A 144,179-nucleotide genomic window follows, 5' to 3' on the forward strand; every position below is an offset into this window, starting at 1 on the left:
GTTTGCACCATGAACACAAATCAAATAATCAATGTATTCAACTTTGATCCGTACATATCCAATTACTAAACCCATTGCATACCTTCGGAATTTTTTTGAAAACATTTATAACGCTAGCGATAGCATTATCATTGTTAATAGCAGATTGTCGAATGCAATGACATTGGCTATGCATCTTTCAAACAGCAAAGAATATTCAATTTTTCGATCCTATTGGCCTACCTTATGCATTCTGCACGTCTCATATCAAAACCTTCCTTGATTGAAATGAAAAATCTTTTATTTAAAATCGAAAGCGAGTACAATATTTATCGACCAAAATTACTTGTATAATATTGATTTCAGTGCCCTAAGAATAAAGTGTTTTAATAATTTGTGTATTTTTGTTTATTAATAAAAAAAATGTATGTACAATAAAAGTCTTTGTCTTCGCCTTTTAGATTTCTTCTTCTATGTTTAGGTGATCTTCGACAACAAGTAGTGACGGCAGATCATTGGGGTTCAACTTGTACTGATCTTGGCGTGCAAAAGTCAGGGTCACATTTTCTGCAATACAATGCTACTTCACCTTTATTATATCTCTTTGTAAAATCAATTATGCTATTTTGATTCATATTGTAAAATTCACATGTTTCAATTTGCTTATTTGAAGCAATGTCAGGCACGGGTTTCTCATATGAATAATCACTTTCTGTAACAGCCAAATAAAAATCAGTCAGCTTATAACCATAGTAGCAATTGTCTTTACAGTGCTAAGGTAGACGTAGAAACCATACTCTCTTATTATTCCAGCAGTTGAAGCGTAGACCAGGTTCTTCCTCCCAAAACAATTTAAAGCCACGACGATACCAGTCTCTTAGAAATAAACTGAAATCACGTTTAGGGTTTTTTCCAATCATACCGGGGTAAGTATTGATCACATTTATCATAGTGATAATTGGAGCATATAAAACCTCTATTGTGAGAGTCACAAACCCCTTGAAGACAGGAATCACAGTCTTTAATTTGCACTGCTTATCCTCTATGCAATTTACATGGATTGCATAATCTACACTTTTCGTCATAGTCATCGACAATAGTGCATTTCTCACGTGATAACCAGCTGCCCAATTTAGGGAAGGGCTATCCTGCAGGTAAACCGGAAGCTGGTAACTTATATCTGCACTCCAAAACCGTGCCCAGGGCATCTTCTCTCAGAAGATAAACCTGTCTCAAACTACGAAAAGTAATTCTCCTAAAGTAAAAATCTTGGCAGGACTTGGTGAACCTAGGTTAGCAAAAATATATATAGACACAATAACCGGAAAAAGAGTTACTGTTTAGTTCAAGATTAATGCACAAAAACATACTGAAAACAAAATACACAAAAATATATTGCAGCTGTTGCATGGGTTTGCTCTTTGGACATTCTGACCGATTCAGGGGTTGTCGTGACATGCAGTAGCCGCGTGACCTGACTCAATTATTTTACAAAATTCATCCGAAAAAGCAGTCTTGCTAACGCCTGATTACTTAATCGTCTGGGTGAAATGTCTGTCCATTTTAATTACCTTACTTAGTCATAAAGAAGAAAAAAGATTCTTGTGGAGAAAGGGAAAAACGGAATGAATTTATGGGGAAATGATAATTTACACAAAGGGTATTTAGCTGATAATTAGGGACCGGGGCCCGACAATCCCCCTCAACATGGGCTGAAAGTTCCACCTTAATATCCTTAGCTTCAGTAGTAGCAGTAGTAGTAGCAGTACGCGCATAGTGCCTTTTCGGTAGTTCAACATCCCCCTCAACATGCCCTGGAAGTTTCAACTTAATACCGTTAGCCGTTCCCGGGATATTAAGGATAAGCCCTTTTGACAACTTGAATACACATAGTACGTTTTGATTTAGTTCAACGTTTCTTGAAATATCAACCTTAATACCCTCAGCCTTAGTAGTAGCTGTATTAATAGCGGTAGTAGTAGTAATATAAGCCGTAGTAATAGAATTCACATATTGTGTTTTGGCTAGTCCAGCACCCCCTTCAACATAATACTCTTCCAACTTAATACTCTAAGCTGTTTGTGAGATATTGCTGATACGCCCTTTTGACAACCTGCATGCACATAACACGTTTTGATTTAATTCAACGTTCTCTCAACATCCCCTAAAATTTTCACCTTAATACTGTTAGTCTTAGTGGTAGCAATAGCAGTAGCGTAGCAATATCGATCTCTCCATGGGTAGGGGGTCTACATTATTCCCATATTATCCTAGTTCAAAATTTCTAGAGTTTATGAAAAATAAAAGGCAGGGAAACAGGTGCTAGAGCATTTAGAAAATCCTTACTGCTCCTAGCATTCTGATTTAGATATTCAGATTGAAAATACACCAAAATTTCATCCCTGGATCAAAAGAAGGTAAAATATGACGGAGCACAAGAAAATTAAGTCAAAAACTATTTCTTTCTATTGGACAAAAATCAATGTTAAATCAGCTGGGAGACTTACTTTCAAACCGTCATTGTTTACTCAATTTTACTTGTCTCGCAATTATATGAGTTGTTGAGCTCAATCAACTTTTTAGGAATTCACGTACGCCATCTAACCGGAAGCAAGGTACTCTAGCCGCTATTTCTCTCCCCCCCACGCCCTCCTGGATAGAAAGATACTACAAGTACGTGCCAAAAGAGGAAAATCAAAATAATGCTTAACATATACAAAAAAAAAATCCACTTCCTTCACTCCCCTGAAAATTGGTGCAGACACGTCAGTTTTGGATAAGGGAATCGATCCACGTATATATTTAAAATACCTTTTTTGGTATTTTCATTTGAATAAAATCGACAGAACAACAAAATTGCCCCCTTTGCCTTTGAAAATACATATCCTTCTTCTCCACACAGTGGGAGCTCTGGCCTCTCTTGCGAACGGGGTAAAATCTTGATTACCGCTCCCCCTTCTGTCTTCCAAAAATTTACAGGCCAAATTAAAAAAAAATCCATTTATTAACAAAATTTTTGTTTGTTTAAATGTGACTTTTCTTACTCTAGCCTCTGCAAAAATATTGATTATCTCCTCCCAATCGATTGCTTCTAATTCTTTGTGTTCTATGCTCATTAACGCTATTCCAATTAGTCGCTCATGGCCCATATTTGATCAACGACTGCTCATGTTCGTAAAGTATATGAGAAAAATGTTGAAGTACATAAAAATAAGTTTTTGGATCCAATTTGCATTTACTTACTCCCAACTGCGCTCTCTACTTTATTTTTGTAAAAACAGAATTTCAAAAATAATAAGATGATTATAACCGTTAGATTATTTATTTGAAATTTTGCACCATTGAAGTTTCTGTGCCCAAGGCAAGTGCCCCCTCTTTCCCCTCTAAAACCTCCTCTGCTGAGCAAAGTGTTTTAACACTTTGCTGATAAAAAATAAGTTTTTTGACACTGATAAAAAATAAGTTTTTTAACTGAAAGTAAGGAGCAACATTAAAACTAGAAACGAACCGAAATTATTCAGTATATAAGGGGAATATTCCTTCCCAAACCCTCGCTCTATACGCAAAAGTTGTTCTTCTTGTCACAATTCTTAAAGAAAGTCTGCTCAGACACAAATGCCATTGAATTTGAATGAGATTCATTTTTTTAGAACTTAAAGACTTCAGCGCAAAGAGCGATTGTTGAGGAAGGGGCAGCCCCTCTCATATACAGAATAATATCTATTGGAACGGTGCCTCGAACGGTGAATCAGACAAAATATTTATCAATTGGATTTCTCTTTATTGACCTTTACCATCTTATATCCACTCCTCTTAAGATTCTGATAATACTGACAATATTTTTTGGTCTATTGGCTATCTTATTGTTTTCACTCAGTGGACTTATAGTTCAAAATGGCTATTTTTTCTTGTCAAAAATGACTTTGATGCTGTGCAATCCACTATTGTGTTAAAAAATGCACTAGAAATTTTCATTTCCATTATAAGTAGTCCCTCGTGATTATCTACGTTCATCCAGTAGGACCATCTCTGGGGGAGAAATAGTAAAAGTGGAGACACGATGAATTTAAAGATAGGTAACTGGAAACAGCCAGTTAAGAGTTCTAGACATGACAAACCGGTTGGTTTTAGCCTTCATTACTCCAGCTTTTTGGCCCTCTCGCGGCAAAAGTTTATGTTTTGTGTCATAAAACGGAAGAAAACGACACTTTGCTGTGGCACAATATTTTTTCTTACTTGAAAAGAGCTCAACATATTACGAGTCTAGTTCAAATGAAACCTTTCCCGATATTATACTATCTCTAATCCATCGCTGTTTCCTATGCTTTATCTCTCTCTCTCTCTCTCTCTCTCTCTCTCTCTGTCTCTCTCTCTCTCTCTCTCTCTCTCTCTCTCTCTCTCTCTCTTTCTCTACGCCTTTAAATGGAAACACGAATTCCACCTTCTCAAAATCAACCTAAAAAACTAATTTTTAGTTTTATGTTCAAATAAACAGCGGCGGATTTAAGTATTTACCGCCAGTAGGCTATTTCAATTTTGGCGCCCTACTTTCCCTTACAAATCGAATCCATTCTTACAATAATATTAGAAACAAATTTTCATTAATGAAATAGTAACTTTAAGGTTTGTGAAATATCTTTGTAGAGTTAATAATAGATGAGTATTAGTAATATATAATAATGCCTTCTACCTGTTATTAATATGATTGTCAATTAGGAAATCCTTGTGAAGGTGAAGGTTCAGTTTTACTAATTGTTTTTGCTAGTCAATACTCATTGATTTAGTAAATTATATGAGTATATTATAATAAAAATCAATATAAACAATATAATTCAATATCAGTTTATTCTTTTATTGAATAGAACCTGTATACAAATTAAATTATGCTTACAATGCTCTTTTACGCGTCTTTTTGTTCGCAAAATCTTCAATTATGTCTTCAAATGACAGTTTATTTATTATTCTTGACCTATACAAATAAAAGTGCTAGGGCATTTAGCTTTTCTTGACATAATGTTGATCGTAGGTAATTTTTCACCCGTTTTAAAAAGGAAAAACTTCTTTCGCCAGAACAATTTGTCGCTGGTGTACTAAGAGACATGCGAACTGCTATGTGCAAATTCTGATAAATAATATGCAAGCCTTGCTATTGCAGAAATGAAGATATACTTCTTAAAGACCCATAGTCTGGTTTTGTTAAAATGTTTTTGGAAGTTATATGGCGTTGAAAATGTAAACACTCTTGAACAAGTCATTCAGATACATTTTGTCTAGGAATAGGGCCTTTTCCTTAAGGATTGTTGATGGAAATTCACTCATTTTGGTTAGAAACGAAAATTTTTCGCTTCTCCGAAAATTTTTCAGAGGCTATTGTAAGCATCCTGCCGTTTTTTAATTTCGATACGAGTCTATCAATGAGGATGAGAAATGTGTTCACTCTAAAAATTATCGCTCGCAGTCATCCTTATTTCTTCATCGGGTATTTCTTCATATTGTTTTTTTTTTCTTTTTAGCTGTCTTTTATCCTTATCTTTGGAATGCTCTTTCGACAAACTGAAATCCATTGCTCTTTGTTCAAAATACTCAAAATTGTCTCGCTGAGATACGGAAAACTTGCAAAGAGGTTCGTAAATATTAGCAACCGTGATTAATTCTATTGTAGAAACTTGAATTTCTTTACTCACTACTCTCCAAAAATACATTCCACATTACAGCCATAACCGCTGTCTCAAGTTTTTCTAGGCTCAGAAGTATTCCAGTCACTTCGTTTCGCGTTACAGGCTTTTCGCAAAAATCATCTTTGATTGATTCTAAAGTCTTAATGACTTGGAACCAAGAATCTCTTAAACTCTTACAAGCGTCTTCTCTAGCTAACCAACGAGTCAAATTTATTCTTTTTAATGTTTTCCCTTTCATAATTGCCGACATTGTTTTTTGCCAGCGTTGTGTCGAACTTATAAAGAAAATGTAGATTTCTTGAAGCAACATAAAAGAGTGACAAGCTTCTGTGGAAGATTCAGCAGCCGCAGTTACAACTAAATTCAATGAGTTGGCCGAGCAAGGAACGAAAAAAGTAAAAGGTGCTTGTCTTTGAATTTTAGCCTGTAAGCCACTGTATATGCCAGCCATATTCGCAGCATTATTATATGACTGTCCACGACAATCTTCAATATTTATGTCCAATGTGTTAAGTTCGGAAATAATGCAGGAAAACATTTCTTCAGCTTTATACCCTACTGAGGGCAAAAACTTTACAAATCTTTCACACGGTTCACCTGTTTCTAAAACGTATCTAATGACGAGAGTAAGTTGGTCTATATGTGCTATGTCTGGTGTAGAATCAACGATTAAAGAAAAACATTTTGCTTTTGTATCTCGTCTTTAATTTGTTTAAAGGCTTTATGATTCATCAAAAGAGTAAACTCATCGCAAATGGTTTTAGACAAGTAACTGGCCCTTCCAGATCCTTGATTTCCATATCGTTTAATATGACTGTCTAAAAAAGAGTCGAATTCAGCTAGCAGTTCCAATATCATACAATATTCCGTTGTGTGGATCTTCGAACTTTTCATTTTTTCCCCTTAAAGCGAGGGCTCTTGAACATAATCGTTTCACCACGACAACAACTCTCTTCAGAACGTTTCGCCAATACGTAATTTCTTCATCAATCTGGACATGCAGCAAATGATCAACTCCGCCATCTATATTAGATCTTAGTTTCAAACTAAGAATGCTAGATTTATGGCATGAAGAGTTTTCATGTTGAGATACTCGGTGTTCTGCATTTTTCCAGTCATTGAACCCTTTGTTTTCAACATGAGTTTTATTTTCTAATGGACCGAATGCCAAACAAGGCCCACGAAAAATGGATTTTTTAGTTTCAGAATAAACCAGCCAATTTCGGTCATTAACTTCATCGGTTTTCGTTTTTCTTTGGAAAATACTCATTGGCAAGAAACGACGCTGATCAGCATATATTTTTTCCCTTCTCGAGAAGTCACAAGACTTGTTTTGATCGAAGCCTTTCCTAACAATGATCTCCCGTACAGAATCATTGATTTCTTTGTTGTATAAGGCTGGATCTTTGTTGTGATTAAATAAAAAAACTAAGTTTTTTAAACTGAAAGTAAGGAGCGACATTAAAACTTAAAACGAACAGAAACTATTCTGTATATGAAAGGGGCTGTCCCCTCCTCAACGCCTCGCTCTTTACGCTAAAGTTTTTTATTGTTTTAAAAAATAAAGTTGTGAGACAGAGTCAAACTTTAGCGTAAAGAGCCAGGTGTTGAGGCGGGGACAGCCTCTTTCATATACAGAATAATTTCTGTTCGTTTTAAGTTTTAATGTCGCTCCTTACTTTCAGTTTAAAAAACTTGTTTTTTTATTTAATTTCTGATCGTTTTTTAGTTAATGCAGCCTTTATTTTGGCTCACCGTCATTGAATAAGTAAACATAATTTGCATACAAATTTTACTCTTCTTTTGCTAAATGGCTGTCTCTAAATTTGGTTCTGACGTAATTTAAAAATTAACTTACGTAACGAACTTCTACATTCGTATATTTTTCTTCTGGCAAAAAATACAAAGTTGCAGATTTTTGCAGATATGAGCTTGAAACCTATGTAATAGGATTTTTTTTTTGATAAGCGGAATCTGACGGTGTGAATTTCATTAAATTATTTCACTTGTAGGGGATGTTTCCCCCCTCTTTAGAAAACCCGGTAAATTTTCTCAGGCTCGTAGCCTTTGATGAGTAATACTAAACTTAATAAAATTTATATGTTTAGAATCAGCATTATAAGCCCATTTATTTGATACATTTATTGACATCAAAATTCCGTTGTTAAAAGTTTCGATTACAATAGAACCGTATCGCTTGTTTTTTTTATTGTTTTTTTTTATTACGTATATGTTATAAAGTATATGATGTGGTTCTCCCTTTATTCAATAACACGCTCTACACGTCAGAAGTTAAAAAAAATTTGAATTCACAAACCCCTGAATCACCAAGGCCGTTTAATTAGAATAGATAGCTCCTTTGAAAGCACTAAAAAAAAACTGAAGCGTAAAGAGTGAGGTATTGACTTGGGGGAGAACCCCCTCAAATACGTAATAATTTCTGTTCGTCTTAAGTTCTAATGTTGCTTCTTACTTTCAGTTGAAAAATCTTGTTTTTTTTAAATTAAATTTCTGATCGTTTTTTAAATAATGCTTGGAAATCCGGCGCCCCCTTCATAGAAATGTCTCTTACCTCAAAGAAAAATCCTCCACGGAAAGATTCTCCCAAGTAAACCCCTCCTCCAGCTCCCCCCCCCCACCAGAAATAAATCCTTCCTGAAAATGTCTGTATACTTCCCAATAACCAATATAATATGTAAGCAATGGGCAAAGTTCATAACTTGCAGCCCTTCCCCTGGGAACTGTGGGGGATTAAGTCATCCTAAAGACATATTTATCGGATTTTCGACTATGCTGAACAAAAGGGCTACCTCAAAATTTTAATTCGGTGAATTTGTGAACCAAATGAGCGTGGGAGGAGATCTAGTTGCCCTCAATCTATTTTTTCACTTAAAAAGGGCACTAGAACTTTTAATTTCCGTTCCAATGAGCCTTCCTAGGTTATTCTAGGACCACTGGGTCGATACGATCACCCCTGGAAAAAAAAAAACAAATAAACACGCATCCGTGATCTTTCGTCTGGCAAAAAAAGGAAAATTCCACATTTTTGCAGATAGGAGCTTGAAACCTCTACAGTAGGATTCTCTGATACGCTGAATATGATGGTGAGATTTTCATTACGGTTCTATAGCTTTTAGGGGGTCTTTCCCCTTTTTTTCAAAAATCAGACAAAGTTTCTCAGGCGCGTAACTTTTGACGGGTAAGATTGAACCAGATGAAACTTATATATTTGAAATCAGAATTGAAATCTGATTCTTTGATTGGTATCAAAATTCCGTTTTTTAGAGTTTTGGTTACCATTGAGCCGGGTCGCTCCTTACTTACAGTTCGTTACCACGAACTGTTTGATTAATAACACTTTCTACCTTTGGTTCTAACGTACAATTTAGATATACATCTTTACTTTTGGAATTAGTTGATGATTTCACCATCGCTTCTTCTTCAAAGAGAATATCTGGTTTTTCAAAAGTAGATGTAGATGATAAAGCTAAAGCCATTGATTGTTATTCTTCAGCTGCAGCAGTATTTTCCTTTTCTTTTTTAAACTTTCGATTTTCATCATTTTACGGATGATTTCTTCTTGTTCTTCTTTTTTCATTTTGACCTTCTTTTTACACTCAGCTCCACTAAGTCGCTTTCTTCCATCGCTCATTTTAATAATTTTTTATCCAAAACTTAAATAGAAAAGATAATAGATTTATTTCTTGTTCACAGTAGTTAAAAATTTAATTATGTCTAAATAAATAATTATGACATAAATAACATAAATAATTATGAGTGATTTATTTCTCAATAAAATTATCATATATAGGCTACTACTTACCTATAATAAATAAGCTACTGCGTTAAGGTAATTTACGAAAAACTTGTAAATTATAGCAAACACTCGGAACAAATTTTTTTCTATTCGCAAAAACAAAACTGAAACTGATATAATTCAAAAGAAAGCGCGCTCATAGTCAATAATTACAAGTAAGCACTGTAATATATGTATATAGAATAATACTTGATAAACTTACAGCTATAAAGTTTTCTTTGTGTTTGCTGACAAAATACTACCGACGATGTCAGTAAAATTTGCCAACAAAATACACGTACACATCAAATAATTTTGATAGAGCTTATTCAGGGATTTTAAAAATTTGAAAGATAAGCAATGCCAATAGAGCGATCACGCCAAAGAATCAGTGTATTAGAATAACAAAAACATATCTCAATATTTGTTACTCTATATAATATTTATTATTATTAATTTTTTTTGATAATCCCAAACTTACGCCGCCCCCCAATTTTGCCGCCCATGCGCGCTCATTGCACACCACCTAGGAACGCCCGCTGTACGCTCTTTATGTAGGGCGTTAGCGCTATCATTTCAGCTTCGGTAAATTTGAACATTTTTTCACAATTTTATTAAAATCCGCGGCCCCCTAAAATTTGCCGCCCTAGGCTTCAGCCTACTCAGCCTACTGGTAAATCCAGCACTGCCAATAAGGATGATTTTCATAGTCACCGTGATCTAATTCCCTATTCTAGACATCAATTTTTTTTCTTGTTTGCCTTTACATGGAAGCACGAATTTCACCCCCCCCCCTAAAAATCAACTTTTTTTTGTTGTTGTTCGGCTTTACTTGGAAGTACAAATTTCACCCCCTAAAAATCAACCTGAACCTTAAAACAAACATATTTGTGAAACAGCTAGATGAGCAAACCTTGCATATTTGGAATCAGCGCATTTTTTTTTAGAATCGAGTATGACAAAGTATGCAGCCTTGACATTTCAAGTTTTTTTCTTCATTAGTACGCATGTCTTGATCTGTTTTTGGAAAAATTAATCTAAATTGCTCATTGGTGAGAATCGGATTTATATTTCTTCAGTGGAGGTTCTAGTCTCTCTTGTGCCTTGGGCAAAATCTTGGGTTGCCCCCCCCCCCCTCGTCTTCCACAAAATTTTCAACCCAAATTTTACCAAAACTTTCATTTAGCCTATTAGTAAAAGTGTTTAGTCCCTTCTTGGAGACAAAGATATGTGGAAAATTTACCAAGAGAATAAATGAGAAATGTTTTCAATTAAATCCTGATAAAAAAACACACTCCTGGTAGATCCCCCTCCCTGAAAAATTTCCTGGTTGCACTCTAGGCATCACTATGCCAGACGCATACGGAAGGATAATTTCGAGGGAGGGGAGGATTCTGTAAGTAACAGATATAGCGAAATTCTTTGGAACTTACAGAACAAACCATGATACATCAGCAGGATGCGAGCCCACAGGCCCAAAACAGGAAAAGACACCAAATTTTGATGGAATCAATGAAAATACGGAAATCATAAAATTATTGACGTTATTCCTGTCTCTGACAATAGAATTCCCATTCACTTAAATGTTTACTGTGGTATTCCAAAGAAGGCGGAGACATGTTTAAAATCACCATTCTGCATTGTCATAGTGTAACTTTGAAAGAGAGTGCCTAACGCATTAACTCATTTTCCTTTTAAAACCTCGTATTTTGCTACTAAAAAATAACACACTCCTTAAATAAAATAATGATCATAATATTTGCGTTTTTAACATAATACACTTAGTTTTTCACTTTGTTGTTTGGGGTTGTCTTATCTAATTCGTTAGAAAATTAATTTTAACTGCATACCTACATTATGTAAAATCTTCAATTTTTTCCAGGTATATATAAAGATTTGGTAACTTTATATTGTCCTCCTTCGGGAGGACATATACTAAAATTGGAATGATACAGAGAAGATTAGCATGGCCCCTGCGCAAGGATGACACGCAAAATCGTGAAACGTTCCACATTTTTTGTATTATCATTTTTATAAAGATAATTTCTTAAACCACATTGGCCTTACATCACATAAAGAAAGAAAAACGAGCAAAAATGGGGTTTTTAAAGGCCAAATGAAGATACTGAAAAAAAAAAGCGAATATTTCGAGAGGACAGACGACTATATTCTTCAGCGATAAACGAAACGATGTATCAATAAAAGCCAAAAATTAAAAGAATTAAAACCAACTACCTAACAGCCATAAAATCGAGTTATTCGCCAATATCAGTGATTTGCACAAAATTCAGAAAAAACATGAACTGACATCGACGGATACTAGCGAACAACTGAAAAAGCAAAGGAATCAATTCATTCGCTCGAAAAAACAACCAGAACAAGAAATTAAATAATTTGTAAAAATATTTCATTTTATTTCGAATTTTAATTAATGCATTTCTTTCAGACATCCTTTGAGACCTAAGGGGTTGTTCACGTGTTTGATTAGATGACTGGGAAAGTGGTTCAAGGTTTATTTCAGGGATTACTAACGTATCGGCTTCTCTTTTGAGAAAACCGAAATATGACTCGTTTATTCTTAAATCACCGGAATCTCTGTTCAAAGCTAGACCTAAATGTTGGTATTTATAAATTTCAACAGCTTCTCTGTAGTGCTGAACAATACCTTTATCATGCGAAATAAGACTAGCTTGATTAAACAAAATAGTATGGTCTGGTTTTTCAAAAATGTGCTCTGCAAGGGCAGAGTCAAAATTTTCTGGTTTTTTTCGCTTTTTAAGTGTATTATTAATTGAACTAGAATGCTGAGTTAATCTATCTGTTAGTCGCTGATTAGTTCTTCCGATATACCAAAAACCACACGAACAAGGAATTCTGTAGACACCGGAGTTTTCACCTATTGGGATAGGGTCTTTACCTTGATAAATTTGGGACCTGATAGTTTTTCTATCAGGTCCCATCAAAAACCCCATTTTTGCTCGTTTTTCTTTCTTTATGTATCTTTTTTATATTGTAGTGGGGTTTGTTAGTTTTAAAATAGAGGGATTTCCTTATTGTTTTTTTTTATATTAATTGATGTTGTGGAGTTTTCTAGAAAGGTTGAAGCTTTTTATCGAAAACTTACAAATGCATTTTCTCTGGGAACAAGCACTACTGAAATTTTTCTAACGAAGGGGACAAACGTGAAGTTTTTTTACATTATAGACTTTTTATAGTATTATTTTAATTTTCATGATAGAGTTTGTCGAGAAGGGTGAATATGTTATAGAAAATTTACAAGCTTGTTGTTTCTCGTTATAACCGCCCTTTAATTTTTTTTTTAGGGAAGGGTAGAAGCCAGCTAAAATATTTCAGTGAGCGAGGGGGTGGGTAGTTTGAATTTTTTGGGGGATTTATATCGCGAAGTGAATGGTGGCAGTTTTTGTCAAAAACTAGAGCCAAAATATATTATTTTCATTTTCTGGTGCTAAAATCTATTTTCAGAGTTATATGTGTTAGGAAATTTTGCTATTCGCACATACGATTGATAACTGAAGGTTTTTTTTGGCCAAAACGATAACTTAATAGACAAAGAATGAAATACATATTTAACCAATAGGAGAAGAGGAATACGTTTAAAATTTTTCCTCGATGTTCGTATAAAAAAAGTGATAAAAATGGTCTATATTTTTCTATATCGATAAAAATGGTCTATATTCCCCCCTCGTTTTGATTTTTGGAATGTCATAAGATCCTACTTTTTTTGCACATTTTGAGTCTCTAAGGCGCAAGTGGGGGAGGGGGGAATTTGCAAGTAATGGCTGGGGAAATTCTTATAGTCTCGAAGATTGCGTTTGAGCGTACCGAGATTACTTGTCGGACAACCCATAATACTTACGCTAAGCGTTTCACGGGACGTAAATGAAGACAAAGGTTAAGAAGAAACCTACTTGTAAGTTTGGATTAGTTGTCGGATAAATTAAATCTGCTAACACCAAAAACTGCAGGATTTGCTTGATTTCATTGACAATTTTATTTTGATAACAAAAAGGAAGGCTTTACTAATGCTGCACGAAAATACTGTAATAAGGGAAGTCTCTGAATATTTTGTTTCTATAATTTTTAAGATCCCAGAGATAAGTCCTTGGATAAATAAAGTAAAAGTCTCGTGGCTCTGGGCTCGGGAAAAAAAATTTAACTCTTAATTTTTGTTTCAATTTACTTTTGTCCTTCAACTGACTGTTGGTCTAACTTTGGTGAGATGTGTCTATCCATCATAATTTTATATATTATTCAATTTGGTTCATTTATTTCCAAGGATGAGTAACCTAGTAATAGGGAAAAGCAAAAAGGCGAAAAGCTTGTTGCTCAAACTTTGGCATGTAGTATAAAAGTTAGCATTTATCTGTCTTCATGGGTATGTTTCTCTTTAAGATTTTCTGTTCTCACCCAAATTGGACGTTTAATTTCCTTGACCAAATTTTTACTATGGATCAAAGAAAGCAACATAGAAGAAATTGACAGGCTGTTAGAAATTGTTGATACGAAAGCATGTGAATGGTAGAAATAACTTCCAGCATTTGCTTTTCACCCGAAGAATTTATGTTGTAGTTTACCCGCAAGAATGCTACCGACCCCTGCTTTAAGGCTCGAAATATTTTTAGTCTTAGTAATGTTTAGTGAATAATATTATAACGTTTTTAATATTTCCGAAGTATTATTAATATTTAGTAGTAATTGGTGTAACTAGGTATACTGAATCTGTAAGAATATTTCCTTCTTAAATATTCTCTCTTCGGAACAGCCTAAAGAGAAGGATGTTTTGTTGTTGTGGAGGGTTGGCGCGGATTTTTATTTAAGAACCTGTGTAAATAACAGAAAGGGGAACTTATGTATTATACCAGACATACTAGAGAACCCAATTCAGGCTAATCATAATGAAATACACAAAAATATGATGAAAATGTAATACTTTAGAAACAAAATTATGAAACTACGATAAAGAATTATGGAAAGAAGGTCACTCAGAATGTTTCATTTTAAATGCCTAAGCGAAAATTACCTAACTTTCATAAAATGCCTAAGCGAAAATTTCTTAAATGAAGTTTCTGCATTGTGTATCCAAGAGGTTACTTCAAGAAAGAGTTTTTTACTTACTTACAATTTTTTCATAGTTTATTGAATGAAATTTTTGTATTGTGTATCCTGGAGGAGAATTCAAGAAAGAGTTTGTTACTTACTTACAATTTTTTCATAATTTCTTAAGTGAAATTGCTGTATTGTCTGTCCAGGAAGCCAGTTCAAGAAAGTTTGTTTGCAATTTTTTTCATAATTTCCTGAATTAAATTTCTGTATTGTGCATCCAAACGGCGAATTCAAGAAAGAGTTTGTTACTTACTTAGAATTTTGTCGTAATTTATTGAATGAAATGTCTTTTTGTTTACCCATAAATATTCATAATTTATTTATGAATATTTATGGGTAAATATAATATTTTCATAATTTCTTGAATGAAATTTCCGTATTGTGTATCCAAGAGGGGACTTCAAGAAAGAGATTGTTACTTACTTAGAATTTTTTCATAATTTCTTGAATGAAATTTCTGCATCGCATATCTAGGACGTGAAAACAATAAAAAGTTTGTTACTCACTTAGAATTTTGTCATCATTTCTTGAATGAAATGTCTTTTTTGTTTATCCAGCAGGCGAATTCAAGAAAGAATTTGCTACTTACTTACAATTTTTTTATAATTTCTTAAATCAAATTTCTGCATTGTTTATCCAAGAGGTGACTTCCAGAAAGAGTTTATTACTTACTTACAAAAATTTTTTCATAATTTCCTGAATTAAATTTCTGTATTGTGCATCCAAACGGTGAATTCAAGAAAGAGTTTGTTACTTACTTACTTACATTTTTTTCCTAATTTGTTAAATGAAGTTTCTGCATTGTGTATTCAAGATGTGACTTCAAGAAAGAGTTTTTTACTTACTTAAAATTTTTTCATAATTTATTGAATGAAATTTCTGTATTGTGTATCCAAGAGGTGAAAACAATAAAGAGTTTGTTACTTACTTGCGATTTTTTCATAATTTCTTGAATGAGGTATCTGTATTCTGTATCCAAGAGGTGAAATCAATAAAGAGTTTGTTACTTACTTACAAATATTTTCATAATTTTTTGAATAAAGTATATGTATTGTGTATCCAAGAGGTGAAATTAATAAAGAGTTGGTTACTTACTTACAAATATTTTCATAATTTCTCAAATGAAATTTCCGCATTGTGTATCCAAGAGAGGACTTCAAGAAAGAGATTGTTACTTACTTAGATTTTTTTCATAATTTCTTGAATGAAATTTCTGTATTGTGTATGCAAACGGCAAATTCAAGAGAGAGTTTGTTACTTACTTACAATTTTTTCATAATTTCTTAAATGAAATGTCTGCATTGTGCATCCAAGAGGTGACTCCAAGAAAGAGTTTGTTACTTACTTACAATTTTTTCCATAGTTTCCTTAATTAAATTTCTGTATTGTGTATCCAAGAGGTGAATTCAAGAAAGTTTGTTACTTGCTTACTTACAATTTTTTCATAATTTCTTGAAAAAAATTTCTGCATCGTGTATCCAAGAGGTGAAAACAATAAAGAGTTTGTTACTTACTTAGAATTTTGTCATAATTTCTTGAGTGAAATGCTTTTTTGTTTATCCAGGAGGCGAATTCAAGAAATAATTTGCTACTTAATTACAATTTTTTCATAATTTTTTAAATAAAATTTCTACATTGTGTATCCAAGAGGTGACTTCAAGAAAGATTTTGTTACTTACTTACAATTTTTTTTCATAATTTCCTTAATTAAATTTCTGTATTGTATATCCAAGAGGTGAATTCAAGAAAGAGTTTGTTACTTACTTACTTACAATTTTTTCATAATGACATATCCAACAACGGATGTTGATAAAGAATTTATTAATTCTGATACCTAGATTTTGTCAATGTTATCCCAAGTGTCTGACAATAGATGTATGCCAATTCCTTTTCTTACATCTCCGATGTTTTAATAGACATTCTAAACGTTTGATATGCTGGCATACTCTAAAAATAAGGAACAAATAACAATGTAATGCATAATATATTTTTAATGAAATAATGTTATGTAGAATATTAATACAAAAATATATTATGATACATTATTAATATCAATGAGCAATTTTGGACATTTTGAATCTGTTCCATAATATAGTTCACCACGTTCTCTCCTGATATTGTAGCTATTGTCTTCTCTTAGCTCGTAATCAGTAGAATAATCATTATTCCATTTTGGGTCATACACAATTTTTACTGGTGTGTCACCGAAAGGTTCAATATGCGTTTCGTCTTTGGTATTTATTTGGTTCATTGACTGTTTGATCAATGGTAGTAACGTTTGCTGGCACTTTGTTTTTCATCTATTCATTTTTATATTCCATAGTGATATTTTCTACCAATGCCCTTTTTATTTTTCTGGCAATTTCACTGTGTATTACAACATTATTTTTACACAGGTAACAGTTTCGGCACGTAGAAAGATTTGGTTTATGATATTAGTAGAAGAGTAGGCCTTTCTTCTTTTGACCTTCCGTTGAATGCTAATACTCGAAAGCTGACGATAGGATGTATCAGTAGGTAATGTGTTACCTGCAACAGTAGCAAGGAGTTGTCCTCTATCATCAACGATTATTTTTATGTTGGCATTTTCTTTGAGTGCAATCATCTCTGGAGATTTCAGTCTCGCATATCCACCAACACATGACTTGAATTTTTTCGGTACTTCAAAGAAATTTAATCCCTTACTGTCATGACAATGCACGCATACGTTTCCGATAGTGCTACCACTTGTACTTATTTCATAGTTGAAATACTTCTCCTTGTCAGCATTCAATGCTACAATGACACTATCACGTGAACACACTTTCTTAAAATGCTGCATCTTCACTTTTTTAAAGATATGACTTATGTGTTTAACGTTCCACTGCGTAAAAAATACTGATTTAACACATGCAATAAACTAGGTAGTGTCGATAACCCGCCATAGAGTACCTGTGGGAAAGCCGCATCGTGTCTCTGAGCAAGCATAGAGTACAATGGGTATAGCCATAAGCATATTTCACGTCATTTTAAGGTACGTAAAAAAAGTTAAAAAAACTTCAAAAAATAAAAAAAAATTGGGGGAGGGGGGCCAAAAAGTTTGGATTTGGGGCCCCTTGGAGGTTGGAGGTATCGGACGTTTGGAGGTTGAGGTCCTTGGGAGTTTGGGCCTTTGGTGCTTATGATCCATGATGCTTCAAACCTATAATCACCTCACTACTTGATTTGCAAGGATTTCTAAGGGTTGTTCCGAGTTTCTTTATTAAAATTCTTTTCTTGCCATCTAAATCTGTATTAGTATCAACTTTTTAGTATACTATAACGTTAGACCATATTTGACATTGACAACACTGTTCAAACGGTACTTGTGTATTATACAGAACTACTACTACTACTAACAACTCATCGCAGCATCAAGTCGCCTGAGGCCAACACAGCTCCACATGCTCCTCCTCAAACCCCAATCTATTCAAAGCCTCCCTTTTTACACCCGCCCACAATGTTCCCATTTCCTTTAAATCTTTCTTTATGACGTCCTCCCACCCCAGACGGGGACGACCTGCTTTCCGTTTAGCCCTAGATGGTTGGCCAAAAAGAACAATCTTCGGCAATCTGTCATCTTTCATCCGCACAACATGCCCTTACCACCTCAACCTTTCTTTCATTATAGAACCTTTACATCGGGGAGGTAAAGCTAGATTAACTGACAAGACCATTTTATCATCTTTAACCATTCCCATAGATTGATTGTATTCCAAATTTATAATAAATAAGCTTTGAGTTAACAACCCCCTTGGGGTTACCTTAACTGCTAGTCAGATTGAGCCTTTTCTACCACCTTCATACGATCCAATTCGCAAATGTTGTCTAGCCCTGTTTTTTCCCTATTATTCAATTAAGATCGTTCATACAGTCCAATTCGCAAATGCTATACCCTTTTTCGCAAATAGAGTTATTTTTTTGGTAAATGATACAACTTTTCATCATTCACAGTTCTGTAATTATCCCATGATGCATTCTTAACCAAACCCAATGAGATGCCTTTAACCTAGAGGTTATGAAACTCTTTGACAGGTTTTGACTCATAAAGATGTCCGACTTGCCTGTATCGCTAGTAGAAACATTAGTTTATAGTAAAAAAAAATTGTTATAGTAATGGATGAACGAACTTGCTAAAGCATATATCCTCTAAACCAGTCTGATTGCATTATACAATCTCACTCCTAGTTCCAAAACGTGTTTGATCACTTTATAGGTCTATAATATAAAAGGATTGGTCGCTTTTTGCAATCTCGTCCCTAGTTCCAAAACGTGTTTGATCGCTTTGCTTGGAAAGGTACCAAGGAACATAATCTAGGGAAATAGCATGGGAAGGAACATTATCTAGGCAAATCCATACTTAGCATACTACTACTGTGGGGGATTAAGTCATCCTAAAAGACATATTTATTAGATTGTCGACTATGTTGAACAAAATGGCTATCTAAAAATTTTAATTGGGTGACTTTGAGAAAAAAATTGGGTGACTTTGAGCGTGGGAGGGGGCCTAGTTGCCCTCCATTTTTTTGGTCACTTTAAAAGGGCACTAGAACTTTTAATTCCCGTTCTAATGAGCCCTCCTACGATATTCTAGGACCACTGGGTCAATACTATTACCCCTGGAAAAAAAACAAAAAAAAACAAATAAATACGCATCCGTGATCTTTCTTTTGGCAAAAATGGAAAATTCCACATTTTTGTAGATAGGAGCTTGAAACCTCTACAATAGGGTTCTCTGATACGCTGAATATGATGGTGTGATACTGGTGGTGAGTTATAGAACATTAAGGTTCTATAACTTTTAGGGGGTCTTTCCGCCTTTTTTCGAAAATCAGCCAAGTTTTCTCAGGCGCCTAACTTTTGATGGGTAAAATTAAACTTGATGAAACTTATATATTTGAAATCAGAATTAAAATTAGATTCTTTTGACGTATCTATTGGTATCAAAATTCCGTTTTTTAGAGTTTCGGTCACCATTGAGCCGGGTCGCTCCTTACTTACAGTTCGTTACCACGAACTGTTTAATTAATAACACTTTCTACTTTTGATTCTAACGTAAGATTTAGAGATACATCTTTACTTTTGGAATTAGTTGATGATTTCACCACCGCTTTTTCTTCAAAGAGAATATCTGGTTTTTCAAAAGTAGATGTAGATGGTAAAGCTAAAGCCATTGATTGTTGTTCTTCAGCTGTAGCAGTATTTTCCTTTTCTTTTTTAAACTTTCGATTTTTATCATTTTACGGATGATTTCTTCTTGTTCTTCTTTTTTCATTTTGGCCTTCTTTTTATACTCAGCTCCACTAAGTTGCTTTCTTCCATCGCTCATTTTAATAATTTTTTATCCAAAACTTAAATAAAAAAAGATAATAGATTTATTTCTTGTTCACAGTAGTTAAAAATTTAATTATATCTAAATAATTATGAGTGATTTATTTCTCAATAAAATAATAAAATTATCATATATACTACTTACCTATTATAAATAAGCTACTGCGTTAAGGTAATTTACGAAAAACTTGTAAATTATAGCAAACACTCGGAACAAATTTTTGTCTATTCGCAAAAAAAAAAACTGAAACTGATATAATTCAAAAGAAAGCGCGCTCATAGTCAATAATGACAAGTAAGCACTGTAATATATGTATATGGAATAATACTTGATAAACTTACAGCTATAAAGTTTTCTTTGTGTTTGCTGACAAAATACTAGCGACGATGTCGGTAAAATTTGCCAACAAAATAAACTTACACATCAAATAAATTTGATAGAGCTTATTCAGGGATTTAAAAAATCTGAAAGTAAGTAATGCCAATAGAGCGATCACGCCAAAGAATCAGTGTATTAGAATAACAAAAACAAATCTCAATATTTGTTACTTTATATAATATTTATTATTATTAAATTTTCTTTGATAACCCCAAACTTACACCGCCCCCCAATTTTACCGCCCATGTGCGCTCATTGCACACCACCTAGGAACGCCCGCGGTACGTTCTTTACGTAGGGCGTTAGCGCTATCATTTCAGCTTCGGTAAATTTGAACATTTTTTCGCAATTTTTATTAAAATCCGCGGCCCCCTAAAATTTGCCGCCCTAGGCTTCAGCCTACTAAGCCTACTGGTAAATCCAGCACTGTCAATAAAGATAATTTTCATAGTCACCGTGATCTAATTCCCTATTCTAGACATCAATTTTTTGTTCTTGTTTGCCTTTACATGGAAGCACGAATTTCACCCCCCTAAAAATCAACTTTTTTTTTGTTGTTGTTCGGCTTTACATGGAAGCACAAATTTCACCCCTAAAAATCAGCCTGAACCTAAAACAAACATATTTGTGAAACAGCTAGATGAGCAAACCTTGCATATTTGGAATCAGCGCATTTTTTTTTAGTCGGGTAGTCACAGAATCTTTTCTCTTGCAATTTGTTTCGGGTCAAACCGTTCCCTTGTTGGACTAGACAGACATAGAATCGAGTATGACAAAGTATGCAGCCTTGACATTTCACAAGTTTTTTTCTTTATTAGTACGCATGTCTTAATCTGTTTTTGGAAAAATTAATCTAAATTGCTCATTGGTGAGAATCGGATTTATATTTCTTCAGTGGCGGTTCTAGTCTCTCTTGTGCCTTGGGCAAAATCTTGGGTTGCCCCCCCCCCTCGTCTACCACAAAATTTTCAACCCAAATTTTACCAAAACTTTCATTTAGCCTATTAGTAAAAGTGTTTAGTCCCTTCTTGGAGACAAAGATATGTGGAAAATTTACCAAGAGAATAAATGAAAAATGTTTTCAATTAAATCCTGATAAAAAACACACTCCTTGTAGATCCCCCTCCCTGAAAAAATTCCTGGTTGCACGCTAGGCATCACTATGCCAGACGCATACGAAAGGATAATTTCGAGGGAGGGGAGGATTCTGTAAGTAACAGATATAGCGAAATTCTTTGGAACTTACAGAACAAACCATGATACATCAGCAGCATGCGAGCCCACGGGCCCAAAACAGGGAAAGACACCGAATTTTGATGGAATCAATGAAAATACGGAAATCATAAAATTATTAATGTTATTCCTGTCTCTGACAATAGAATTCCCATTCACTTAAATGTTTACTGTGGTATTCCAAAGAAGGCGGAGACATGTTAATAATCACCACTCTGCATTGTCATAGTGTAACTTTGAAAGAGAGTGCCTAACGCATTAACTCATTTTCCTTTTAAAACCTCGTATTTTGCTACTGAAAAATAACACACTCCTGAAATAAAATAATGATAATGATATTTGCGTTTTTGACATGATACACTTAGTTTTTCACTTTGTTGTTTGTGGTTGTCTCATCCATTTTATTAGAAAATCAATTTTAACTGCATACCCACTTTATGTAAGATCTTCAATTTTTCCAGGTATATATAAAGATTTGGTAACATATAAGTTGTCCTCCTCCGGGAAGACATATATTAAAATTGGAAGGATACAGTGAAGATTAGCATGGCTCCTGCGCAATGATGATACGGAAAATCGTGAAGCGTTCCACATTTTTTGTATTATCTTTGTTATACTGCAGTGGGGTTTGTTAGTTTAAAAATAGAGGGATTTCTTTATTGTTTTTTTTATATTAATTGATGTTGTGGAGTTTTCTAGAAAGGTTGAAGCTTTTTATCGAAAATTTACAAATGCATTTTCTCTGGGAACAAGCACTACTGAGATTTTTCTAACGAAGGGGACAAACGTGAAGTTTTTTACATTATAGACTTTTTATAGTATTATTTTAATTTTCATAATAGAGTTTGTCGAGAAGGGTGAATATGTTATAGAAAATTTACAAGCTTGTTGTTTCCCGGTATAACCGCCCTTTAATTTTTTTTAGGGAAGGGTAGAAGCCAGCTAAAATATTTCAGTGAGCGAGGGGGTGGGTAGTTTGAAATTTTTTGGGGGTTTATATCGACGTGAATGGTGGCAGTTTTTGTACAAAATTAGGGCCAAAATGTTTCATTTTTTATTTTCAAAATTTTATTTTCATTTTCTGGTGCTAAAATGTATTTTCAGAGTCATATGTGTTAGGAAATTTTGCTATTCATACATACGATTGATAACTTAAGGTTTTTTTTTGCCAAAACGATAACTTAATAGACAAAGAATAGAAATACTTATTTAACCAATAGGAGAAGAGGAATATGTTCAATTTAATTTTTCCTCGATGTTCGTATAAAAAAAAGTGATAAAAATGGTCTATATTTTTCTATATCGATAAAAATGGTCTATATTCCCCCCTCGTTTTGATTTTTGGAATTTCATAAGATCCTACTCTTTTCCCACATTTTGAGTCTCTAAGGCGCAAGTGGGGAGGGGGGAATTTGCAAGTAATGGCTGGGGAAATTCTTATAATCTCGAAGATTGCGTTTGAGCCTACCGAGATTGCTTGTCGGACAACCCATAATACTTATGCTAAGCGTTTCACAGGACGTAAATGAAGACAGAGCTTAAGAGGAAAACTACTTAAAAGTTTGGATTAGTTGTCGGATAAATTAATTTATTCTTTAAATTATAGGTTAATTTTGTATCTATAATTTTATATTAATTATAATTTATAATAAATTAATTAATTTATAATTAATTAATTATAATAAATTAAATCTGCTAACACTGAAAACTGCAGGATTTAGGCTACTTGAATTCATTGACAATTTTATTTCGATAAAAAAGGAAGGCTTTATTAATGCTGCAGGAAAATGCTGTAATAAGGGAAGTCTCTGAATATTTTATTTCTATAATTTTTAAGATCCCAGAGATAAGTCCTTGGATAAATAAAGTAAAAGTCTCGTGGCTCTGGGCTCGGGAAAAAAAAATTTAACTCTTAATTTTTGTTTCAATTTATTTTTGTCCTTCAACTGACTGTTGGTCTAACTTTGGTGAGATGTGTCTATCCATCATAATTTTATATATTATTCAATTTGGTTCATTTATTTCCAAGGATGAGTAACCTAGTAATAAGGAAAAGCAAAAAGGCAAAAAGCCTGTTGCTCATACTTTGGCATGTAGTATAAAGGTTAGCAATTATCTGTCTTCATGGGTATGTGTCTCGTTAAGATTTTCTGTTCTCACCCAATTGGACATTTTATTTCCTTGACCGAATTTTTACTATGGATCAAAGAAGGCCACATAGAAGAAATTGACAGGTTGTTAGAGATTGATGATCCGAAAGCATGTGAATGGTAGAAATAACTTCCAGCATTTGCTTTTCACCCAAAGAATTTATGTTGTAGTTTACCTGCAAGCATGCTACCGACCCCTGCTTTAATGCTCGAAATATTTTTAGTCTTAGTAATGTTTAATTAATAATATTATAACATTTTTAATATTTCCGAAGTATTATTAATATTTAGTAGTAATTGGTTTAATGAGGTATACTGAATCTGTAGGAATGTTTCCTTCTTAAATATTCACTCTTAAGAACTGCCTAAAGAGAAGGATGTTTTCTTGTAGTGGAGGGCGGGTTTCTATTTAGGAACCTGTGTAAATAACAGAAAGGGGTACTTATGTATTATACAAGACATACTCGAGAATCGAAGCCAGGCTAATCATAATGAAATACACCAAAATATGATGAAAATGTAATACTTTAGAAACAAAATTAAGGAAACTACGACAAAGAATTATGGAAAGAAGGTCACTCAGAATGCTTCATTTTAAATGTCTAAGCGAACATTACCTAACCTAATCAAAATACCAACTCTATATATTAACTATCTAATTAAAATATACCTACATCGTAGTTTTTCAACTGAGCGTAAGCTAGTAGTCTCTAAGTACATACAGATAAACCGGTTTTCGCACATCTAAGAGAGCTTAATCTAAGAGCTTATTCGTTCCTTAACTCCATAGTTTTATCGGTTCTCACGTGATTGTAATTTTGAGCAGGTTTAATATGTTTATCCTCCTACTTACTAAATCTTCCGGACGTCAACGTCAACACCCTTCTTAAATTTCAGCTTCGTATTAACTCTAGGCTCTACTGATGGTGATCTTTTCTTTTAACATCAATAACAGCACTCTTATTTACCCTAGTATCTAGCATCTAGTATCTAGTTATACACCTAGTATTGATCCTGCTAGTCTTTGATTTACAATAATATAAATATGGGCCTTGATATTATCATAATACTGTGTTATAACATAATACTATGTCAACTTATGGGCCATTTTAGGAAGAACTATCGTATCGGTTATAACTTGATAAATAAAAAACAAGTTTTTTTTTTTTAAAACTGATAATAAGGAGAAAAATTAAAGCTCAAGACAAACAGATATTATTCAGTAAATGAAGGGGTGCCCCCTCCTCCATACCTTGCTCTTTACGCTATAGTTTGACTGTTTATCCCATTTTTTTAAGAACGGCTACTGAAATACAGTTTAATTAGAATAGGAAGCTTTTTTTGTAATTTTGACAAAATTACAACACCTAACAGCTTCAGCGTAAGGAGCAATGCATTGAGGAGGGGGCAACCCTTCACATACGGAATAATTTCTGTTCTTTTTGAGTTTTAATGTTTCTCTCCTTACTTTCAGTTAAAAAAAAATTTTTTTTTTAGATTTCTGATCGTTTTTCAAATAATGCCAGTAAATCTGGCTCATCCTTCATGAAATATACCCCCCCCCCCTTACGGGACACCCCTCCGTGAAAATTGCATTCGACGTAAAGTGCACCCCCCCCCCTCCGTCAAATTATCTCCAGACAGTTCCATCCTTGCTGAGAATCCCCCATCCCTGTAAAATTTCTTGCGGACGATTCAGTCTGAAAAATTCTCCTTAGCATACTTTCATTTGAAAAAAAAAATAATCTCTTATCAGTTTCTCGCTTACTCCAGAAATGCCACTTTCCGTAGAAATTTTTCCCCGAAGATCAAAACACGTGGAAAATAGTCCCTGGATAATTCCCGTGGAACATCTCCACACGCAAAATGGAGTTGGAAAAGAGAATGTAAGACAGTTAAAAAGAATTTCGTATATGAATTTTGTCAAATCCCCCAGTGTAAAATTTCCCCTGGAAATTTAACCCCCCCCCTCAAAAGAAAAAAAGTCTGTATAGTTCCCAATAACGAATACTATTCATAAACAATAGGTAAATTTCATAACTTGACCCTCCAGGGACTGTGGGTCAGTCTTTTTAGCCCCTAAAGACATAGTTATTCGATCTTTTACCTATACTGAACAAAATGGCTATTTCAAAATTTTTATCAGGTAACGTTGGGAAAAGAAGGGTGTGCAAGTTGCCCTTCAATCTTTTTTGATCATAGGCAGCGCAACAGCGCTGCCTAAGTAAAGAACGATGTTGGCACAATGTTTTGTTTTTTGTTTGTTTTTTTTTCGGTTTTAGACCAGGGGCACTTTGTATCGAGGGAGTTGTCGTAGAAACTTCGAAAAGGGCTGATTTAATTGGAAATTGGAGTGGCTTGTGCCATTTTTAATAGTTGAAAGTGATTGGATGGCAACTAACACCCATTCCACGCCTACCATTTTGAGAATACCTAAAAATACCTAAGATACCTAAAATTTTGAGTTAACCGTTTTGTTCAACGTAGTTGATTTCCAGGCAGAATTTATGTTTTGAAGGGGACACTCCCCCCGCAGCCCTCAGGGCAAGGGTTCTAAGTTATTCCCTGGGGGTATATAAGGTTTATATAGAAAGTGTTGTCATATGAACTTCAAAAAAACTTATCTGATTGGAAATTGAAAGGGCTAGTCCCCTTTATAATAGTCGAAAGTGATTAGCAACTAACCCCCACCATTTCTCCAAGCACATTCAATCAAAATTTTGAGGAAGGTATTTTGTTCAACTTAGTTGAAAGTTCTGGAAATTATGTCTTTGAGGATGACAAACCCCCTAAACCCCTCAGGACAAGGGTTGTAAGTTATGCCCTGTGGGCATATAAGTTTTTATAGAAAGTGCTTTCGTAGAAACTTCAAAAAGGGCTCCTTCGATTGGATATTGAAAAGGCTAGTGCCCTTTTTAATAGCCGAAAGTTATTGGAGGGCAACTAACCTCCCTCTCACGCTCACCATTTCCCAAAACACATCCAATCAAAATTTTGAGATAGCCATTTTGTCCAACGTGGTTGAAAGTTCCTGAAATTAGGTCTTTGAGTATGACAGTTTTGTCATCCTCACAGCCACTTTTCGAGATAGTCATTTTGTTCAACGTTGTTGAGAGGTCTGGAAATTATGTATTTAAGGATGAAACCCCCCAGAGCCCTCAGGGCAAGGGTTGTAAGTTATGCCCTGGGGCATATAAGATTTTTATTGAAACCATTGTCATAGAAACTTCAAAAAGGTCTCATTCGATTGGAAATTTAAACGGTTAGTGCTTGTAACAATAGTCGAAAGTGATTGGAAGACAACTAACCCCCCTCCCACACCCACCCTTTCCCCAAACATATCCAATCAAAATTTTGAGATAACCATTTTTTTTTCACCGTGGTTGAAAGGTCCAGAAATTATTTATTTGAGGATGACGACCCCCCCCCCAGGGTGAATTTGATTTGAGAGTGACTTCAAGTGATTCATTTCCCCAAAGACGTCCAATTAAAATTTTGAGAAAGCAAATTTGTTCATTTTATTCGAAGTGTCTGATTATTATATCTTTGAAGAAGACAATCCTACCCCTACAGCTCTCAGGGTAAGGATTGTAAGTTATGTCCAGGGGGCATATAAGGTTCTTATAGAAAGAGTGGTCGTATGTTCAAAATAAGTCAGTTAAGCAATTTTGAATTAGTTGTCCACTATTGGAACAGTTAAAAATGTTTGGGACATGTATCATTTCCTTCATAGTATCCCCATAACAATGCTTGAAATTTATTCGATTTTATTAATTTCATTAGAGTGTTTTAAGAAGCTTATTTCAGTTTTCAAAAAAAATCGTATCTTTATCTCTCAAACGGTATCCTTGAGCTAAAACCTATATTTACAGTAACTTCTAAGAGTTCAAAATAAGTCAGTTAAGCACTTTTGAATTAGTTTAATACTTCTGAACCAGTTAAAAACGCTTGGGACTTGTATCAATTCCTTCATAGTACCCCCAAAAACAAAAACAAAAATGTTTGGGGAATGTATCATTTCCTTCATAGTATCCCCATAACAATGCTTAAAATTTATTCGACTTTATTAATTGCAATGCTAGAGGATCCGTTTGAGAAAAGGATAATTGAAAAAGAAATTAATCATAGCGGTGCTTTTTACTAATGTGCTGTCCATACTAAAGCAGCGCTTTTTTACTAATGCGCTCTCCGATAAATTCTCTGTTTTCAAGAAGAACCGTAAATCATCTTTAAATTGAATTATAAGAATTTCAATACCTATCATTTTCAAACACTATTCAATGAAATTTAGTTTTTTCATTATATTTGAAAATATAAGAAAAAAAATAATCACGAAAACTGGAAGGAAGGAAATGAGAGATGTTCGTAGTGCTAGCTACCGCTGGCACCAATGTTCGTGGTGTTTAGTTACCAGTGTTATACTGGTAGGCCACAACGCCACTGGCGTGGTAATATACGGGTGTCACCACTTATGGGAAGGGAAAGCCCCAGTCCCAAATTATAATGCTATGCCCGTGTCTACCACACCGGTTCTGCAAATATTGGGTTTGGTACTACCCTATTTACAGTATACCCTGTCCCAGGGTACGATAACGCGGTCGAGTGGTCAAATGGCCACTTTCTAAAGCCAAATGTACCCGCCTTGGGTTACGGCTAGAATATCTCTTAACTCTCTCCTTGGAGGTAACAAACCTCCCTGTCAATATAATAATGAAGGTACCTCGTAGCTCTATTCCTACCCTGCCTGGGTTACGGAAAATAGTACACAGTTTGTAGAAAATACCTTACTTGTATTCTTCCAAAAGGGTCACATATAACAACAGAAATATCCTTCCCCAAACGGGATCGAAACACAGACTCGCACAAAATAATATTTTACACACAACTGTTCATATGGGTGGACCTCCGCTTGGCCCAACCAATCAGCTACATCCTCATTCAAACCCAATACAGCTTCTTAGATTTATTTCTCAATGACTCCCAAACCTGGAAGTGCAAAAATGAACTTGGTTCAAAGCTTACCTATTGCAAAACCACTATCGCTTAGTAACGGGAATTTAACCTGTCTTTTGAAATTATACCATAAGCAAATGTAATTAAGAAAACGAAAACAGGTCATTTATCTGAAAGGAAAAGAAACAGGGGTGGAACCCCAACACCTCCCCCTGTAAGATAAATGACCGCCCACGCGCTATCTTGGTCCGCCCTTACAAACATAAACACTTAACTTCAACTTTACAAAATCCATGCTTTCTCTCTTCCACCAGTGTCTGTGATGCTACTTCCACCGCTTGGCACTGGAACGGTCGTCCTCGGCACGTCTCTACTGTAGGACCACCATGGTCTAAAACTTATAGCATTCGCATCAAATTTTGAAAGTTGAAATCTTCAAGATTCGTAGATAATGATTGCGTGCAGCACAATCCAAAACAAAAAATTTTCTCGCTCTCACAAATTTACATTTGAGAGAAGCAGAGAATCAGTTTCTGGCATATGTGGTGATGCCAGCCATCGTGAAAGATTTGGCTGCAATAGCCTCTTAATTTCCAACTGTGGAAACAACCCCACATCTCAATCAAAAAGTAAATTGCCCCTTGGCATAGTTTCAAATAATCTAAGGCCGAAAATGCAAAGGCCTGTGAACACGATAAGGGTACTGGGAATGAAGTAAAATTTTGAGCGGACCATGAATCGCCTTTTTTATGGGTTCCCTCCCCTGGGATAACTAATTTGCGTTGAAGTTAATTGAAGATGAAATTTGGATACATCTCCCACTGAATACAATTTTCCGGAAATAATTGTCGATTCCCATGAAGAATAACAGCTATGAATAGGGTTACTGGACAAAGGTTTGGGTGAAGTATGAAGTGACTGGGAGAGAGTATCCCCCATGGACTCCAGATCAGAAAGGCAAGGTCTCGGTAAAGGGATCACAACTTGTCCGCCAGTTTTGCATTGAGGAAAAGGGCTATCTTTTGCGACTTGCCGCAGGGGATCTTCCCCAAGGGATTCCTCTCCCTCATTGAGGAACAACCCGTCTTTTGAGTTGATCATACCAATATCAGGTTCCTTCCTAAATTTGTCCAATCTGACCCAACATTCCAAGTCTCCCAACTTTCCCTCAGCCCATTGTAAGTCATTCATATTTATTTCATAACCATCTTGTTTTATTCACCATTGGTCTTTGAACTCATTTTTCCCCTTATTATTTATGTTATCAAGGCACAGCCCATACAACATTTTATTATTTTTCGCCACTGCAGGCTTCATTTCCGAATCTTGTCTCTTCTTCGCATTCCTCTTTTCGTCTCTACCTTTCTCAATTCTGTCATTCGCACAAAATAAAAAATCATCGTTAAATATGATTTGGACTCCAGTGTCCACCATCTTTGACTGCATAACTTCCTTGTAGGTCCGTTTAATATTTCTTTTCTCTCTTTTAGTCTTCTTTATTCTTACCGCCGAAACAAATAGTTCGTTATCAAATGGGAATTGAACTCCGACATTTGGTTTTTCACATTCAACTAAAATTTCTCGAACTATCGAGGAAAAGTGCGTACAATAAATTTCATCTCCTTATTCTCTGGTACAATCAGCGCTTCATTTTGGCCTGTACTTGTTAGCGTCTCATATTCATTAAAAGTGTTCTCAATTTTTCTATTTTCTGCAGATATCTCCAAAGTCTCCTCCTAGTAAAACTTCCACTGCTAGCAGAGGTACTAACCCTACTTTTATCGTTTTTCTCAGGACCGTACCGTCCTTCCTTGCAATTTCTATTCTTACCCAAGCAAACGGGCATTGGTGCTTATCTCCATAATAACACACTGTTGTAATATCACTTTTATGGTATTTTTCCGTCTTTTTAAGTAGGTCCATTCACACAAAAGTTTTCTCACTTCCTGAGTCAATTTCCATTTCGATCAATTTTCCGTTTAATTTTCCATCTATTTTATGTGATTTCACAAACTCGTCAATATTTCCTTCATAATGTGCTATAGCCCAGTTTGTTCTCTTGCAGATTACATTCTCATCTTTATTATGGGAATTTTTAGAAAAAGGCTCCGAGAAATCAATTTTTACCTAATTATCATCATTTTGAGTATCAAGCATTTCTTTTTTCCAATAGGGCGGCACAGCCTCCCAATTTGTTTGATGGGTCGGTTCATCTCCCCCCGTAGTTAACGGAGTTGTATATTTTATCGTAAAAGTGTTTAATGTTTGGTAATTTTCATTTTCTTGCGATTGATTCTTAGACAAATTATTATGGTTATCTGACAGCCTAGAAGTTAGTTGCGATAAAATATCACTTTTTGGACTTAGACCTATCATGGTTGTTTTAAACTCCTGGTGAAATCTTTCTCCTTTCTCTCTAGCTATTTTAACATTCTCCTTTTTTTCGTTCTCTGGCTATTCTGTCAGCCTCTTCCTTTCGGTCTCTGGCTATTCTATCAGTCTATTTATTTCGTTCTCTATCTATCCTAATTTTCTATTCTCTGCTTTCTAGCCATCATATCTTTAGCTCTTTCTTGTCTGTCTTTTTCAATTTTGTCCATACGGGCCTGATGAAGTATTTCATAGGCTTGTTTATCCTTTTCAATTTGATCTCTGTCATCCTGTAATTTATTCATATATTCTCGGTTCTCGCTCGTAAAGGCCTCCATATTTGCCTTTCTTTATATTTTCCTACTTTTTCTATGGGCTTCACTCGCCCTTTTCGGTCTATAGTTAATATCATCTCTGTCGGACATAATTTCAAAATTTCGTTAACTGAAATTACCTCTTCAGTCTAAATCAAAATTCTTTTATCCATGTAACTTCCGGTCTCTCGCGAAAAATTGTTTGACACGCAGCAATTTTAGCCTTATATTTTTGAATACTAATTAGTTGCGTGATGTATTGATTCGTAAATTTTTCAATTATGATCTCACAAGACACCGCCCATAATGGATCTTCATAATTGTATCAATTGATTCAGTATTTCTTTCTTTTCTCTTTATATGTAACCACAATAGGCTACTATCACTATGTAGGCTAACTCAACTAGTCTCTTCGAAAACGCAGAATTCTTTTACTATCAATCCTGTTAATAGTTCCTGTTTTTGCTGCCACCACTGTTCGTAGTGCTAGCTACCGCTGGCACCAATGTTCGTGGTGTTTAGTTACCAGTCTTATACTGGTAGGCCACAACGCCACTGGCGTGGTAATATACGGGTGTCACCACTTATGGGAAGGGAAAGCCCCAGTCCCAAATTATAATGCTATGCCCGTGTCTACCACACCAGTTCTGCAAATATTGGGTTTGGCACTACCCTATTTAAAGTATACCCTGTCCCAGGGTATGATAACGCGGTCGAGTGGTCAAATGGCCACTTTCTAAAGCCAAATGTACCCGCCTTGGGTTACGGCTAGAAAATCTCTTAACTCTCTCCTCGGAGGTAACAAACCTCCCTGTTAATATAATAACGACGGTACCTCGTAGCTCTATTTCTACCCTGCCTGTGTTACGAAAATTAGTACACAGTTGTAGAAAATACCTTACTTGTATTCTTCCAAAAGGGTCATATATAACAACAGAAATATCTTTCCCCAAACAGGGTCAAAATACAGACTCTCAAAAAATAATATTTTATACACCACTGTTCATATGGGTGGACCTCCGCTTGACCCAGCCAATCAGCTACATCCTCATTCAAACCCAATTCAACTTCTTAGATTTATTTCTCAATGACTCCCAAACCCGGAAGTGCAAAAATGAACTTGGTTCAAAGCTTACCTATTGCAAAACCACTATCGCTTAGTAACGGGAATTTAACCTGTCTTTTGAAATTATACCATAAGCAAATGTAATTAAGAAAACGAAAACAGGTCAATTATCTGAAAGGAAAAGAAACAGGGGTGGAACCCCAACAAGAGAATGTAATTTTTTTACTTACCCCGTGCATTGAAGATTCTTATTCAGTTAAGAATAGTTTCCATAATACGTTTCTAACTCCCCTTGGAGAGAAAATTACTTTTAGACAATTGGAATGCAGATAAAATGCGAGAACTAGACATGATGCTAAGAGTTTACCGAGTGAAACACACTATGTATGATAACACACAAATCGAAATGCCAACTTAGGTTGTCAAGAGGTCGTATCAGCAATGCTTCAGGACCGGTTGATGGTTTATGTTGAAAATTTCATCGTGTATTGAAGGGGATGTTGAAAAAAGGTGCTATGTATTTACTGCTACCAATGCTACTACTGCTACTACAACTATTGTTACTAGATAACACTAAAGGAATGAAGGTGAAGCTTTCAAGGAATATTTAGGCGGATACTGAACTAAATCAAAAAGAACTATGACCATGTAGATTGTCAATATGGTGACAAAGCAATGTCACTATAACGGCTTACATTATTAAGATAGACCTTTTTCAGGGTAAGTTGGGAGAAATTTTGAACTAGCTAGAAGACACTATATGTATACTTTCGATACTACTTCTACGGTCACTGTGTCTACTGACACTTAAGGGCATTAAGTTAAAACGTTAAGGGGGAGTTTCAATTAAACAAAAAACTATACGCATGCAAGTATTAAAAGGGCGTATAAGCAATATCATAACCAGCGCTGTTCTATCATAGCAAGTAATATCATTGATATTTTAAAGGAGCTAATTTGGTTGGAAATTCAAAGTGCTAGTACCTTTTTTAAGAGTCAATAAGTCAATAAGAGGAAAAAATATAGAGGAAAATGAAAAAGTTTGTGATACCTTGGATGTGAAGGAAGATTTATTTTGAGAGGAGAAATTAGCAACAGTATTAAAAGAATTAAAAAATGATAAGGCTCCAGGTGCCGATAGGGTTGTAAATGAGTTTCTTAAACATGGTGGCTCTGAGGTTAGAAATAAGTTACTGAAGATTATGAATATGATTTTTGAAAAAGGGGAAGTACCTAACGATTTTAGAAAAAAACCTTAATTAAGCCCTTTATAAGAAAAGTGATAAAAGTGAGTGTGGTAATTATCGAGGCATTAGTCTGGTCTCTGTAGGTAGCAAACTGCTTAGTAATATGATACTTTTTAGACTGAGAGAAGCCGTAGACAAAGTTTTAAGAGAAGAGCAGTGCGGTTTTAGAAAAGGTAGAGGATGTGTTGACCAAATTTTCAATCTTAGGTTAATAATTGAGAAGTACCTAAGTTTTCAAACACCTTTGGTCCTCAGTTTTATAGATTATGAGCAAGCGTTCGACTCTGTTTATAGAGGAGCTTTAATAAAGGTTTTATCCTTGTATGTTATACCAGACAAATACATTAAAGTGATTAGTGCTATGTACGAGAATAACACTGCTACGGTTAATGTAGGAAATGAGGTTAGCAGCTGGTTTTGTATTAAATTAGGAGCTAAGCAGGGTTGTTTTCTATCCTCCTTTATATGGATTATTTTGATGGACTTTGTTTTAAGGAGCACAGGAAAGGCAATGGGAGACCACGGAATCAAATGGGGAGGAAAAAGTCTCCTGGACTTGGATTATGCTGATGATTTAAGCATACTAGATGAAAGTGTGAGCAAAATGAATGAAGTTTTAGAGGTTTTGCGAGTTCAGGGTGCTAGTATTGGTTTGAAAATTAATGTTATGAAGACTAAGTCACTAAGGCTAGTAATATGTTAATATGAAAATGTGAACTTGGGTAATGAAAAGATTGATCAGGTGGGAAGCTTCACTTACATTGTTAGTATTATTCGTAAACATGGTGGGAGCAGTGAAGATGGTAAAAATAAAATAGCCAAGGCATGGGGTGTTTTTTCACAGATAAAAAAAGTCTGGAAGAATAGGAAGATAAGTCTGCAAACCAAGATTAGAATATTAGAAGCTACAGTGATGACAGTGGTCAAATATGGCTCTGAAGCATGGGCGCTCCGAAAAGCGGATGAAGATCTGCTAGATGTTTTCCAGAGAAATTGCTTAAGGATTGTTCTGGGTACCCGGCTGACTGACCGTATTTCAAACAATAGGCTATACGAAAAATGTGGTTCAATACCGCTTTCTAGGTCTATAATGAAAGAAAGGTTGAGGTGGTTAGGGCATGTTGTGCGGATGAAGGATGACAGATTGCTGAAGATTGTTCCTTTCGGCCAACCATCTAGGGCTAAACGGAAAGCAGGTCGTCCCCGTCTAAGGTGGGAGGACGTCATAAAGAAAGATTTAAAGGAAATGGGAACTTCGTGGGCGGGTGTAAAAAGGGAGGCTTTGAATAGATTGGGGTGGAGGAGGAGCGTGCGTAGCTGTGTTGGCCTCAGGCGGCTTGGTGCTGCGATGAGTTGTTAGTAGTAGTAGTAGTAAAAGTGACTGGAGGGCAATTAGCCCTCCTCTTCAGCTCATAATTTTCCAAACACTTCCGATCAAAATTTAAGAGTTGTTCAGCATAGCTGAATGGTCTTGTAACTTTATCTCTAGAGCTATTGCGTAGGTCAATCCCCCATAGTTATGTTATTGCGTCGGTCAGCCCCCCAAAGGCCAGAACATACGTTGCAATCTTACTAAAAAAAAAAATACAAATGAATGTGTATTGTCAGTTTAATATATATATATGCTGATATTTATTCCTTAAAATTTTAATAATATTTGGTTTACTAAAGTTTTAAAGTGAAAAGATTTGTTTTTTTTTTTGTAAATTGCAACGTATGTTCTGGCCTTGGGAAGACACAGGGGTTTTGAGCATGGGCGCCCATATGGGGGGGGGGGCTGGGGGGCCCTTACCCCCCTGGCTGAATGATGCTGCCTTATTTTTATATTTTTGTTCTGAGATTTCTATTATATAGCATTAAAAGTAGCAATTAGACGAAGTTTGCCCCCCCCTGGAATTCAGCTTATGGGCGCCCATGGTTTTGAGCCCTACTCATGTTAATTTCTGCTCGTTTTGAGTTAGACTCGTTTATTTATTGTAATTTCTGTTCGTTTTGGTTTCATTTATTTATCGATGCTGACTTGTGGTAGTTTTACGCTTGGTAGATTATTTGATTTTATTTTTGCTCATTTTTGGTTTAATGGAGTTCTTTACTTTTCTTTGAAAAACTTATTTGGTGGAAAGTTTTTTTTAAATTGATCACTTAAAAAGGGCACTAGAGCTTTCAATTTCCGTGACTCACTCTCGATATTCTAGGACTATTATTTCAAAACGATCACCCCTAGAAAAAAACAAACAAAGAAGAAACAAGTAATCTGTGATCTGTCTTCTGATAAAAATAGCAAAATTCTATATTTTTGTATATAAGAGTTTGAAACTTCTAAAGTAAGGTTTCTTTGGTACGCTAAGTCTGATGGTGTGATTTTCATTAAGATTCCTTGAATTCTAGGGGGCGTTTCCCCCTACTTCAAAAATCAGGCAAGTTTTCTCAGGCTCGTAATTTTTGATGGGTAACTTAGAGTATGAAAATTAATGGAGAGAGTATCCAGTGGGTTGACGAGTTCCCTTACCTCGGTAGTCTGATCACCAGCGACAACAGTCCATCAAAAGACATCAAAAGACGTCTCGCCCTCGCGAGTTCCAGTTTCAAGGCCCTTATGCCCATATGGCGAAGCAAGGATTTGTCTCTGCGGCTTAAGACACGACTTTTTGATACCCTGATCATCCCCATCGCAATCTACTCATGTGAAACATGGACACTGAAGGTAAATGACAACCGTCGACTTGCAGCATTTGAAACTAAGTGCCTCCGCCGCATCGGCGGGATCACTTATCTTGATAGAATCTCAAATTTCGAACTTTTCGAGCGCCTTAAAGTACAACAAACAATTCTCATGAAGATCCAGCTCCAGCAACTTCGATGGCTCGGTCACGTACAACGGATGAGTCGGTCCCGTGTCCCAAAAATCACCTTCGAAGGCCAAATTCACGGTTCTCGTCCTCGTGGTCGTCCCCCAAAAAGGTGGAAGGAAAACTTTGCACCTCACCGCCTCTCGGACCTTCTTCGCCTAGCAAAAGACCGTGAAGCATACAGAAGGCACATCCACGCCGTTATGAAGAAAGAGGCCCCAAGACGACCTTCAAGGACGGATGGGACTTAGGTAAAGTAAGTAACACTAAACTTAATAAGTCTAATATATCTGGAATCAGTATAATAAGATAATTATGTTTATGTATCTATTGATATCAAAATTCCCTTTTTTAGAGTTTCGATTACTATTGAGATGAGTCGCTCCGTACTTACAGTTCGTTGCCACGAACTTTTTGACTATGTACTAAGGTTCAGATTGCAGCCCTAAAAATTGTTGAAATTTTGACAGCGGCATTCCAATATGGCCACTGCTATGTCTCTTCGCTGCCAGTGCTTTCTGGGCTCCTCTGCTGCATTTCGCTGCCAGTGCTTTCAGGGCTCCTCTGTTACATTTCACTGCGAGTGCTTTCCGGGCTCCTCTCCTGCATTTCGCTGCCAGTGTTTTTTGTACTCCTCTGCTGCATTTCGCTGCCAGTGCTTTGGGTTCCTCTGCTGCATTTCGCTGCTACTGCTTTCTGACCTCCTCTGATGCATTTCGCTGCCAGTGCTTTCTGGTCTCCTCTACTTCATAAGCCGTGTTGTTAAAGTTTCGAAAGCTTATAAGACTTATGGAAGCAGTTTTACCCAGAAGAAGTAAGAAGTTTCAAAAATTAGCTGGCAAAGCATAAACTCTAAAATACTCCAAAGGAATGTTTGGCTCTAGCAAGTGATCATAATTATGATTGCGTTACTGATGCGAAAACTGTCTCGTTTCTAAAAAAAAAATTCTCCTAAATTAGAACATTTTTGAAAGTAAACCTTCATCCAGAGCTGGGATCAACCTCTCTTCCCCCATGCGGTAGGACTGTATCTGACTCATGTTAAATCTGCCAATATCACTAAGGGCTAAAATTAATTTCGACAAAATGTTTTCAGAAAAAGACTTAGAAATTTCATCTCAAAACGATTTAAGTAAAAATAAAAATATAAAGTTCTTGGTAGGTGCGTGGGTAAATTACGAAAAAAAAGAAGAAATTATGAAAAAAATAACACTCTCCGACGGTCTCTCCCTTTTGATGCAGAGCGTAAGCTCTCAAAATGGGGTTGGCGATTACGCAGGGGCCGCAAGACAGTTTCGACGGGACACCGTCGAAACTGTTTTTGCGTTGTTCACTAGTCAACAGTAATGTTTTCACTATTTTAATTATAGCAAGGGAAATTTCTTGGGGTATTAGCGTTTAAAGTTATTTTGATCTTTTAACAGCCTTTCCTTGATTTAAATGGAAGTTTCAGCCATATAAACAAATTTTAATGCATTAGCTAATTGTTTGCTTTTCCGGCGAAAGACAAATAGAGAACATGACGTAAGCTAGGAATGTTTGCTCTCTGTCTCTTACAAATGTACGGGCGATAGCAAGCTGGTAACAGAGGTGAAATATTAAGGAAGTCCGAGAATGCAAGTCTTCGTACACAATGTTAGAACGAAGAAAACATGAAGTATAAACACGAAAAAAAAAAGGAAACTTATTACGAATTTATTGTATAAACACAAGAAAAAAAACTAGGTACCGGTATTCACCGGTATGCTTTATTTGATTTTCGCCGTTTCACATTTCCTTGTTCTGAAAACGAAAGAACACATTTGATAACGTTTTTTTTTTTTTTTGCATGGACTTAGAAAGTGGGGAATATTTCTCTAGTGGTCATATAAAACATTGGTTGAATTTTCTGAGCCTAATATTTGGTATTTCATAGTAGATAGGAGTGCAAGGGGCGTAATTTTCTATGGGATAGAGGGGACAGGTTTGAGTCCCCCCTCCCCGAGAATACAGTTTGCCTCTCCCAGCTGAAGTTTAGTGTCCAAAAATCTTGTCAAAACTAACATAGTCCTATATAATTCAAGCATCCACAGAAACAGACCAGTTTTCTTTAGTATACATTTGCCTTTATGGAACATTAGGGTGCATTTTAATTTTTCACTTGGTCATTTTTACTTGATTTGGGAAAATCAGCTCCAACTTTGCCTCCCCTCACGGCTGTACCGAGTATTTATTTTTTTTTGTGGGGGGGGGGTTACACAAAAAAATCAAAAAACGCATAAAAAATTGTTTTAATTCATTTTTTTTACTTTTTTACAAGTCAGACAAACATTTACGGGGGGGGGGGGGGGTTAAAACCCCCCTGAACCCCCTGGGAACGGGTTTGCCTCCCCTCCCAGTATTTTGATGAAATTGCGCCCCTGCAGGAGTGCCGAGCCATGTTTAAGGAAATAAGTTTTCAGTATTTCCATTTCAAAGACTACCAAACACTGTCTTGTGGACTCCAACTGCATCCATTTAAAGCCAGATCATTCAGCCATATATTGTAACTCTTTTTCCCAAATCCATGAAAGTTGTCCACTAAAATATTAAAAACCACTCCTGTGAAATAACTAAAATGTAAGATACACCCTTTTGTTTTGGGAGCAATGGTTAAATACTCGGGGATAAAATATAGGTAAATTATCAATAAAAAAAATGGTTCCCCAAAAACACCTTTCCTTATTATTGGGCAAGGTCGTATCCAGGAGGGCTGGGGGGTTTGAACCCCCCTCGAAATGTTTATCTGGCACGTAAAAACGTAACAAAAATGGACATAAACAAATTTTGTATGATTTTTTAAGGTTTTTTTTGTGTAATCCCCCCCCCCCAAAAAAAAAATTGAGTAAAACCCCCCCGAAAAAATACTGGGTATGGCCTTGTTATTGGGTATAAAAAATTGTGATATAATGGATTGGATTCTTCATCTGACAACTGTGAAAATAATTTCGTATTATTCAGTTCGTATCTAGAAGAAAAAATATCTATATTTCCTATCTATCATTTTGCCTAAAACCAGGGGCGTAATTTGATATGGGACAATTCAAGCATCCGCAGAAACAGTTCAGTTTTCTTTAGTATATCTTTACCCTTATGGCACTATATGACCCATTTTTTAGTTTTCACTGTCATTTTCACTTGATTTGGGAAAATTGAAACGTTTCTAAAACTTTTGAACGAAAATCCTTTTTTTTATATCTTTTTGTAAGAATCTAGAAATAGGAGAAACTTCTAAGTTGATATTTTAGTGCAATTCGCCACAATGATTTAGGCAAACAGTTTTTTTTTCAGTCGCTATCATAGCGGCGTGGGTTACCTAGATACAGAGTTGGTTTTAGGGGGACAGAGGGGGAACTTGCTCCGGGGTCAGAAATTTCAGGGATGCAAAATTTCTAATACATAACGTGACGGTTATAGTCATTTTGTAATTTTGAAATTTTATTTATTTAAAATAAAGTAGAGGGCGGAGTTGGCAGTAAGTATAAACGAATTGAATCCAAAATTTTCATTTTTTTTTACCATTGATTATCTTCACCACCATTCCTTGAAAATAAAAGTAAGTAGACCGAATTTAATTAATTTTAATGTTTTTTTTGTAATATTTTGTATTCAAACCTGTTCGTATTTTAAAAGACGTTGAAATTAATAATTTTGCAGAGGCTAAAGTAAGAAAAGTCGAATTTCAATAAATTAAATGTTTTTTTTAATTAAGGAAATTCTTTTTTAACATTTGCCTTGAAAATTCTGAGAGACAGAGGGGGGGGAGGGTAATCAATATTTTGCCCTGCGAGCAAGAGAGAGGATAGCCTCCACTGCCTAGACGGTGGAACCCTCTCTCTATTCCCCCAAATCTTGAAATATGTACGATATCCCTTACTTTTTCCGTATGCCTTGCCATTTTTTTATAAAGCTGCCAAAAGGAAGAGTTTTTTTTATGTATATCCTAACTTACTTTAAGAGTTGTAGTTACTAATTTTACTTTGTTTACATAGTTCATAAACTTTATCTACTTTCAGTGGTGCCATTTCAAAAGATAGCGGGGAGAGGGCAATTTTGTTGCTGTTTTCAATTATTTTAATGCAAATATCAAAAACAACCAGTTTTCAATGTAAAGACCAGAATAAAGTGTTTTCCAAAATCTAGGGGGAATATTAGGGGGAAACGCCCCCTATCCTGCCCCCAAAAACAAAAATTAAAACGACATCCCTCTTAATATCCCGTAAGAAGTCGATATCAAACAGTTCGTGGTAACGAACTAATTTGTAAAAAGGTTATTATTCTAATTAAACGGTCTTTGTGTATCAGGAGTCATTCTTAAATAATCGGAACAAAAAGTCGAACTTTAGCGTAAAGAGCGAGGTATTGAGGAGGGGGTAACCCCTGTCATATACGTAATAATTTATGTTCGTTTTAAGTTTTACTGTTGCTCCTTACTTTCAGTTGAAAAAACTTATTTTATTTAATTATTTTCAAAGGACAAATATGATATTTCGTGTGGCTCAGAACACAAGGAGATGTTCGGAATCAGAAGATGTTTACATCTCAGTAAGCTTAACCAAGCGCAACAAAAAGAAAAAGAAATCAGCGTTGCCAACACTTTGAAATAAACTATACCAGTTCTCCGACGAAAACTTTACCGCAAGAGACTAATTTGTACCATCTGAACAGCAGGTAAAAAACTTCCCGTAACAAGAATAAAGTTTTTGATGAAATGAAACTTGGAACACAGTCATATCTGAGTAAAAAAGAAGAAAGCAAAACCAATATATAACTGAAAATTTGATTGTACCGAAAAATGTCCCAATGTACCGCATTGTACCAGGACCTCTAAATTGTACCAAACACTGTGCGATTGTACCCTGTTGTCAACACCTGAAGCAATCTCTCCCTCAAATTTGGCATAATGAAGTCTGGTGCTGTGAGAAACTGGGTTGCATTTGTTCCTGCTGCCAGTTTTGAGAGATTGGTTGACAAAATTTTGTTATTGCCAATTTCTCTGTTATCTCAGATTGAGCCAAAAAATTACCAACTTCAAAGTAGAACTCCAGTGTTTCGTATCCAACGACAAGGGAAGGAATAATTTAATACAGAGGAATTAGGGTAAGATTTTGCTTCTTTTTTTCTCCGCCTCAACAAAGCAGATACGAGTTCACTTGTGCCTAAAACTATGGATGAGGGGAAAAGAGTTCTGGGGGCAAATTGAAAAAAAGTGGCAGAATATTACCTAGTGCACAGGGGTGTAAACAATCTTAGTGCCACCACTTCTTATCAGTGGATAGTTTCGGTTTAAGATTTCTTTTATGAACAAAAAGCTAGTCCAATAATAAAAGAAATCCTATTTAATTAGCCTAGATATATTACATTTAGAAGATTTCTAGTTATTGAATTGTCACAGTCGCTTCCAGTATAACTGTATCCCAACTTTATGTGTTGTATACTGTATCCAGTAGAACTCTCTTTATCTGCTAATATCTGGATATAGCCCTAAGCTGTATACAAAAATGTGCTTCGTTTGTTTTAATTATTATATTTTCCTTGTTTCTCAGTAGCAGCTGTTTCATAATGCCAAATAATGCGACGAACTTGAAAAAAAAAAAAAAAGTAGCCGAGGGTTATATCAAAGAATTAGGGGGATAAGGATGGGATGAAGGGTACTGGTGCATTATATCTAACCCGGCACTATACACAAAAGAAGTCAAATTTGGTTAATGCTAATGAAATAAAATAAAATAGGATGAACATATAACAGTTTAGAAACAAATTTGGGCTATATATTTGCACATTGGGGGGGGGGTGTAGCATAGCATAAATTAAATACGTAACCTTACCTAACCTAGATACCTTTCCCCCTAAACCTCAAAAAACAACATTTTAATTATTGTAAACGCAATGAGAAATCACGCTTTGCAATTAATTTAGATAGCAATTACCCGTTTGACGGGTATCCATGTCTGGTTTCCTTGTACAGTCTATAGCGCTGGGTTAGATAAGCGGATGGAGCTATGCTGGAAGTGACCTTGAAAATTCAGAATTTTGAAAAGTAATGAAAAGTAAGAATTTTGGGTAAATTTTGGATTCACGGATAATTGAGATAGCTAAGAAATAGACTTGTCTTTAGAAGTAGATTTTTATCCTGAATCATAATATAACATTCGTTTCCGCTGAAAATTTCCCTTTCCCATCTCCCCTCTTGTCATGGTAATACATAGTCTACTCTGAACTGTAATTTAGTATTGTCTGGTACTTACGTATTATACAGAACACACTGGAGAAGTTTGCTGTGTACGATCTGACAAAAACCGGATTAGCTCTCTGTATTCGGAGACAATTAGGATAAAAGACTTCATTTTTGGAAAGACCTCTTTTCTTTGGCATTCCAAAAAAAACAGAGATGGGCTTTTGGACTGCCCCTATTTTACTACAGACCTGTAAAGACCCAATCACCTAAGTGTAGACCCAATCATCTCTCACTGGAGCCAGCTCAATGGGATTAATTTGCCATCATAAATTCAAAATGTGGTCTCTGTTTTGACAAGCAATTGGAAAGAAAAAAGTATATTTGACATTTGTGATTTGTACAAAATAAATATTAAGCAATAAAAGTTGCAATTTTACAATCAGAAGACAATCAGCTTTCTGTTAATGTGCAAATAAAACTGAAACACTAAAAGGATATATTTATCAAATAGGATAATTGGTATTTCCAAAAAGAGGTCTTTGTAGGTAAGTCAATAAACTAATAACATCAACCGTTTGATCTTAAATAATTTTAATAATAACCATATTGATACATAGGCCTAGCTTAGATTTTTAGCTATTAATTGACATATACAATTCTTCTCAATTCCTTTTAGGTAACAAGATGTAGAGGTATCTTTTGTCAGAAAACGCTTAAAAATGAAATCTTTGAACTAAGATCTTTCATCTTTTGTCGTTTTTATGGAAATGTCTTTCATCATTCTGCTCTGATCAGCGGTCTGAGAACAATGATGAGTATATCATCAAAGTTCTCTCATCATTGTTCTATACGGTAGAAAAATGGCGTTCTTCACACTTTTTGCTAACATCAGTGAGCTGTAAGATCTTAGAACAAACATGAGTTAAAAAAACGATAATCTTTGCAGAAAGATGTAAGATCTTAGTGCTAAAAAACGGGCCTAATGTGTTCTTGGCGGCCTGCCTTCCATAATTCTCCTTTATAGTATACATAATTATGTTACTAAAGTATTATATTTTCATCATATTTTGGTATATTTCATAAGGATTAACCTAACTTCGCTTCTCAAGTGTGTTCTGTGTAATACGTAACTACCAATTGTCCATATGTCTCTCTTATCGTCAAATTGATTTGTCGGTTAATCGAAACAATGGAACATTCATTGCATATGTAACCTACGATTCTGCCTTCTGCCGTCACTGCCGCCCGCCACATGTACTCCGCTTGATATGATTTCAAATGATAGCGGACTGTAAATCGAATAGGTGGGTTGGGTATATTTCATTATGATTAACCTAACTTTACATCTTGGGTGTGGTCGATATAATACTTAAGTACCCTTTTCGCTATAGATTATTTAAATAGGTAAGTGACTGTATTTAGTGACTGGCTCCGTAAAGTCTCGTATTTTGACAGGATTTGAAATCGGATATCAAAGTTTACCACAACTTTTTCTTTTACTCATTATTTTCCCTATATCCCGAAAAGGGAAAATAATTACTTTGATGAAAATTATCCAACAATTTTTATTCGTTTTATTGTTGCACTAACACTTATTTTTATGTTATCTAAGTTGCCTTATTGAATACTATTTTCCTTCTTATTTAAATTTTCACACTCATCGAAAAAAACCTAAGTGTTTGAGCTTCGTGGGATGGGGCCAATGATATGGAATATGTATACGGAAATTTAGTGGGTTTAGATTGTGGGCGAAATGTTGGCTTTGTTCAGAGTTAACGCTATAATAATGAAATGACCTAGCATATTACTAGAATGTTTTAAATTGTTTATACCATTGGTTTTGCCACCGAGTTCATCACTTCCCCCGCTTGTGGTTGAAATATGCTGTGTGAGAGAGATTTGTTAGGGTTTAAACTTACCAGCGATACTCTTTTAGATTCTGAAAATTAGCTCTATCGTGGTTTCACTGAAAAAAAATATAACAAAATTACTTTCTAAAACATATTTGATTTTGAAAATACATCCATTTTGAAAAGTGAGCTAGTTTTTTTTGTATTCTCATACGGAAATTTTCTTTAAAAATCTTACGAGATTTGAAAAAATCTATAAGAATCTATGCCTACCCCCCGCCCTCGTACATTTGGCACCCCCTGATTTCGTATCTTTTCTATGCTGCCTTGGAAAGCAAGAAGGCCACGAGCGGCAACTTTCCCTGTTTAAAATATTTATGATTTCGAGTATTTCCGACAATGACACATCCGGGAAAATGATAAAAAAAAAGATCCGATTCCTACAATCAAAGAGATTTTGTCTGAATAGTGCTTAACCTCGAATAAAACAGATTGGATCACGTTTTCGGCATCAATAACCGGCTGTTTTTGTCAATATTGGCACATCTGCGAAACAAATCACGGAAAAAACAATTTAGTGTAAATTTTAGTGTTGTAAAAGATCCAAAAAGTTAAACATGGTCCAGTGCTGCTCTATTTTTGAATGCAGAAATAAATCCAAGACAGTGAACACATTTCGTAAGTGAATATGATAATTCTGTCATGATACGCTTGCATGACCAATAATTCTACACATACTACAAGATATTCTTTCATATTTTCATAGATATCCCGTAATTCTCCCCTAATTCACTTGTTTTGTATTGTTTCTATGATTTCCCAGAATGAGCCCCCCTCCCTGAACAAATTTCTATTTATGGTGCTAATGACCTCCAATTAGTATTATTTATTTTGTTCTGTATTAATATATAGGCCTGTCACTTCAATTTCCATCTCCAAACGTTATCATTAAGAAAACAACGAAAATATTAAGGTCTTGGTAGATGCGTGGGTAAATTAAGCTTCGGAGGTCCACCTCCTCCCAAAATATTACGATGTTAAGGCATTTAAATGGATTTATGTGTACGTGCCTGATGGAGTTTTTGCCTTGCTCCGAATTATGCATATCCCTTGTCCCATAGAGAAAAAAAAGACTATTCGTCATTCACATCGACGACCTCCCCACGACTGGAGATTAGAGGTCATCGTGGGGAGGTACCGATGTCGTCTTATGGACCATCCGGCGTGGGAAAACCCTTAGTAAATCAAGGGATTTCATATGGAGTCTCAAGAAATGGTACTGTTCTATTAGCTGTAAAACACGCGAGATATTGTATAGTGAACATAATAAAAGAAACTAGTCAAGCAGGTTCAACGAAGAATTCATATGCCGAGCATTGCAAACAGTGGTTTCTCACTCCGTTTACAATATTTAAACTTTAGCTTTTTAGGGTTGAAGGGGCAAAAAAAGGTACCTAGGTTAGGTTACGTATTTAATATATGCTATGCTTTAACCCCACCCCCCTAATGCGCAAATATATAGCTGAAAGTTGTTTCTAAACTATTATATTTTGATCTTATTTTGTTTTATTTCATTAGCATTAACCAAACTTCACTTCTCGCGTGTTTTACAGCTAATAGTACAATACCCAAGAAATTACCAATGTGACTTTTTTGCTTAATATTGAAAAATACAGGACACTAATGCCCTAGTTTTCAAACTAGGAATAAATTTTAGACAATGCAAGTTATTTAACATCCAAAGTTCGTCTGGCTTAGAACTTAGCCTGGTAAACTATGTCATGGTTAGAAAGAAACCACGCACAACTAAAATTTAAATTGTCTAATGGATGGATATTTTATTTTTTGGTTTTTGTATACGCCAGCAGTGAAAACTCCGTAAGTCTTGACAGAGCCGTTTCTAGGGCTGGTGATGCCCAGGGAAAGCTTAATTACACCGCCACCCTCCCGACTCAAATATAAGCAAAAAACCCAAATGAAAGTGAGCAATTTGATCAGTGGGCAACCCCCAGCCACGGCGCTTGGGCCAGCTGCCTCGGTTGCCCCCTTTCTTTGAACGGCTCTGGGTCTTGATAATTTGTAGCTCATATAGCTTCGAAAAGTTGCTTGCTTGAATATCTAGCTCAAATAATTATTTTTCAAGATAGTAAAATAGTGGTTTGCATGAACACCCCCCCCCATCCTTCTTATTATGACTACAGTCCCGGTACAGTTTAATTGCTGGAAAAGGTGCTCCTTTTAACTTTCTACTTTTCTTGCTGATTAGATCACAGTCGGCCTCATTTCAAAGGCCTCAAATTTTAATGCAAATAAACAAGGATGTATCTTTTGGCACACATTTCTCTCTCGAACGCCCTGTAAATTCTAATTGATTTTCCAGAGCGGAGAACCTGTTCAATTGCTTGACTGTCTGTAAATTGAATTAATAGTGCCAATTCGTATTATAGGTACATACCCAACAAGTCAGAATGAAGGCAAAGTGGCTTCTTTTCCTTGTTCTTATCGGCCTCATTGTTCTGTCAGATGCTGCAGAGAAAAAGGTATTCTTGTTTATCTTTTGCTTTTAGAATTTTGTTTAATTTTCTAGTCTTTTGATTTTCTAGTAGTATTAGTTTCGCCATTTAAATGTTAATAATAGCTGAATAAGATGTTGCATTGAAATACTCAATCTCGTAGACTGAAGTAGCTACGATAGTAGCCAAATCTTTCAGCTTTTTAGTGTATCAGTTTCCATATTTTGCCACTATTTTCATCCGTTGCAGAATACTTGTAATAAAATTTTGTAATACCAAAGTGCCAAGGCCCTTGTACCCATCTTCCAGTTTGCACGATATCAGTATTCATCAGATATACGGGGAGACTACCATAGCTCTTTACGATGATAAATATTTTGTCAACGAAAACACCAAGGACATCAATAATTTCTGTGACCACACTGGCTAATCATGAAAAAACAAAAAATTGCAAAGGAGATCAATGGATGTTTGTGTTATTGTCCTCGTTTCTCACTTCTTTGCGATTTTTGTTTTACCAAGGACATCAAAGTAAAAAAAAATACCCCAGGGCCCATCTTAGGTGTACTCACACCTGAAAACGGCGATTTTCTAAGATTTTTCTTTTGGGCAGGTTTTATTGGCAGTACCTCATTTTTGTCAGTGTTGCCACGTTGAACTTTAACAATGAATAAGCAAAGCTAACTAGTTAAACTTGACAACACTTTTCCTCCCTAGATTCAATTAGTAACAATCTGTTGATTCCTAAAAACAGAAATTGTCACACTACAATAGTGATGACATTCTTCTTCTATATGGGAGCAGTGTTGCCAACGCTTTGAAATAAACTGTGATTTTCAAATAAAATTGTACCACAAGTCCACAAGAGATTAATTTGTATTATCTGAAGAGTAGGTTAAACTTTTGCCGCAACAAGAAAAATGTTTTGATAAACTAAAACTTGAAAAGATATCCGAGTTAGAAAGGATCAAGTAAATCCAACATATAATGGAAAATTTGATTCTACCAAAAAGTTTCCGAATGTACCGTATTGTATCAGGACCTCCATATTGTACCAAAAACGGTACAATTGTACTTCGTTGGCAACACTATGGGAGGAGTCGAGTTTAACCAATTCTGTGGCGACCCCCACCATTGACCTTCAAAGGAAAAGAACACCTTCTTAAGCGGTTTGGTGCCGTATATGTCTAGATTTTTTTCCCAAAAGCTGGATAACTGCAGATAGAAGTCTTTTTCATTAAAATTTGAATATCCAAGTTTTTTTTTTAAGATACGCATGGTTGTGAAAGTTTGCCCTCGACCAATTCAAACAATCAGAATTCATAGTGATTTCAACATAGATAATGCTATACGCTTCACAAAGAACTATGATCCACTATCTTACTATCTGTCCCCCCCCCCCTGCTTGCGTGTATGGTTGAAATGCGACATATTTCCTTCTCATTCAAATTTTATATTTGGCAGTATAATTCTGTTAGGTATCCAAACGCTTTTGGCTTGTGAAGAAAAATTACAGAAGAACAGTATTTAAGCAAGTGCTTAGTGTCTTGCAAATTATAATGCTTGGTGTAGCCCAGATTGAGAAAGTTTGTAGCTTAGTTGATAGATCAGCCCAACGATTAGTTGAACAACTTTGAAGATGTCTAGCACCAAGTCCAGAGTTTCCGCTATATAGACCTTAGACTGGTCATAATTTGGGACCAAGTTGAATAATCCTCTCTGGTTGTAGCAAATTTAAAATAAACCTCTAAACAAAACATCATAATGTGTCAGAATTTATGTTTAATTGGCGGTTATTTGGCTTTGACAATAAATAATTTATCAACGATGTTCAACATCGATTTATTTAGGTTTCCGCACTGGATTTCGGCGTGCGTCGAATACTTTTAAAAACATGAATCTAAGTATCGAGTCTAATTTTGTTCACATAAAAAGACATATTTCCTTTTTTATGTTAATCGTGTATTATAGTTTACTTTTTTATTCAGCGGCGAAGAAAGCACAAGAAAGTTGAAAAGTCAGAAGCTGAGCCGTCTTCAGGCACTGGAGTATCACAAGACATCATTGATATGATGACAGCGGATGAAGAAAACGTCCGTGGAGGATATGATCAAATTGACGGTATTTGTTTTTTTAGACCCCTCTATTCAACAACCAAATTAAGGATGCTATTTGGGTGTAGCACTCTTCAAGATTCATTAACTGGATATGACCCGATGTTAAAATAAACCGTCGCAGCACACGAGCTAGTAATCGACAACTAGGCTTCTAATAAGTCTGAGAGATCAAGCTTATTGGATCGCTGCAGAAGTGGTTTTAGGGGGGACAGAGGGAGCAACTGACCCAGGGGCAGAAATTTTGGGGGCGCAAACTTTGACATAAATGATTTAACGGTTATAATCATTTTTTAACCTTTGAACTTTTTTTTTATTAAAATAGAGTAGAGGGTGCATTTCGCAGTAAGTATAAGCAAATTGAATCGGAAATTTTTATTTTTCTCAGATCTTCATCACCGTTTCCTGAGAAAAAAGTATGTAGACCGAATTTAATTAATTGTGATTTTTTTGTGATACTTTATATTTAAATTTTGTTAATAAATGAAAGATTTTGTTAAAATTTGGTCTAATAATTTTTCGAAGGTAGGGGGGGGGGCGATAATCTAGATTTCGTCTCGAGCGCAAGAGAGGCCCCAAACTGAATCTGGATCACTGTCACTATTATTATTACTGTCACTATCACTGTCACCCCTATTGTCCTGTCACTATTATTAGATCACTAGATCACTATTAGAACAGGGAAAAGTCACTGGTGGTAATAGAGATGTTTACCTTAATAACTGTTTTGGCCTATCTGAAACACCTTAGGTAACCTTTGCTAATGGCTTAGAGGATTTAGCACAAGGGTATAACGAAAACATATGCTGCCTGTAGTCAGTAGGAAGTTTATGTGTCCATAGGTATTCTTCACATTTTGAAGAAATAAAAGGAAAGCCCTAAAAAGGGATATTTGTAAGTATGAATGAATGAATGAATTTCTTTGCGCTTAGAACAAAATTTAAATATGTTAGAACAGAATTCATAGGGTACTGAAATTAGGAAGTTGGTATTCTGACTTCAAATGCCTTTGGGTTCCGAAATTAGCAACTACTGCCCCGATTTCAGATCCCAAGGAGCACCCATCCGGTTACCAAAGACCCCATTTTAGTGAGAACCATCCATAAACCCATATTTTTAGAGCTGGTACAATGAATCTTGTAAAAAAAAAAAACTGAATTATTTCCCCCAAAAATGTTTCCCAATGTGAGATAAGGGACGCTGGTGAGGCCGAGCGCCATTGAATGGGAATCTGTGTAACTAAAGTTGGTGAGATGAGAAACGTCTGCACCAATATTCAACTAACGCGATATTCAAAAGTTTGTAGTACAGAATTCAAGTAAAGTTTTGGAAGTTTAAAAATTCTAAAGTTTATAAAAGATCTGCTCGATCCTAGTTCTAGATTCACATAGATTACAAAAAGGTAGCAAATGGCGAAAATAAACCTTCATGTGGATAGTGATTACATCGTGCAGATGGAAGGTTGCCGCGATATAACCCAAAAGTAAAATTTATAGTTATACTACTACTAGCTACTACTACTAACAACACACCGCAGCACCTAGCCGCCTGAGGCCAACACAGCTACGCATGCTTGTCCTCCATCCCAATGTATTCAGCCTCCCTTTTTATACCCTCCCACGAAGTTCATATTTCCTTTAAATCTTTCTTTATGACGTCCTCCAACCCCAGACGAGGACGACCTGCTTTCCGTTTAGCTCTAGGTGGTTGGCCGAAAAGAACAATCTTCGGCAATCTGTCATCTTTCATCCGCAAAACGTGCCCTAGCCCCCTCAACCTTCCTTTTATTATAGCCCTAGAGAGCTGTATTGAACCACATTTCTCGTACATTAATTTATAGTCATAGAATTTAAATTATTATTAGATTTAGCTTACTGTTTGTTTATTTGTATATTACACCTTTTTATTTCATAGTCAATAATTATTGGATTTAGATCCATGTACTCAGAAGTGTTATGATAGCGACAAATAATGTAAGATCAGTGACGCTGGTGAGACCGAGTGCCGTTGTGTAGGATCATGTGTAACAGAAGTTCGCGAGGAAGAAACGTCTGCACGAAAATCCATGCAATTCCAAAATTCAAACAATATCCTAAAGTATATAAAAGCTTAAATATTTTCCAGTGTTTAAATATTTGAAAGTTTAGAAAATTTTATGCTTGATTCAAGTTCTAGACTCACTTAGATGAAAAAAGAAAGCAAAGAACCGAAGTAAACTATGAAGCGGTTAAGAATCACACAAAATAGTTGAGGGGATCACCGCCATTTATCGTCCTGAGTATACTCAAAAGTATAAAATTCATCTGTATTATTTAACTTATTATTTTTTATATGTATTTTATAGCTTGTTTAGTTTATATCATTATTTGATTTTTTTTTTTTTGAATAGATCCATGTGCCAAGAAGCGATGTGGTGCTGGCAAAGAATGTAAAATCAGCGACGCTGGCGAGGCTGAGTGCCGTTGTGTAGAATCCTGCGTACCCGAAGTTGACGACAGAAGGAAAGTCTGCACCAATCATAACGAAACATTCAGCTCAGACTGTGAGCTTTACAGGATGAGGTGTCTCTGTACGACTGGCTCTCAAGAATGTGTGGGACCAAAATACTCCCATGCCCATATTGAGTATTATGGAGAGTGCAGGGACATGCCTGTAAGTCTTTTAAATACTATTATTTCCCTATCTGTTCAGAGAATCAAAAATAAAATCAACATAAAATCACATGCCTGTTTACGGGTATAGTATTTATCATATATAGGTAATACTGTGACGGGTGGTTATTTGAAACAGAGGTAGACGTGGTTCCGACACAGAAGTTTACAAGCGAGATGTTTTTAAAATAAACTACAAATTGTTAAGTCAGGAGCAAAGAACAATACTGTGGATGTTGGGTGATTGAAATAGAGGTAGGTGCAGTATTTGCATGAAGGTTGACAAGCGAGACGCTGTTAGTAGAAATCAAAACGTGATCAAAGATCAAATCTTCTGGAAATCGTATACCCGTTTACATGCACCTTATTCATCATATACATGTCGTGCTATGGCAGTTGATTGCTTAAAATAGAGGTAGACGTGGTCCCGGCTTGAAAGTTCACAAGCGAGATGTTTTTAACATGAACTATAATTCGTTAAGTTAGGATTAAATATCAAAGCTTCAGAAAATCCTAAACCGTTTGCAGCTTGTGGTATTCACCATATACAGATAATGCTATGGCTGTTGCTATGGTTGCTTAAAAATAGAGGTAGAAGCCTTTCCGGCATGAAAGTTTACAATTGCGACGTTGTTTGCAGGAAATATGAATTGTTAAGTTAGGAGCAAAGATCAAATCTTCAGAAAGTCGCATGTCCATTTGGCTGGTTGCTTGAAGTAGAGGTAGACGCGGTCCCGGCTTGAAATTTTACAAGTGAGATGCTTTAAACATCACATTATACAGGTAATGCAATGGTTGTTGGCTGATTAAAAATTGAGGTAGGCGCGTTTCCGACATGAAAGTTTACAAGCACGATTTTTTTTGCAGTAACTATCAATTGTTCAATTAGGAGCAAAGATCAAATCTTCAAAAAATCGCATGTCCATTTACAGGAATGGTATTCATCATATACAAGTAATTTTTCACAACGCATTCTTGAGTTTTCTGTTATTCTGTTACTCTGGGCTAGAGTTCCTTCTTTACTAGATTGCATCTGACGCTGTAACCATGATATGATGGCTGTTGAAATAGGGGTAGGCATGGTCTCGACGTGAGGGTTTACAAGCGAGATGTTAGCATAAACTGTAAATCGCGAGGCTAGGAATAAAATGAAAGATGCATTTTCTGTCCTAAAAGACTTGGAAAAGACTAAAGAGAGGACAAAAAAACTATATTTTTTTTTTTCCGAATGCACTAAAAAGTTAAAAAATATCTTGTTCTTACTACATGAAAAATAAGGTTCAAGGATAAAAATGATAGTGTAGAGGAGTATTTACATAGCTGTTACAGGACGACTTCCTGCCCCATTACCGTCTCTCCTTTTTATTTTTGGTCTTAAAAAATTACAGTTTTTTTTTGGGGGGGGGGATCAGTGGAAAAGTTTTTAGTTTTATTTAGTGCATTATAAAATAAAGGGATTTTTCGAAAATTTTTACTTTTTGTCGATCATGGCTATGACGTAATTACTATAAAATTGAAAATTTTAGGGTTTGCGTGGAGTCTTCCGTGTTTACTGCAAACTGAAAAATAGTTTTATTCAAATTTCAAGTTAAAACAAAAACGTACCTGAATTAAGAAAGATAGAGAGTAACGGTGTACGGTCTTAGCTCAAATACAACAAAAAGGCCCTTTCCTAGTTCCTCCAAGGAACTCTTCGCGCAAATTTCATGTATTTAAGCTGATTTCTAAAAATGGTAATTGCATAAACATCTTAATGTATTTTAGTTAGAGAACACGACAGTAGAACCAGCACAAGCATAGAAAGGGCCATCTGTAAGGGTTGAAGGTTCGATCTATCGAGCGTAGCTGTTTTCAAAAAATGGCAATTTATAAATGTTTTCATGTATCTAAGTGGAATTCCTGTTATTCAATATAATAAACTTTTTCATATTTGTTATATTGAATACTACCATCACCGAGATTTTATTCTAATTCAAGCCATAATATGTCAAATGTAACAATACATCCTTATCAAGCTGTTATACCACAATGATTATGGTACTCTATTCTGGCGATAGAGAATTGAAGTTTAAGCCAATCTGAGGCTACTGAGCCAATTAGGATATTTATAAAAAAGGATGAGGATAATTTAGAACCATTGATGTATCATCGGGTATCGGATCGACGTTTTATTTGCTGAGTCTTTATTTTAATTTTACAGGGACAGGTAGCAAACCTGTCTCTCAGCAATGCGGCAGCTGGAATCGAACCTGGGGCCCCGTGTTCCCACGCTGAGAATCAATGCACTATGCTACCCACCATAAATCGTGTAAAAGCAGGGTAAAAAATTCCCTAAACGTAACTTTTAAGCTGATTTTTAGTGATTTTGAGGGTTTTTGAGTTGAAAATTTGAAACTAATTTATGTATACAGAACGTCATTGTAATTATATTAAATAGGGGAATTAATTTAATAATATGGATACATAAGAACAAATATACTATAATATTATATATAATTATATTATACATATTATTATATATTTATATATAATTTTATTTTATCCGTATTATTTTTTGTCTTGTTTTATCATCGTATTTCCGCCCACATTTGTAATGAAGTTTCTTTGTTTTTGTCATTCCTTCAAGATCGTTTTTTTTACAGGTTTACGTCATCCTATATGTTCAGATGCTATTCAGAATTTTGATCTTGACAGTAGTGCCAAAATATTCTTAAAACTGTGTTTTTAACCCATTGTTCTGCATTTGCATCCTCTGAAATAGAGGTCTCGTTGAACTGGCGATTTTGTAAGAAACTTGAATTCTCAGTAATGGTTCTTTCACTCTACGCCTTAAAACCTTTCATGCTAGTATAATTTCAGACTGTAATTACGTTTTATAATGTTACGCAGAAAATTTTGGTCGGAACGTAGGCAGTGCCAAGTAGACTGGAGCTGTACGTGAGTTTATGCTACGTTATATAAATAAAGTGAAATTTCTGAATGAGAAATTTAGTAATGTTCAAAATAAATTAATAAACTTTTCTTAGAAAGCTTTTCATGCTTTATCAGACAATTAAACTGCATTGTATTTTTAATCCTGAACAGTTTTTTTTATTATGTTCATGATTTTAAATTATTACTGTGATCGTTTTGCATATTTTTACGTTAGCCCAATGCAGCGATCGGCCACGGTCTTAGTTCAAAGTGCCGTATCTATTGCTCACTTTGTAGCCATGACTTTCAGGTAAAGGTATCAAATGAATATCAAATAAGATATCAAGTGTATATTAAAATCTATGATCTATCATAAACATTATTTAAGTATAATTGGACCAAAACCTGGTGAAAAAAGAATTAATGAAGATCCGTAACATCTGCGTTCAGTAGCTCGCAAGCTTTTTGTAAAACAAACCTCCAAATATTAGACCCAGTTCCATGGATTTTCAAATCAATGCTAAATAGTTTGCAATCGGTAACATTTGATTAATGGAATTCTTAGATATTATTCTTAACAAATTCTTAAAAATAGAAGTAAATATAAAATTTTTAAGAATAAATTTCAATGAAATTCTTAAATAAAATTCGATAAATCTGATCTATAAAAATTCTTACTGCCCACGTAGGACTGACACACCTGACAGTTTAGATTAACTGCTCATTCTGCTCAACTGCTCGTAAACTTCTCATTCATTTTTTGCCCGGCAAACTACTAGTGCAAATTACTAGTGTGACAGACGCAAAAATAAAGCAGTAATTTTGCTCACGGGTCGTCCCCTGAATTTTCTTCAACATCAAATATTTAGAATACGGGGGGGGGGGGGTATAAATTGTGTGGAGTGCCGCTGATTTCCAAATATTCATTTTACAGTTTATGAAGGGAAGTTTTAAGATGTTTCTTCTTTTTCTTTACGGCTTAAATCAGACTGATCAGAGTGAAGAAGAGAAAGTCGGCCTCTTTAGATCAAATTTGGGCAATTAGCTTGCTAATTTCTAATGTTCCCAATTTTTAACCTTTTGAGACCTGAATTATGAAAGAGAGGGAAAAGGTTCTAGGACTTTTTCTGTGTTTGATATAAGATCATTTTGCGTCGATAATGTCAAGAAAAAATTGTTGCTGATAAAAGTGAAGAAACTACACAATGGCTCCCACAGCCAGCATCCAGTGGTAACAGCACATAGCCGAGCATCATCTAGTTTCTGTAGTAAGACAAGAAAAAGCTTCTGTTTCGCATGAAGCTTAAAGCCACTTCCTACTTCAAACACCTTACTTTAGAATGGGTTTGGATATAAGCTTGGCATATCTGTTTGCTGTCTAGCCAAGCTGAAAAGTGCTGTGGACCGTCAAGTCTGTTTGGTGGCCATACTTTCTTTTCTTTTGAGACAGAGATTTATCGAATGGTCTTCAAGATTTTTATCAAATGGTCGATAAATGGAGATTTATCGATATCGCTGAGGACGTGCTAGACAGTAAGACGTGTCGATCATAAGTTTTGAAAAGCAGCCAGTTCATGGGTTTTTGCCAAGACACCTTTGATACAGGGCCTACCCATTGACAACGAAAAGTTTAAACAATAACAAGAAGATTCTCATTTACCACTTGTTCCTATACTTGAAGTCAATCTTTTGCAGCTCTATCAGCATATTGGCAAGATAGGCGACACTCAAAAAATGATCGTATTCTTTCACATAATGCACTCTCTTAAATTTTATATGCTCATTTTGCTTGCCATCCCACCTCATGGAGGCATCTTAGGGATCCACAGCCGCATAGGTTGATGTCAAGTGATCCGTCTTGTTCTCGTATCATGCCATACAACATACTACTTTCCCTGCCATCAGTCGTACAAGCATCCTCCCTATGCTTTCATTTTGTTATCTAGTTCCATAGCGCGGCCCTCAAACCTGTTTACCCTGAATTTAGACAATTGCATCAACTCACGTCAATTAGGAGGAGGGCTAAATGTATTTTTCAGAATCTAGGGAATGGACAATTTTTTTTTCTATTTTTTGTTTTATTTCAGTGAGGATACCAAAAAAACGCATTTTCAATGAAAAAACTTACTAAACATCTTTTTTTCTAAATCTAACTTTTGGTAACTTTTTATTGACAAAAACACATGACAAATTAATTTCTAAACTGGTCGACGGAGAGCAGGGCTCGATGTGTCGGCCATAAACAAATGTAAGAAAATGCCGAAATAACAAAGAAAAATCTAAGGGGTGTATAAAATCAAGGAGGCAAATGCCCCACTCTCCTATAACAGACTCAACTTACTGTAGCCGTAATAAGCATGCCTTTGTCATCTGGGGTCTGGTGTAAGTCAACAAGTGACGAAAACCAGTTGTAAAATAAAGCTTGTAGTTTATAGGTTTTGGAATTCCCCTTGCAAGCCGCAGGGCAAAACCAGCAGCAACCTTTCAAATAGTTTGTATTGACCAATCCCTTGCCAGTCGGCGTTTGTAAGTCATATACAAATTCACTTATTCCTGCTCTGGAGACGAACTTGTGTCCCCACTCGTGTGTTTTTTTTTTATTGTATTATTTCAATGATATTTTCTTTTTCGTTGAAATTATTTGCTCATCAATGACCAGATGTTCTTCTTGGTGTAACTTCGTAAAGTTAGCTCAAACCTTTTCTATTAAGGGACGGTGTAGCCATAATAAGTATGCCCTGGTCATTTGGGGTCTGGACAGGTCGAGTGACAACCTTTTTCTACAAGACCAGTTGTAGAAAAAGCTAGTAGTTTACGTGCTTTGGGATCCCCCTCGCAAGTCGGAGTACAAAATCAGTATCAACCCTAATTATAAGCTCATAATGCAATAAATATGTAATCATAAGCTCATCCATGCTCCTTTGTGAAACTTCCACTGCTAATTCCTAGTTTGATTTTTTTTTTATTCCCTAGTTGCTTTATTTGTGTAAAGTAACCAAACTATGACAACAAGAATGAGACAGCGCAGAAAAAAGTGAGCAATTAGAGAAACTGAGACTTTTGTGGACAATTTAGAGTAAAAAATGGCTTCAATTTAAATGGCTTCAATGATATTCTTTGCTTCGTCATAACTGTTTACTCATCAATGATCTGATGTTTCTCTGGGTGTGACTTCACAAGTTTGGCTCAAACCTTTTCTATCAACGGACGAATTCAATGAATCTTGTTGTAACCAGGGTCTTTCTGAGGCTCTTTTAATACATTGTCATAGAAATACTGAGGGAATTAGGGAAATTCTTCTTATATCTTGCCTTCTCTTTGCCGACTCAGTTTTACGCGTGGAGATGTTAAGGGTTATTGTCCGGGTTAAATTTTCACCAGGATTGGATTGTCTAGAGAACAAGAGAATTAGAGATAGAATAAGAGAAATAAGAGAAGAGAGAATCTAGAGAATCCTTGGGGAGGAGGGACAGAAAAAAGTTTGAATTATGTCCCAATTCTCTAAAAACGACTCCTGAAACACTATATTCGTTTAATTTGAACAATAAGAAGTTGTTTTTTTAAGAGTACGAAAAAATTTTATCGTAAAGAGTGAGCTGTTGAGGAGGAGCAACCCCCCTCATATACGTAATAATTTCTTTTCGTTTCAAGTTTTAATATTGCTCCTTACTTTCAGTTGATTTTTTTTGTTTTTATTTAGTACATAAATTGATCTTTTTAGGAATGCACCGAACAAGAGATGGATGACTTCCCAAGGCGCATGCGTGACTGGCTCTTTAACATTATGCGTGACCTTGCAGCCCGACATGAACTGTCTCCACACTATTTGAAACTAGAAAAGGAAGCTGAAGTGGAGCAATCGAAGAGATGGGCAAATGCAGCTATTTGGAAATTCTGTGATTTAGATGGGCATCCTCATGATAGGTATTTTCTTCATTTATTAATTTACAAATATATTTTTAGATTTATAGGTATTTACTTCTTTAATTTTATTACACTTTTTACATCTGTTGCATTTTGGTGTACAAGGGTTGTTTTTGGCTATAATGAAAAGAAGGGTGAGCATAAAACTAAAACCTGTCGGTGCCCGGGGTAAGAATGGCATTTGGCGCCACCTTTTCAATAAACCCATTTTAGATATCAGATTATGGTTATTTTACTTCTCTAAAGGATGTATTTCTTTATTGTGCATTTATTCAATTACTTTACTATTCTTAATATACTTTGTTTATGTAAATCCTAATATGTGCAACAAGGAAAAACTCTAAGATTCCAGGTAACAACATTTTTTTGGTGACACAGTAAATATGCTGTTTAGAATATACACACTCAATCTAATCCCGTAGATTGAAACTTAAATTTAAGTGCTTTTCTCGAAGCAAATGGCTATAACGTCTTCATAATATCTCCGCTTTGAAGCCTCATCATGTTCTATGTGGATTATACTCAAGTTTGTCAACTGCTGCTTGACCGTCCTCTTTCTAAGATAGTTTGTAATTAAATTTAAGTTGCTGAAGCTTCTTTCATTAAGAGAAACTGATACAGGTATATTCAAACACATCTTCAAGGCAAACACTGATGTATTCCATGATGTATTCCAAGGCAAACTCTTGTCATGAAAGGTCCTCGCATTTTCGCTACCAAGGAAAGGTAGGAATTTTTCAAGTTTGCACGCAACAGATTTGACACAAAAATGTTTAGAAGGAGATATCTATGTCATTAATGATTCTCAAAATATCCCATGTAAAACGGTTGCTCACATTTTTTTTCGGCTGGTGGGGGACTTCGAATTTTGTGTTAGGGTCTGCTGTCCATAGTAATTGTTCAAAAATTTTCTTACAGGAAAGTATCTCGCCACGAATTATTCCCTATTAAGGCTCCCTTGATGGCACTTGAACACTGCATCAGCCCATTCCTCAACAAGTGTGATGTTGATGACGATCATTTTATTACTCTCAAAGAATGGGGCAAGTGCCTAGAAATCCCAGAGGTATGTTTTCTTATGACATTAACATAATGTTCTGGTTAATATTCTCTTTTCTTAACAGAAGCAGCAGATTCTTTGGATATTGATATAACAGTTCTCTTTTTTTGTTACCGTACTAAACGGTGTCATTAAGCATGTTAGGTCCGGTGATTAAGAAGTTGCTATGTGATATTTCTTTTCAAATTTGTATAATTAGTTAGAAAATTGTATTTTTGGTATGAATATTGTCTAATAAATATTACTTGCTTCCAGTAATTTTTGCAAAAGAAAAGGTTTAACATATCGACTGCGTTAATTTAAGGCACAATATGGTATGTTCGTTAAACTTTAATGAATAGCTAGAAAATTGAAGTTTTGCTTCGTTTTGTGTGTTTTAAAACAAATTTTGCTAGTTTTTTTGCTTTGTATTGATTTTACTATCTTTTAATGTCCCCCAAAATTATTCTCTTATAAACCAAAAACTATAACACTTTGACTGTGGTCAATGTGTTAAATAATTTTGATTGAGTCAAGTAATAATTATGATTGAACCAAGTCAAGTTTTCGAAATGCAGCAGACCCAAATGCCACCCACTAAATCAAAAGAATGACGGGTTCGAACCAGGTCCCATGTTATCTTTGGATTCCGTAGAAGTGAGTCAAACCTTTACGACGTAAAAAGAAATAAATAAAAAAAATGCCATGGACTTCAGTTATTTTTTCAATTGTGGCAGAAAATCAAGGCGTAAGTACAGCAAACCTTGATGCAAAATTGACAGATCAGTTTTGAGCTTGGAAATGGAAAAAAGAATGTTTCTAAACTGCTATATTCAACTGCTGTCGCTCGAAAGCACCTAACACGAGGTATCCTCCAAGGGATGTCAGAGTTTTGGTAAATTAAAATTGATTGTAAAACCATGGCACTCAGATTTCAGAGGGACATACCGAAGAACACTGAAGGAGGAAGATGTATTTTCTGGTAATCTTGGAATGATAGCTGCGATATTTCTTTCGTCTCTGTGTGTGTGCCGTCTCATCTTTTAGTGGAAAATGACGAACAAAATCATAAATCTTGTCAACAATTGGAAGACTACATCAAACTCAGAGCTGTAGTTCGGAATATGAGGCGAGAAGTCGAAAAAAAATGAAACAGAGAAAAAGATCTAAAGTGTGGGTTTGCGGAAGATGGTTTTGTTGCCGTTTATGCATAGCAGCAAAGAAGTTTTTCTTTTTGTGCCTTATCTGTTTCAATGAAAAGTTGGTCTCATTTAAAACCTTAAGGCGGACACTTGTCCACATCGAGCCACAGGGTCTGATTAATGACTCTTGTGGAATTAAGCTTTCCAAGGACATGAAGTTCTTGGCGTTAGTAGCTCGTTTCACAAGGTTGACAGGATAGACCATGACGCAAAGAAACTTTTGTTCTATGTCGATAATTATTGTACGCAAAACAAAAGTTGAAGTTTTTAAACCAAATTTTTGTCACGTGTGAATTCACGCGAGTCATATGTCATTAAATATCAGGTTTTATATTCCGTGCATGAATCTGCAGATCCATGTAAGTCCTGATTGAAGAAAAAAAATATAGGAAGGATATTAAAGATCTGGGATTTTAAAATATTTTCCATAGTCAAATTCAATTAAATCTTTACTCCTGATGGAATAAGTTGGAATTAGATCAAACAAATTTCTCAAGTGACATTCGGGCAAGGCAAATCAAACCCGTACAACAAAACCAAGACCTGTGTGGATAGCAAAGAAGAGTCGTTTGTTTTTTTGCGCAAAATCACGTCGAAATAAAATAAAATTTAAAATAAGTGGAGAAAAAAAACGGAGCAAGAGGGGTGAAGCTTGAGAAGAAATATATTATTTTGGCAACGCTTGTGCCTTTAATGACAGAGAAAAGTAGAAAGAAAATGTCATCTGGTACCAATTCTGTTGAGCCAACGAGGAGTATTGGCTACCGACTTTCAAGTTTTGTATGTTGAGAATTATTTTCCTCTTCTGAACAAATAAAATATATTTAAATTTGGTTGCAATGGCAAAATTCTGAATCTACGTCTATACGCTGTTTTACTTGCGACTTGTTAATCTGAGAACGAGAAACGCGCAAGTGATGAAAACGCGTAGTTTAGTGATGAAAACGCGTAAAGTTTAGGAGAGTCCGCAAAACCTGGCACTTATTTTAGTTACATAGTATGAAAGAATGCTGTCCAAAACCTTTTTAAAGCTGACGCATGGACAAGTTTCGCAGAGCATGAGAAACTTTGTAGACATTTTCCCAAAAATATTGGAAAGAGTATAGACGCGCTTTTACCTTTGGAGGGCTATACTGTTTTGAGGCTTAGATTCCTCAATACCTGTCTCTTATCAACAAGTCTTCTATTTAACACACCTATAACCGCGATTCAGAAGGTATAATATTATAAATATGAAATAAAAAAAATAAAATGTTATAAAATTTAAATTAAAACATAATTTATGTAAGATAAAATTACAATATAGAATTAGTTGTGAACGTTTTATAACTTGTTCGGAAATGGAAGTTTTTATTCGAAAAACTTATATTTTTAATATCCCTTGGGTTATCTGCTGATTTAATATCCTTTCTATCCGCTGAAAAGTTGTTATTTAACGTATCAAATACGGTAATTTAGATGAACTAATATGATATTTTTGTCAAACTTCTAAAAGTAGTTAGAACGCTAAATTCTTGTTATTAATATTGCTTTTACTATATATATCCCAAAAATTGTTTTGCACAAACAATTGCTTACAACTTTTTACTGCATAAGCAGTACGTTTTGATACAAACCCAAAATGTACTTTTGGTTCTTTGTTGTCCTGTAAGACTGATGGTTTGTAACATACCACCTTCTGAATTAGTGCAGCTGTGATGTAGATATAGATACTTATCTATAAAAAATCTTTTTAAGTCATTGATAACGTATGAATTCGAAAAAGTAGAAAAAATTTGTATGTTTGCCAAGTGCTTGCATTTTATCAGTAATTTATTATTTAGGGCTCAGTCTGGTGTCTGACTAAAGAAAAATGAGAACATTTTCATTTATTTTTCAATTGTCTAAATTTTGAATAGATAAAGGCTGAATATGCGTGTAAAGACAAGTATTTGGAAAAGAAGGAGCCTGTTTAATACACAATGTGATGAAGTTTGGCAAGTCTAGCTCCATTATTTGTCACGGATTGTCTCGAAACCAAATTTTTTTTTACAAGAATATCTCAGTTTTGTGGTAAAATAAACCTTTAAATCGTTTTGCAGTAGAGGGTCAACTACTTATGTTGCGTTAAAAAGAAATTTTACGTTAGGAGGAAATTTCCGTTAATTTTGGACACGATGTTAGAGCTCTTTATTTTGTTAGCTTTAAGTACTCTGCCTCAATTGTAGTAAATATGAAAGGAACTTCGCAATTTTACTACCTTTATTACGCAATTTTATTAGCAAAAGAAGCTATAAGCTCTATTTAGAAGTAGATTGAAAAACTGGAATTAGAAGTTGAAGGAGGGAGGAAACTCATCTTTCATCATCATCATCATCATCATCTTTCTAGGTGTCGTCGCATACTTGGAAAGTTTAAGATTGGGCTGTTTAATCAAAACATGATAATCTTTTTTCAAATTAAAAGCTTTTTTCACCTGGTTACTGGTATATTTCATTAAGATATTACAACATCTTTGATTTCTCTGTATTTTCTAGCTGCTCTCCTTGTGGACGTCAACGATATACAGAAAATAGCTTAACGACTAAGATCAACCTGGGTAATATTTCCTATATGTAAGATCGAGGCGTATAATTCTTGTACTGCGGTCTTTTTTGAATGGATTTATCTGCTGCAAATTGTGTAACCATGCGACGATGTTTATATTAAAACAAGAAGCAACCTCTAGCTGAGATCAGTACGTTATTTGTCTTGAAATAATTCGACGAATTTTCCAGTCAAAAGTAGACCAATAAAGTATTCTATTAAAAAACACAAGAGAATCAACTATACCATTATTTGAGATTAGTGTGAGGATTGCATCACCAAAAGTTAAAACAAAACCTCGTCTCCATCCGTTTTTTGTGCACGAGAAGGGGAGGGATCCCCCAGGATAATCACCCAGTTTTCGAAAAGTACAACTGATTAGATTTTGGAAAGGACTTAAATAGATTTTGAGTTCTGATATATTTTTAAAAAAACTTTACCCCCCCCCCTCACACTTTTGTGAATTGATGCCACTGGTCACCTGTTGCCTATAGGAACTTCATATTAATAGCTTCTTAGACCCTTTTTGATTTAGTTTTTACTGTCTTCATTTAAAGTTTTAACTATTATTTATAGATCAATATATACTTCTACATAAATTTTAGTATTCCCAAAATCTCTTTTTACGCACTCCTTAAAGAGGAGTCTCAATCATTTTTACTACCAGCCTTCATTTAGCCAAACAAAAATTGACAAAAAAAAAAAAAAAATACAGTATGGAAAATTTATGTGTAAAGCCCGTTAATATGTTTTAATCGTTTTCAGGATGAATTGGAGGACAAATGTGAAGATGTCCGTGGTGTGGCCTTTAATGAAATATGAAGTGTAAATTAGTGCTGCGGAATTCCTCTAAGTGTCAAAATTTTCTGCATTAATATTTTATCTAGTGTTTTTTCATTGTTCTCTATGACGCAACCCTGTTGGAACACTGCCAATTTTTTTCTTTTGCTGAATTAAAATAGAGCTTTTTTTTAAATTTTTATTTTTGGAATTTAGGCTATCCCGTAAGCAGGATAACTGTAAACAGGTTGTACATGAACGGAGGGTCTGACCTTCTTTGGTAAGGTGAGGATTTTAAAGAGTTGGCAAAATTACATGAATAAAATATGTTACAAGTATACTCTTTGAGATTTGATTTTTTTTTTTTGAATGAAGAGGGGGAAGGGGATAATTTCTTTTATCCATGAATGGATAAAAAAAAGGTAAAGATACACTATTTAACTTTTCAGTTCGTCCCGGCGGTGCTGATGTCTGTTTCCTGGCCCTTCAACCAGGAAGTGCAATGGGCAGGGGGGAGGCATCCTATGCTTTCGCATACTCTACCTGTTTACCTTCCATAGATTTCTCTGGCACCCGTTTAAATCTGGGTTAACTCTGGCTGAGCTTACAGTCACGCCATTGACCCTTGTTCCAAACCAAATAAATAGTGACACCAAGACTCGAACCCCTGTTCTCGCAGACAAAAGATTTCAAATCAAGCGTGCTATCCACTTTAGTGGGTAGGTCACTGTAAATAGGATTACTCTTTCAAGCAATACTTCTTCAACTGAATAAAGTAGGCGACTAAGATTACTTGAATGTTGAAGTGAACTAACGCCGCCTGCTTTAGTGCCAAAGGTAATTTTTCTAATTAATTTTTAGAATGTATTTTAATCGAAAATTATTGGTAGAATTTATAAAATATAACACAATTTTGTTCCCTGGTAAAGTTTTTTTTTCTGGTTTCCCCCCTGCCACTCGAAGACTTGTCGGTCACCCATAATAACAAAATTAGAGCAACAAACTTTAGTTTTAAAATGTTCGAAAGAAAGTAAACTAGTCCTGAAGATAATAATAATTTTTTTTTTCGGTTTTTTCTTCAGTTTCTGGGTTTTTCTGCAGATGATTTTTTTTTATCTTGCCTATATGCATAGTCCGTTGAGTATAAATTTCAAAAAGGGTTACAGCTGCTATTCGTCTTCTAGCTATACAATAGCAATAAGTAGTTTTATGTTACAGGGTTTAAAAGGTCGAAAATAGGAGTCTCCTTTTATTTATTTGTATCTGCTTATTTATTATGTACATGTATATATATATATATATATATATATATATATATATATATATATATATATATATATATATATATATATATATATATATATATATATATATATATATATATATATATATATATATATATATATACATATATATATATGTAGGTAAAGATTACTTGCGACAATGACTATTACGACGAGTCGAAATTGAAGATGAAGAAAAAAGAAACATCCGTCTGGAAGAAATATATGGTTAGATGATAAACGGCAGCGGGAATTACAAGCGACAGCGAGAATCAGTACTTGTCAAAAATATTTTGGAAAACTGGCTTCCTGAGATTTTCTCGCCTGCACAAAGGATCTACATAGATCATGTGCATGATAAAATTTGTTTGGAGCTTCAGTTTTAGAAAAAAAAACATATGATTAATGTCATATTTATGACCATATTTCAAGAGAACAAATTACATCATTTTCACCCCATCCCCTCCCTTCCCAGGAATGAGCGTATCGTTTTTATATATATAATGTATGCAACATTAAAAAAGGAACATATTTAAGAATAAAATACCAAGCGTAATTAGTCTATTTACAAAAGGCGTTTTAAGCAGTTTAATAATGTCTAAGAGGACAAATAAACAACCTAGACCGTCAAAAGTGACAAGATCAATCAGAGTAGCTAAGGTAAGGGGCATTTAAAAATGTCTAAAGTAATGGTAAACGAAAATGAAGAACAAAGAAATATACAATTAGAATACTTGCGTCAGCGACAATTGCAACGACCCAGATACAAAAGTGAAGAAAAAAGAAATATCCGGTTCGAAGATAAGCGGCAACAAGAATTATGACAAGTCAAAAACAAAAGTAAAGAACAAAGAAATATGCGGTTACAAAAAATTCAACGAGGTAGAACGAATTAAAAATGAAGAACAAAGAAATATGCGGCTATAAGATAAGTCAAAGCTATAACAAAGCAATATGCGGTTATAAGACAAGCGGTAACAAGAGTTGCAAGCGAGAAAGCGAGCATCAAAACGTGTCAAAAATTAAGCGTTCCGATAGCTTGTTTTCATTTAGTTAAACTTTCTCGGAAGTTTCAACCTCGTATCCTTAGCCATAGTAGTATCCGCATCAGTAACGGTATTTATATTAAGTACATAGCGACTGCTGCTTAGTAGAAAAACCTCCTCAACATGCCCTAAAAGTTTCAACATAAGGCTCTAAGCCATTGGTTCTTAAAGTTGGCTTTGCTCCGAACCATCTAACAAAAATTCCCAATCTTAGGTCCACGCTTTTGCTTGCTGCTTTAGAGAAAAGATGACATTAATAGTGATAATAATCAATTTGGTAATGGCGAGTAGTGGAAATACAACCAATATAAATGAAAGACTTAGCATCAGAAACATGACTTCTTAAAATCAGAAAAATAATTGTTCTTATTACTTTCATAACTAAACCTACAAGTTGTTTTTACAAAGTTATTTCAATGGGAAGGAAGTACTTGTTTCTGATTTTTCTTCATTGCAGTTTCAGCATCAATTTCAACTTTAGTACTTTTAATTGCTGTGAATTTGATATATCGAATTTATTTCTGTTCTCAGTTTTAATGTAAATCATAACTGAAAATCCAGCCTCACATAAATATGAGCTAGTAAAGAGGATTTTCATAGCTTCATCAGACAGGCAAGGATAGTTGTCAGGAACTGAGAGCCAGAATCTCCGTAACTGTTTACGATCAAAACTATTTTCAGTGACGCATCTTCTGATAAATCAATGAGTTCTTCACATGATTTTTTTTTTGACAGGTCGTCTAATAGATGTTTAATATATTCAGTTTTTCCTTCCACTTAAACTGTAACTTCATTACGTAATCCCACTAATCGTGTCAATAGTGCTTCTCTTTGAAGGCTATAGTGTTTTCCACAAAGCACACGGACTTCTCTCACAATTGTATTGAAAATTACCTCAGCAATTCCATGACTGTGCAGCAATTCCAGCACACGGGCTAAGATCTCTCGCAATTGTATTGAAAATTACCTCAGCAATTCCATGACTTATTGGCTTTCACGAGGATTCAGAAGGATTTGGTTAACTATTTTTCAGTGACGCATCTTGTTTTTCAGTGACAAATCATAGGATAAAGAACACACTGAACTTCTATTAAAAAAAAAAAAACTTGCACAATAGAGGGCCTCAACTGTTTCTTTTTTGTAAAGACCAATAAAAAAACAAAACAATAACCGGCAAATGCTGTTGCTGGGTTACCAGCCTAATTACAATCATTTACTAGCCAGCCTTTAAAGACACTTACCTACACTTCATAACGAAATGTTTGACTTCATGTCCGTATTAGCTTCGTATAAGCAACCAGAAAAATAAAAAATTAATTTTTATACATGGGACCAGAAAGTATTGGTGACACGTGAAATACAAAAGTAAAAACGGACACTAGTGCCGACAAAAAAAAAGAAGAAAAAAACAACAACAAAAAATCACACAAGAGCCATATAGTATTTGTCGATTCTTAAATCTTTTTCCAGGTTAACAATAAAGTAGCATTAAAGTAGTAATAGGGGCTTGATCTCAGCCTCTGAAAAAAAAAAGTAACTAAGAAACTTGAGAACAATATCAATGGTTAGATGGCATTGGCATTTTTATATACACAGACGCCAGTTTCACTTTCACTTTCTTTTCAATTTATCTTGTGGGCTAAGCACATTGAAAATAATTTTTTATTTTCGTTTCAGAAGAAATGGATAAAACTGTTATACAATAAGATTAATAAATCAAATATTAACTAGCATATCCGTCTTAAGAAGCTAAATTCAAGAAATGCATATGTTATTTCAAGTATTCTATTACAAGTATTTCAACAAAGGAAACAAAAAATGGACAAAACAGTCGGAAAATGACATAATAGTGAGAAAATTGCAAGATTTCATTGTGAGAAGGGGAAGAGGGCCAAAAAAGGCTGTCTCTATGTACAGGTGCAGTTTGAAGCTATTGGCATTTTTGATTTCACCATGCTTTGTTATATTTGTCAAAAGAATATCTAGCCTATTTGAAAAAAAAGTACGCCTACTTTATATTGGTGACTGACAATGGTTGCACTTTTAGGATTTATCCTTAAAATCCATTTAGAGAATTGGGAATTTTTGTAAACCTTCTGAATTTTTTAATTAATGGCAACTTTAAAACGGTTGTCCTTTGATGAAAATTCACAGAAATACAGGGAGGGAAAGAGCTGAGTCGGTATTGACATTTTTAGTATATTATACTAATTCACCCCTTGAAATCAAGAACGCGTCCAAAAAAAAAATCGCTAAAAGTTTTTCCCGTCTGAAGCACCTTTAACAGTTCTTTTTTTAAATTTAATTTAAATAACATGGAATAAACTCCGTATGAGGGCCAAGCAAATTTAACATGAACAGAAATTATTTCAACAAAGTAAGTGATACTTAAAATAAAAACATTTTCAAAAAGATTCTTCAATTTTATACATAGGAAGAAAATTCCCAAGGAAAATTGTCCTAAAGGGGGCGCAATTGTCCGTAGTGGAAAATTGGACCAGAAAGTTGGAGACATAAAAGTATTCGTTATGTCATTATTATACTTAAATTATTCTTCTTTAAAACTATAAAAATAAGAAGATTAGTAAGTTTACTTTCCTTTGGATATTTGAGCTGGCTTGAGATTGGATATTTGAGACCCATTGAAGTTTTTAAAATGAAATATAATTATTAAATAGGACAAATAACGGGTTCTATCTTACATCACTTAGTAGGTCAAACTCTTAAACTCTAAAGTTTCTTTGACATTCAAACTTCAGGCACACTCTAGTCAAAACTCGTTCAGTCTCATGCACACACGTTACATACAGTAAATAGATATCGAGCGTTAGGCAAATATTACTTAAGATCCCTACTAAATATTCATCTTCTCGTAGGGTTTATGTAAGCAATTGCAGAAACAAGGCCAACAAAAACTGTAGACAAATGTTTACACTTTCTTTCTTTTTTCCTGTGCGTCACTGTGCGGATCTATAAGTAATGTTTTTCTAATATCTGGTGAACAGTAACTGGAACATAACTAAGGTAACAAGCATTTAGTCACAGTGGATATTTTTTGGGCTGAAGCTCAAATTCAATCTGAGAATTTTTTTCACATATAAGAGACTCGTATGGCTGTTTCCTGCATGCATGATTCCATCCCAGCATAAATCTAAAGAAGTAACAACGTTATTTTTTCATATAACACGCTTGTTAAGGCTTTTCTCTAGTATATGTTCTTTGATGTCCAACCAAATGGGAGTATTCTTTGATGCACATTCAAAGCTGTTGTCTGGGAAAAGATTTTAATGCAAATAACACACTTAAGGGATTTTTGAATTTTTTGATCCATATTTAATGTTGCAGCCTGAGAAAAGGTTTATTTCAAATATTATATTTGAAGGGTTTATTCCTAGTGTGTATTCTTTGATGGCTCTTTAAAGTTGCAGCCTGAGAAAATATTTTATTTTCTCAGGCTGCGATTTTCCCATTGTGGATTCTTTGATGTCTCTTTAAATTTGTAGCCTGTGAAAATCTTTTACTGCAAATAAGACACTTGAAAGGCTTATTCCCAGTGTGCATTCTTTGATGGCTCTTTAAAGTTGCAGCCTGAGAAAAATTTTTATCGCAAATAAGACACTTGAAAGGCTTATCCCCATTGTGTACTCTTTGATTTCTCTTTAAATTTGCAGCCCGGGACAATCCTGTACTGCATATAAAACACTTGAAAGGCTTATCCACAGTGTGTATTCTTTGATGGCACTTTAGATTTGCAGCAAGGGAAAATATTTTACCGCAAATAAGACAATTGAAAGGCTTATCCCCATTGTGTATTCTTTGATGGCTCTTTAAATTTGCAGCCTGAGAAAATATTTTACTGCAAATAAGACACTTGAAAGGCTTATCCCCAGTGTGTATTCTTTGATGGCTCTTTAAATTTGCAGCATAGGAAAATCTTTTACTGCAAATAAGACACTTGAAAGGCTTATCCCCAGTGTGTATTCTATGATGGCTCTTTAAAGTTGCAGCCTGGGAAAATCTTTTACTGCAAATAAGACACTTGAAAGGCTTATCCCCAGTGTGTATGCTTTGATGGCTCTTTAAATGTGAAGCCTGGGAAAATCCTTTACTGCAAATAAGACAATTGAAAGGCTTATCCCCAGTGTGGATTCTATGATGGCTCTTTATATTTGCAGCCTGGGAAAATCTTTTATCGCAGATAAGACAATTGAAAGGCTTATCCCCAGTATGTTTTCTTTGATGGCTCTTTAAAGTTGCAGCCCGGGAAAATCTTTTACTGCATATAAGACACTTGAAAGGCTTATCCCCATTGTGTATTCTTTGATGCACATTTAGAGTTGCAGCACAGGAAAACCTTTTATTACACATAACGCACTTGAACGGTTTTTCGCTCAATTTCTTTAACAGGACAACAGGAAATCCTTTTTCAAGTTCAAGCTGCTTTACAGATTCTGAATAATGTACTAAAGCGTAATCTTTCTTTTCGGAATAAGCATCGCATTTATGGTTACAGTGATTACTTAAACCACTTGAACTTTCCACTAAGTGTGGGTAAAACGATCCAGTATCCAATTCTTCAATTATTTCAGACGACCGCACTTCCGGTGACGCACTGTCACAAAACGGCAGGAGAACTGGGACATCTAAAATAGAAGGTATATTATACTTGAAACATCAAAACATATTCGATACAGAAAAGCAATGATTTGTTGGCAATACTTTTCCAGGTTGTCAAGTTCCAAAACGAATTCTCCAATTTAGTTTTAACCCTGTGTTTTGAGGAAGGAATATTATTGATAAAGAGAGAATGGCCATTTACGACTATGAAATTGGAATGAAGAGTGTTACAGACGACGCTGTAATCTTTTAAAATACACCTAAATGGTAGCTTGTATAAATCATGATTACGAAGGATGCAGATTTTGTTTCAAAATAGTTCCATTTAACTCAGACTCGGAAGCCAGACAACTGTTTAATATTGCAACATGTGAAATGTCAAAAATAAACTTTGGGGTCTAAGTTAACACGTTATTAATGGGTCTTGATCCAAATTGTCGTCCAGACCTACTTCAAATGTAAGGGTTGATTGCAGAGACTCCAGAGGGGGCTCATTTGATTAAAAATTGTAATTTATAGCCCTTTTTAAGACTAAAAACTCACGGAAGGGGAAATCTCCCCCCGCCCCTCTAATGCCCTTCAAAAAATTATATCAAAATTTTGGAAAGCTAGTAAATATGTCTCCAGAAATGAAAAGTCTCCATAGGTCCCGTAATAAGGGCCGCAAATAATATAAATTAGCAAATACTTAAACACATTTGGTATATATTGGATAAGGTGGGCTTGGGCAACATCTGAGGAAGGGCAGGGTATTAAATTAAAGCTTTGTGAGAATGTTGAGGGGGATGTTAAACTGAATAAAAAGACACCATGTCCATCCAGATTGTCAAAAGGGCACCGTGTCCATCCAGATTGCCAAAATTTTTCGGAGGGCAACAATATCCCATGAATTATTGTGATGAATTATTGCTAATTTTTAGGGCAAGAATTATCGAAGTAATGAGAAAATTTTATTGAGTTTTTTAAAGGGGAGGGGAAATCATTAAAATCCTCCGCTATTTTTTAGGGCAAGGATTATCGAAGTAATGAGAAAATTTTAATGAGTTTTTTAAAGGGGAGGGGAAATCATTAAAATCCTCCGCTATTTTTTAGGGCAAGGATTATCGAAGTAATGAGAAAATTTTAATGAGTTTTTAAAGGGGAGGGGAAACATTAAAATCCTCCAATCCTCACATAAAATTAAAACTGTTTGAATCTATAAATGATGACAAAATACAAAGCAAGTAATTTTGTTAATGTGCACGCCAAATATACTAAGGTGAAAAAAATAAATGCAACTAGTCCTCCCTTACTTGTTTGGCCATGTTTATTAAATCTGAATTTTTTCACTTTATCAGCGAATACCCACATTCATTGCTTTACTCACTTGCTCACTACCACCAGCAGCTTGGGCTTCCAATCCTGACACGACGAAAGGAAACATTACTTTACGCAAAGTTATCCGGATTTTATATTCTATAAATTTTTTCGGAGATTTCGCATGACCTACAACAATTTAGTGACTTTTGCAGTGTTTTCTAGCCACAAGGAGCTTCGGCCCTCGGAGATAAAGCCCAGTGTAACCCCATCCCCTCATAAGCTTACCCACCTAAGACCTTTGCCATGCACACTTTTGGGTTAAATCTTAAACAACCCTGAAGGCGGGAAATTAAATATCCAATAAATAGTTTAAAGAGATATAAATTATCAAAAATTACAAATGGTAGAAATAAGCCAAATTGAGAGATCAGTCATTTGCATTGAATGGATAATAAAATTTATAACTTACTAAATGATGTATTTATAATTTAAAATGTAATAATAAATTTAATTTATGCTTGAAGCTAAAGCCAAGCTTCAGCATTTCATTTATGATGAAGATCAGCTAGCCTCCCTAGCCGAGTGGTTGGCGTATTGGATTTAGAATCTTTCGTCCGAGAGGCGGGGGTTTGATTCCTGGTGTGGCCGTTTATTTTGTTTGGGACGGTGGTCAGTGGTATGAATCTGTAAGCTCAGACAGAGTCCACCCAGCTCTAAATGGGTAGCTTGCGAAATCTGAGAAAGGTAAGCCGGAAGGGTATCCAAAAGCACAGGATGGCTGGCCCCCCCCCCATTGCTTTTCATGGCTGAAGGGCCTTGAAACGGAGATCGACACCGCCGGTTTGGACTTTAAGGGTCTACTGCCGTATCCTTTACCTTGAAGCTGTTTGAAAAGGAAAAACAAGATTTAGAGGCAAATCAGGCCTGGAGTGAGCAGAGGTCAAGAGGGGGTAATAATTAAACCTCCTTACAAGAACAATCTACACCCCTGCTACAAGCGCTGGTTATCATCACAATATATTGCTGGTTATAGTTCTATTTTAGCTTGGATTTTTGGTACTTGTATTGCCTATGTCCATTCTGATGGTTTCAATATATTTTGCAAAAATTTTCAAGTTTCTAGCTTGATTTTCAGTGCAGACAACTATGTGTACGCACACAAAAAGTCACTTGATCTTACATAAATAGATCCATAAAAGTCTGAATATTTGAAAACATACCCTCGCTCTTGGTAGTAGATAAGTCCAGTCTAAGAGAGTCAAAATCAGGTTCAAGGTTTGTCGATATACAAGATAAAATAACAGAAGCAATATCTCTGTGTTTAGGTGATGAAACATGTTCTATAATACCCAAAAATAGTTTGTCTTCATTTGGGAATATGTCTTCAAATGCTGAAAAAAAAATGTGCCAATAAATCTTGCGAACCAACACACGAGATTAAATCTGCTGCTCCTCTAAGACTGAGCGAAAAATCACGAGTAAAAATGTTTTCAATGACATACTATCATGAAAAAATAACGCCAAATAATTTTCTAGGAAGGTCTAATTTTTTCGTCAAAATAAAAATCGATTCGTCGTAAGTCTAAATCCTTGTACAAAAAAATGTCTATATTTCAATGTTCAACTTTAATGTTTGCAGCAAAATTGAATGTATATCCAATTTTAAAGGAATATAAGTTCCTTTTATAGTACAAAGAACTCTAGTTAATCATAGCATATTATCACAAAATTCTCTTATTCCCATAGTCCTGTACAAAAAAAAGAAGTACCAAAAACTATTTAAAGCACCAAGGACACCAAAGTAAACCACAGAATTGGCTATGATACCATACACACGCATCTACCAAGGACACCAAAAAGACGGGGAAAACATTCTTCCCCCATTTTAGGTCTATTCATAATTGAAAATAAGATTTCTTACGATTTTTGTAGGTCGTTACAGAAATAGCCAGTCACGTGCAAAGTTCCCCCAGGGTCTCCAGTTACCCACACTGAACCATGAAAAAAAGAGGAAACTAATTTGGTAGGTTTGACATAGGTTTTCCTTGGTAAAAAGCTGATGAAGCTGCTGCCACACAGAATAATCTTTTTGACTTTTTATTATGCAGCGTCAAAAAAACCAGAGGAAGAGAATGAAAAAGCAAAATTTGTTTTGAGTAAACTACTGGTCATCTTATCTTTCCTAATCTAACAAGACACTTTTCCTAATTTATTTTTTTGTAAAACAGGAAAGCAAGAAAAAAAAACTTGTAACTCAAGTTACAAACCAAACCTACAAAAAACCCTCCACATTCTCCCCCATAACTTATATGCAACCAACCCATATATAACATATAGAAGGTCAATACTTAAAAGTAAACATCAATATTAAATCCTTAGCACTTACGCCATTAATTCTCATGAGAGGTTTAAGCAGGAGCAAAAAGAAATAAATATAAACGAGTAGCGAAATGTATTAAAGGAAATACATACTACCCTCTCAAACCTGTCAATGGAAAAAATGTCACTTCATTAAAAATCAGTATGGTTACAAAAAAAAAAGTTTGTAGAGCTTAATATTTTCCTGCAACTCAATTCGGACCATCTCCAACCCCCCCCTCACTTATAGTCCACACAAAAATCAACTTCTGTTTGACTCTTTTCTTTTCCGTGCGTCCAAGAAGTTCCCGGCCTGTTCTGGCCTACACCATAGATTTGCCACAATACCCATAACCCCTCCCCTCTCAGACACCCCCACCGTACTTCCCTCCCTCAGCATCATCTTGCCCCCCCAACCCCCATATAAAGAACACTCCCAATTTGACTTATTCCCAGATCACCAGGAAACCTTTCTCCCTTCCCTTGCACTTTAACCCCCCTCGCTACCCTACCAGTATGACTCTGGTTTAAGAGTAAGCAGGCAGAACGATCCACAGGTAGCACATCCATGCAGAATTTCTAAAACTTTAAATAGTGAGACGAATTCCACCGTAGTTCCATCCCAAATTAATAATATTTCCATAATTTGTTTATTGTCCTTCTTTTCTCTCAAGCCCGGTCCAGTCCCGCCTTCTAATAATACACTAAACCTACACCCATACCCACCGCACTCTCCTCCTAAACTTTAACCCCAAAGAACTACCCGCCCTCCTCCCGAATAATATGCCTCTCCCCTCACCTTTCCAAGTTCCTCCACCCCCCCCCTGACTTCCCCCATTAACAAACAAAAAATTGTTCACTTTAGTAAACGGTTTAACGTACCAAAGTTGTTTGTTGCGAACGCCGAAAGCCTGGCATTAAACAAATTAATCGAGCTAGAGACCGGTTGTCAAGTACACAGAATTGATGAAATTGCCGTAACTGAGGTCCAAGCACAGAACCCTGATTTATTGAAAATGAATAATTACTCCCAATTCATAAGACTTCGTTCTCCATGATCACCCCCTAGGTAAAAAGGGAGGTGGAATACTATTATTTGTAAATAATTATCTCTTTCCTAAATTAATTCATACTCCCAACCTTTTAGATTACGATGAAATCATTTGGGTAAGCATAAGACCCAATGTTTTACTAAACACCTTTAGTTTGATCGTGTTTAGCCGCTTCTACTATTTTACAAATACAAACATTACAAAAATGCAATAAATTTACCAGCAATAGCATAGCAGTACTGGCTTCGTCCTATGTAATTTTCCAAATACTGGCATTTTAGTATTAGGGAATGCTCATAATCAAAAGTAGAATTACCTTTGCATTTCCCTAAACTTAAAACGAATAGTAAAAATACCAACAACAAAAGGAAATTCAACCCTTGATTTGATTTGCACCAATTTGCAGGCTTTCTATGCCCCTCCTGTCCCCTTGCCCCCGTTCGGAGGAAGTTACCATTTTTGTTTATTAACAAAGCCTCTCAATAGCTTTCATCATACTTTTTCTGTTACTGAGTTCTCTTAACGCCCAATTTTCAATGATGGCCTTTACACATTTGGATCTTGGATTACCAATGAAAACTGGCTGGCCCTCAAAGGAAAAAATGACATTAGTTTTAAAGTCTCCGAATTCCAAAATCTGATTAAAACAAAATACATAAATTCCTTCCCTGTGAAAAAAGTAAAAACATGTTCTAATGACAAGCCATACATTACAAGCCAATTGAAAAAACTAATTAGGATTAAATTGAATCTACTAAAGAGTGGTAAAACATCCGAAGCGAACTCACTGCGTAAACATATAAAAAAAGAAAAGCGTAAATCTGCTTCTTTATATTACAAATGCAAAGTCCAGGATTTATTTTCTACAAAGCCAAAACACTGGAATAATAGAATAAAGAAAATTAGTGGGAAAACACATAATAATATAGATTTCCATTTCCAAAAAGACCCTTCAGTTACAGCCAATGATCTGAACAGGTTTCTTTCTTCCATAGTTCAGAACCTCCCTCCCCTTTCTTTTGACACTCCTTATGATTTGTGCTCTCTCAATTTTCCCGTTATTTCGCCCTTGGATGTAGAGGCAAAAATTAAGAACATTAAAAAGTGTAGTACATGTCCATTAGACATTCCGATTGTACTAATTAAAGCCTTTGCCGACAACCTCTCAGAACCTTTGTCCTTACTTTTTAATGAAATTACCTCTACTGGTAAGTTTCCAAATTGTTGAAAATTAGGTTTTATTACTCCCGTAAAAAAGAAAGGTAAAAATCAAGATTTTGATGGTGTCCGTCCCATTACTCATACTTCAGTTTTTTCAAAGTTATATGAAAGCTTTTTAGCTGAGTTGTTAAAAGTTAAGATACTCCCAAACGCTAACCAAAGACAATTCAGAAACCTCTGCTCTACTCCTACTACCCACTACCTTGTTCACCTTATGGACACTGTATGAAACACTCGAAAAACCCAATAACTGGCTCAATGTTATTGCTGTTGACTTGCAAAAAGCTTTTGATTTAATCAACCTTAATATACTATTAGAAAAGCTATCTAATGACTTTCAAGTTGATCCTTATTTAATTAGAATAATTACGTCTTTCCTCTCTAACAGAACGCAAGTCGTGAAATACCTGAATGTATATTCTGATCCCCTTCCAATTTATAATGGTGTGCCCCAAGGAACCCTCTTAGGTCCAATTTTATTTCTTACAATGATAAATAACCTTGGTCTTTATTTCCCAAATAGATGGAAATTCGTTGATGATCTAAATGTGTTAGAGACAAGTTCCAAAAATTCCAAAAACAACCTAATATACATCATAGAATCAAAATTTGCTGAAGCTTTCACTAATGATATGAAAGCCAGCTCTTTAAGGTAATCTGTTCTTACTATCGATTTCCCTACAGATCCTCCTACCTTTTTCTTTCCAGTCCCCTCTGAAAAGTCTGTTACCACTATGAAATTACGGCGTTACCATCTCAAGCGACTTAAAATGGGATTGTCATATTAATGACATCTTACAACGTACAAATGCCACATTGTCCTTCCTTACACTCCTCAAAAAGTTTAAATGCCCTAAGTCGCACTGTTTGAGGATGTTCCTGTCATTTGTACGCCCAACCCTTGAGTACACCTGTCCTTTTTGGTATCCTGGCATTTCCATTGAATTGTCAGACATAATAGAGGCAGTATAAAAAAGGTTCCTAAGAATTATCTTCAATGAGGGTAAAGTACCTTATATTTCCCTTCTTAGGAGAGCTAATCTTGTCACCCTTAAGGAAAGGAGAGCAAAAATTGCCTTGTTTTTTTGCTAATAATGCCCTTCATAACCCTCGAACAACTCCCCTTTTCCCCGGTCAATATTCACCCCTTCGACCCCGCCTCCCACGTTCTGTGTCAACAAAAATCCCCCTTCTCGCCCCAATAAGAGTTTGCACGGAAAGATATAGAAGAACTTTTATCCCTTACATAGTTGACATTTTCAACCACTGCATCTCCGCTGCCCCTCCCCCCCCCCCCCTAACTCGCTTTTTACCTCATAGTTATTAATTTAATGCCCATTTTGCAAATTTGGGGGTTTTATATTTATGTTTGTTAGTCACCAACTAACTTATGTTTTTTTGTTCTTTTTTTTTTTTCTGACGTTTGACGTTGTAAAATTTTTGCTGAAGACATTGGCCTTCTAATTTTATGAGTTTACTTTGTACTTTGTTTTTGTTCTTAACGTTTTTACGTATTTGACATTGACCCTTTTATAATTTGCTGCTGTTGTTTGATTGTTTGTTTTTGACATTTTCAACCACTGAATCTCCTCTGCCCCCCCCCCCCCCACTAACTCGCTTTTTACCTCATAGTTATTAATTTAATGCCCATTTTGCAAATTTGGGGGTTTTATATTTATGTTTGTTAGTCACCAACTAACTTATGTTTTTTTTTCTTTTTTTTTTGTTTGCTTACGTTTGACGTTGTTATATTTTTGCTGACGACATTGGCCTTCTAATTTTATGAGTTTACTTTGTGCTTTGTTTTGTTTTTAACGTTTTTACGTATTTGACATTGACCCTTTTATAATCTGCTGCTGTTGTTTGATTGGTTTTTTTTTTGTTCTTTTTTCGCTGTATTTGACGCTAAAGTGCAAATTTGGCCCTTTTGGGCTTGTGATAGCCATTTTTCAGCAATAAATCTTATCTTATCTTTAATTTATATCCAGTGATTTTCAAGCCAGCAAGGTCTCATATTTCCAAATGAGTAAGGACTGGGACCCTTAAATAGGTCACATGCTTACTATCCTGACCTTACATTTCAGTTTTTTTCATTGTTAAAAATTGTTCTGTGTAAGTTATTGCTTCTAACAAAAATTACTTTGAACTTGTATTCAGAAGCAATAATGCTGCTCCACTGGAACTGAATGAAAAAGAATGAATAATATGCCTTCAAAGACATATTTTCACAAGAAGTACAGATATTAGCCTAAGATTGTCTAGTTTAGGATTGATTGCTTCATTCATAGTAAGTTCTTGCAAAAAATACTACAACCTGTTTTAGATTTTCATGATCCTCTTCCTTTTTTTTATGAAAAATTGATTTTTAACTCAGTTACAAAGCAATACAGGTTCTTTTTATTGTAGATAATAATTACAGTCAGGTGTAGATACACTAATAACATTTTGCCTTTACTCAACTCAGGAAAATCAAACTGCTTGCCCTTAATACCTAGCACATTTTATTTAAAGAACAAAGTATCTAATTCTCTAATCTCTTTAACCTAAAAAAAATTATTAATATCCACATAATAGGGGAAATGGACACTTTTATTTGTACTTTTAATCTATAATCTATACACTTTAACCCTGCACAGATGTTTAATTGATTAGTGATGATAAAAAGGGAAAAACACTTTTTGCTTATGCATGTGTTCAGTGCATTAAGGTCACAGAGTGACTGCACTAGTCCTCCATTACCACTTTGAACCATTTTAATGGCAAGTAAATTTTGAAGCTTAACAGTAGATCTATCTTGTGATTAACTAAAAGTGATACTGAATTGACATCATTGGACAATGTTTTCCTAGCAAAGACCAAGCTTTACCAATGCCAAGCAGGGTCGTATTTGAAAACTTGACAATTGTTACAAAGTATACAGCATTGTTTTGCCTAACTTTTGCAATTAAACCTTAAAAATTTTAGCTATTGCTTAACTGTTCAAACAGATTCAAAGGCAAATAAACACGTGGTTTCATATTTGAGAAGAAATACATATGAGCTGAGGAGGTTTTATAACATACCTTCATCCTTGATAGTAGTTAAATCCAAATTAAGACACTCTGACTCAGTTTTAGATTTTGCAGGAATATTCCTTGGAATGAGTGAAGTGCTTTCCTCCTCCTTGGGAACTATGACAGAATTCATTATCCCAAACTGTTGGATATTCTCATTTAAAAATGTCTCATCAGCTTCTAAAAAAGTTGTAAATAAACTTTCATCGTGAACAAATACATGAGAGTAAATCTGCAACTCTGCTAAAGCTAGAAGATATTCATAAGATAGTGGATAGGAGAATTTAAGCATGAATAGAATAGCTCCCAAAGAAATGTTTTCAACAAAGAATACTAAATCTGTTATTTCATGATGCAACACATTTTATTCAGTGTCTATTTTCTTTAGATTATTCCCTAATTAAGCTCTGATTAGGTTTTGTGTTACTTTAGTTTGATTGGTTTGATGATAAAAAATTTTTCAGTTTCTATTTTCTATACTTTTCAAAGAAATGGACCAAATATAATATCTGAATTAACTATTGCCTAATTACATTCTGTTTAAGTAACGGGTTTGACGGTATTTCGTTATTGACAGTCCTTCTCATTCGTTTTCAACTTGACTTTCAACATAGGTTAATTTTGATTGTGTAACCTTAGTGTTTACTTTTATCAGATAAGAAACAGCAATTGAGATAAAGACAGGCATGCATATTTCGTTGCAATAACAAACTTCATACATCTGAAAAGGATTTTTCCAAACTAAGTTAGGCCCAAAATACAAGATCAGGAGTAAACATATACAGTAAAATTTTGGCTCTGTCTGAACGGAGAATGTCTTCTAATGAGCTTCAGTAATTAATCAAGCCTGCAAGCACCAAACAGGAGGAAGGATTCACCATGATAAGACAGATTCCAAATATCTCCCATTCCCACCAGGAATAGAGGTAAGAAAAAATCCCCCAACAACATGCAAAAATCCCTGGTCCCCCATCAATGTTTGGATCTGAGTCCAATATCAGCTGCAATCATTTTTAGCTTTCTCATTTTGGATGACACTAGAAATATTAAACTCCTTTACTACATTTTCTCAACAAATACAATAAAGAACAAAATGCTATCTATGCTAGGACTATGCAATCTTTAACATGGGTTGATCAGAAAGGTCCATTGTTTCAAAGTCAACTTGAGTTTTCACTTATCTCTCTGAGACAGATTACATCTCCAGGTGATTTTCCAAAAATTTCTGGGGTCTTTGTTCTAAAAAACAAAAATCAGAAACAACATGCAAATTTCCCATTAAAAAAAAACAAAATGAGTCAGTTTGAGAACAGAGTACCTTGATCAACAAATTATAAATTGTGCAATTATGATACTAAGATAAACTAAGAAAAAAACAATTGCTAGCTTTTGTTGTTTGTTAGTTTGAGGTCAACATTTTTCAGCAATGCTTATAATGGCTTCTGTAATATTCAGATTTGTACCAAATGACAATATGATATAATTTAAGCCTATTCCATTTAATTTCTGGTCTATTTTTAACCAGCAATTTTCTTCTATTCCCAATATGTCCTTTATGAATATTTCCACACCAACAACATCATTGGTAATATAGTTATTGAAATTATGTTCTTTTACAGATTGCTTGAGTTTCCTTTTTAATATGTGAATTAGAAGAATTTGACACAGAGACACGAGCTGCAATTTCAGAACAAGGATTCAATCCTAAGCATTGCTACAATAGATAGATCCCAGTCAAATTAATAAACAGCATAGACAATATCTTCAAATTTTTGAAATTTAGTATTTTGTGGCCCAATTTAGAAACCAGATACAGTTAGATGCTCATATCTGCCAATATGGTTTGGGAAAATACTGAAGATATATCCAGCACATTTACAGTGAGAGAACAAGTAACAAACCCAAACATAAATTTTGAAAGACATGTTAAGCCCAGGGCCCACTCTGAAAAAAGTGGGGTAGCATAATAGCAATGCTATTTGGCAATTTTAATGGCCTATTAAATTTGTCAAAAGATTTTGTTTAAAAATACGATTTTTCCATATAAAAGTACTTTTTACTCAAAGAAAAGCAGTCAAAACACAAGTTGTATTGGTAAAGTGTTGACAGCTTTTGGAATCCTGTCTGAATGATTTTCACAACAGCAGGATTCACTCTAAAATCAATTAAAAGCTTAGAAATTAAAATGTTATGATCAATCAAATTGAAACCCTTTTTAAAATCAATTGTTATCAAGTTTAACAATTTACCAGGTTGATCAACATGCTTAAAAATAAAATGTAAAAGACTGACTAGATAATGGGATGTTGATGTATACTTTCTGTTACTGTACTGATGAGAATGAAGGAAGGGCTCAATTTCAGCTTTTAGCCAATTTGCTACAAACTTTCATACATTTTGCTGAACAAGGGGGTCAAAGTGATTGGCCTCACACCATCAAAATTAAGTTCAGTATCTTTATTAGGGATTGGAGTAACATACCCCATTTTCTATATCTGTGGGTAAACTGAAGAAGTTGAAATGCAATTAAAAATTTGTGTTAGCAGCTTAGTCAATTTGTCAGGAAATACTTTTATAAGTTTAATCAAAATATCTATGGGAGTTATACTAGTTTGTTTAAGTTTCTTTATTTTACTAAAAACTTAATCCTCAGAAATAGTAGGTAAAGGTACGCCATCATGTGGAATTTTCTGATACTCTTGGTTTGTTTTACTTACATCAAGAGGCAGTAAAACTGGTTACCACTTAACTGGTTAGCAACTATTTCATCATTAGAATCTGAACAAAAATCAACACCACTAGAGAATTTTCCACAAATTAATTTTATTTTCTTATATCATATGCTAGGCTTTGATTCAAAAAGATTATCAATTTTTTTGTGGTAGTACTCAGCTATAGCTTTTCTTGTCATTTTATGTACTTTGTTGCAGAGCATATTAGCATTTCCTATTTTCCCTTCTTTTCTTAGTTGAATATATACAAAATCAAATCTTTAATTTCTTGGGTTATGTAAGGATGATCTGTGTTGCACTACTTGAAAGTTTTCTCAGGAAAGCATTCTTCATATTTGTTTCTTAATTTATCTTTGGCAAAAATTTAACTTTTTCATTGGAGGACTAAAATTGCTACTTCATCCAAGGACTCAGATGTAATCCAATTTCCAAATTCTAAGAGACCCTTGTCTGTAAGAGGTTGTTAGGAAACTTTCTCAACAACATATTTTACTCTATACAAAGGCAGCAGAGCCCACTTTATCATGTAGTAATAGCTGCCATCAAGGGAAGGTAGGTCCTGAGGTTCATTATAATATTCTGACAAATTTGTTCAAATTATATTGAGTTTAGTATTAGCTTTAGTAGTTGGAAACTTTACTATTCACTTGAGTTCTTGACTTCTTAGATTGTTCTTATCATAAGTAACACAAATTCCAACATTCAGGTACTTAGAAGTAATAAAACTAACACACAAAATCTAACTTTTCAGCGAGACCTTTTTTTGCAAAGATGCCATACTAGGTAAGCAATAAAACACTCCAATAACAATACCAGTTACAGATCTCAGAAGCTTTTTTGGTCAAATCATATCATCATTGTCATCAATGTGGCGAATCTGCAGAAGCTGCAGCACCAACTGCTCATGTACAAAACACATTACACCAATACCTTTCTTACCTAACAGATGATTATGATGTCTTAGTTTAATAAATTGTTTGCAATTTTGTTGTAAGATGTTCAGGACTTGATTATGTACTTCTGTAACTGTAATAATATCAGCTCCTGTTACTTGAAAATAACCCTCAAGTTCCCCCATTTTATCATTGTTAAGACTTTCTGCATTTAAAGTTAAAAAAGAAGGAAAATGAAGATGTGATTGAGGGACTTCTTTTTCAACATCTTTACATTTGTTTACTTTTGTCTGTTTTGGGAAAGTATGTAATTTCAGGCTCATCTGATTCAATAACTAGGCTATCTGATTCATCATAAGGGGCTGCAAAATGGTCAAGATGGAAATGGTGATAAAGGAGCAGAAAATCTTATTTAGTTTCAAACTCAATATTTCATTATAAAATCTATTTTGTTAAAGTTATGTAACCTGCAAACATTGATTTGTCACAATTAAGTTTGATAAGAAATTCAAAACAATTTCTCCATTTTTCTGTCCACTATGTTTCTTCTGTTGGCCTTTGTATTTTTCAACATATAGGTGAAAATGCAGTTTTTAAGCTGCCTAACAGAATAAGAAAATAACATGGCAAATTTGTTTTGAATTTTTGTATTGCCTGGGAGACAAGCAGTACATAGGGAAAAATTTTAAGAAAACAATTCTTAATTCATAATATACAGAATAATCCTAGCTAACACATTTTGCAGGGAGAGAACCCTCTTCACTTTTTTCACTCTTGTACAATTTTTTTTACAAAATTCTGAAAAATCAACATGGATTTGACTACATTCATCTATTTTTGAATAATCTATTTATTTAGTTAAACATTGTCAGTGCTATCTAATAATTTATCATAAAAACATATTAATAGGCAAATACTAATAAATTAGGTTAAGTTAGGTTAGATTAGTCAGATGGCACTGGAGTGTTTGTTTATAAATGATTTTCAAGATTTAGATAACAGACATAAATATTGAAAAATGTGATAGGAAACAGCAAATACAAGGAAAGAAGTGAAGATGAATTTTCTCCCCCAGTAGAATATGTTAAATACAATTAGTCCGCATATTATGAAGTGAGAATTGTTTTCTTAACATGTTTCCTTATGCAGTACTGGTCTCCTAGGCTTGCACCTGGAATTTTTTATTCAATTAAACTTGGCAAATCAATGTCTATGAATTATACAACTTTACAAAATGGATTTGTAGGGAAATAGTAAGTTTGAATAAAAATGTAATTTATAACCCATTTTTATATAAAAAAAAATATAGAATGAAATTATTATTTTCAAGGGTTAAAAAAGGGCTTAAAATTGAACTTGCTAGAAAAGCATTTATTATATTTGTAAAGAGCATAAAAAAACACTGAGTGGTATGTTCACTTTATTTGTAGGTCAATAATATGAACTACAAAATATTTACCAAAAAACATTACAGCTGTTTTTTAGCACTAAGATCTTACATCTAGCCTAAGATCTGTAATCCTTCTGGAAAGATTATCATTTCTTCAACTCGTTTTTGTTCTAAGATCTTACAGCTCACTGCTGTTAGCAAAAACCATGAAAGATGCCATCTTTCTGCCATATAGAACAGTGATCAAAACCAGAGAAAAAGAAACCAAAGCTGAAAAACTTAGGAATCAGAAGAGGGTTAACATTGAAGCTTGACCATATCTTAGGTCCATTCTTTTGCACAAAGATCTCATATTTTTCTGCAAAGATTTCTGTTCTTTTAGCTCATCTTTGTTCTAAGATCTTACAGCTCACTGATATAGCAAAAAGTGTGAAGGACACCATCTTTCTGCCATATAGAACAATGATGAGAGAACTTTGATGATATACTCATCATTGTTCTTTGACTGCTGATCAGAGCAGAATGATGATGTAAGATCTTAGTCCTAAGATTTCACTTTTAAGCATTCTTTGTCAAAAGATGTAAGATCTTAGCACATAGATGAGTAAAAGAACATCCCTCTTGCTGAAGCATGTTTTTGTCCCTGGATTCATTGCTGAAAGTTTCATTTTTCCTCACCTAGCCCCTTTCTAAGATAGCCTAACAAAAAGTAACTGAACTAAAATTTTACAGAGAAAAGCCTCTAAACACAAACCCTTCAAATTATTAAGAAAGAATTTGATTGTTTTGTATAGACTATTAACATTTGGGTTGGGAGTACCAGGGCAGCAGGAGGAGATACTTTGTTGGATTGATGTAGCCTATTTTTACCTTCTAAACAAAACAATAGAAGATATTTTTGAATTTTTGGTCAATATCTACCAAATCATACTATTGAGTTAGGACTAAATTGAATACACCATTTGATGCCTTTTTTTATGCTGATTATGAATATAATAAGAATTTCTATTGTAAATTAATTTCAGCCCCCCCCCCCCTATATAGGCTATACCTAACCTAACCCTGAATTGGCATATATAGGGGGGGCTGAAATTCATTTCCGATAGAAATGCTTATTAGGCTATATGGTCAATATCTACCAAATCATATTATTGAGTTAGGACTAAAGTGAATACACCACTTGATGCCTTTTTTTATGCTGATTACGAATATAATAAGCATATCTGTCGGAAATGAATTTCAGCCCCCCCCCCTATATATGCCAAATAAGGGGTTGGGTTGGTATAGCCTAGATAGGAGGGGGGGGGATGAAATTCATTTCCGATAGAAATGCTTATTATATTCGTAATCAGCACAAAAAAAGGCATCGAATGGTGTATTCACTTTATTCCTAACTCAATAATATTATTTGGTAGATATTGACCGGCTATATTCGTAATCAGCATAAAAAAGGCATCAAATGGTGTATTCACTTTATTTCTAACTCAATAATATGATTTGGTAGATATTGACCGAATTTTTTTCTAACAACTGTAGCTATTGATGGGACAATATGATCCCTTTAACAATTTCAGTTCCAGAATTTGTCTGATCTGATCTGAGAGATTTGAGTCTCCTCTTGACAGCAATGTCAGTTGAGACTTCTTTCAATATGACTAATTTTCTTCCTTCTCAGCACAACACCATTAGCTGCAAATACTTTCAATACAACAATAATTTATACAACTCAGCTTCAATCTAAAAAGAAAAGACAATCTTCCTTTATAGTAGGATTTTTTTTATTTTGTTTTTTTTTTTTTTTTTTTTTTTTATAACAGGGACATATATCATTGCTAAAACCACCAATCAAACCTATTATACATACAAGATCTATCCCTTTTCAACACTTACAAAACAGCAATTACATTACTATCAGCATCAGATAAAATCATTTTCTCTACCACTTTCCTGTATAAACTTAATAAACAGGTCTATCATCCTATACTTCAAAGAATCATCATCAATCAAAATTCCTAATGCAAGTGCTACAGAAAATTCTCCTAAATTTTCCTCTTTGCACAAATTCATCATTTCTTTTCTCAAATTTTCATACTCCTTACATTCAACAACATAATGGAAAATACTTTCTATCTCGCTACAATTATCACACTGAGGACTATCAGTTTTGCCTATGATAAATAACCTATGCTTAATACCTACATGGGTCGACCGAAAACGGAACATTAAGCAATCATATTTTCTTTTTAATCTACTATAATTTTTCATATCAAAGCCAGGCTTCTTTTTCTGGGTAAGAGCTATATTACTACTCTTATCCCTCATTTCCTCAAAATGATTTTGGTAAATCTTTCTAACCATCTTTCTAATCTGTTTATATGTTTCTGTAGGGGGTGTAAGGGTCATATTTTGTGCTGTCAGTTTGGCATATTTGTCTGCTTTTTCATTCCCTGCCACCCCCACATGGGCTGGACACCACAAAAATTGTATCACTATTCCTTTCCCAACAATCTTCAGAATTGAACTATAGCACTTATGGACCTCATCATTTTGTTTATTTGGAAAATTCTTTAGGGACTGGAGGGCAGATTTTGAGTCACTGCATATGAGGAACTTAGATTGGTTTTCATCACTTTCACTAGTTTTCCTCAATACCCATTCTAGTGCACTTTCAATTGCTTTTATTTCTGCCTCAAAATCAGGTGATTCTTTACTTAGTGACTTTGTTATCATTGTATTTAATTCTGGAACCACTGCTGAACAACCCACTCCTAAACCATTTATTTTTGAACCATCTGTATATATTTTATCATATTCTTGGTACTTGCTATTCAAAACTGAGAGGAATTCATATCTCATTATTATGGGGTTATTTTCCATTTTTTCCAAGTAATCAATCTGACACTCAATCTGAACCCAATCCCAGGGGGGAATTTTTGGTGTTTTTTCATAACGTAGCATTTGGGTAATAGGTACTTCTATACCTTCCTGAGTTAGTAGTTCTTCAAATTTTTCAAAAGGATTTAGATGTTTCCTTTTTCTATGGTGATTTCTAGTGTGGGTCCGACCAGGTTTAATTATCAATTTCTTAACTGGGTGATTAAAGTCTGCTTTCCATAGATGGTTCATGTACCCTATAAGCATTTTTTACCGTCTTGTGTTGAGTTTCTCCACTCCAGACTCACCCACGAGAAAAGGAATTGGGGTGCTCTGTTGGGCTTCAAGTGCTAATTTCAAGGCTGTCTTATTTATTGTATCAAGTTCTCTGAGTGTAGAGTCTAGGGCAATGCTGTATATCAAACTCCCATAATCAATTTTAGGTCTTGTGTATTTGATATAAAATTGTCTGGCTGTAACTATGTTGACACCATGCTTCCCACATGAAAGCATCTTCATCAAATTCAGTTACTTTGCACAGAATTCTTTTAGATATTTGACATGTTGACTGAATTGAAGTTTATCATCAATGTGTATTCCAAGGACTTTATGACAATTGGTTACAAGTAGTTCCTCTCCAAAGAGAGTAATTAGCGGAGGTCTAATATTCCTCTTAGATGTGAGCAACATAACTTTGGCTTTAGATGGTTCAAAATCAAGATCTATTCCTAGGGACCATAACTCTATTTGGTCTAATATTTCTTGGACAACTTTTTCTACTTCTTCCACTGTTTTTTGGATTGTCCAAGTATTATTATCATCTGCAAAAATTCTTCTTTTGTAGTTATTGTCTTCTAGAGGGATATCAAATTCTCCAACATTATAATAGTCTGGTCCAAGAAGACTTCCTTGTGAAACACCTCTTTCAACCTCAATTTTCTTTTATCTTTCTTGTCCTAAAGTCACAGCAATTTTTCTATCTGACAGGTACCTCAGAGTGTATTTCATCAAATTTTCATTCATTTTTGCTTTAGATAAACCTTGTAGTATCTGTCTGTGAACCAAATTATCAAAAGCTCCTTTAACATATAAGAACACTGCAATCATTACTTTGCCATTATCAAGTGCATCAATGATGTCCCTCTGCATCCTGATCAGGTTATCTACTGTATTTCTCTCTCAACGGAAACCTGTCTGAACATCCTGCAGCAGGTTAGCTTCATCTATTGCAAATCTCAGTCTTTCCTTTATTAGCCTTTCATATATCTTACCTCCAACTGGGAGCAGAGTTATAAAACGATGATTTTCTACTTTGTATGGTTTATTCGGTTTTGGGATCATGATAGATGTGTCATTCTTCCAAATTGTAGGGAAAGTCCCCTCCTTCCACAATTTTTTGATGAGCTGTAGCAGCACATCCTTCCATTCGTCAGTCAACCTTTTAAAGAAAACAGGGTATAGGTTGTCGCTGCCAGATGAAGTCTGTGGTAGTGTCTTTAGAACAAGTTCAAATTCTGATTTTGAGAAGGGTTTGTTGTAATTTGATACTGATTGTTGCATAGAAAGTTTTCTTGCTTTAGTGAAAGTTGTTGAATGTGGGCTGGTTCCTTCAAATGGATCTTTCTTACCTATTGTCTGGTGGAGATGACTTGCTCCTGCCTCAGCTTTTGTTTTGTTATCAGCAATCACTTGTCCTTGGTAGGTTGTTGGCCCCTGCGGATGGTGGTACAATTCTCTCCTATTCATCTTTCTTATGAAGGTATACACTTTTCCAAATGGATCCCTGAAGTTGATATTTGAAACAAAATGCTTCCAAGATTCTTCTTTAGCTTGATTTATTGTTTTTCTAAATTCAGCCTGGGCCAATATTTTTTTTCTATAATTTTCAATTGTCAGAATCTTGTTGTAATTGTTTGAAGCTTGGTTTAGTTTCTTCTTATTTAAGCTACACTGTTCATTCCACCATATTGGTCCATTCCTAGTCTTGTTGCCCAATGTCTCGATGGGAATAGTCTTCTTAGCCACTTCCATCAGTAGATCTTGTAATCTTTCAATTTTCTTCTCTGTAGTCATAACTGTTGCCAGTTCTTCTTCAATACTTATCCTTGTAAGTTCTTCCCGGAAGTAATTCCAGTTAACTTTCTTCAATTTAAAGGTAGGGCATATTGGTGGGGTTTGACTTCTTAGTGTAGATTCCTTATACTCAACTATCACTGGCTCATGATCACTGGTTAAGGTTGGTTCAGGAGTTAAACTTATACTTAGTTGATTGATTATTGCTACTGCAGAGAATGTCAGATCAATGGTAGAGTATACTCCTGTAATTGGGTTTCTTCTAGTTTGAAGTCCAAGTGGGGTCACTAGGCCAATGTCATCATTCTTATCCAGAGCACTTAGGATACCTATACCACTACGGTTATGAGATCCACATAAACACCAGGCATCTGAATGGGCATTAAAGTCACCAGTAATAATATAAGGCTCTTTGGCTTTAATCACTTTTTTCACTTTATTGAAAATGTCCTTTGTTTGTGGCTCATTTCCATTGGGGTTATATATATTAACCATAACTCTTGTATCCCTCTTACCCCGGAATACTTGGCAAGCTACCATCTCAATTTTAGAACTTGTTATGTCTTTAATATCTAGTTTTTAAAACATTATTGACTTTTTAATGCAAACTAATATTCCTCCTCTTGACCGTTATGCTCTATCCTTTCTTATTACTTCATAATTTCTACGTCTCCATGAATTCTGGGGTTGTAGCCATGTTTTTTGAAAGCATCCGACATCAATTTTTTCTTTTTCTAAATAACACTCTAATAAATCCTTTTTCCTTTCATAACAGATTGGATGTTAAAAGATAGCAACTTCATTCTGGTTTATTTGCTAGATTCCAAACTTCTTCTACATTGATTTCAACTTTGAAAAGTGAGTGCATAAGTTGACATAACTTCACTATCCTATCTTTCATTTCTAATTGCTTGATGTCTATCACTTCTGGCACTTTTGATACAAATAACACTAGCTGTTGAAGGGTGTTTGCTCTTTCACCGCCTTCTTATTCAGTACATCTGCATAACTCCGGTATGCATTAGCTGCTCTTTTCATGGGTACATTTTGGGCAACTGCCATTTTTATATTTTCATGGTTTTGTTGGTGGGCTGAGCAGCTACCAGATGTCGCTGAACGTTTTGTCCCATATTTAGCACAGACATACTTTTGGTATTTTCCTGACTCTTTGGTTTCTAGTTTTAAGGGACAATCATTAGAAGAGTGTTTGTTTGCACATCTCAAGCATACAGTATGTGGCAACCTACACTTTTCTTGAGTGTGGCCATACTTTTGGCATTTAAAGCACTGAATAATGGGTCGGTTGTATCTCTCAATACTTCTTTTTCTTCCATATAGCCAAATACACTGGGGAAGAGAGTTACTCTCAAATGCTACACAAATACTCAGGCTATCTTCTAATTTTTTGGTGTTTCGGTTGTATCTTTTCAATCTCTTTAATTCCTTAATCTCAATATGAGTTTCTACCCTGAGGTCTGTCAGCAGTTCTTCCTTTGAATAATCTAGTGCTATTTGCTTGATTACACCATAGCTGACCTGTCTTTTCTCTTCAGGTGCTACATCAACAACATCTAGCTTCTGAATTTTCATTAAAGTCTCAAATGCAGTTTGTGATTGAACATATACTGATAGTCTTTTTCTTTCATAATGTGAGTAAAAGTCAAATTTGTTTGTTTGGAGAATTTTCTTAAGTTCTAGAGTGATTGGTCTGTCTGATGGAAGTTTTACATGTGAGGTGAAAACCACTGTTAGATTAGTCCTTGACTCACTGCTTTTAAACTATCTAGCTGCCTCTATTGTGTTATTTTTAGCTCTGAATTTCTCTGGAAATCTTTCATCTATTGGAGGTTTAACAGTTTTTGAAGTTTCTTGCTTAAGAAGGGAGCCACTTCTCTTAACACTTCTTTTCAGTAAATCACTGATCCCTTCAGCCTCCATAGGATTTACAACATTTGTGATGTCCTCCTCTTCTTCCTGGGGGAGGGGAGGATAATCAACTGGCAACCCTGAAAATAAATTATGGACACTTACTGAGGGTACAAATTGTAAATTTTGGGTTTGAGGTGCATGATATAAATGACCTTGATGACTTGAATATGGCAGAGGTGCATAATAAACTGTAAGGGGACCTTGAGTATCTTGATATGTTGAGTGAGGAACTTGTATAGGCTAGGTGTTTGATGGGGCTGTCCAGAGCATAATGGAAATAGATGGGTGTGATATGGTGAGTATGCTATGTGTGGTGGTGAGAATGATATTAGTGGAGGAGACAGTCCTACTAATGCTGATGTTGATCCTGTTTGTATATGGTTTGTCTGTTGTGGATGGCTAGTTCCCACTGTGACACTTCCCCCAGGGGGAACCCCCATTAGAGGGTGGGAATTCATTAAACGATTTTAATCCAAATATTGTAAATGCTCTTACCCGAAATCAAAACTTCAGAATACGAAATAGTCTAGAAAATAAGCTGGGCAACAATTTTTTAATTTTACCGCGTTGTCCGTTTTCCTCGATCTCCAGAATTTGTATGAGGGTTGCTTCTGTCAATTCAAATGGTTGCTTTTGTCAAATTTAAAAACGCTTTATATTTTTTTCTGTCTTTCTTCTTACGCAGCTTTTTTCTGCATTGATTTGGCTGAAATTGATTTGCCAAATCAATACTAAATTGCAGAGAACACAGAAACTATTTGAGCTTGAAAAATTGTCTAGTTTTTGATACAAAAACGGCACCAAATTGCCTTGGGAGGATAAAAAAATGTTCTTCCTGTGGTGTATCAATCCTAAGTGATTTCCTACTCTTCATCCAGAAAATCAAAACAACTAAACTGAGCTTGTTGTTGTTTGTTGTTTGTTTGTAGCACTCCTGGGCAAGCTGCCCATTTTTCACGTCTCCATGATTTCATCAGACCCATTAGGAATTAGAGGTAATCCACGTCAAAATTTCGGCTGTCCAGCGGTTGTTCTCTCATGACCGAGGGTCAAATAATTTAAAAAAGCCATCTGGCTTTTGTCACTGTGGTTAGGGAGGGGATTTGAAGAATCTCAAGGCAAAATAAACAATAAGCCAATATCAGGCTGTATTCAACTCTGTCCAATGGTGTCACAAATCAGCCTCCATATTTACAATTCAAACACAACTGGCTGATATGGCAATTTAAACTGATGAGGTTGGCTTGCAATAGATACACATACTCATACATATAGCTTACATAACACTAATTTACATGTACAATATTAAAATAGTATGCAATAATATTTATATATACAATTGTTAATACAAATTACAGCTCTAAGTGTAGCTTAGTATCTACAATAAAACGGCCTAGTACTTCCACAGATTTTTTCCTAGCCCCTGGTGGTGCCTGTGCATGGCCCAGGATACTTCTGAGCGTGAATGCACCAAAATACTTTAGGCACGCTTTTTTTAGTGGCAATCTCTGTCTCTCATACTTTTTACAATACATTAAAATATGTCTAACATCCTCTTCTACATTGCAGACCTCACATAATGGGGAGTCTACTGACTTTCATTTAAATAATACACTCCTAATTCGAGCATGGCCTGTTCTGAGCCTGAATATACTGATAGCCAGGTGTCTGACTGGGTGACATAGATCAGGAGGTGGGGTACCATAATCATACAAATCAAGGATCCGGTTCTGAGACCTTTGACCAAAAACCTCTTTCTCCTTCTCCTTTAGCAACTTATCATAATAACATAAAAAATCATTCACTGAATACTGACATACTAATTTCTCCCCATACCTAGCACCCCATTTTGCCAGTTTATCTGCCTGCTCATTTCCCCTAATTCCAACATGTGCTGGTACCCATGTTGCTATAATCTCATACTTGGCTGTCATTAGTTTTAGCGGTATATTTTCCAAAAGCAGCACTGATTTTCTTGCTGGCCTATGGCCATACATCAAATAATTCAGCACTGAAAGTGAGTCACTGCATATCAAATATTTACCTACTGGCAAAACACTTGCAATAAATTCAAACGCTTTCAATAGTGCATGTAACTCAAGTGAAAATATTGACAACTTCTCTGTTACTTTAAAAGACAGTGCATGACTGAGCCCAAGGGCCACAACAGCAGCCCCACCACCAGTGGCAAAGCATAACCCATCAGTGAATACCAGTCTATGTCCAGTCTGTGTCCACTAGTCTACCTATTCAAGCCACCTAGCTCTTGCCATCTCTGGCGGTTCCTCTGGGCTACCCCTTGAGACTGGGGGTCGCGCTCTATTTGACTTTATACCTGTGCTAGAAGCTGAACCTACCTCATCAATAACATCAGGAGTTGGGATAGGAGCAGCTGTTTCAGAGATGTGTTTCACCATTCGACAGTATGGTGGAATTGATTTTGGTTGGAATCTTTGGTTCTGATCATATGTTTCAATAAGTTCTTTGTAGATAATGTCATTTGGGATCAACATCTTCCGTGTAAAATATTGTGCTTCTAATTTCTTCATTCCAGTTTCTAATATTATCAGTCCTAGTTCACAGTATATTGCAGGTAGGGGGGTTGATTTTAGGCATCCGAGAATTTTCCTCAGTATACAATGCAGGGCTGTATCCAGTTTTTTCATGAGTTGGGCAGGTGCTTCTCGGTATAGGAGGCAGCCATAATCCAGCTTACTTATTACAACTGCTCTCACAAGCTGGGTGGCAACAGAGAAAGGGGCTCCTCTCTTAGATAAGCAGATAGCATTGAAAAAGTTGGATCTGCTCTTGAGGTTTCCGATTAAATAATTCACATGGTGAGTCCATGAGAGTGAAGTGTCAAAAGTCACCCCAAGGTAGCAGAACTTTTCAACTGCTGGGACAGCAGTGCCATTAATTGAGAGCCTTGGCGTTGAATGAATCTTTGTCCTTGTGAAGAGGAGCACTGCTGATTTAGCTGGAGAGAATTCCATGTTGTTGACAGTTGCCCATAAACCAAGATAATCAAGACCCTTCTGGACAGCAGCTTGCAGGGCATGCTTATCCCTTGATGTTGCAACAAGTGCAACATCATCAGCATACAAATACAGTTTGCATCCCAGAATATGTTCAAAACTAATATCACTGCAGTAAATAAGGAAGAGGAGTGGGCTTAGTACCCCCCCTTGAGGTACTCCCACATCTGGCTTTGTTCTTGATGGAGATTTACTCTCCCCCATATGGATCTCCAGTTCCCGGCCTCTCAAGTAATCTTCTATCCACATCCTCAGTTCTAGGCAGATTTGGAAAGACTGTAACTTTCCCATCAGGTTATCCACATTAACCCTATCAAAAGCAGCCCTCATATCCAAGAAGGCTGCTAGTGTCTCCTTACCCTGCTTGCAGCCAGATTTTATCTGGTGTTCTAACCTTAGAAGTGCATCTGTGGTTCCTCTATCAGGGAGAAAACCAAATTGTTCATGTTGGGATGAATTTGGTAGTTCTGGGAGGATTCTTAACTTAACAAGGTGTTCCATAAGTTTGCAGAGGCATGATGTGAGGGCTATAGGTCTGTAGGAGGCTGGAAGTTTTGGATCCTTTCCTGTCTTCAATATAGGAATTACTGTGGCCTTCTTCCACTTCTTTGGGACTGTTGGGAAATGTAGAAAATTTTTAATATGAGGTGTGTAGAATGTATACGGCAAGCCAAGCGGATAAAAAAAATACATTCTACTAACAATAATTAGGGTATTGTCAACATATTGAATATGCTCCAGGAAATCTGAAGGTATGCAATATGATTTATATTTTGACATATAGGGGTCCATCTTAAATACGTCAATTATTTGTTCCGTGTTCATGGCGCCAAGTCTAATAAAACGCTGCCGTCAGGAGTAATTTCCCAATAGGTTTCAAATTGATTTAGCGATATTAATGCAATGCTTTCTTCCAACAGTTTGGCAAAGGTACACTCTATCCGTACATTTCCCGTCCGGACAATGCTCATATCTTGAGTACCAGACAAATCTAATACAATAATGCCATACGTATTCACAAACATTTCTTCACTTATACCATTTTCGAATAATTGAGAATCTCGATCAAGGGATTGCATTGTCAATTCATAGCGGGTCCTATTGGACATATCAAAAGATAAATTGCAGAGTGGGATTCCATTTACTTTACATACAAGCGATGAAAGTCCAAATAATTCAAAATTATTCGGGGAATCTGTCCATGACCCAACAGCGCTGTCACTTTTTACAAAAGCCAATGCCAATTTTGAAGGAATTTCGCCATTGATAAATAACGAATCGGTATAGGTACGCGTACCTGTAGTAATATTACGCTGATTCATGATTGTATGAGGAGCAAGTAGTTTAATATTGTTACCACTGGCTCTTAATTTTTCAATCGCCAAAGCCACATAGCTCATAACTTGTTGTTTTCGTACATGAAGTATTGCCGAGGCGAGAGAGACTGATATATTGGGTGCAGCGTCCAGTACTTTTCGCATAATATAATTGGAAGGTGCGAGTTGTAGTTTTATATCAATATCTTTACATTAGAAGGCAATCTTTGAGGTATATTAAATATCTCATGATTTAGTTTCCCAACTAAGTGTAAATCTTTAGTTGTTGCCTCTATAAGAATATTGGTAGTAGCAGCATTTGTGCTATGTTAAAGTCCAATAGTCATACCTCTGAACTTCTTATAAGATACCGGTGTAACCAACATGAATTGTGTATAACATGGAAAGTTTTACATATTATTACTCGTGCTAGCCAAAGTTTCATTTACGTAGTCACTTATTTGTCAAAATAAATTATGTAATATACTACTTTCGTAAGATAACCCCTCAGTGGCATTTGGTTTTTCATTGTTTCGTTTTTTTATCAATGACATTTAAATCTATAAATGTCGAATTAAATTCGATATAGTAGTCTTCATTGGAATAATTTTGAAAATGGAAATTTTCAGTGAGCGGTTGTTGCGGGTAAAATTGTTCATTGTATCCCTGTCTTACACTGACATCTACATTTTGCGCATTGAAAAGATTTAGAGATGAGGTGACTGAAGGGTGAGAATCTTTATGTTCTCACCTTAGGAAAGGTGAGAACACCTTTCCTAAGGCGAAACACCTTAGGAAAAGAAATCCTTTTTGGATCTTTTTACTTTCTTTGATGCTTTACGCTTCCCGCTTGACTTGAGACTGATGAGGTCTTTCTCCTCCTTTTTAAACCTTTTCCCCGTTGTTTCAGTCGCTAGCCGAGGGATCGTGCGCTCGACCTGAGATTTTGCGAAACACTTTCTTGAATATCTTTCCCAGAGCCCCAATGATGTAATGTAGAGGACGCAAAATCCGCTGCAACCGGTGCAATAAATTTTCTAGCCAAGGGTAGTGAAGAACGAAGAAGCTTAGCAAACCAACTGCCTAGACCGTTCCCGGACATTGACGAACGACCCCTATAATAGTCCATTCCATGTACCAACGGGCGTTGTCCAAGAGTAGCAGCATAGCAATCAATATCAGGACATACAAACTGAGTTCTATTAGTCATTGCTCTGAATGGGTTGAAAATGACATATAATTACAGCCAAACCTTTTATCACTGCTAAAGAATGACCCAATTCACTTCTTATTATTAACAGAGAGAGCTCCAAATACGAAGTGTTGACTGAAATGTATTGAAGGTGCTTTGTATTGTAGTGATCGATGTGTTAATTAGAGGTTTTTTGTTCAAGAAGACACAGGAGAGAGACAATGGTATAACCGATTTTTGGTCTCTTGATAAAGGAAGCGTAAAGAAAAATACAAGTGTCAAAGTACAAGGCGGACGGATACTCTTCAAAAATAATGCAATTCGTATAACTAGCCTTTTCTGTGCTTTTGCCCCTTATAAAATTATGTTTAAAATCAGGAACTTCTGTTAGATTATCAATAAGAATAACCTTTTCATTGTCCATGGGCAAACTAATGTAGATTTTACCCTCTTCCTTTGAATAATCGAATTGGAAAGGACCATTTTTACGAGCGGAATATTTTCTGTTGATCGCAAGACACAATTCGCTCATACTCCCAAACTCCTTATATGACAATGTGGCAAAGGGGTATTAGAATGAAATCGTATTTTCAATTACATACTGATCGCTAACAATTGGCCAATCATGGGGTCTAATTTTTATATTATGTATATGATCCTTTCTTAGGATATCATATATGTTTTTAAGAATGCAATCTACAAGAGCCACTTCATACCTTCCCTCAAATTTAATGGCCGGGGAAAGTTTTGTCCAAAAATCGCTAGTTTTATTCGAATCGTCATATAGAGGATCAGTAACATTTGACATGAATGTCACATAAAAACGTTCAGACATTATGAACGTCTTCATTGGGTATCCACGAATCAAATCAGAGTTGTATCCTAGCCAGAAAACAAGCAACTGTTTCTTGCCCAGTCGAGTACGAGTATTTAATACCTTTTCAATTTGATAGATTCCAGTTTTTTAACTTTTTGTAATTCATAATCATAAACACCACCAAGTATCTCTTCATCTTCCAAATCACGAAGACGACATGTTATAAGTCTGGTATATAAGATTTTTCACACTTTAAAAAGTTCAGTGGACCACAAGCAATTTCCCTTTTAAAAAACATTTCTTGTACGATTGATTAGAACAGTATCACCAACATTAAATTTTTTTTTTCCTGCCTTTCCATTGGAATATTGTTTAATGAAATGTGTACACTCACTATAATGAACTTCCTGAGAGCTAGTACTGAACAAGGATCAATGAGGACGTTGGTTGTATATTTGCATGATTTTATCTAAATCATGAATAAATGCAGCTGTATTTTTCAATGCACAATATCTTCAAATTAAAAGTCGAATGGTTCGTATTAAACGTTCTGCCAATGCAGCCTTTATAGGACTATGACTATGATATATGAGTATTGACTATGAGTATTGTATTATATTTCATTAGTACTTTTTCGACATATAGATTAACAAATTCACTTCCACAGTCTGTTTGAAATTTTTTTTTGAATCTTGTTCAAAGATAGGGCCTTAGCAACTTCATTACCTCTCTTTCACTGCAATAGAACTGCATATGCATACCAACTAAACACACTTATTGCAAGTAAAATATACTTGTATGGTTTATTATGACGTCTTTGAATCGCGTCTAGAGTCAAAACATCTGCTTGTAATATATGTCGAGGGTAAAAAGCTTTAGTTTTTCGATAGTCACGACCCCTAGTCCTATGATTTCGATGAAGAGTATAACTAAACATATACCGACTAAACACACTTATTGCAAGTAAATTATACTTGTACGGTTTATTATGACGTCTTTAAATCACGTCTAGAGTCAAAAGATCTGCTTGTAATATATGTCGAGGGTAAAAATCATTAGTTTTTTTATAGTCACGACCCCTAGTCCTATGATTCGATGAACAGTATAACTAGATTTCTTTTGTAAATACTCTTTGCTAGTTTGTTTTTAATTCCGGTAACCCGTACAAGTGTAGTTGGAGAACTTAAACTTTCTGGTTCTCCAATATTTTCATAAACACCTTTCAAAATTTGATCCATTTTGATCGTAAGCGTCCGCTACCCTTTTGTATACTACCGGGTAAATCAATACGTCTTCCCTTTTGTCTAGATACCAGTGTCAAATCGCCAGTAAGTGTGCTTTCCAAGAAAGATTTAAAATCATCTTCTACCTTTAATGGACTATGTACTTTTAATTTCATTAGAATTTGATTATTACATATAAGACTATTAGGAAAATTTAACGACTTTAAAAAATTATATAAATGCTCGTCAAAGGATTCGACTCTTTTACGGTTCGCAATCAGATCCAATAATTTATCAATTAAATTGTAAGGCTTGCCCTGGATTATAACTTCATTCTTTTTCTCATCAATTTGTTCATTCTCAGTGAGATACGTCAAGAGTCTTTTACTTTGTACACGAAAGGATTGAGGCAACAAGTCTACAACACTTGTTATTAACTCTTCCTTTTTCAATGTTTCACTGTTATCAGGAGGTTGATCAATGACATTGACCTTGAGCGGTTTTTCACAATAAAGTATGTTTTTTGACACGACAAAGGGCATTTTGAAGTAAAACTAATTTTCCATCATCAGCAATTGTTTCATTGTTAAGAATTTTATCAAGATTATCTTCAAGGGGCTCTTTGGGTGAAAGAGCAAGTTCAATTGGTGTCAATTTATAGGGTTTAGCCATTTCTAGAGAATAGTGTTTACAATCCCGGCGATTATCGGTAGTAAAACAGCAAAGAAATTGCCACCCGCTTGAACAAGACGTTTTCTTTTACACTTTGTTTTCTTTTTGAGAGCTAGACCACGTACAAGTGATCGATGTTGCCTTTTCTGTTGCTTAAAAAAAATCTGACAGCAGAACATTACCCTCCGTTAAATATAAACAAAGTTCCGACAAGAAATTAATAAATTCCTTGTCAATACCATGCTTGAGAATTGCTTTTTTAAGTCGTGGTTTTGAATTGACTAGCACAGAAAATAAATGTCGGTTTTCATGTAGCTTCTTCAATCTCCTGTTTGCGACTAATGACCGTTTTTACTATTCACAGGTAGATATACAGTAATTTCATTATCGAAAATGTCAGTGACTATACGAAACTCTTCTGGTGTGTTTTGATTCAGGTCTAATAATATGTAACCATAAGGTTTATTAGTTGCTTGATTGTATGTGAAAAGTAAAAATTTAGGTTCGCCAGGATAAATTTGTTGGTTTAGAGTTATAAGAATACTTGAATCGCGAACAACTCTATAGTAGATATAGTAGGTACAATTCAATGCAAGTGTTCTCATACATTTACTCTGATGAAAGAGATTATGGCGAACAATAGTTACAGAAATTTTTTCGTGACGGGACCGGATAGTAAACAGTTGTAACATTTCCTGCGACCATTCTTCAATAGAATCAGCTAAAATCGTCAATAATCAACCACGAGTTTGGCGCAATAATATTAAACACGTCCTTGTATAAATTTTATGCTTAGATCAATCTTCTTTATTTTATCATAAGATTCGTGTCATATACTAGAGAAATAATATGTATTTTCTGGATTTTCTAAAAACATCTTAACACGGTTTTGAATTATTTTTGTTAAAAGTGTCGTTTTGCCAGACATGGACGGTCCACAAAAAACGATCTGAAGGGTGTTTTAAATTGATACATACTCTTCCAATGCCAGAATGTAGGTAACCAAACCTAACCGCAATCTGTTGAATAAATATTCAAAGAAAATAGAATACATGGTTTCTTTAATTCACATATATACAACATTATAAAAACATATTTACAACTTTAAAAAATAAGCACTTTATCACGATCGGGTGGCCTTCAAACGTGAGTGGCCGGGCCGGCACCCACAGCGGCCAGCGGCCGAGCCGGCAGATGCGTTGGCAGTGGCAAGATAAAATAAACACTTAAAAATAAAACACAAAATAAACACTTGAAAATTACCGCTTTGCGCAACGATAAAAAACTAGGCAGTGCCAAGCTTGGGACGGAAAAATGACGAGATATAATAAAGGCACTGTTGAGCTGGCGACGGAGAAAACGGTTGCCCTCCCCTCTCCAAAAACTATAGAGCTTTCTCCATACCAAGTTACTTTCTATAATCTACACATTTAACACGATCTGAAGTAAGATAATGGCCATGTCGTAATACTCTGACACCACCCTCGAGTACATAGACTTTGTCCGATATGGTGGACATGGCATTTTTTTTTACTCGAACTGTATAGTTTTTGCATTTTAAAGAGCAAATGACCATGACACTCGCTCTTGGAATTAAATTTTGCTCTATACAGTTCCTATAAACACTCACGGTGGAAATTTCCTTTACATAGTATGCAGGCACCCGTTTGCCGACTTTTTTGGTAGTCTCATTGTGCGTTTCCGAGCAGTACACCTTCGGACCGGGAAATACACCCATGCGATACCAAATTACTTCTCGTTTCTGATTTTAGTTTTAATCATTGATTTGGGGCCTGGCATTTCAACAGCTCCGGATAGCGGGACTCATCCCAGTTTGTGTAGTCCATCCGAGAGCTATTGTACTCTCCATTTTCCAAATCTTCCAATAAATTATTAGTTCTAACTTTTAACAATAAAGAATCCGTATCCCCACAAAAAACTTGAACTTTTCCCTCTTTCGGCCACTAGTGCTTACATACATGGTAATAAAACTCCAAAATGAGTTTTTTTGAAATTTCTAGAATGGCATTGCCAGCGGCAATATTTTTATTTAAAACTACATTTCTTTTTTTACTATGTAGAAGGACCATATTCTAGTCTATAATCGTAAACAATTTTAAATTCGAAGGTGAAATGATTCGGGCAAATTTTTTTGAATCGGTCACAACGTCACAATGACCCCTTTGTTGCGCACCCTACCACATTTTGCCGAAGGCTGAATCTAAAATGAGCTTAAGGATCTCTTTTTCGACGTTTGTTCTCACTTCAGAGCATTTCTCGACAAAGATGTCAACAAACGTCTTCATTTAAGGTTTTTGGTCGAACTGGAGGGCTCTATGAATCCTTGTGACATTGAAATTGTTTCCAAGCATCCACCACAAAAGAACATGGTGTACAACAATATTCCTTTTCGGCTCCAGGTCGGCAATTACCTTTTGTTTTGAAGGTGTCCAATGAATGCCTCTATTCGCTACTAATGATAAATTGTAGCTCAGCGAGTCCTTATGCAACGGTCTATTGATGTACGGGAAAACAAAGTCTTTTACCGAGTCATGAAGTTCCAGAGGAATTTAACCATCAATTTTGAAAAACTATCCTTGTGGTCCATTTTCCTCAACACTGTGAATATTGGGGAAATCTGGAGCAGATTTCCCCAATATTGGCAAATGGCAAATAAAAGTGAGGCATTGCCGAAGGATGAAGGGAATTCATATCCAGGAAAACGGCATCAGACTTTGCACCGGTGTGTTTTCCAGTCGGGCTGGTTTCATGGATATGATCCCTATGGAAAACATACGCTCTCCTCATTGATCTCTCAACAAACAAGTGCTGACCCACGCCGGCGATCAAACCTATTTCTGCTTCACTGATTTTAAGAATTAAATCCATCACCAAATGAGGAGTGGAAAAATAATACCCCAAATTTAACCCGAATTCTCCGTGAACTTTACCCATTTTCATAAAGGCAATATCAAACAGCATTGGTACAGCGGTTGTCAAGTGCATCTTACAACAGTTCCACACATTTTTATCTTCTTACTCTGTTCAAACCCGATTGGCATACTTTTTGTTAACAGTGGTGCATTGACGATAACGAAGCTAATCAGAAAATTTTCCAATGGGCGACAGTTTTTCCTTACTTAGCGGCGAGATGGAGCCTTAGTACCCGTACGGGTTTATACCCTGACACGTTTATAAATCGTACAGTTTCTTCATCTGGAATGTGATTTTTAAGGAGGGGGAAACTATTAAAATCATCGCTTTTCTGTACTTGAATCAATTGACTTAGGGATTTAGGGAAAAACTAAAAGAATCAAGGAAACGGAATATTCAAGCACGTATTACCATTATCAATCGTTTGCCATTTAAATTCCAAGACTAGCAGCTTTTCAGATGATTTTGATATGATGTTATATGAAAAAAAAACCATCTACCCATGCGCCATCTACAAATTCACTCTTCTGCAATCGTGCCAACGCTGGTAATATGAATTTCTAGTCATAGTTGGAATTGTGCATTTAAATCGGTAAAAAATATTGCTGCCTAACATTTAAATTACACGATTTACGCGCAACGTCCCGAAAGTTACTTCTTCTTGATGAAATTTCTTGGTATAAATGACCATGGTCTCCCGGGGGACCATGATCCGGGACCCAACCCGGGACCATGAGTCCCGCGTTTTCGCATCCCCCTCATTAATTTTTTCTTGCAAACCCAACAAATGTCTTGATTTTGAATAGCCAACTCGTCTTCTGTTGATAGATTCATCGGATAGTGTGTATGACGCAGCCGTGAAATTGCCTCATTTGCTGTTTTAATGAGAGAAACCATAGCTGTGCCAACACAATCTTTCCATCCAACGTCTCACAAAAATCTACCAATTGCATGGTTATCTCTCCGCGCGTGCGCAAAAGAGATCGCAATGGCTTCATGTGTTTCACATAATTCGAATTTTACGGATCCGACACATCCATGAGAGCAGCCTCAATGTCCAATCATACCATGTTGCTCTGCAACAGCGTGTTCTGAAAGCTTTTGAACCGCAAGGTAGCATTGCCCCCTGAAACCGTTTCCACAGACTGGTACCTATGACGCTTGCAGTGTATTAAATTATTATTTAATTTTAATTCGCTGTGAAATCTAGAAAGACACATTGGGCAGTAATGCCATGAACTTTGCTTTTTACACTCACTTAAAACACTACTAATATGTGGAATAGGAAAGAAATTTCCAATTTATTCAGAATCTTTGGCAGGCTCGTATGAAGCCATACCCAGCGTTTCACTGAGTCAATGGACGGTGCTCTTGCAGAATAAATTACCCTTTTTTTTACCACATCTTCAAATTCTTCGTCAAACTGTAAAAATGTTACCCCAACTTTTAAATGTTCATTAGCCTTTTCAAAAATATCAATCCATTTAAGGGTAATTGGATATTGTCCCCTTAAACAATTCAAATCTACTTTTGGAAAATCAGAAACGTCTTTCCCATTTACTGCCCAATCGTCCAGTTTTGTTTGACTAGCGTTCTTTTGCAGGGGTTTATGTCCCGCGACAAGGACGGAATACTTGAAGCACTCCATGCCCGTGTCGAAAGAGAATTGTTGTACACCTCTAGTATCTTTTAAATTACTATTATATTTTGCACCCCCTTTCCCATTGCTCCCACCCCTTAAAGCAAATTCCCTTTTTAAATTAGTTACATTTAATTTTAATTTTTCTAAAAATAATACTGATAACCCACTCCCATTCTGATTGTTTCCCTCCATCCTATTAAGAATTTTACCCATCCGATTCGAAAACACACTCTGAAAATTATGCAGGTCTGGGTTTTGCGTCTGCATTCTTGTTTGAATATCGTGGTCACGCAAAACACCCAGAACTTGCATTAAAAATAAATAATTTTTAATGTGATGGATGTTTTTAAAGAATCCCACTCTCCCCCCTCCCGTGAATGTTTTGCAAGAAGTGCCAGAATCATTCTGACAGAAAGGTGTGCGGTTTCTAAGGGATCTGTTTGAATAGTATCACATAAAAGGGAATTAAACGGGTCACAAAACTCGGCCCTGTAGACGTGAATATTGCGCAAAGCGGTATCTGCTAGATAAAACTCTGGTAACACTGGGGGCGAGCCAGCTGCACTTTGTCATATCACTGTGAGGGGCGGGTACTTCTAGCACCCTCTCGACCTCGTTAGCAGGTAACTGTTCTAATAAATTGTCCAAAAAGTCATTGCTGAGGCCGAGGTCGCTCACAAAGCTATCTAAACCAATGTTGAAGAAGTCACTAGCCTGACTCACCCCGCACTTAAACCCCCTTTGTGCTCACTTTCCTTTATACTCTCGCGAAATTGCGATGGTGACGATAATATGTTCTCCTGCGATGTCGCTGTGTGAACCTAGAAAAATAATAAGAACATATTAGTTCACTGGAAGCTATTGCCCTATGAAATAGAGAGAACGGTTACGAAAGTCATAGATCCCGACTAGTCATAGCATTATGAAGGGGTACTAAGCCCCCTTGGAGCTGTAACCACCCCACTACTCATTGGAATGTATCATTGTATTATGATGGGGTACCTTGCCCCATTGGAACTGTAGACCCTCCACCACTCATTGGAATGTATCATTGCATTATGAAAGGGTACCATGCCCTCTTGGAACTGAAGACCCTCCACTACTCATTGGAATGCAAAGGCGTCTTATGTCCTCACTACTGATATAAATGTAATGCCCCTTCCGTTGAGCACCTTTTGTATGTATTATGAAGCATTGAAAGGTTTGCCCAAACTACTGCTATACCCTTTTTAATTTAAAAAAGGCATGAGAAACTTACTGAAGGGGGGTTTGGTTCTGGCAATTTGGCCAGAAATTCTCCGGCCCAGGCCAGTAATTCGTCTGAGGCTTCCTCTACCGGTCCAGTTCATTCGCCAATAAATTGGGCTACAAGCTGGTCAATCTCGGCCAAAAAAGGGAAAAAAATTAGCTTAAAAACCCCTACAAAGCCAAAAAATGGGGGAAAATGTCTATAGTGAGCTAAAAAGGACAGAAAAATGCCTTTTAGTGTCTCTGACAAGCTTTATTTAGATACCTCTAACAAAAAGTCAAAACTAAAGATACAAATGAATAAAAACTCAGAGAGCCCTGAATGGGAGAGAGCCCTGTCAACCCCCTGTAGGAGATCCCTGAATGGGCTCTCTGACCGGTAAAAAAAAGTGAAAAACGTCTTTATTAGAGTAAAATGGTTAAGAACAATCTTATTTCTGAGGGACAGAGTCTTCTAAAATTAGGGAGGGTAGGGATGTATTCTGAAACTTCAATATTCTAGCAAAAAAGGTAAAATGAATAAAAAAGAGCATTATTATGGGAAGGCACAGATTAACCCAAAAACTAGCGAGCAGTTGTTAGAAAATGGGGAAAAACAGCCTTTTACCATTTAGATGCAATAAACAGATGAGTCCCTCCAAAAGCTAACGAAAAGGCGTTTAAAGTGTAAAAAATGAGCCTTATTTCAAAGACCTCTAATATTCTGGCGAAAAACTTTTATTATGTTGAAAAAAATAGTGAAATGGCTAAGAACAATCTAGTTTCTGAGAGACAGTGTCTTTTAAAACTAGGCAGGGTAGGGGTATATTCTGAAACTTTAATATTTTAGTGAAAAATAGCATTATTAGCTTGAAATGGCGAGATGAAAGGCTCTATAACAGTAAACTAGAAATTAGTGAAAAATATTTTTATTAGGTTGAAAAAATAGCGAAAAATATCTTTTAAAATCTCTGACAAGCTTTTACTGTGTTGAAAAATGGTGAAAGGAAATGCCTAAAAAAGTTGAAAAAAATAGTTAGATATTTCTATAACTAGGTAGAAATTAGAGGTAAAAATGCTTACATCTCCAAATTCTGGCTGCACTTGAGTGCCGGATGGTCCTGGGAGTGCATGCCGGAGGATGGACGAGGCGGTGACGTCACGCTCTTCTGCAGCCGGGCCAGCAATGTCAGTGGGGTTTGCGGATGTGGCAGCGATATCACTGGCTTGCACAGATGAGCCAGCGGGGGTCGCCATTTTGTAGTTACCCACCCGCTCTCTTTTTAATTTTCTTCCAGGCTCCATTGGAGGCTTTCTGGAAGGGGTGAGACCTTCACTAACGTGGGGGCTCCGGGAAGTACAAGATGAGTGGTCAATAGCTGCACCGGCAGTGCCCTGGAAGGGCCTGGCTTCTCCTGATGAGGAGCCAAGGGTTGCATGGGCAGTGCCCGTCCGGAAGGAGGAGCATATCTGATTACTGATGGCCTTACTGGGGCTGTCTCGCCCACTCTTGCACGTTAGTTGGGAGGAGCAAGGGCAGGGAGATTCTGTAAAGCAGAGAAAATTTAGCATAAAATGATAATGTTACGGAAGAAAAGAAATTAGTGAAAGTATGATTTTTATGAACACCTCTTAAACTATTAATCATCTAAAGAACACATAAAATCCATGAATTCGAAGATAAGAGCATTTAAAAGGACCCACCCCTCTTCTTTCCCGGAAGGTAAAACTTGGAAGCAAAAGTTTCGTTATTGCACCCTCCCACCTTTAAATAAGCTACTCCCCTTTTCTTCAAGAAATCATAAAAATAGGCTTGGAAATAATATGCAATCGTTTCCTTATGGCATAGAAATTTTGAAAATGGAAAATAAGTCGTACACTAAAGGGGAAAAATGCTATAGAATAAGTTATCTGTAGCCTAGGCTTGCATGTGATCCTATTAAGGGGGAGGGGGCGACACATGTTGTTTTTACCATTTAGATTCAATAAACAGCTTAAAAACTAGATTTTTGTCTAGTATATAAATAAATGTTCTTATTGTCCCATCCTCTCTCCTTACGCGCAATTTCAATGCCCAAAAACTTCAATAATGCATTAATTTTGCAGACAATTCGACCCCTTTCTTTCAGAATGTCTAGAATTATACAATGCCTGTAGCCTTAATCCCTTCCTTGTTTACCAGACACCCTTTGAGAGGGTTCTGCCTAAATTGACAAATATGTTTTTGTTAATTTAGACAATGCGTGCACGAAAATTTTTTGATGAATGTTGAGTTTTTAACGAATGAAGGAGAAAAAGTAACTTTTTGAGTAAATAATTCTTTTTGAAGGGATTAAATAGTAATGAATGGTGGGGGGAGGGAGGAGGGGTTACAGAATGGAAAAAAGAGTATATTTTGAAACAAACCAAAGTATAAAGATTTTTTTGGGTGGGGGGGGGGTAACTATAGAGAGGTAGGCACTTACATGATTGTAGGTATTATCCATTATCAAAGTACTCGTTGCGTCTTCAATTGCTTAAAAGAAACTGATAATGAAATGCCTGTAACATATCTATATATAGCATATTTTGATAAGGGAAAGTTCTCTGTGGCTTTTAATAGAAACGCTTTGCAGGGAGTTTCAGCCACCTGGGAATTTTGTTTAGTAACAAAGGGGGGGGGGGTTGCTAGCTGGGAGATGAGTCTGGAAAAACATCGTAGGAGATTTCAGCCACCAGGGAATTTTGTCTAGTAACAACGTGGGGGAGTTTTGCTAGCTTGGGGGTGTGTCTGGAAAAACATCGTAGGGGATTTCTGCCACCTGGGAACGTGTCTAGACATGATTTTTCCTAGTAACAGGGAAAAGGGTGTACCACCTAACCTTTGAACTCTTGCCAAGGGCGGGAATGTCGCCTAGAAATAGGTGTAAGGGGGTAGGAATTCCACTTGCAATGGGCCGCTTGTATTCCCATGTTAATTTTGTATTGGGCCGCTTGAAACTTCTGCTATTGCGCCGCTTGAATCAATGGAGAGGGTACTACTTACCAAAAACTGATATATTCTAGGGATTTATACTTTTTAACTATAAAACGTTAAAACTTTATCAAAGGATAAAACCTGATAAATACAACCACTCCTGGTAAAATAAAATAACATAATAACACTAAAATAAGACGTATTAAATCTAAGGGACAATTTGACGGCTAAATTTTAATAGATAATTCCTCCTTTCTAAGTCGTTTCTTTTTTTCTATATGCAACTTTTCTATTTATGCAAATTTTCTTATGCAATAATAATTTCGGATGATTAGCGTCAAACTCGAAACAAACAAATATTGAAAAGCACCATAAAAAGCTTATTCTTTGATTCGATGTTATCAATATTTAAGTTCTCACGCTTTCGTTATTTATAAGGATTGTTATTTACTTACCATTCATTACTATGCCAAATTTGTTTTTTTTACTTTAACTAAATCATATATTAAAAGTGTTTGTGAAAAACTGGAAAGGGATTATTCAGTTACAAATTAGAAGTCATATTGTCACTATTAAGGTTCTAAACCTATGGGTAGACAGCCACCCATGGGCTAAATGAATTTTTCCTTACTCTGCTATCTTTCCTTTGGTTTGCTCATAATCACTTTAAAGATTTCAGTTTCCAGAGGGACCATGGACCTCGATGCAGGCACCTATGTTCACTAGGCTGTAATCTATTTGAGGTATGCCAATACTCAAGGTCACTACCCCACACTGCTGTTTGCATTCACGGTTTTGGTTGGGAAACCTTGTCTACGCTGAATGTACTACAAGGTCACACAGGCAGGACAGAGACAGCAGAAGAAATACCCTTCACCTCTGAATTTTTTATGCTGATTAATTAAAAAAAACTTTCCGAAAAATAAGTTCTTCAAAGAAAAGTAAAGGCCATTTTAAACTTAAGCTCAGGAGATATGGATACCTGTTAAAATTCAAACTCAAAACGACCAGAAATTACTATTAAACAATAAATGAAACCCAAAACGAACAGAAATTAAATGAACAATCAAATCAAAAAACATACAACAAGTAATAATATAAATGAATAAATATATCTTAAAGAGAGTAATGCTTAGATTGAATATGAAAATCAAGCTTAAAATGAAAAAGAAAAGTTTGATATTAAAGTATAAATGAAACTTAAAACGAAAAGAAATTAAATAAACAATCAATGCGAACAAACATACAATATATATATTAATGTAAATGAATAAATAAATCTTAAAACGAGTGAAACTTAAATTGAATAAGCAAATCAAGTTTGAATCGAATAAAAATAACTACAAACAATAGTTTGGGTACCGCCGCACTTCAGAACCCTAAGACCTACTGCGTCATTGGCGCCTTACTGAAAACTATATGAGTCTTGAACTGTCTTGGAAATTATAAACAAAATCAAATTGAATATTATATATATAATTATATTAATTGTTGAAAGATCCATCAGTTCAAGATTTTTTTTCACTGTAATTTTTATTTTCATTTTCAATGCTGTAAGAACTGGAAAAGAATAAATTTGTAATATAAGAGAAATTCGTTTTCAGTGAAGCGCCAATGACGCAGAAGCTTTAGGTTTTTGCAGTTAAAGAAGGAGGCAGTATCCAAATTTTGTTTGTAGTAAAACTATATTCCTCTTAACCAATCTTGGAAAGAACTAATAAATTAAACTGAATATTTGATGTATAATAATATTAATTGCTGAAAGCTCATCAGTTCAAAATTTTACTGTAATTTTTATATTTATTTTCAATATTAAATACAAAAGAAGACATTTGTAATATAATTCGTTTTCAGTAAAGCGCCAATGAAGCAGTTGGTTTTAGGCTTCTGCAGTGAGGCGATACCCAAACTATTGTTTGTAGTTATTTTTATTCGATTCAAACTTGATTTGCATATTCAATTTAAGTTTCACTCGTTTTAAGATTTATTTATTCATTTACATTAATATATGTTGTGTGTTTGTTCACGTTGATTGTTTATTTAATTTTTGTTCGTATTAAGTTTCATTTATTCTTAAAGATCAAACAATTCTTTTTCGTTTTAAGATTGACTTTCATATTCAACCTAAGCATTACTCTCTTTAAGATATATTTATTAATTTATATTATTACTTGTTGTATGTTTTTTGCTATGATTGTTTGTTTAATTTCTGTTCGTTTTGGGTTTCATTTATTCTTTAATAGTAATTTCTGGTCTTTTTGAGTTTGAATTTTCACAGGTATTCATATCTGCTGAGCTTAAGTTTAAAATGGCCTTTACTTTTCTTTGAAAAACTTACTTTTCGGAAAGTTTTTTAATTAATTTTTGTTCATTTTTGCTTGCAAAAAGTCTCAAGTTTTTATTGCATGGGGGGGGTGCTTATTGTCCGATTATTCTTGACTTTAAAAAACGGATCTAGAACTTTCAATTTATAAATCGAATGAGGCTTTTTTCAAAGTCTATACGATTACCTCTTTGATAAAAACCTTATATATGAACAATACACAGCATGCATAACTAGTGGACAGCGATTGGCAACAATTAATTGATTGAAAAAATAGCTCCAATAAAGGTGTTTTGACCATTTCACTTGCTGACACAAAGGGATCACGACTGTTTGGAATTGACCTTAATAGGATTTTGTTTGCCAAAGCAATTTTGCATCTATTACAGAGTATGTATTTTAACCTTATAATTGGATAATTATAATAGATTCACTATGTGTTCTTCCCATACAAAACTTTACTTTATTAATGTCTTAGGGGGAGGGGTAGCGTAGTTGGCAGAAGGAACAAAAATTTAGCCTACTCCGTCGAAGCGAGAGATGCGGGTGCTGGAGACTCCTTCAATTCGAGGCAAAACTTCACTTGCATCCTACGTTCCTAATTTTGGAGTTCAGACAGACCTATTGGGTAATAGAATCCTGGAACGCTTGATTTGTCGAATACGTTAAAATACTCAAAAATACTTTATATTTCTAGTTATTGCAGGACTGATTTCATAGATTGTGGAATGGTGAGCCCCCTGGCCCATCATTTGGGTGAGCCTCAACTCATAATATGCAATTTTGATTAATTGTTCCGTGTTCTGTGCATATATTATTCTATATATGTTATTTTGCGTTATACTTTTATCGCATTGCGTTCATTTTTAAGGCTTGAGATAAAAAATGAAACCTTAGCGGAGACAGTGGTGGGGTGAAGTCTCCCCCTTCACATGCATAATTGAGCAGCCACAGAGAAAAGTAGGGTGTATCTTTTGAATTCTGGTACTCCTGTGTACCAAACAGGTTTTTCTGGTAGGTATTCTATTCTAGAGGTCATTACATCTTTGCCAAGAGATTTACGCAATACCGGTCCTATAGGTAAACAAATTTACTGGATTTCGATTTCATAATATACAAGTTTTTTTAGGTTAAATCTGTGTCAGAAAAACCGGTGTGTCTTTTTTAGTTGCCAATATATTTAGAATGGTTTTAAGTTGAAAATTGTGACGTAAAAATAACTCAGTTATTTGCTTGCGTGTATAGGATTTTCCCATGTTATTTGCTTGCCTGTATTTTGTGTTAAATAAGTAGTTTTTGTATCTTTTAAAAGAGCTTTAAGGGGTTTGAGAGACTCAGTTGCCTGATTCCGTGTGGTTTTTGTGTTAAATAAGTAGTTCTTGTATCTTTTAAAAGAGCTTTATGGGGTTTGAGAGACTTGGTTGCCTGATTCCGTGTCGTTTTTCTTTACTTGGTGCCCATTAAAAACAAAATTTTTGTGTTAAATAAGTAGTTCTTGTATCTTTTAAAAGAGCTTTACGGGGTTTTAGACAATCGGTTGCCTGATTCAACGTGGTTTTTCTTTAATTAGTGCTCATTAAAAATGAAATTTTTGTGTTAAATAATTTGTTCTTGTATATTTTAAAAGAGCTTTACGGAGTTTGAGAGACTCGGTTGTCTGATTCCGTGTGGTTTTTCTTTACTTGGTGCCCATTAAAAACGAAATTTTTGTTCTAAATAAGCAGTTTTTGTATCTTTTAAAAGAGCTTTAAGGGGTTTGACAGACTCAGTTGCCTGAGTCCGTGTGGGTTTTCATTACTTAGTGCTCATTAAAAACGAAGTTTTTGTGTTAAATAAGTAGTTTTTGTATCTTTTAAAATAGCTTTAAGGGGTTTGAGAGACTCAGTTGCTTGATTCCGTATGGTTTTTTCTCTACTTAGTGCTCATTAAAAATGAAGTTTTTGTGTTAAATAAGCAGTTCTTGTATCTGTTAAAAGAGCTTTAAGGGGTTTGAGAGACTCGGTTGCCTGATTCCATGTGCTTTTTCTTTACTTGTTGCACATTAAAAACAAAATTTTAGACTGAAAAGTGTTTGATTGGCAGAAGGATGTATTAGCGAAGTTATAGTGGAGGGAGAGTTGCTAGCGAAAAACCCGTGTGGATGAGTTGAAATAATTTTTTTTTAACAAGAAATGACTGAAAAGTGTTTTTGGGGGGAGATGGGTTGAGTGCCAGAAGGCTGTAGTTGCGTAGTTATAGTGTAGGGTAAGTTGCTAGCGAAAACCCAGTGTGGATGAGTTGACATAAAAAAATTTAACAATAAATGACTGAAAAGTTTGTTGGGGGAGATGGGTTGATTGGCAGAAGGATATATTAGCGAAGTTAAAGTTGAAGTCGAGTTGCTAGCGAAAAATCTATGCTAATAGGGGCTTTTGATCGTAAACTCTAGTTTTTTGTAAGAAAATTATGGAAAATAAAATTCGTTGGTTCATAGGTGAAACTTAAGTCCAGGTATGGATCGAAAAATAAACTATTTCTGTATAATCTGAGCTAATAAGGGTTTTTGACAATAAACTCTAGTTTCCTGTAAGAAAATTATGCAATATACAATTCTCTCGTTCAAATGGGAAACTTAGGTCCATTCTATGGTTCAAATGTGGAAAAACCCGTGTGAATGAGTTGAAATAGAAATTTTTTAACAAGAAATGACTGAAAAGTGTTTTGGGGGAGATGGGTTGATTGGCAGAAGGATGTATTAGCGAAGTTATAGTGGAGGGCGAGTTGCTAGCGAAAAATCTAAGCTAATAGGGGTTTATGATCGTAAACTCTAGTTTTTTGTAAGAAAATTATGGAAAATACAATTCGTTGGTTCATAGGTGAAACTTAAGTCCAGGTATGGATCAAAAAATACACTATTTCTGTAGAATCTGAGCTAATAAGGGTTTTTGACCATAAACTCTAGTTTCCTTTAAGAAAATTAAGCAAAATACAAGTATCTCGTTCAAATGTGAAAGTTAGGTCCACTCTTTGGTTCCAATGTGGAAAAAACCGTGTGAATGAGTTGAAATATAAATTTTTTAGCAAGAAATGACTGAAAAGTGTTTTGAGCGAGATGGGGTGAGTGGCAGAAGAAAGTATTAGCATAGTTATAGTGGAGGCTGAGTTGCTAGAGAAAAAACCAAGTTGATGAGTTGAAATAAAAAAAATTTAACAATGAATGTCTGAAAAGCGTTTTCGGGGAGATGAATTGATTAGCATAAGGATGTATGCGCGAAGTTATAGTGGAGGGAAGTTGCTAGTGAAAAATCTAAGCTAGTAGGGGTTTTTGACCGTAAACTCTAGTTTTTTTGTAAGAAAATTATGGAAAATACAATTTTCTGGTTAATAGGTGTAACTTAAGTCCAAGTATGGATCAAAAAATAAACCATTTCTGTAGAATCTGAGCTAATAAGGGTTTTTGACCATAAACGGTAGTTTCCTGTGATAAAATTATGGAAAATACCATTCTCTCGTTCAAATGTGAAACTTAGGTCAATTCTCTGATTCAAATGTGAAACTTAAGTCCAGTTTTGGATACTCATAATAATGAGGACTGATGGTTCTAATTCAATATTTTTTTTTTCATAAAAAGAAACTATTTTTTTTAAACTTCGAAATTATTCAACTTTTTTTGTTTTTTTTACGTATCATAAAATGACAAAATATTCTTACGGTTCTAACAATTGGACACTGTGATTTGTCAGAGACACAAGTTAGTTTTCTCACTGACATTATATTTCTAGATATCGACACTAAATAGTCAATTTCTTGTATTGAATCAGTATTTCGTACGCAGTGGTGCGAGAAACACATAAGTCATATCACTATTATCAGTGTAGATGGGGCAAGTCGATCCAGTGTGTTTTCTTGCCAATGTTACAGCAGAATATAATTCGGACAAGGTGTCGCTTGTGAGATCTTAAAGAAGTAAGAATAAAAGCGGACTTAGACCCGTATTCGAACCGAGCATTGACCGTCAGGACGTTAAGTTCTTGGGTGTACCAAAAAATTCAACTCTTATGATGGTGGATATACAAGATTGAGATATCCAGTGATTATATCACTAAAAAGAATGCCAATATAAAAATAATATCTGATGAAGAGGGAAATCTTCTTGCCAGTGCTTGCGGTAACATGCTACCTCTTGTTACACCCCATCGTCAACTTTCGGGTATTAGTATTCAACGGAAGATCAAAGAAGACATGCATACTCTTCTACTAATATCATAAACCATATCTTGTCTACATGACGAAACTTTTACCTTTTTAAAAATAATGTTGTAATAGACAGTGAAATTGCCGGAAAAATAAAAGGCGCATTGGCAGAAAATATCACTAAGGAATATAAAGATGAATCGATGAAAAACAAAGTGCCAGCAAACGTCACTACCATTAATCAAACAATTAATGAACCAAATAATAGCAAAGATGAAGTGCATATTGAACATGTGGATGACCCCCATTAGAAATGTGTTCACATGCTAGTGTTATTGTAGCATTGAACGCTGACAAGGAGAAGTATTTGAACTATGAAACAAGTAAAAGTGGTAGGACTATCGGAAACGTATGCGTGCGTTGTCATGACACTATGGAATTAAATTTCTTTGGAGTACCAAAAAATTCAATTATACAAATGATGGATATGGGAAAGTATCATTTCCAGAGATGTTAGTACTCAAAGAGAATGCCAACTTAAAAATAATAGTTGATGAAGAGGGGTATCTTCATGCTAGTGCTATAGGTAACATGCTACGTATTGATAGAACCTTTTGTCAGCTTTTAGGTATTAGCATTCAAATGAAACCAAAGAGGAAAAAAAAGGCCTACTCTGCTACTAATATCATAAACCATATCTTGTCTACGTGTCGAAATTGTTACCTGTGTAAAAATAATGTGATAATAGACAGTGAAATTGCCAGAAAAATAAAAAGGGTATTGTCAGAAAATATCACTATGGAATATAAAGATGAAACGATTAAAAACAAAGCACCAGCAAACGTTACTGTCATTGATCAAATAGCCAATTAATCAAATAATACAGCGGATGAAAAGTAGATTGAACTTGTTTAAAAGACACCGGTAAAAATTTTGTATGATTCAAAACTGAAAAAAGTTCATTACTTTGACTACGAACTAAGAGAAATTGATAATTGCAATATCAAGAGAAAGTATGATGAACCATTTTATGGAACAGACTCAAAATGTCCAAAGTTAGTCATTGATATTAATAATGTATCATAATATATTTTTGTATTAATATTCTAAACAACATTATTTAATTAAAAATATTACATTATTCTGTTCATTATTTTTTAGAGTAAAATAGCATATCAAGCGTATAAAATGTCTATTAAAACATCGACGATGTAAGAAAAGGAATTTGCGTACATCTATTGTCAGACACATGGGATAACATTGTCAAAATCTAGGTATCGGAATGAAAAATTGTAGGTAAGTAAGTAAGCACTCTTTCATGAAGTCACCTCGTGGATACACAATGCAGAAATTTCATTAAGGAAATTATGAAAAAAGGGTAAGTAAGTAGAAAATTCTTTCTTGAATTCACCTGCTGGTTAAACGAAAAGACATTTCGTTCAAAAAATTATGAGAAAATTCCAAGTAAGTAACAAACTCATTATTGTTTTCACGACTTAGATACACGATGTAGAAATTTAATTCAAGAAATTATGAAAAAATTCTCAGTAAGTAACAATTTCTTTCTTGAAGTCAACTCTTGGATAAACAATACGGAAATTTCATTCAATAAATTATGAAAAAATTGTAAGCGAGTAACAAACTCTTTCCTGAAGTCACCTCTTGGATACACAATGCAGAAACTTCATTTAAGAAATTATCAAAAATTGTAAGTAAGTAGCAAATTCTTTCTTGAATTTGCCTCTTGGATAAACAAAAAAGTCATTTCATTCAAGAAATTATGACAAAATTCCAAGTAAGTAACAAACTCATTATTGTTTTCACGACTTAGATACACGATGTAGAAATTTAATTCAAGAAATTATGAAAAAATTCTCAGTAAGTAACAATTTCTTTTTTGAAGTCAACTCTTGGATACACAATACGGAAATTTCATTCAATAAATTATTGAAAAATTGTAAGCAAGTAACAAACCGTTTCCTGAAGTCACCTCACGTATACACAATGCAAAAAATTCATTTAAGAAATTATAAAAAATTGTAAATAAGTCTTAAATTCTTTCTTGAATTCGCCTCTTGGATAAAAAAAAAAAATACATGTAGTTCAATAAATTATGAAAACATTATCAGTAAGTAACAAATCCTTTCTTGAAGTTACCTCATGGATAAACAACTCAGAAATTTCATTTTGGAAATTATAAACAATTGTAAGTAAATAGCAAATTCTTTCTTGAAATCACCTTCTGGATAAATAAAAAAGACATTTTATTCAAGAAAGTATGAAAAAATTCTAAGTAAGTAACAAACTGTTTCTTGAATCCTCCTCCTGAATGCACACTACAGATGTTTCAATTAAGAAACTACAAAAAAATTATAAGCTAGTAACAAACTCTTTCGTGATACACCTTGTGGACATATTATTAATAATTTTAATTATAGAAAGAATCAAAATATGTAAGTAAGTAGCAAATTCTTTCTCGAGTTCACCTCATGGATTTATAAAAAAGACATTTCATTCAAGAAATTATGACAAAATTCTAAGTTAGTAACAAACTCATTCTTGAAGTTACCTCATGGATACATAATGCAGAAATTTTATTTAACAAATTATGAAAAAATTGTGAGCAAGTAACAAACTCTTTCCTGAAGTCACCTCGTGGATACACGATGAAGAAATTTCATTAAAGAAATTATGAAAAAATTGTAAGTAAGTAGCAAATTCTTTCTTGAATTCACCTGCTGGATAAACAAAAACCTCTTGGATGCAAAAAAAAGACATTTCATTCAAGAAATTATGACAAAATTCTAAGTAAGTAAAAAACTCATTCTTGAATTCGCTATTCACATGCACAATACAGAAATTTCAGTATATGGGACCTCTAAGCGTGAATAAACACGTTTTGAAACCACATGCTATTTACTTACCTATCCTTGGCACCTTTCCAAACGAGCATGGATTCCCCACTGGTTCCTACACATTGCAAAAAAGTGACGTCTCTGGGCTGTCTCTGTGTCGTCTCTTTAATCACACACACATAGAGACGAGACACGCACAGACACGACACACAAACAGAGTCATAGTGAGAGAGATATCCAAAAAGTTGGGTTCATCTAGGTTCACTTAGAGTGGCCCGCCACTCTGAGTGAAAGGTGCCAAGGAAAGGCAAGCAAATAGCATGTAGTTTCAAAACGTGTTTAATCACGTGTAGAGGTCCCATAGAATGAAATTTCTGTATTGTGCATGTGAACGGCGAATTCAAGAATGAGTTTTTTACTTACTTAGAATTTTGTCATAATTTCTTGAATGAAATGTCTTTTTTTTTTGTATCCAAGAGGTTTTTGTTTATCCAGCAGGTGAATTCAAGAAAGAATTTGCTACTTACTTACAATGTTTTCATAATTTCTTTAATGAAATTTCTGCATTGTGTATCCACGAGGTGACTTCAGGAAAGAGTTTGTTACTTGCTTACAATTTTTTCATAATTTCTTAAATGAAATTTCTATCTTATGTATTCATGAGGTAACTTCAAGAATGAGTTTGTTACTTACTTAGAATTTTGTCATAATTTCTTGAATGAAATGTCTTTTTTATTGATCCAGGAGGCGAATTCGAGAAAGAATTTTCTACTTACTTACAATTTTTGATAATTTCTTAAATGAAAATTCTTCATTGTGTATCTACGAGGGGTATTCACGAAAGGGTTTGTTACTTGCTTACAATTTTTTCGTAATTTCTTAAATGAAATATCTGTATTGTGCATTCAGGAGGAGGATTCAAGAAACAGTTTGTTACTTACTTAGAATTTTTTCATAATTTCTTGAATGAAATGTCTTTTTTATTTATCCAGAAGGTGAATTCAAGAAAGAATTTGCTACTTACTTACAATTGTTGATAATTTCTAAAATGAAATTTCTGTGTTGTTTATCCATGAGGTAACTTCAAGAAAGGATTTGTTACTTATTTAGAATTTTTTTATAATTTCTTGAATTAAATTACTTTTTTTGTTGATCCAAGAGGCAAATTCAAGAAAGAATTTGCGACTTACTTATAATTTTTGATAATTTCTTAAATGAATTTTCTGCTTTGTGTATCCATGTGGTGACTTCAGGAAACAGTTTGTTACTTGCTTACAATTTTTTCATAAATTTTTGAATGAAATTTCCGTATTCTGTATCCAAGAGTTGACTTCAAAAAAGAAATTGTTACTTGCTGAGAATATTTTCATAATTTCTTGAATTAAATTTATACATCGTGTATCTAAGTCATTAAAACAATAATGAGTTTGTTACTTACTTGGAATTTTGTCAAAATTTCTGGAATGAAATGACTTTTTTTGTTTATCCAAGAGGCGAATTCAAGAAAGAATTTGCTAATTACTTACAATTTTTGATAATTTCTTAAATGAAGTTTCTGCATTGTGTATCCAAGAGGTGACTTCAGGAAAGAGTTTGTTACTCGCTTACAATTTTTTCATAATTTACTGAATGAAACTTACGTATTGTGTATCCAAGATATGACTTCAAGAAAGAAATTGTTACTTACTGAGAATTTTTTCATAATTTCTTGAATTAAATTTCTACATCGTGTATCTAAGTCGTGAAAAAAATAATGAGTTTGTTACTTACTTGGAATTTTGTCATAATTTTTTGAACGAAATGTCTTTTTGTTTATCCAGCAGGTGAATTCAAGAGAGAATTTGCTACTTACTTACAATTTTTTCATAATTTCTTTAATGAAATTTCTGCATTGTGTATCCACGAGGTGACTTCATGAAAGAGTGCTTACTTACTTACCTACAATTTTTCATTCCGATACCTAGATTTTGACAATGTTATCCCATGTGTCTGACAATAGATGTACGCAAATTCCTTTTCTTACATCGTCGATGTTTTAATAGACATTTTATACGCTTGATATGCTATTTTACTCTAAAAAATAATGAACAGAATAATGTAATATTTTTAATGAAATAATTTTGTGTAGAATATTAATACAAAAATATATTATGATACATTATTAATATCAATGATTAACTTTGGACATTTTGAGTCTGTTCCATAAAATAGTTCACCATGTTCTCTCTTGATATTGTAGTTATTGTTTTCTCTTAGTTCGTAATCAGTAGAATAATCATTATTCCATTTTGAATCATACACAATTTTTACTGGTGTCTCATGAACAGGCTCAATATGCTTTTCGTCTTTGGTATTATTTGATTCATTGACTGTTTGATCAATGCCAGTAACGTTTGCTGGTGATTTGTTTTTCATCGTTTCATCTTTATATTCCGTAGTGATATTTTCTGACAATACCCTTTTTATTTTTCTGGCAATTTCACTGTCTATTATCACATTATTTTCACACAGGTAACAGTTTCGACACGTAGACATGATATGTTTTATGATATTAGTAGCAGAGTAGGCCTTTCTTTTCCTCTTTGCTTTCATTTGAATGTTAATACCTAAAAGCCGATGAAAGGTTCTATCAATAGGTAGCATGTTACCTATAGCCATATCATGAAGAGACCCCTGTTCATCGACTATTATTTTTATGCTGTCATTCTCTTTAAGCACTAACATCTCTGGAAATGATACTTTCCCATATCCAGCATTTGTATAATTTAATTTTGTTGGTACTCCAAGGAAATTTAATTCAATAGTGTCATGAAAACGCACGCATACGTTTCCGATAGTGCTACCACTTGTACTTGTTTCATAGTTCAAATACTTCTCCTTGTCAGCATTCAATGCTACAATAACACTAGCATGTGAAAACATTTCTAATGGGGGTCATCCACATGTTCAATATGCACTTCATCTTTGCTATTATTTGTTTCATTAATTGTTTGATTAATGGTAGTGACGTTTGCTGGCGCTTTGTTTTTCATCGATTCATCTTTATATTACTTAGTGATATTTTATTCCAATGCCCTTTTTATTTTTACGGCAATTTCACTGTCTATTAAAACATTATTTTTACAAAGGTAACAGTTTCGTCACTTCGACAAGATAAGGTTTATGATATTAGTAGAAGAGTATGCATATCTTCTTTTGATATTCCATTGAATGTTAAATCCCAACAGTTGACGATGGGGTGTATCAAGTGGTAAAATGTTACCATAAGCACTAGCAAGAAGATGTCCCTCTTCACCAACTATTATTTTTATGTTGGCCTTTTCTTTGAGTGCTATCATCTCTGGATATCTCACTCTTGCATATCCACCATAAGAAGAGTTGAATTTTTTGGTACTCCAAAGAAATTAAATTCCTTACTGTCATGACAATGCACACATACATTTCCAACAGTGCTACCATTTTTACTTGTTTCATAGTTTAAATACTTCTCCTTGTCAGCATTCAATGCTACAATAACCTTGACATGTGAGTACACTTTATTAAATTGCTCCATCTTCACTTTATTAAAAGATATGACTTATGTGTTTATCATTCTACTGCGTAAAAAATACTGATTTAATACATGCAATAGACTAGGTAGTGTCGAAATCCGGACATAGAATACCAGTGGGAAAGTCACATTGTGTCTCTGACCATTCACAGAGTACAATTGTTAGAGCCGTAAGCATATTTTGTCATTTTAAGATACGTACAAAAAAAAAATAAATTTGAATAATTTCGAAGTTGAAAAAAAATAGTTTCTTTTTATGAAAAAAAAAATATTGAATTAGAACCATCAGTCCTCATTATTATGAGTATCCGAAACTGGACTTAAGTTTCACATTTGAACCAGAGAATTGACCTAATTTTAACATGTGAAAGAGAGAATTGTATTTTCCATAATTTTCTTACAGGAAACTAGAGTTTATGGTCAAAAACCCTTATTAGCTCAGATTCTACAGAAATAGTTTATTTTTCGATCTATACCTGGACTTAAGTTTCACCTATGAACCAACGAATTGTATTTTCCATAATTTTCTTACAAAAAACTAGAGTTTACGGTCAAAAACCCTTATTAGGTTAGATTTTTCACTAGCAACTTGCCCTCCACTATAACTTCGCTAATACATCCTTCTTCCAATCAACCCATCTCTCCCAAAACACTTTTCAGACATTTCTTGTTAAAATTTTTTATTTCAACTCATCCACACGGGTTTTTCAATAGCAACTCGGCCTCCACTATAACTATGCTAATACATCCTTCTGCCAATCAACCCATCTCCCCCAAAACACTTTTCAGTCATTTTTTGTTAAAAAATTTATATTTCAACTCATTCAAACGAGTTTTCCCACATTGGAACCAAAGAATGGACCTAAGTTTCCCATTTGAACGAGATAATTGTATTTTACATAATTTTCTTACATGAAACTAGATTTTATTGTCAAAAACCCTTATTAGCTCAGATTATAGAGAAATAGTTTATTTTTCAATCCATACCTGGACTTAAGTTTCACCTATGAGCTAACAAATTTTATTTTCCATAATTTTATTACAAAAAACTAGAGTTTACGGTCATCAACCCTTATTAGCTTAGATTTTTCGCCAGCCACTTACCCGTCATTATAACTATTCCAAGAGATCCGTCATCCAATACAATTCTTTTCCCCAAAACACCGGTTATTAATTTCAAGTTAAAAAAATTTCTGTTTCATCTCAGTCACAAGGGTTTTTCACAAACAAATAAGAAGGTGGACCTACCTTTTCAATTTAAATAAGAAACTTATATATTCCTTTATTTTCTTACATGAAACTAGAGTTTATGGTCAAAAACCCTTATTAGCTCAGATTCTACAGAAAAAGTTTATTTTTTGATCCAGACCTGGACTTAAGTTTCACCTATGAACCAACGAATTGTATTTTCCATAATTTTCTTAAAAAAAACTAGAGTTTACGATCATAAGCCCCTATTAGTTTAGATTTTTCGCTAGCAACTCACCCTCCACTATAACATCGTTAATACATCCTTCTCCCAATCAAACCATCCCCCCCACAAAAATTTACAGCCATTTCATGTTAAAATTATTTATTTCATCTCATCCACACGGGTTTTTCGCTACCAACTTGCCCTCCACTATACCTACACTAATACATTCTTCTGGCAATCAACCCCTGCCCCCTCCCAAAACACTTCCGTCATTTCTTGTTAAAAAAAAATTATTTCAACTCATCCACACGGGTTTTTCTCTAGCAACTTGCCCTCCACTATAACTTCGCTAATACATCCTTCTGCCAATCAAACACTTTTCAGTCTAAAATTTTGTTTTTAATGTGGAACAAGTAAAGAAAAAGCACATGGAATCAGGCAACCGAGTCTCTCAAACACCTTAAAGCTCTTTTAACAGATACAAGAACTACTTATTTAACACAAAAACTTCATTTTTAATGAGCACTAAGTAGAGAAAAACCACACGGAATCAAGCAACTGAGTCTCTCAAACCCCTTAAAGCTATTTTAAAAGATACAAAAACTAATTATTTAACACAAAAACTTCGTTTTTAATGAGAAATAATTAAAGAAAAACCACACAGAATCATGCAACTGAGTCTGTCAAACCCCTTAAAGCTCTTTTAAAAGATACAAAAACTACTTATTTAACACAAAAATTTCGTTTTTAATGGGCACCAAGTAAAGAAAAATCACACGGAATCAGACAACCGAGTCTCTCAAACCCCGTAAAGCTCTTTTAAAAGATACAAGAACTACTTATTTAACACAAAGATTTAGTTTTTAATGAGCACAATGTAAAGAAAAACCAAACGGAATCAGGCAACAGAGTGTCTCAAACCCTGTAAAGCTCTTTTAAAAGATACAATAACTACTTATTTAACACAAAAATTTTGTTTTTAATGGGCACCAAGTAAAGAAAAACCACACGGAATCAGGCAATCGAGTCTCTCAAACCCCGTAAAGCTCTTTTAAAAGATATAAGAACTACTTATTTAACACAAAAACCACACTGAATCAGTCAACTGATTCTATCAAACCCCTTAAGCTATTTTAGCAAATAGAAAAACTTCTTATTTAAGACAAAATACAGGAGATCACATAAAATTTGATTTTATGTAAACGCAAGCAAATAACTGAGTTATTTTTTACGTCACAATTTTCACCTTAAAACAATTCTAAATATATTGGCAACTAAAAAAGACACACCGGTTTTTCTGACACGGATTTAACCTAAAAAAAAAACTTGTATATCATGAAATAGAAATCCAGTAAATTTGTTTACCTATAGGACCGGTATTGCGTAAATCTCTTGGCAAAGGTGTAATGACCTGTAGAATAGAATACCTACCAGAAAAACCTGTTTGGTGCATAGGAGTACCAGAATTCAAAAGATACACCCTACTGAGAAAGTAATACAGATGAAATTAATCTGTATTTTGAAAATGTCTTTTTTCAAAAGACACGAACAAAATCGTCTTAAGGAACCTGAAGTGCTATCTATGACATTTCGATTGATTCTTTATTCCCGTTACTTTCAGATGTAAAATTTAGAATATTATGGAATGGGTTTAGTCGTGCCCTCCCTGAATAATTCACATATGGAAAACCCACCCCTGGGAAATTCCTCCCCCCTCAAAGAACATTTACTTTCCCTGCTGATAAATCCCACGCGTTAAATTCCACCCAGCAGAAATTTCCCAGCCGTGGAATATGCTCCCACAAACATATTCCCCTCAGATAATTTCGGATATTCATAAAAATGGAAGCTGAAATTTCTACTCAACTTTTTAGGTCAGAAGCGATGCTATAGCATTACCTAAGTAAAGAGCCATTAGGGTTCAATGAATTAATACTTATTTAGTTTTCTAGGGGCACCTTATGTGGAAGAGGTGGTCGCATAAACTTTGGAACGGGGTTAAATGAATTACAGATTAAAATTTATAGTGCCCTTACACCAGGGGCGGATCCAGGACTTTTTAGGGGGAGGGGGGCAAAATAGATTGATCCGATAAACTTGTGTTAGGAGCAAGATTAATTAACGCAAACTTGCGTTAATTAAGGATAGTACATTACATTAGGCTACGGTAGGGGGGCACCTCCCTCATCCCTCCCCTAAATCCACCATTGCCTTACCCTCTCTGTTTCTTTCCTTGTTAGGGAGGAGAGCAGATGTCTAATAGGTGTGTGTTAATACCAAGACATTCTAACTCTCATTGGGCCTTCAGGTATAAACAGAATTAGTTCAAAGGGAGGGGTGGGGAAAAAGGGTGTGGGGGTATTTGCCCTTTGATCGATTTTGACTCGTAAGAGCTGGACTAGAACTTCCAATTTCCAATCAAATGAGCCCTCACTTAAGTTTATACGAGAATCCCTTCCTGCCCCAGGGCCCTGGGTTTTTTTTTCGACGCCAGAATTTTGTTACTTAACCTTTCAACTATTTTTAACAATATTTTCATCTGACACATTTAGGGCGTGGAGGAGGGGGGGGGGATAGTTGCCCTCCAATCTCTTTTGACTCTTAAAAAGTGAACAAGAACTTTCAATTTCCAATCAAATGAGCCCTCTCTAAAGTTTATACGAGTATCCCTTCCATAAAAAATAATATGAAGGATTCGGAGAATCCTTAAATTACAACTCTTGCTCTGAGGGCTGTGGGAGAGTTGTCATTCTCAAAGAACTAATTTCCAAAATTTAAAACTACGTTTAATAAAATGGCTGTCTCAAAATTTTGATTGGATGTGTTTGGGGAAAAGGAGGGCGTGAGAAGGGGGTTGGTTGCCATCAAATCACTTTCTATTATTAAAAAGGGCACTAGCCCTTTGAATTTCCAATTTAATTAGCCATTTTTGAAATTTCTACGACAACGCCTTCTATAAAAACCTTATATGCCCCAGGGTATAACTTAAAACCCTTGCCTTGAGGGTTGTGGAGGAGTGTCCTCCTCAAAAACATATTTTCTATCTGGAAATCAACTACGCTGAACAAAATGGCTATCTAAAAATTTTGACTGGATGTGTTTGGGGGAATGATGGGAGGGGGGGGGGCTAGTTACCCTCTAATCACTTTCGACTGTTAAAAAGGGCACTATCCCTTTGAATTTCCAATCGAATGAGCCTTTTTGAAGTTTCTACAACAACTATCCCTTTGAATTTCCAATCGAATGAGCCTTTTTTGAAGTTTCTACGACAACGCCTTCTATAAAAATCTTATATGCTCCCACGGCATAACTTCAAACCCTCGCCTTGAGGCTTGTGGGGTAGTGATCTCATTAAAAACGTTTTTTATATATGAAAATCAACTCCGCGGAACAAAATGGCAATCTCAAAATTTTGATGGGATGTGTTTGGGGGAATGATGGGCGTGGGGGGGGGCTAGTTGCCCTCCAATTACTTTCGACTATTAAAAAGGGCACTATCCCTTTGAATTTCCAATCGAATGACCTTTTTTTGAAGTTTCTACGACAACACCTTCTACAAAAACCTTATATGCCCCAGGGCATACCTTAAAACCCTTGCCCTGAAGGTTGAGGGGGAGTGTCCTCCTCAAAATCATATTTTCTATCTGGAAATCAACTACGCTGAACAAAATGGCTATCTCAAAATTTTGATTGGATGTGTTTGGGGAAAGGATGGGCGTATGGAGGGGGGGGCTAGTTGCACTCCAACCACTTTCGAATATTAAAAGAGACACTAGCCCTTTGATTTCCTATCGAATGAGCCTGTTTTAAAGTTTCTACGACAACGCCTTCTATAAAAACCTTATATGCCCCAGGGCATAACTTAAAACGCTTGCCCCGAGGGTTGTGGGGGAGTTTCCTCCTCAAAAATATATTTTCTATCTGGAAATCAACTACGTTGAACAAAATGGCTATCTCAAAATTTTTATTGGATGTGTTTGGGGGACGGATGGGTGTGCGGAGGGGGGGGCTAGTTGCCCTCCAATCATTTTCGACTATTAAAAAGGGCGCTAGAACTCTCGAGTTCCAATCGAATGAGCCCTCTTTGAAGTTTCTACGAAGACCCCTTCCATATGAAGTGCCTCTGGGGAAAAAAATAATAATAAACCATTGGAGTCGTATGGCCTTTACTATAGGCAACGCTACAGCGTTGCCTCTGATAAGCATAGGAATGTAATATATTATGTTACACCGAAATACAGTTCAGCAATAAGAGAAGTGCTGTCGCCCTGCAATACCCTTGTTACACGCCTAGTCCAGAAATGTCCCGGAGAATGAAAGGAGAGTAGAGATTAATTTCTATTCTCCCTACCCCTTCCTAAACCTCTTGTTTATTTAGATGAAGTCATAAGGAGGGCTAGAGAAATTGTGCATAAGAATGAGTTCACTAACACTCGGAGGTGAATTTTTAGGTCCTCCAAGGATCAGCTTTAGGGCCTACGCTATTTGTTTATGTGGATGACCTTTTTTTATATTAATTTAAAGGAACTTTCCCAAAAACAAGTTTTCTAAAGAAAAGTAAAGGCCATATTAAAGTTAATATCAGAAGAAATAGAAACCTACAATAACTCAAATTCAAAACAACCAGAAATTACTATAAAACGAACAGAAACTAAATAAACAATCATAGCAAAAAAACATACATATACTATACTAATATAAATGAATAAATAAATCTCAAAACGAGTAAAGCTTAAGCTGAATATGCAAATCTAGCTTAAAACGAACAAAAATATTTTGCTACTGAAGCATAAATGAAACCCAAAACGAAAAAGAAATTAAATAAACACTCATAGCAAACAAACAAACAATAGTTACTAATATAAATTAGTAAATAAATCTTAAAATGAAAGAAACTTACATTGAATATGCAAATCCAGCTTGAAACGAACAAAAATCTCTACAAAGAAGAGTTTGGGTTTTGCCTCCTTCTTTCATTGTAAAAGTTTAAAACCTACTGCGTCATTGGCGCTTTACTAAAAACTATGTGTCTTGAACAGTCTTGAAAAGTACAAATAATATCAAACTGAATGTTTGATATATAGTGCTAATAATTGTTGCAAAGACCATCAGTTCAAAATTTAATTTTACTGTATTATTTTCAATGTTGTAATAAGTACAAAAAAAACATTTCTAATATGATTCTTTTTCAGTAAAGCGCCAATGACGCAGTAGGCTTTAGACTTTTATTATTTGAAAAAAACTACGTTTTCTAAAGAGTTAAAGAGGCTGAGTTACAAGGTCGAACCTTAAAACGTACAGGGATTAGGAGGCACAGTTGGGGGCTGCCGCCCCCCAAACCCCCCGCTTTCGCAGCCTTTAAATAAAAAAAAGTTTTTTAAACTGAAAGTAAGGAGCGACATTAAATCTTAAAACGAACAGAAATTATTCCGTATATAAAAGAGGCTGTGCCCTCCTCAACGCCTCGCTCTTTAGGCTAAAGTTTGACTTTCTCACAACTCTTTTTTTTAAACAATAAAAACTTTAGCGTAAAGAGCGAGGCGTTGAGGAGGGCACAGCCTCTTTCATATACGGAATAATTTCTGTTCGTTTTAAGATTTAATGTCGCTCCTTACTTTCAGTTTAAAAAACTTTTTTTTATTTAAAGGCTGCGAAAGCGGGGTTTGGGGGCGGCAGCCCCCAACTGTGCCTCCTAATCCCTGTACGTTTTAAGGTTCGACCTTGTAACTCAGCCTCTTTAACTCTTTAGAAAACGTAGTTTTTTTCAAATAATTTCTCCACGTTTTTTTACAGTTTATTACTTATTTTTGCTTGACTAAGTGTTCGGTGATCGTGTCAGGAGTTACCGTTGGGGGGCTGCCCCCCCCAAACCCCCCGCTCTTGAACATTCTTGTGTTAAGGCTTTTAACTCCTGAATACTCAAATCACGTCGTACAGGGTGCCTCCTAAAAAAGATAACTGAGTTTCTGTTTTAAAGTTTAAATTCAGTATATAAAAAATTTGCTCTGACGGTGAATCGAACCCGGGTTTTCCGCCTGACAGTCTGGAGTATCAACCGCTGGACTAAAGAGACACAATTGTAATTGTTTTTTAGTAAATGGAATCTATTTTCGCCGCAAGCAAATTCCCACAAAACTTGATATTTGGTTTTTTGAAAACAGGAGTGATCGGAAGGAGTGATCGGATCGAGCTGAAATTTCGAGGATAAGCTCCTGGGCCCAAGGGAAGCTTAACCTCTAAATTTCAGCCCAATCGGACAACGTTAAAGGGGGACTGTGGTGGGAGGGTCGAAACTTCCGGCCCAGTTTACCCCATGAAGATAAAGTCGGAGGGGGATGAAATTTTGTAAGTTTCTTAGTTTGAGCTTGGGCTACAAAATGCGATTACCGCCGTCTCTCTGCGACCTCTAGGACCTGAAATCGCTTAACATTGTGGTGGGTCGCCTCTTTATAGAGGCACAAGTGTGCCTCCTTGACAGTAAGGGAAGGGGGCAGTATCCAAACTCTTGTTTGCAGTGAAGCTATATTTGTCTTAAACAGTCTTGGAATGAACTAATAAAATTAAACTAAATATTTGATATATAGTTATATTAATTTCTGAAAGCTCATCAGTTCAAAATTTAATTTTACTGTAACTTTTATATTTATTTTCAATGCTGTAATAAATACAAAAGAAAATATTTGTAATATAATTTGTTTTCAGTAAAGCCCCAATGATGAAGTAGCTTTTAGACTTTTACAATGAAAGAAGGAGGCAAAACCCAAACTCTTCTTTGTAGAGATTTTTGTTCGTTTCAAGCTGGATTTGCATATTCCAGTTCAGTTTCACTTGTTTTAAGATTTATTTACCCATTTACATTAGTAACTATTGTAACATATTGTCACATAAGTTACTATTCTTATTCTCGGTGCTATGGAGGATTTTTCAACCCCTAATTTATAGTAGTTTAAATTTTGTACCATTTTTAACAAAATGGCTATCTCAAAATTTTTATCGGATGTATTTGGGGAAAAGACGTGTGGGGGAGGGTAGATACCCTTTGATCACTTTTGATTACTATTAAAAATGTATCTAGAACTTTCAATTTCCAATCAAACGAGCCATCTCTGAAGTTCATACGGCCTCCCCTTACACAATACCTTATATGCCCTCACGGCATAGCTTACAAAACTTGCCGCCGAGCTCTGGGGGGATATGTCAACCCCGGAGTTTTTGTTATTTGATTCTTAAACTATTTTCAACAAAATAGCTATCTCAAAATTTTGATTGGATGTATTTGGGGAAAAAGGGTATTGGGGGGCTAGTTGCCCTATGATCACTTTTGACTCTTAAGAAGAGCACTAGAAATTTTGATTTACAATAGAATAAGCCCCCTCCGAAGTTTATACGGCCATCCCATCCATAAAAAACCTTATATGCCCCCAGGGCACATTTTACAACACCTGCCCCCGGATTCTTGGGTTTTTTTTTATCCCGGGAGTTTTTGTTATATTATCTTTGTTCTATTCTAAACAAAATGGCTATATACAAGATTCGATTGGACACATTTGGGGAAAGAAGGTTAGGATGGAGGGGGGGGGGCTAGTCGCCATTGGGTCACTTGTGACTCTTAAAAGATGAATTAGAATTTCTAATCATTTGAGTCCCCTCCAAAGTTTATACGACAGCCTTTTCCATAAAAACCTTATATGCCCCCGTGGCATAAGTTACAACCCTTCCCCTAGCTCTGGGGGAGGGTTTATGTTGACAACGAAGTTTTTTGTTATCTTATCGTTGGACTATTTCAAACAAGCCGGCTATCTCAAAATCTTCATTTGATACATTTTGGGAAAAGATGGTGTTTGTACCAAGGGGGAGGATAGATGCCCTCCGTTGACTTTTGACTCATAAAATGGTAAGTAAAACTTTCTATTTCCAATCAAATGAGCCATCTTTCAAGTTTATACGACCGCCCCTTACATGAGAACCTTATACGCCTCCGGGGCATAAATTAAAACACTTGCCCCCGGGCTCTGGGGGGTTGTGCCCACCAGGAGGTTTTGTTATCTGATGTTTGAACTATTTAAAAAAAAAATGGCAATATCAAAATTTGTATTGGACGGGTTTGGGAAAAAGAGCTAGGAGAGGGGGGGAGCTAGTTGCCCTCGGATCTCATCTGACTCTTAAAAAGTGAACTAGAACTCTCAATTTCCAATCAAATGAGCCCTCTCTGAAGTCTATACGAGCATCCATTCCATAAGAACCATATATGCCCCATTAACATAACTTACAACACCTTCCCCCGGGCCGTGGGGGGTTTGTGTCGACACCGGAGTTTTTGTTATCTGACCTTTGAAATATTTTAAAAAAATGGCTATCTCAAAATTTGTATTGAATGGCTTTGGGGTAAAGGGCATGGAGGGGGGAACTAGTTTCCCTCTGATCTTTTTTTACTCTTAAAAAGTGAACTAGAACTTTGAATTTCCATTCAAATGAGCCCTTTCTGAAGCTTATACGAGCATCCCTTCCATAAGAATCTCAATTTTTTAACGGATGAGTTTGGGGAAAATGGGGGTGGGGGGGCGGGATGGCAAGTTGCCATCGAATCTGTTTTGACTCTTAAAAAGTGAACTAAAAATTTGAATTTCCAATCAAATGAATCCTCTCTAAAGTTTATACGAGCATCGCTTCCATAAGAACCCTATATGCCCCAGAGCATAACTTAAAACTCCAGCTCCCGGGTGCTGGGGGGGGGGGGTTGTTTCGACACCGAAGTTTTAGTTATCTGACCTTTGAACTATTTTTAACAAATTAGCTATCTCAAAAGTTTTATCAGATGCATTTTCGGAAAAAGGGGCGTGGGGGCTAGTTGCCCTTTGATCTCTTTTTACTCTTAAAAACTGAACCAGAACTTTCAATTTCAGATCAAAGGAGCCCTCTCTGAAGTTTATACGAGTATTCTTTCCATAACAACCATATATACTCCCAGGGCATAACTTACGACGCCTGCCGCCTGGCCCTGTGGGATTTTGTCAACCCCGGAGTTTAGTTGTATAATCTTTGAACTATATATAAAAAATACCTCTCTCAAAGTTCTTATCGGATAGGTTTGAGGAAAATAGGGCGTGGGGGTGGGGGCTAGTTTCCCTCCAATTTCTTTTGACTTTTAAAAAGTGAACTAGAACTTTCAACTTCCAATCAAATGAGCCCTCTCCAAAGTTTATACGAGCATCCCTTCCAGAGAGACCATATATGCCCCCAGAGCATAACTTACAATGCCTATCCCGGGCCCTGGGGGGTTGCGTCGACGCAGGAGTTTTTCTTATCAGACCTTTGAACTATTTCGAAAAATGGCTATCTCAAAATTTGTATTCGATACGTTTGGGGAAAAGGGCGTGGGGGGGGGCTAGTTGCCCTCGGATCTCTTTCGACTCTTAAAAAGTGATCTAGACCTTTCAATTTCCAATCAAATAAGCCCTTTCTGAAGTTTATACGAGCATCTTTTTCATAATAACCATATGCCCTAGGGAATAAATTGTAACGCCTGTCCCCGGGCCCTGGGGGGTTGTATCGACGCCTGATGTTTTGTTATCTGACCTTTGAACTATTTTTAAAAAAATGGCTATCTGAAAATTTTTACCAGATATATTTGAGGAAAAAGGGGCGTGGGGGGAGGGTTAGTTGCTGTCCAATCTCTTTTGACTCTCAAAAACTAAAATAGAACTTTCAATTTCCAATCAATTGAGCGTTCTCTGAAGTTTATACGAGCATCCCTTCAATAAGAACCATATATGCCCCCAGGGCATAACTTACAACGCCTGCCCCCGGGCCCTGGGGGGTTGTGTCGATCCCGGAGTTTTTGGTTATATTAATCTTTGAATTATTTAAAAAAATGGCTATCTCAAATTTCTTACCGGATGGGTTTGAGGAAAATGGGGCGGGGCGGGGGGGGGGGGCTAGTTGCCCTCCAATATGTTATGACTCTTAAAACACGAACTAGAACTTTCAATTCTTAATCAAATGAGCCCTTTATGAAGTTTATACGAGCATCCCTTCCATAAGAACCATATATGCCCCCAGGGCATAACTTACAATGCCTGCCCCCGGGCCCTGGGGGGTTGTGTCGACACCGGAGTTTTGGTTATCTGACCTTTGAACTATTTTTAACAAAATGGCTATCTGAAAATTTTTACCGGATTCATTTGGGGAAAAAGGGGCGCGGGGGGGGGGGGGGCTAGTTGCCCTCCAATCTCTTTTGATTCTCAAAAACTGAACTAGAACTCTCAATTTACAGTCAAACGAGCCCTCTCTGAAGTTTATTTGAGCATCCCTTCCATAAGAACCATATACGCCCCCCAGGGCATAAGTTACAACGCCTGCCCCCGGGCCCTGGGGGGTTGTGTCGACCCTGGAGTTTTCGTTATATGATCTATGAGCTATTTTTTAAAAAATAGTTATATCAAAGTTCTTATCGGATGGGCTTTATCAAAAAGAGGCGTGGAGGGGGGAGGGGGTAGTTGCCTTCCGATCTCTTTTGACTCTTTAAAAGTGAACTATAAATTTCAATGTCCAATCAAATGAGCCCTCTCTGAAGTTTCCATAAGCTTCCATTAGAGCCCTCATCTTTTCCATGAGAACCATATATGGCCCCAGGGCATAATTTACAACACCTGTCCCTGGACCCTGGGGGTTTGTGTCGACATCGAAGTTTTGTTATATGATCTTTGAACTATTTTTAACAAAATAGCTATCTCAAAATTTTATCAGATGCATTTGAGAAAAAAACAGCGTGGGGGGGGCAAGTTACCCTCCGATCACTTTTGACTCTTAAAAAGGGCACTAGAACTCTCAATTTCCAATCAAATAAGCCCCCTAAGAAGTTTATACGATGACTCCTTCCATATGAAGTGCCTGTGGGAAAAAAAAAACAAAAAAACATTGGAGCCGTATGACATTTACTATAGGTAATGCTATAGCGTTGTCTCTGATAATTGATAAACAGAAGCCCATAAATTACTTTGGAACCTGTTATCTTACGCCTTCCCATGTCGATTAGTTCCCTTCCAATGGCGATTATAGTTCGCCTTGTTCACATGGCCTTGTTTTTTTCGCTGATGAAAATACCCTTGTCACTTCTAAAGGAAATGAATCAGAGCTCAGGTCAAATCTATAAAAATTTGTTTAAGAGAGTACACCTGTGGTTTGATGCTAATTATCTTACCCTAATTTTGTCGAAGTCGAGTTTTTTTGCGCTTTTTTTTCTTTTCTCAGTACCTAAAATCTAGCTGTAAAGTTGACTATTAGTCACTCTAAGGATCTTTATGGCCGATTCTCGGGTATTGTCTTTTGTCATTGCATGACCCAATTTACAATTAAGCTAGAAGCCTCGGCTGAGGAGCTTATCTGTTACTTGATCTTAAATCGCTATGCATTCTTTCGAGTGTATCTTTGACTTTTTCTCGGCTTAATGGTAACCCCCTTCGGTCCCTTAATGTTCAATCGCCTTTTACCCCTGGTCAACATAATTATCCTCTTTGTAATATAAATCATATTCAAATTACTTTGACTTCCTCTGTAAGGGCAAATATTGGATATTACATATTGGATAGAACAAGATGTCTTAATCAGCCCAAAGGTCCCGCTGTTTTGCTTGTTTGTTTTTTTTTTCTTCCTTTTTTCTCTTTTTCTGTAGGATTGATTGAAGTTTATTTGTTCTATCAAGTTTACTTGATATTAAATTTTTTATTATATTTTATTTTTATTTGTGACGTTATAATCTTTTAGGTGCTAGGCGTATTCTCCCCCCCCCCCCCACGCAGAAAATTCTCCCGTCATATGAAATTGAGCAACCACTGAGAAAGTATGAGAAATGAAAATAATGAAGAAAAAGGTATTTTAGATCATTCAACCAATATTCCAAAATATAGGCAGAATATGTGATGTAGAATATACTTTAGTAATTATTTTCAATTCAATTTATTGAAATCAAAACAAGATGAAACATAACACCAATAATAATATGGATCCTGGAAGCGAACTTTTTGAGGACCATAACAACAAAAAATTGAAAATGAACAACAGAGAAAAAAAAAAAAGAAAATACAGAAAAAAGAGAAAACACGGGTAAATTAAAGCAAATTTATTAAAAATTTATAGATTTGGGATACATTTAGATATACAGAGTACGAAAATTCATTAAGAGTTAAATACTAGGGTTCTTTATATTCCATTTTTGTCTCTAAATATCATTAGTAGAGTGATGGGCAGATCTAAAGACACTCCGGGGGACCATTAAGGAAAAGTTAGTTGACTGGAGACATAGGCTTTCAGAATAACTGCAATTAAATTAATATAACAATTGGGAAGGAAGGTTTTTATTGTAAGCGGAGTATGCAAGGGATAAATTTAATTTTTTAATAATTTGTTCAAAAGGAATAATACCAAAATTGGAGAACAAGTCCTGGGTGGGATATAGTCGGGGCAGCCGAAAAACTGCTTTGATGGCACGGTTTTGGGCAGTTTTTAAATTATTGGTAACTGAAGGATAAGTGTTGCCCAAAACAGATCCGCAGTATGAGATATATGGATAAACAAAAGAGTAATAAAGGGTGACAAGGATATCAGGGGGAAGAAAATTATTCACACGATTAATCATACTTACCTGTCGCAAAATTATGGCTCTGATGCAGGATACATGAGTTGCAAATGATACGGAGGAGTCTATGTGGACACCAAGAAACTTGGCAACTTCGACCTGCGGGAGGAGATTGGTGGAATATTTTAGGCCAAGTGCTTGCTGAGCTTCATTTTTTTTGTAAGGGGTTCGAAATAATACAACCTGACTGTTCTTGCTTTTAATGGTCATGCGGTTAACGAGAGACCATTCCTGTACTCTATTCAGAAGAATTTGAGCAGAGGTGACGACGGATGGTAAATTAGGGCCGGTGACGAAAAAATTGCTATCGTCAGCAAAAAGTACTGGGTGCACTGATGGACCCAGGCCTGTAGCCAAATCATTAATATAAAGTAGAAAAAGTATTGGACCAAGAACAGAGCCCTGTGGGACGCCCCTCCGGACAGGTAGGGGATGCGAGGTCATGCCGCCCAGACTCACACTCTGTACTCTACCAGAGAGATAGGAGCCGAACCATGAGGAAGATATTCCACGAATTCCTATGTTCTTGAGTTTACTTAATAAAACACTGTGATCAACCATGTCAAAGGCCTTAGAAAAACCTAAGAAATAAGCCAATTACAGTATTTTTAAGGTCAAGTTGGGAACGGATTAACTGTGTGGCGTCGATTAGTGCATGAGCAGTTGAAAATTTGGAACGGAAGCCATATTGATGAGAAGAAATCAACGAATCTGAAGGATTAATCCCACATAAAAAGAAAGAAAGACGTCGGAAGATAATTTTCTCAATCACTTTGGATACAACTGGGAGAAGTGAGATTGGACGATAATTACTTATCTCAGACGGAACGCCTTTTTTATGAATCGGCATACTAATTGCTCATCTAAATATTTCTGGGAAGACTCCATTGATCACAGATAGGTTTGCTGTATACACAATGGCTTCACAAACAATGGAAGATGCAGTTCTAAGAAGCTTATAACTTATCCCAAGGAAGTCAGGTGTACTACTATTAGAGAGAGATTCGATAACTTGAAGCACCTCATTACTATCAGTTGGAGAGAAATATATGGATCTGGGATTCTTGTTAGGGTGTACTGACTCGGAGGGGGAAGAGGAGTTAGCATTTGGAATATTGGTGAAATAATTATTAAAAGCATCCGGTACTGAAATTGGGTCAATTAATCTGCCACTGATGTCCTTAAGGTTAATAGGTATAGATCTTGAATCCTTTTTTTTTAAGAATTTCATTCATTATTGACCAAATTTTTTGCAAGTTCCCTTGGCAGTGAATGATTTTTGAATAATAATAATAATTTTTTTTGTTTCACAGAAGAATTTTGTATATAGTTTTTGTATGTTTAATCATAAGTTAGGCCAGTGGATAAACAGGTTTTGCAGGTCAGCTTATATAGGCTTATTTTGAAGTGTAAAGATATTGTAAGTCACTCGAAAATCCAAGGGTGTATATAGGTAGACTTTCGGTTTGATAGATTACTCAGACCCTGAAAGGTTGAACTGATAAGATCACTCAGTCCCTGTGTAAAACCATTTGTGGCTGAATTAACACCCTGACAATCTAAAACCTTGGACCAGTCAAAGGATTTCAAACGATCCGTGAACCGGTTCATATTCACAATATTATATATTCTATTAGACGAAGGGGTATTAGTTCTAGGGTGTTTAGTAGTTGGTTGAGAGGGTAGGGAGAGATAGATTCGAAAGTGATCTGACAGAACAGAGAATGTTATTTTGGGGGACAGGTAATTTCCTAGGGATGTGAATACAAGAATGTTATAAATGACAATAGCGGTAAACCTCTGATGACCAAATCCAGTAGGAAACTGAATTGTTGAAGGAAGACCACTTGAGGTAAATGTTTAAAAAAAGATATCAAAATCATTATTACTGCTAACATTTAGGATGTTGAAATTAAAGCCGCTAAAACTTATTTCCTTCTTTTGTGTTCAATTAATAAAACTAAAAAAGTCACCGAAAATATTACAAAATAAAAGTTGTCGGACATGAGGGTGGTTTATAAAACAGTGAAAAAATATAAAAATTGCTGTCAACACTTATATCAACAATTATTGAATAAATGCATCTATTATTTATAGGTTGTGAGATTAAGGATTCACAGTGTAATAGCCTGGTGAATTTTAGACTTGAACGGATGTAAAGAGAAATACCACCAGAGGACTTGGTTAATTTTCTTTCAATATGAATAGCTTAAAAGCCAGGGAGGGAAAATTCAATAGTATCATCAATTTCTGAAAACCATGTCTATGCTATTCCAATTAATTCGAAAGGGCAGTAACTTTTAATTAAGATTAAATCTTTCAAATTAGTCCACTACTCTCTTATGCTTTTGATGTTAAAGCAGATTATATTAAGTTTTGTCTCTTCCATTAGCTTTGGTTTTACATTTTTTACAAAATCAAAAGTGTCGAGATATTCACAGTTAATATGGCTTAAAGGGCTATCAGGGCTAGCTAAGGGGTTGTTGCGCAAATTATTTTGGTCATCGTAATAGTTAAAAAGTTAAAAACAACATTATTGCACAGTGATAATTTCGTGAGAAACGTAAAATCTTGCATAGTATACATTTAAATATCCATTGTGGTCGAAGTTTTATCGTGTGATTGGTATGATTACAGGACGCAGTTGGAAGCCATCGAATGATCATGGGTGTTAAGTATTTACTGGGGTGTCAAGCTGGCCGTTTTTTCATTTCTGCATTGCTATATTATATTGCTATTTAACTGCGTATTATTGAATTGATGTCGCAAGACTTAGCATTCTTTGTTGTGGACTAGCAACCTACGTCCTTTTTGATGATATATCAGGGTGTTATTTCTGTTTGCAAAATGTCATCACCTAGGAGTTTGGTGATAGCTTTCTTCTTGAGAATATTTTTGGTTCTCCTGGTTCATTACGACCCTCAATTCAGGGACGGACTGTGAGATACGGTGCGAGTCTGCGCCAGGCTGGGTAACGTTCGGATGACTCTGGTGGGAGGCAGAATGGTGACGAACCCGGAGGTACGGGCTAGGGTGATTGACGAATGCCTTGGGTAAGAAAAGTGTGTGCCTCTTTAAGAAATGATACTGTATGTGCATCTTCTACAACAACTTGTGATTGGTTTCTACTGGGCCTAGGGGATGTGGGTGGCCGAGGGATTCTTGCAGCTACAACTGAGTAGGGTAAGTTCCTTTTATCCGATGTTCGAAGGATTCGCTTTTGGTGAGCCAAGCCCGATTGTGTTTAGAGGGCTGTGTGTCCCTTAAAGTTACAATTTCTGCAGAAAGGGTCTGACTCAGGGCATTCACTAATTGCATGGCCTGTTTTCCCACACTTAAGGCAGGACGGATGGGACTGTTTGTAGTGTTTTTTGCTGTGGCCGTGGGCCAGACAAGTAGAGAATTGTAGGGGCTTAGGCTTATAAATCTTATAAAAAAGACATACCGTACAAGAATATGTCTCTGTTTAGCTCAACTTTGCAGGAAATAAGGATTGAACGGCTTGGGTGAAGGACTCCTTCTTTGTTTAAACTTAGCCTTATTGCAGTTGAAGGATTTATGAGAAGGCCTGAAGAATCTATTAGTTCGGTTTGTATTTCCTCCACTTTTACACTGGTATCAACACCATAAAGCACATACTTGTGTAACTTTTCCACATTTTTTTTTGTGGCTAAAATTTTCGAGCCATCAATAATTATTTCTTTGGATTTTGACAGGACATGGTCTGCCACCTGAGAAGACGTAAAGTAAATATCAATAGACTCGTCCTGCTTGAAAACAAGTTCAAAATCCACCTTGGCGATCAGAAAAACAGCTTTCCTAATTTGGATTATTCGATCTTTTGAAAAGGGTTGGCCATTGATTTTCTTGATGGAGACAGTATAATAATTAGGGTAATCTGCACTACTAGTTTCTGGGACACTTGAAGGGAGGGGTTGCACTATCACTGGCGATCGAGTTTCATCCTTTTTTCCTCTTTTTGCCAGGCATATCACCTCTTTCATTAGAGTTAGTTGTGGCTAATGCCTGAATTCCTGACAGGTTGCTAACTGTTTTCGACCGCGTAGTTGGGGGGGTTCTAGAATGAGTTTTAGAAGTAGGTTGGAAGGGCGACTGGCCAAGGGTCTCAGTTGGAGTATCCTTCTCGGGTGGTGGCCTTGGGGGCTGTTTTTTCCCGACATTTATTGTGAAGAGACACTACATATTCACGAACTGTTAATCAGTCTTAATTCAAAGTTACTTGACCAATAGTAAATATTCAGTAATGGAAATAGATCATTCACTGTAATAAATAATAACTCACTTTGTGCGAAGTGAACAATCCCTCACAATTAAATCCACAAGTTAATTGCGCAATCTAACACAGTACAGTACAAAAGATAATCCGATTAGGTTCATAAGTTAGTTCCTTTTAGTTCAGATACTAAACTCATACATTTTAACACTTGTATTTTATTTTAGTTCTCTTTTTGTGTGTCCAGGAGTTGAGTTATCATAAATGTTAACACTGGGGCTGTTGGGGTAGTATCAACCCTGACGGCAAGGCCGTACCCAGAGAGGGGGGGGGTTGGACCCCCCCCCCTCCCGAAATGTTTTTCTGACTCGTAAAAATGTAACAAAAATGGATATAAACAAATTTTGTGTGCGTTTTTTGAGTTTATTTTGTGTAAACCCCCCAACAACCCCCCCCCCAAAAAAAGAGTAAACCCCCTCCCACCCCCGAAAAACAAATCCTGGATACGGCCTTGCCTGACGGCAAACATATTAGATGATTTGAAATTTTTGAAGAAAAGAGATATTTTAACATTTTAATTTGATATCGTAGGGGTTAGAGGAGGGTCAGATAGTAGAAAAGAGACCGAGATGAAGGCTGATTGCCCTTCAATAGCTTTTGGCCTTTAAGGAGGGCACTGGAAGTTTCAATTTCCAATCGAATGACAACCCCTCCCAACTTTCTAAGATAGCACCTTCCATTTGAAGTGGGTGGGAAAAAAGTTTCTTGGCATTTTTCTGGTCCTTTTTTAGGCTACACTTTTAGAAGAAGCATTCCTTTTTTCTTTATTGAGGTCCCATTAGCCCTAAGTCTCATATATGTCTCGGGACAACCCTTTCAGCCCTATTTGTTAGAGCAGCGGTTTCAAACTGATCAGGGAGAAAAAATTGCTGGTTTTTTCTCATTTCTGGGCTCCTAATCCCTCCCTCTTCCTACAAAAAAGTGCTGATGGTCTTTTTTTTTTTTACCACGAGAATAATCCCTGAAAGTTTCACGCCATTGAAATCCCAACATCGAACATATCCCTTCCCCCTTTTTCCATCATGAAGTCTCTGTAAAGAGTTGACAGTTTCCATAGCTTATGGCCTTTATCCCAGGGTGTCTGGGGGCTATTTCATCCTTGAATGCATATATATATATATTGATATTTTCAAACTTTCTGAACAAAAGAGCTACCTCAAATTGTTGATCAGATGTCTTAAAGGGTTACAGAAGTACCGGATATCAGATAAGGTTCTAGGACCGATACTGGCTGCTCCATTCACTTTTAATTTAAAAAACAGCACTAGAACTCTCAATTTCCGATTGAATGAGCATCCTCCACATTTTCTACGACCAAGAGGGGGAGGGGGATCCCCCTTCCACACAGAATAAATTTTCCTCGTTTTAGAGTTTAATGTTGCTCTTTACTTTCATGTGACTCTACTTGTTACTTTTTTTTAATAACAGAAAAAGTAGTCATGTTTGGTCATGGTCGTTTTATCGGCTACGAACTTATAGTTTTGTAATTGGGGGGGGGGACTAGTTTTGTAATTTTTCCATTGCTTACAGATAGTATTTTTATTGGGAAACACAGGGATATTTTTCAAGGGATAGTTTTGTGCGGGGGGGGGAGGACTGTCTGGGGGAATTTTCAGTGGGAAGTAAACAAATTTTTTGGGAATAATTTCCTTTCAACGAGGATGGATCTTCGGGGAGGGGAGGGGGGTAGTGATGCCTTCAATTCAGTAACCTCTCGTTGTTTACACTTGCTACCTCAAAAAGAAAATACAAAAGATCTGACGAACATCAAAGTAATAGACTAACATGTAGTATTTTCCCATATTTTTTGAATGCTGATAAATTAGTGGTTTGGTGAAAAGTAAGTTTCGTAGTTTTTGTTTTTGTTAGAGAATCGCAATACTAAACTTAATTCTATTTCATCGGAGTTGAAACATTATTGAGAGCGATATATAGTCGTTTCTGTATTCTACTTGTTGAGCTTTCTGCTCCTATTGTTGGAATAAACTCACATTTTGTTGCACACACTAGCTGAATCAACTCACAAGATTTAATTGCATTGATTCCCTTTATTTTCTAAGGGAGTCAAAATTCATGTGGGACTTCATCTTGGGCGAAATCCAGTGAATCGCCTCGTCATCATCAAAAGCCTGCAATTCATTGTTTTGTGACTGTCGTTTCGGCCTCGTTCTCTTTTTTAGCACTGTTGTAAAATGATTTGACTATTGCTGATACTCTTCATCTTTGAAGTAAACTTTGAAAAGTACAAATAATCAATCGAAAGAATAGAATAAATGTGATAGAAGAAAAATGTGCTTTAGAAAAAATTGCTTTAAAAAGTGTTTTAGAAGTGAAAATAGTGTTCTAGAGAAAAACATTGGGTACTTGTATGATATAGCCCCCAACTAATATTCTTCTAATATGTTTCTCTGGCGCTCAATCCTAATGTAATATACCGAAATAAGATAAAAATATAGTATTTCAGAAACAAATTTGGGCTATATATTTGCACATTTGGGGGGGGGGGCGGTAAAGTATAGCGGGTCTGCATGCCTAAGGTGTTAGGTACATATATTCTGCATATTATGCAGTAAAAATTGTTTTCTAACTTCACACTGTCCAAATACTTGTCACACTGGCAAATATATAGCCCAAATTATATATATATTTTCCATCTATTCCATCACTTCTCTTTGTCTTGTCTCACACTAAACTAAAAGAAACTAAAAACAACGACTCTATAATGCGTCAATGAATGAGCAACTTGAGCGGTAGGGGGTTTATCATATAAGTACCAAAAAGTGTTCTAACTGTTTAATTTTTAATTATTCTTTTAGGCCTTTTCTGCCATCCCAACAAAAATTATTTGTTACAGTGTATAACTAATGGCTGTATTTCCTCAAGCCAATAGAAAATTGTTTTTAACAGTTCTTAGTTGTGTTCTGATAACAGTTCGAAATATTGTTCTGATTACCAGGGACGAATCTCCAGCATTTTTATTTCGGGGGGGGGGGTCTGCAAGAGGGGTCCATATCCGGATAGTCAAGGGGTATGGGATATATAATAATTCTTTCTCTACACATTGTTGAGGGGGTTAACTGCCCCCCCCCCCAAAAAAAAAACAAATCGTCCCTGCTGATTACTTTTCTGGCACAAAATTCCAGTATTAGAAAAAAAAAAATTCAACATATCAAGTTTTTAGTTTGCTGATCGATATATAGCTTTCGTTTAACTATTGCTAACAAACTTATTCCATTCCCACTAGCAATTAGAAAGCTCTTGTATCAAAATAGTAACAGCCGGGGTAGCGGAATCGTGCCTTCAGTTTGCAGATGCACAGTTTTTTCTTTAATGGGTAAAGCCTCAACTTTACATAATTTAAAATAGTTTTTACTTTGAAAGTTAGTTTCGACCTCTTTTTTAATTACTCAAATAATTATGTTCCCCTTAACATGGGTGTAATGTACAGGTTGTCTTTAAAGAGTTGTTAATGTGAGCCATCATTTGGCAATAACTCCTCAGTTTTTTCCTTTAAAAGTAGGTTCTATGCTTTCCAGTCCCTAGGATAGACCCTTAGATTGTCACTATCATGTATTTTTTTCTTTTCCTCCGCCTTATTTGTAAAAAAAACTTGTTTTTTATAACTTTTCTTATACATGCGACACCTACCTGTTTTGATTATATTTTAGGGAGAATCAATCTAGATGGTGCTACTTAAATCATTTCCCACAAAGGGTTCTACGGACAAGCTGAAAAGTAAACCATCAATGTAACTCCAACAAAAATATGTCTTGCAATTTTATTATTTGATTTACTTTGTCCGTCAAAAGCCAAATAAAAACGCGGCTTTATTCCTATTGTTATTGTGCCTAAGTCCACCTTACACTCT

General features: G+C 35.4%; 2 protein-coding genes and 2 non-coding genes across 4 annotated transcripts; 3 read left to right on the forward strand and 1 right to left on the reverse strand.

The window, feature by feature from the left end:
• Positions 1-11,365: 11,365 nt before the first annotated feature.
• Positions 11,366-11,471, forward strand: LOC148951895 (U6 spliceosomal RNA). Its single transcript, XR_016141831.1, has one exon. It is a non-coding gene; the product is annotated as a U6 spliceosomal RNA (small nuclear RNA).
• Positions 11,472-22,030: 10,559 nt separating this feature from the next.
• LOC148951896 (U6 spliceosomal RNA) lies at positions 22,031-22,136 on the forward strand. The gene has a single exon (XR_016141837.1). It is a non-coding gene; the product is annotated as a U6 spliceosomal RNA (small nuclear RNA).
• Positions 22,137-41,551: 19,415 nt separating this feature from the next.
• SPARC (secreted protein, acidic, cysteine-rich) lies at positions 41,552-64,430 on the forward strand. Its single transcript, XM_089089383.1, has 7 exons — positions 41,552-41,605; positions 46,981-47,073; positions 49,035-49,167; positions 51,550-51,812; positions 58,446-58,648; positions 59,567-59,714; positions 64,220-64,430. Exons 2-7 carry the CDS (start codon positions 47,002-47,004, stop codon positions 64,274-64,276), a joined length of 876 nt encoding a protein of 291 aa, XP_088945509.1. The 5' UTR covers positions 41,552-41,605; positions 46,981-47,001; the 3' UTR covers positions 64,277-64,430.
• A 5,583-nt stretch (positions 64,431-70,013) lies between these two features.
• On the reverse strand, positions 70,014-87,381 carry LOC148951898 (uncharacterized). The gene is made up of 4 exons (XM_089089099.1): positions 86,691-87,381; positions 80,173-81,402; positions 73,700-73,870; positions 70,014-71,206 (listed from the first exon to the last, which is right to left on the reverse strand). Exons 2-4 carry the CDS (start codon positions 80,453-80,455, stop codon positions 70,014-70,016), a joined length of 1,647 nt encoding a protein of 548 aa, XP_088945225.1. The 5' UTR covers positions 80,456-81,402; positions 86,691-87,381.
• Between the last annotated feature and the right edge of the window lie 56,798 nt (positions 87,382-144,179).

The sequence above is a fragment of the Artemia sp. Qi Xiang Cuo genome, chromosome 5 (genome assembly GCF_049724085.1).
Source record: "Artemia sp. Qi Xiang Cuo chromosome 5, ASM4972408v1, whole genome shotgun sequence".
NCBI classification, from domain to species: Eukaryota; Metazoa; Arthropoda; class Branchiopoda; order Anostraca; family Artemiidae; genus Artemia; species Artemia sp. Qi Xiang Cuo.

Coding starts and splice junctions, on each gene's coding strand:
- SPARC (XM_089089383.1), top strand. CDS start 47,002: ATGAAGGCAAAGTGGCTTCTTTTCCTTGTTCTTATCGGCCTCATTGTT. Junction 47,074..49,034: donor CAGATGCTGCAGAGAAAAAG/GTATTCTTGTTT, acceptor TTTTTTATTCAG/CGGCGAAGAAAGCACAAGAA. Junction 49,168..51,549: donor AGGATATGATCAAATTGACG/GTATTTGTTTTT, acceptor TTTTTTGAATAG/ATCCATGTGCCAAGAAGCGA.
- LOC148951898 (XM_089089099.1), bottom strand. CDS start 80,455: ATGCTTAAATTCTCCTATCCACTATCTTATGAATATCTTCTAGCTTTA. Junction 73,871..80,172: donor AACTACTATCAAGGATGAAG/GTATGTTATAAA, acceptor TTTTTTTTTCAG/CATTTGAAGACATATTCCCA. Junction 71,207..73,699: donor ATCTACTACCAAGAGCGAGG/GTATGTTTTCAA, acceptor CTTCTATTTTAG/ATGTCCCAGTTCTCCTGCCG.